Source organism: Arvicanthis niloticus, chromosome 14 (assembly GCF_011762505.2).
Source record: "Arvicanthis niloticus isolate mArvNil1 chromosome 14, mArvNil1.pat.X, whole genome shotgun sequence".
In the NCBI taxonomy this organism is placed as follows: domain Eukaryota; kingdom Metazoa; phylum Chordata; class Mammalia; order Rodentia; family Muridae; genus Arvicanthis; species Arvicanthis niloticus.
In genome coordinates this window covers 66,148,094-66,267,293 of record NC_047671.1, presented here as the reverse complement: position 1 = coordinate 66,267,293, position 119,200 = coordinate 66,148,094, and the positions used below count along the sequence as shown (strand labels likewise).

Below are 119,200 nucleotides of genomic sequence, written 5' to 3'. Positions count from 1 at the left end.
GAAGTCTTTGTGGAAGGCCCTTCTGGTCTCAGAGACAGCACTTCAAATCTATCCCCTTTGGAAATTTACAGCTCCTTTTCTTAAACCTCCTTTACTCAGGAAATCTCAGAGAAAGCTGCATTGTCTTCCCCAAACTCAGTCTGGTAACCAGAGTGGAGCTGGGTTTTCTGCTGTACGGGAGGAAGGACGGGCCAGCACAGCCAGCACAGAGTTGTCCCACTCAGGATTCTTCCTTCGACTAAAGGGCTAAAGAGTTAAGAAACTTTAGAGCATGGCTCTTCACTCTAGGAGAAAGCAAAGATGAGTGAGATAAGAACAGAGTTAAGAGTGTTCCTGTAAGAGCCAAGACAGCACGGCCAGGGTGAGAGCAGCACTGAAGAGACTCAGCATCTTACAGGACGGAGGCAGAAAACAGCTATTGGTTCAGAACAGCTGGATGGGAATGTCTGTGGCTGAGAGTCAGGCTAGGATGGCTGTCTCATGGCAAGCCATATGGAGGTGCTAGAGCTTGTCCTAGAAGAAGTGACAATTCACTCAATTTCAGCATATATGAAAGGGATTACTACGGGCTTGTAACAACCTTTCAGGTTCATTATCTATGAAATTATTCCTTTATGTGATTCTCCCTTAATCAGCATGGAATATGTGTGTCTCTATGCATAGACACATACATAGGTAGATACTTTCATGCATTCTACTCTATTGTAAATGTTCCTATATTTTTAATGACTTCAACTAGATCTTACATTAACTAGAGTCTTACCTCCTATGGCTAAAACTTCAGCAAGGTTGTCCCTTTGGCTCTTGGGTTGTCCAGTACACAGTATTGATAAGCCTACTGATAGGAGAATTGCTTTTAGTTTCCTCCTAAAAAAATAACACTGGTTTAAGACTATTTCATACACGCTAAGAAGTCAAGTGAGCAATGTATTCAGACTGCATTATAAAAGTTTACATGCAACATGTTAAGTACATTATGACGGTGGAATGCAGCATTAGCAGGTGGCTTGGAAGTCCCCATTCTGTGCAGACATTACTCTTAATTCCTACCCAAAGGCAATGTTCATTTATAATTTAGGGGAAGCATCCTTCTATCACTTATAATGGCAACATAGGACACCCTGGAGATACATTCAATTGCATATATTTTTATATGGATTCTATTTTAAAACATCTGAAATATTTGTTTAAAATATGAGTTTTGGCTTTAATGTAGTTAGAATTGGGTATTATCTGCAATAAAAAAAATCAACTTTAAATCATCATGAGACATGAGGAAGCAAAAAGCACTGTTCTAACATGTCTCTTAATATTCTGACCTTCACAGTAGGAAGTCAGTTGGGAAGCACTGCTGAAAGCATAATGAGCCAGGTGGGAAATGAATTATCACCCCCACCCATTCTGGTACTAGTTTTAAAGGTAAGAAAAGTCCAGGTGGGTTAAAGTACAGTCTGCAGAAAGCAAACCTGAAATAATCACGTTTCTGAATTGAATGCTGTGTCTTATGCCCAGAGTCTCAGCATGCAGAGGTGATAACAGGAATACTGTGGTGCTGAGACTTTCATGGACTGTGCAGTAAGTTTCCGCCCCAAATAGGCTATGTAGCAAAAGCCTAGTATCTCAAGCCAAAAGCACAAATAGGAGGAGGGTGAAGAATCTGAGGGAGCAGGTAATGTGCCTGGACCTTGGGAGAGTCTTTTGCTTCCAAGGGGTAACTAATCTCGGGAGGTAGAGGCTGACCCCTGACCCACTGATCTGGCCTAGCTTGTGAAACCTAGCACCAACCAGTCTAGTACACCCACTCAACCTCTGTGTCTGCGGTTAGGGATGTAGCAAGTGTGGGTCACTTCAAACACTTCTGTAATATTGTGCCAGGGCAGCAGGCTTCCTGAAAGAAACCTGTCAACAAAAAAATTGAAACACAGTTTTGGTGAAGAGCAAGCAGCTGACAGCCTTGAATAATCATTCTAGTGACACAAAATAAACTAATTCTGCTGTGGGATTTTATCTTACAACCACTTTTGGGGATAACAAGGTGCAACATCACTAGAGGGCATCTGCAAATCTCCCAGAACATCAAACAAACAATAAGCTTGACTTGGGGGTCTACTCAAAAGGCTGCTACAAGTTAATACCAAATGGATCCCTCATCCAAGAGCTTCTGCCCAGTGTAAGAGCTATCCACAGTTCATTCCTAATTTCCCAGCTTTTATTCTGTCCCACAGAAATGTTCTAGGCAGCCCAGGGAACCGCAGATCTAGAGCAAAAGTCATATCTCCTAAGAATAGAGGAGCTTCCCCCTCACCCAGCTCTGTGATGGGTCCCTTTAAGTCTCACTTCTCATCCTAGGGTTCATTTCTTCCCCGAATGATTAATAGTAGGATTATCCACTGTAGTCCACAGAAAACTCTTCTATTAAGAGTATCGCTAGAGCATTGTCAACCATCATTCAAAAGTTTGACACTTGTTCATTGCCCAGATTCACCACCATGCAGTCTCAGGAATGGTGACAGTAAGTCCAATTCATGAATTCATGTAGGGTGTGCCAAGCTTGGAAGTCTGTCAGTCTCCCTTTACTAACACGTGAGTCAAGAACCCTTACAAGGGCTTTCTTTCCTTCCACTGGAGTCTAGAGGCTCCTCACAATTAGTCTCTTCAGCAAGCAGTCCTTTTAAGGAGTCAGGGCAGTGGCCCTAGAGACCTCCCTCTAGTCTAGTAGGAAGGATAATTTCCACTAAGAAAACAAAAGCCCATTGTGTCAATGATGACGTCTTACAGCCATGAACAAAAGCTCATAGTCAGAGGAACTGATTATGGTGTGTGTGTGTGTGTGTGTGTGTGTGTGTGTGTGTGTGTGTGTGTGTTTGGGGTAGAGGTGGGGGTAGCCTAACTCCAGGTTGGTGAGAGATTCTGTCTGTAGGGAATAAGGAAGAGAATGAGAGAATGTGGTAGAGTAGGATATTGAACATCTGTCTCCTTCATCATGTACAGCAGTACATACATTTATATAAAACACACACAGTCGACAAAGGATTTTTTAAGTCCTCATGTTTGCACACCAAGTACTTTTGCTGGCTGAGCCATCTTTCCAGCTCACATAATGAATTTAAAAATTTCATGTGAAATGCCCTATAAGTCTCCAACTACAGTTCTTTCAGGGGGAAGAATCTCTTTGCCAGCTGAGACTCCAGTTTTGTCTGGACCTTCCAGTGTCCTTTGGAGCTCACTGTAAGCTTCTGCCTGTACATAGGGTATTGCCCAAGCATGAATGTTAAGATGTGAGTAGGCTGACTTCCAGATCTCATGTGTCATTATCCTGGCGTCATGCTTGAATCACTGTCCCATCAGCCTTCAGTTTCCCAGAAGCTGAGGACCATCCCTCAACATCTACCTGGGTGAGTGGCACAGTCCCCGGCTCAGAGGCTTGTCACCTAGGTCAGGAGAACAAAAGGAGCTTCCCATCAGTTCCCCATGCTTTTGTTTACCATCCATCCCTCCATTCTTTGCTTTAGTACTATTTCTGCATAGGTTTTATTTAAAAATAAATCGTACATAAGTTTATAAAAAATTGCACATTGGTTTATTTTAAAATCTATGATTTTTAAAATCCTTTTTGTTTGTTCTTATTCTTTTATGCTGTGCGATTTGTCCTGGGATTTGGGGCTTTGTGTTTTTCTGAGGCAGAATCTTACTAGGCAGCCCAAGCTGGTCTGAAACTCACTGTGTAACTCATGACTAAACTCACACTGATTCTCTTTCCTTAGCTTTCTAAACACTGGGATATCAGGCGTGTACCACCAAGACTGGCTGAGACTTAAAATCATTTTAGTATAGTCTGACAACTTTGTAGATGACTACAATGTGCTTAGGTCATAACTGCAGCCCACTCTTCCTCTCCAGTTCTCCAGTAACCCTCCCTACATCCTGCTCCCAACTTCATTCTTGTTAGAATACATCAGAGTCCCACTCCCTCATGAATCCAACTCAGTGGTCCTCCATGAACATTTAAAGAGGGGAAGCACTGGAGAAATGGCTCAGTGGTTAAAAGTATTTTCTGTTCTTGAAGAGGATAGGGGTTCAGTTCTCAGGATCCACAACTGTATGTAACTCCAGATTCAGATTCAATTCTCTTTTCTGGCTTCAGTGGGCATCAGGTACAAACTTGGTGAACATGACAACCACTCCTATACATAAAATAACTATAAATACATTTTTTTTCAAAATTGGACAATGAGCTAGCAATCTTCCTAGTAGTTAAGATATTCACCCACATTTCCAGTAAGAATTCAGTGACCTTGATATATGCAGTAAAATTGCCTGTTTCTCACTATTTCCAACCTCTCTATGAATGGTCATCAGAAAAAAAAAGCTTCATATTTAATTATGCTTCCATTTTAAATTAAGAGTCTCTAATCAGGAAGTAGTATTTAGTTTACTAATTTATACCCTCCACTGTTTTGATAATAATTTAATATTATTCTCTGAATAAATGATTCCAAACTCAGAAACTGACATTAGCCAGAGCTGCCTTGCTTTCAGCTCTGGACAGACTTAATGCTTTTATCAGATGGTATCTGGACAGATTCTCAATCCTCTGGTGATGGACATGTCACCTCTATGCTGTGCTCTGCCTGCATCTGCCTCACTCTTCAGTGCTAGAATGGTGGCCAGTGCTGGGACTGAGGCTCAGAGTTCGTGCACTTTCTTCTTATTCACACGGCTACAGTCACCTGTCCTAGCCTCCTTCAAATAGACTAGATGACTAAGTTCTCCGGTTATGACCATGTCCGCTTTTATCCTTTATGGTGACCCACTTTTCTGCAACATTCTGAAGATAGCTGACACCAGTGGCATCCAGTCTCAGTTCCTCCTACCTCGTTCTTTCTTACTTGGGCTTTCTCTTTCTCCAGAAGGATTTTTGAGAGGGATAAGACACTATAGTCTTAGTACACAGGCAAGTTAAATGTATCTTTTTCCCCTCCACATTCCCTTCTTATGTTATTCATTCAGTATGTTAATGTTTTATAATATTAATATTTGGCAAATATTACCTGACATGTAATTATGTACAACATATAATAACATCAAATATTTAAATATTTAGTTAAAAATTAAAAATTTTGTACACTTTGAACTACAGTTCTATTTTATTTGTTGTAAACCTAACCCAATACTTTTTTTCCATAAAAAATGCTTTTGCTTTTGTTGTTCTTCTATAGTTGAGTTTATGGTAGTAACATAGATGCAAAAACACCTTGGGACTGAAGGACCATTTAACATTTCTTTTTATATGGATGCTGGGGATATATCCCATTTGGCTTGCTATAAAAGCATGAAGACCAGTGTTGATAAGCCAAAAAATTAAAATGCTGAGTTCTTGTTATGCTTACTTGAAAATGCAGAAATTCATGATGGACCTAAAGGTTTTCATACATTCTCTGGCCATTTGAACAAAGTGAACAGAAAACTCAAGACATGTCACAGGACTCATAGCGATCATGGGTAGATTAATGCATATGTTAGTTATTGATGCCATACTGAGATAGTCCCGAAGAAGCTAATGACTACTGCACCAGAAGAGGAGGCTGGACAGAAGAAGGAGATGATTCTGAGATGATAAAAACACTTATGCCTCAGAATAATTCAACAAAAAAATTCACATAAAAATGTTTAAGATTTATTAATTTTATTTATATGAGTACACTGTAGGTATCTTCAGACACAGCAGAAGAGGGCATCAGATCCCATTACAGATGGTTGTGAGCCACCATGTGGTTGTTGGGAATTGAACTCAGGACCTCTGGAAGAGCACTCAGTGCTCTTAAGTGCTAAGCCATTCTCTCCAGCCCTGCAAATAAAAAATTTAAAAGTCTTTTATCCACCTAGGTGAAAGATATCATCTGAACATGACTAGAACATGTGGGAATTTGGGTTGCAGCTAAGCCAAGACAAAAGTCTGTTTCTCCCACAAGTGAAGCTGTAAGTTTAGGGTACCATCACCAAGGAAATACCCAGCTCCACCTGGAACCCTACCTCAGTCCAATTATATGAACATCTTGGAGAAAAAAATAAATTTTGTATTACTTTGTGATATTTGTCAGACTCCCAAGAATGTTCTACTGTGAAGGTGGAGGATATGATTCTTTCTTTCTTTCTTTCTTTCTTCTTTCTTTCTTTCTTTCTTTTTTTTTTTTTTTTTAGATATACAGTCCTCAAACTATGTCTTCTTATTCAGTAATAAGAATATCTGTAGGAAGCCAAGACCCCTTTGCTAGAAACAGGCCAAGAGAGATACCAAACACAGGAAGTGATTGGACATGCCTAGAAGGGTTGGCTGATTTCATTTCCCCCATGAACTATATGGAACTGTATGAGTTGGTTCTCCAACAGCTCTTTTGTAAAATCAATTTTATTTTGAATTTAAAGTAGTGTCTCCATTCTTCAAGCCTAATCCCACTTTACAGAACCTTTACTATCCATCTAATATGTGTTTAAAAAAATCTAAATTTTTTTTTTTGTGAAGCACCAGGTCATTTCCTGTGGGTCAGACTAAGCATGCCATCATTTCTTCCCTTCTTTTACCTGTACTCTCTTACTTTCAAAGTCTCTTCTTTGATTTGGGGAAACTCCAATACACAGCTGCTTTAAGGAAGGATTTCTCTCTCATTATCATTCAAATACAGATGTTTCTTATCCTTGGAGAAATACCCACCACTGCAAAGCCCCCAAGGGTTCTATATACCCAAGGGAAACATCTGTTCTCTCAGGGCTCATTGTTTAATATGATTCCTTTTAACATTCCCTTTACTAACAATACACGTGATTCTTACAGCTCTCTTTGATGTCTAAAGCTGTTGAAAAGAGTTCCCACATTATATCAGCATTATATTCCTTCTTGGCTAGCTAAAGTCCCAATAATGCTTTCAGCATCTGAAGATAAGTAAATACAGGACAAAAATGAATGGTTCTACTGCCTCATAGTAACTCCTAAAGTGTAGTACTTTACTAATCAGGGGCTTAGGATGGTTCTGAAAGTAAATCCTGTTTCTCTTTGAAATAGCTCTTTCATCTCCACCTGGAGAGCATGAGTTTTGTCATAATCTCTCCATTTATCTTTTTTCTTCCTACCTTTCACCTCACCCTCCAATTCTGAACTGAAATGGTAAGAGCCCTAGGTGACAGACTGCTGACAGTAATAGCATCATGATTCTGGAAACCACAACTTTCAACCACGTCTTCTAGGACTTGTTTAAATTGAAAAGAAGGGTGGTATTTTAGAGGGATCCCCCATGAAGGACTGAAATGTGAACTTTAGCTCAACACTCAGATTCCAGAAGTGGCCAGTGATTGGGAAGAAAACCATTTCAGCTTAAGAGAGCTATGGATGTTGAAGTCCTGAATCAGAACAAGCTTGAGTTGCTCAGAGCACAGAAGAAATGAGTAGGTATGGGGGTGTACTGGTAACAAAAGGTAAAAGACTCGGAGAACTTAAAGAAAGGAGGGATGATTTACCAATGATCTCATAGCACATGTCAAAGGCCGTAGGCTTTAACTCCACCTACAAAAATCTACTGAGGAAGACTCTTATTTTAATATATGGGACATGATTAGATTTAGATTTTTCCCATTAATCTATTTATTCATTCACTTTACATCCTGATTGCAGCCTCCCCATCTCTTCCCACCTCCATCTCCAAGGTTCCTCTCTCCATTTTCCCTCTTCTTCACATCTGAGAAGGGGGAGGTCCCCCTGGATACAAACCCACCCTGGCACCTCAAGTCACTGTAGGACTAAGTGCATCCTCTCCCACTGAGGGCAGACAAGACAGCCCAGTTAGGGGAACAGGATCCACAGGCCAGGAACAGAGTAAGGGTAAGGCCTCGCTCCAGTTGTTGGGGGACCCACATGAAGACCAAACTGTACATTTGCTCCATATGTGCAGGGGGCCTATGTCCAGCCCTTATATACTCTTCGGTTGATGCTTCATTCTCTGGGAGCCCCCAAAGGCCCAGGTTGGTTGTCTCTATTGGTCTTCTGAAGTTCCTATCACTTTCATGTCCCTCAATCTTTTTTCTAACTCTTGTGAGTCTCTCATCTGTTTCAGTCAGCTGCAAGGTGGAGCCTCGCAGAGGACAGTTATGCCTGTTTTTAAGCATAACAGAGTATCATTAATAGTGTCAGGGATTGGTGCTTGCTCATAGGATGGCTCTTAAGTTGAATCAGTCATTTGTTGGTCATTTCCTCAGGCCCTGAGACATCCCTGAATTTCTTGTAGTCAGAACAAATTTTAGTAGAAGGTTTTGTGGGTGAGTTGGTGTCCTTATCCTTCCACTGGGAGTCCTGCCTGGCTACAGAAAGTGGCCACTTCCAGTTCCATATCTCCCACTGCTAGGAGTCTCAGCTGGAGTCGCCCTTGTAGACTTCCTGGAACCACTGCCATCTCCAGGCCTAGAGAAGGCCAACACCTTCAGAGTGTGCCTCTTCCTTCAACTAATCTTCTCTAGAAATTCCCTTATAGACACACCCAATGGCATGCTTCATCAATTACCCCTCATTAGATGTTCTTTCATCCAATGAAGTTGGCCATCAAAATTAACTGTTGAGGAGCAACCATAACTGCAGAGATTAATTCCACTGTACTGATCACCTCAGGAACAAACACACCCTTTGTTCACATCTACATTTCCTCTTTCTCTGCCTCTGCCTCAGGCTTTACCTCTAGTCAGACTAGTTTCACTCGCATCTATGTTTCTTCTTCATCTTTCAGGAGAACCAGTGGAAAGCAGTGACCTGAGAAAAATCGGCTCTGTCTCTATTTCCTTATTGCCTTTTCTGGTTTGTTTTTGATACACTTCTGTTAACTTTTCATCATTATCAGACCATTGAATCTGAGTTTCTCATCACCAACGATTTATTTGTATCCAATCCAGCAGTTGTGTTTTTATCCCTAATCTTACTTGACTTCTCAAATGTCCAATAGTTAATTACTTCCTTCTACTTGACAATTTGTCTCCCTGGCTTATGGGACATACATTCGCAGGCAGGTCCACCTAGGTTTTAGTCTAGAACAAGCCATTGCCCCTTTCTCTCCTGACTCTGGCAGGTGGATTTCATCTTTGCTCATTCCTTAGACATTCTCTTTTGCTCTCAAAGTTTTAAATAATTCAGCTTTACTTGTACATATGATAGACACCTCAAATCTCACAGTCTTTTAAGTGTCCTTGATACTTTAATTGAAACCACTTTTTTGCCCTGACTTTACTACCATTTCTTCATTCTACCCAAACTCTCACTTAATCCAAAGCTCACTGTGAGCATCCTTGTGACTTCTCTGTCTCTCATACCCCATCTCTAATCTATAAATGAGTATATTTGAGGTCTAGCTTGAAGTTTTCACATTTCTGAATTATTACTTTTATTACCTTTTTATTGCAGCAATCTTTAATAATTTTTTTAAATGTAAGTCTTCTTCTCTATGTCTGATGTTTTGGACTGAATACAAAGGGGGAAAGGAGAAAACGAATTGAGTTCTGGAATTTCCCTTTGTCTGTCTCAACTGCTTAAATGAGACCATCAGATTTACCCTGCTGTTACCGTGATGAACTATACTCTGAAATTATAAGCCAAAGTAAACCTTGACTCCCTTGAATTGCCTTTTCTCAAATATTGGGTCATAGCAATGAGGAAAGTAACTAATAAATTCTTTGAGAAACACATGGAATGTGCTTCAGGCATGCATGGTCTTAAAAAAAAAAAAGTATTAAGTACCTCTGAGCTCACAGGCTTAAAATGACACATACTTAAAATATCCACTGTTTCATGTCATAAGTCTGCATCTGAATTCACCAGATCATCTGCATTAGTGGGTTGCTATTGAGGTTTTGAATAGGCTGACTTTCTTCTAGAGGCGCAACAAGGAAAAAATACACTTCCATCCTCACCTAAGAGTTTTGGCAAAATAAAACAAAAAATCAAACAAACAAACAAACAAAAAACACAGTACTAGCAATTCCTTAACCAGGTGAGGACAAAGAGAATCAACAGGAGTGGCATAGCAGTTCTATAACAGGATACGAAGCAAGGTAGCGTTCATACTTGACATGTACTTCTTTACGCATCACGTCTGTTTATTGTTACAGACCATACAGGCAAGAGTGAATACATAGCAGTGTAAATGGCAGAACTTTGAGAAACAGAGTTCTTGAGGAGGCAAAGGCCAAGGGAAACCAGTGTAGTAACAAAGGCACTGTCTCAAAGGATGCAGACAGAAGCCCCTTATTATAAGGATTGCTAGTCAGTGTACACAGAAGTGCTGTGTAGATGGCAATGGGAAGATGGAGGTGTTCATGTCCACTTCTGGTTCATAATTGCAGTTAAATGTGACCTGAAGAAGACGGGATATAGATCTTAAGACAGACTACGTGTCAAGCGAATGACTCACAAGGTCAGTCTTTTAAATTGTTGACTTTAATCTGCTTTAGAACAATATGTCCAGGATGGGTTTGAGACTCAGCCATGGAACATTTCTCTTCGAGATGTGAGGCACTGGGCTTGGTCCTTAGTATTACAAATAAGAGATAAATAAGAAAAACTATTCACCCGTTGTATACTGATGTGTAAGTAATGTATATAATCCAGAACGAAAGTGTCAAGAACAGCAGTTACTATGCCTTTCTGATACACTATTCCTCTTCATTTTTTCTAACACATTGGTCATTGATAATGTACACCCAAGTTCTATCCCTCATTATTTGTAAGACTATTGAATTTAGGTAACAATACAGATTTACAACTCTGGGTGGTGGTGGCACATGCCTTTACTCCCAGCACTAGAGAAGGCAGAGGTGGGCAGATCTCTGAGTTCAAGGACAGCCTGGTCTATAGAGCAAGTTCCGGAATAGCCAGGGCTATACAGAGCAACTTTGTCTGGAAAAACCCAAACCAAGCATAGAAAGTTAGAGTTCTCAGGAGCCTCTGTCCCAGGCCTCAATTAAAAGTCAGGATGTGAGTAACAAAGTTTGGAATGGAAAGAGATTGGAAAGGAGATTTGAGGGGTGTGGGACAAGACACTAAGCAATGAATAAATAAATTTAACCTAAGAAATAAAGAAAATATTGAGAAAATAAGATTAGGGTGAAGTAGCATTGTTTTCTAGTCTTTTGTCTGTTCTGGGAAGACTGGAGTAAGAGAATTGGACAGCTGAGAGAATGGCATTTAAATTTAAAATTAAATTTTTGATGATAAAAAGTAGAGCCACAGAATGGATAGAAAAAGGATGTTACAAAAGATCTTTGGAATTGAGCTACCAAAAGGACAATAATATTTTGAAGGAATCTGACTACCTACATAGATACCCTGTGTAAAAATGCAGCTATTGATATAACTAATAAAAATATTAAATATATATTCATTGTTTAATTGATGAGAAATACCTCAATATGGATAGATGTTTGAAAAAAGATATGATGGATTGTGAAGTCTAGTTGCAACACCTTGAGCAGTGTGAGGTTAGGAGGAGAGAGAACATGTGTCTGGCCAGTGACCAGTAGGATGGTGTGAACTCTAACCGCAGGAGTGTCAGGGAGTTACTTCCTCATTGGGAAGAACTAAGGAAGATTTTTTTTAACCTAAAAGTAAAAGTAACAGTGAATTTTGTAAATGTCTTCTTTGTTAGTCTGAGAGTTCCAGAGAGCAGAATGAAAGTATTTGACAGTAGCAAGAGAAAAGATCTGTCTTTTAGTTAGTCCTGGACAGTGCTGGCTTGTTAATGTCATCCCAAGGCATCCATTTAAAAATAATAACTTTTTTTTTATTAAAAAAAAAAAAGATAGTGAGTGTGCATCTGACAAACACTCTGACTGATAGGTAGGAGTTTGAGAGGTGATGGAGCATTAGGAAGTTTAGACTCTGGTGATGCAAACAATAAAAAGCTGAGGAGCAATTTTGAGGGTCAGCAGGCAATGTGCTCTATTTACAGCCCCCTAAGTTATTTACTTGAGATGGAACCCTGGGCCCCACCCATGTGGAGCACAGGCCTAGCACTGAGCGCCACCCAGCAGAGCTTTCCACTCTGAATTAGTCTCTAAAGCATCTGTGAATTGTACACCCTCTGTTCTTTCCATAAATTACACACAAACAATGCTAAAGTTGCAGGAGAAATGTCAGCACGTTTCCCCTCAAAACCTCTTCTTGTTCTTCTCTCCTGCCTCTGGCTCAGTGGTACCTTTGCATAAATGTCCTGCCCTCAATGCAAGTAGCCTGAGCAATGGTTTGTTTTATGTAAAATAGAATTTCATAGACATATGTTACAATTCTAGATGTTTCTTTTGGTTTGTTGATGTTAACACAATAGAGGAGCAATCGACAAACAATTAAAACATGTGCCAGATGAAATAATGAAAACTGATAAAGCAATCAATCAGGAAAACAGGAAAACTAACTAATTTTAACCATTCCTAGATATTTGGGTAAAGGAACTTACTTTTAGCTTTAGAATTACTGATGTCTCCTTGTTTGATAAAATCGGGCAGAACATTCGTCTACACTGTCAAACGTAATCCTAACGTCATGCCAGCGTGCATAGAGCACCTGATGTACCAGGGTAAATTTGTGTTTCAAATCTTCAGAACCATTAGAGAACTGTTGAAATGTGATGTTGTGATGCTGAACATCTTTATATGAGATGCATTAATGTCTGGCTCCTGTCCCATGTCAAGTACTATGAGTTTTAATACTGAACTGCTCCCTCTGTACGGTAGGTAAGCTTATTTATCTTCATGTCTCTTAATCTCTCTAAGAAAAGTAAGTAAGTATCCTATTAAAATTTATAGAAATTTAAATTTTACAGTGAAAACACTAGGAGTCAAGGAAAAAATTTTGTCCCGACTATATGAGATTCAAACAATGCTTTTTGTTTTTGTTTTCTTTTGTTTTTTAAAGAAAAAAGTGCTGGGCAGTGGTGGCGCACTCCTTTAATCCCAGCACTTGGGAGGCAGAAGCAGGCGGATTTCTGAGTTCGAGGCCAGCCTGGTCTACACAGAGAAACCCTGTCTCAAAAAAACAAAAAACAAAAAAGCAAACAAACAAACAAACAAAAACAAAAAAAAGAAAAGAAAAGAAAGAAAGGAAGGAAGGAAGGAAGGAAGGAAGGAAGGAAGGAAGGAAGGAAGGAAGAAAAGAGCATTTCGTAATTTGCTATGAATATAAAGGTGGACTTACTAAGTAACTCAGCTTGGGAGAACAGCCAGACAAATGATGTGATCTAGGAATCAGAAGAGCCCCGAGTAAAAGCCTGAGGCTTTTGTCTTGTCATTTAGCTGTCCCCAGAGCCTCTTGTCACCTTTCTAGATGTGACACTAACAGTAAAGTAACTCAGAAACTCTGACCCACACTGGACATATAACCACATACACCATAGATATTTGAAGTATGGTATCTCTGACTAGGAGGAAGATAGAAAACCAATATCTTATTAATACAATATTTAAATGCTATTACTTTCATATTTAATTAGCATGTCCTTATAGAAAATAGCACTTGAAAGTACCTTATATTTAGTCCGATCTAAATCCCTATTTAAAGTTTTAATTACATCTTTATTTATTTTATATGGATGTGTGTGTGTGTGTGTGTGTGTGTGTGTGTGTGTGTGTGTGTGTTCGAGTAATATCCTGCTCATGCTATAGCACAGATTGAAAAATCAAAGGACAACTCAGGGAAGTTGGTTCTCTCCTTTCACCATACAATTCAGCACATCAGGCTTTATGGCAAGGGCCTTTATCGTCTTAGCCATTTTGCTAGCCTTAAATCTTTACTGATGAAATATATGTCCAAAAAAGGTTATGTGATTTACCTAAAACACACCTCAAATTTCTAAAGAAGACAAAATTGAACTGAGTTGCAGCTCATTTAAAAGAGTAAGAGCCACACCATGAGCTCTTGTATTCAATTCTTAGCATGCAGTTATGCAACTGTGGTTGTACAGTGTTCAAGAGACAGAGACAGATGAACAGAAATTCAAGGTCATCATCAATTACATCGGGAGTTCAAGGTCAGCCTGGTCTACATAAGTCCTTGTTAAAAAAGGGGGGAGGGGAGGAAGGAAGGGAAGGAGGAAGGGATAAAGGGAGGAAGAAAGATGCTAAGATAAAATTTGCAATGTTATTTTTTTCAGTCTCTTAAAGAAGTCTTTAAATATGAATAAATCCTTCAACCAAAACTAAAATGATAATACTGTTTTCTTCATTTGTACTTTAGAAAGGTCTTGGCAAGGTTTAAATTACTAATGCCATTCTTAGGACAAACGGGGTACCTAATTATAACAGTATAAAATGAAGCAATACATGCAAGTCAAATCTTGCTCTTGTCTTTAGGAAATTATCCAGACTTTTTATTGTCCTTACAATTTGTTCTTTTGAAGGCTTATGATCAATCACTGAGCCACACAAAGAGTTTTAGCAATATTTGTATTACACAGATGCATTAGTATCGTAATCTCTATTCCCACAAAGTTTGTGTGTAGTGTGTTATGCAACAAGGAGTTTGAAGATAAGAGATAGATCAACATAGTTAGAAATGATTGCTCAGCCAGGCAAGCATGGTAGTGCAAGCCTATCATCCCAGGCACCTAGAGGGTGAAGATCATGTCAAGGTGAGCCTTGGCCATATGAGACTTAGTCTCAGAAATAATAGTTGTAGTTCATATTCTTTTACTCAGAAAAGATGAGTTTAGGCAGAAAAATGAGAAATGTGGTTATAGTAAGAAGTAGCCAGCATTATCTTCTTTATAAGATAACATTTATCATTTCCGGTTTTAGTACCTACAAACCCTTTGGACTCTGATTGTGGCTCCAATCCACTCTCCGCCTGCAATAGCAGGATTTCCTTCTGTTAATAGGATGCAGATTTATTACCAGAAGGCTTTGCAATGACATCATCATACTCTCAATTCCTCACTAGAGAAGCCTGAAATCTGATGACTACATCATGTTCATAAGAGTTTTGTGGTGTTTTTTTCCTACTTTAATTTCTGTTAGTGTGATCAAAATACTCTGACAAAAGCAACTTAGGAGAGAAAGTGGTTTTGTCTCAGCTCACAATCCAGATCACAGTGCATCACTGTGAGGAAATCAAGACAGACACTTTAAATTATCAGCACATCATGAGAGAAAGGAGCAGAGAGAAGTGCACACATGAACACTTGCTTGCTTGTGCCAAGCTTAGTTTCTCTGTTCTTACAAACTTCAGGATGCCCTCCCTAGTGATTGGTGCTGCTCACACTGCATTCTTCCCACATCACTTAACTTCATTCAGGCCTCTCCCCACAGGACAACCCAATGTAGACAACGCCTTACTAAGACCCTCTTTCCAGGTGATTCTGGGTCATCAAATAAAGAAAAGCATCATGAGCTTAGATTTATGGTTTTTTTACAGATCATCACCAAATTCAGGCCCTTGAGTTGGCTCGGGTTCCACTAAATGTCTTGATGTCTCATTAAAGTTAAATTAGCAACCCTGAAATCATTAACTACACTATGAAGATGCCCTTTACAAAAAGGGAAAGTAATAGTGTGGAAAAACTACCAGCCAGTTCCATGCCTTTCGGGATGCTGTGGTAGACAGGATAGTGATGTCCAAGAGAAAAGACTCAGGAGGACCCCTCCTAAGTGCTCACCCATGTTAATCCTCTGTAACTGGCACTGAATGAAGTGGACTGAGCACCACCCATCACATGAAAGAAGACTGCGGTGTCTCCCAAACTACCTAGGTATTCTAGAAAGTTCCTAGGAACTTTCTGAGTCATACTTTGCTCTCTCGGAGTCAGCTGGTTTAGCTAATATTATATTTTCCTGGAGTGCTGTTCTCTTCAGATGAGAAATGCTATTTCTGTTTCCTGGTTTCCTCAGAAAGTCCCATGCACAGAGGTGTTTTAATGAGTCACATGTTTATTGTAGTTTGAGTATATAGAAGAGTTTTTCCACACTGAGCCCTTCTGGACACTGGGTACAGGGTCATTCATACATTAGAAAAAATTAAAGGTAACTGTTGTGGATTTGGTTTATGCTTATATTATGGTAATTATGTTCCAAAATTACACAGGATTTCACACACCTGCATGTAAGATGCCACAGGTCCCTGTCCCCAGTTGGCTCTAATTAGTAAATAAAGTTTCTGGTGGCCAATGGCTGGGCAGGGAGACAGAGGTGAGACATTAGATTTCCAGGGCAAAGGAACCCAAGAAAGAGAAAGGATTTACAATGGCCATTCCAGGGAAACAAAAAGATCAGACCTGAGAAGTGCAGCCCTAGAGGGCCACAGACCTGGGCCTGGGAAGGCCAGAATGAAAAATAGGATTTAGTAAGAAATAATTCCAGGAATATGGGATGGAAGAGTGTGTTAGCCACAGGGAGATGTGGAAGTGCCCAGCTATTGCAATGTTTAAGGCATATTAAAATACTAGACGTGGGGTGTGTGTGTGTGTGTGTGTGCATGTGCGTGTGTGCATGTGCGTGTGTGCATGCGTGTGTGAGTGCATTCGTGCATGTGTGTGTGTGTGTGTGTGTGTGTGTGTGTGTGCGCGCGCGCGTGCGTGCGTGCGTGCGTGCGTGCGCCTGTGCGTGCGTGCATGTGTGTGCGCGCACATGTGTGAGTGCTACATTCGAGAGTACAGGGCAGATAACTAGAAGGGTGCACTGCTGCAGAGATTAGAGAGAATAAAATACTACCAAGACAGGTAAGCACTAAGATAAAATCTACTCCAAATGACCTAAGAACAAGTGTCTAAAGGACATGCTGCGTCCAAACACATATAGTGAAGGCCTATCACAGTATACACCACATTATTGTGTGTAGAGAAGCAGACACATATTCACAATTGAATATTCAGAAGATCTATGGGCCTCTGTGGTATGGAGGTAGTTCTGAAAAGTATTGTTTTGCAAAGAAAACTGTACCTATCTACATAGAAGAACAGTGGATATAGCATAGGTTTTTCTATCACTGTATCCCTCACTGAAACTTTCACTTCTGCCCACAAAGAAATTTCAACCAAAAGGGACTGGGACTCCAACATTTGGTTCTGGAAGACATTATTGGAAGTGCCTTTCAGCTGGGAAACTTGATAGGCATAACAAGATAATAACCCTTGCTAGCTCTCCATACCTGTGTCCCAGCCGTATGATTGGTCTCTAGACTGTGCAACTTCCCTTCCTGACCGGAAATCCAGCTCCCTCTATGGAGAGCTCAGTGACCTGCCTCTGCTGAATCTCATACTTCTATGACTGACGTCTAATACAAGTTGAATGTTCTCCATCTTGAAATCTATCTACTGTCAACTCATTTTGTTGACTAAAGTTACCAAGCATTCAAAGAGAAGAGTCAGTTTAACACTTCCCAACTAATGTAGAGTTTCAATGTCCAACATAACAGTTTAAAACTCTAAAACAAGAAAGTTCTTTTTATAACTCTTTCTCTAAAAATATAGAAAACCTCACAAAACACCTGTCTGTTTCCCAACTGGGAGAAAGCTACAGCTGACAGGCCTCTTGATTCTCCTCCCCACCCTCTTACACACACACACACACACACACACACACACACACACCTTGAAATTTGTAAGAACAGTCTACTACAAATGTTTCTATGTCGCTGATTAACAGTCTGTACACATCCTGAGTGTGAAAGCCCTTATCTTTATAGTAATGGATCCCAAATTCATTTTAATGTCTCATGCTCAGGATATTGTTTACCATCTTTTTGTATGGAACACTTGTTCCTCACATTTTTCTATGAAGAAAAAAAAATATTCATTTTCAAATGAATGGTTCCCCCCACCAAGGGAGGTTACATTTTCATGGCTTGTATCCTGGATCATACTTAGTAATTTTGCATTGGACCCCAAGGGAGGTCAAATTACAGATACTGATAAACTGACACAAACTAGTAGAGACATGGTATTTAGGAGACAATGATCAAGCCACTCCACAATGACCAACTGGTTTGGTTTAGAATTGCATTCATTATGCAAATACTGTGAGGTAATTTCATGTGACATGAAATGTTGAATAAATTAATTACTAAATAAATTCAAAGTATATGCAAAGTTACAAATATCATCTACTAAATATATTAAAGTATATTTTCTTTTTTTTTTTTTTCTTTTTTGAGACAGGGTTTCTCTGTATAGCCCTGGCTGTCCTGGAATTCACTCTGTAGACCAGGCTGGCCTCGAACTCAGAAATCTGCCTGCCTCTGCCTCCCAAGTGCTGGGATTAAAGGCGAGCGCCACCACTACCCGGCTTAAAGTATATTTTCAAATTTAAAAATATGTGAATATGCTCAATTATAATGTTGGAGGAGGAAATGTTTGTTTTTCCTAACTTCAGTTTGGTCATTCAAGGTCATTCAATGTATGTATTAACAGACACTTTAGATATAAAGATAAAAGGTCTGCCTTCCATGCACAACTTGAAAACTTTTTCCTTCTCTCATATGTGTGTGTACGCTTGTGTGTGTGTGCGTGTGTGTGTGTGTGTGTGTGTGTGTGTGTGTGTGTATGTGTGTGTGTGATGCATGTATTTGTACACTGTGTTTGGAAACATGTGAGAATACATATGTGTTCAAGTGTGTGTACATATTTGTTTATGTGGAAGTCTGGGGCTGGTGTCTGGAATCTTCTTCTATCACCCTCTGCCTTAAATGTGGAGGCAGCATCTCCCAGTTGAACCAAGAGTTGTCTGATATTCTGATATGGCTACTCTGGGTAGCCAGTTTGTTCTGGGGATCCTGTCTCTGCCCTCTAACATGGTAATTATAGGTGAGTCTCCACACTCCACCAGGAGGGAATATAAGTTGTGGGCTTTGTGCTTGCTTGTGTGACAAGTGCCTTGACCAGTGAGCCATCTTTTCAGCCCCAAACTTGAATACTCTTAAAGCCTATAACCTTTTATTATTCCATATTTTACTTAAAATAGTCTCCTTCTCTCAACTAGAATTATATTGATCTGGAAATTTTTATTTCTTTCTTTTTGTCCCCCTGGTGCTAGAGATTGGATCCAGGGCCTTGTCCATGCTAAGATAGCACTCTGTTGCTAAGCTACAGCCCCAGACCTTTCTTACCTACTGGTAATGTTTATGAATTTCTCAATTTAATTCTCTGCAAATTGAAACCATCACATGATTCTCCATCACCAACATTATTCCAATAATAAAAGCCAATATTTCTCAGTATTTCCAATATTTCTGGAAAACTAAAAGCTAAAAACTAAGTGGATCCTCATTTGGTCCTATTTTCTCTTTGCTTTTTATATAAGAAAATGGAAGCCTGTGAACTTGACAATGCTGTAATTTGGATCTGTCTTTCTGACGAAAGTTAGTAGCCCTGATCTTTATATCTGTTGCCCCATTATAGTTACTGTCTCACAATAACAACACTATTCACTTTTTCAAGCATGTGCCATTCACCTCACTGCTTCCTGGTGTTGACTGCCTCAGGGATGCTTAGTGAGTAGACTATTTCTATTTTTTCTTATTTCTTCGTATAAGTATCTTGACCTAAGCAGACTTCCCATTTGGGGTCAGAACTAAGTATTCACTGCTTCAGATCCTTTCAGATTTGGCTTGCTTAATTTCTCTTTCTTTAAAGCTTTGCTTCAAGTTCTTGGTTCCTGGAAGTTTCTAATTTACCCCCTTCTTATGGATTTTACATTGCAAAGTAGTTGCTCTGCCCATGTCCTCATTCATGTTTCCTGGACCCTTGTGCAGGTCTGAAACAACATGATCATCCAATAAGGATTATCTTCCACCTTCCCAACACAGCATAATAGCTTTGTGCTACCAAATAGTTGCCACTTCCTGAAGAGTCATCTCTTCCACAAGATGTTACTTATCTCTGAAGACCTGGCACCCTCTTTGTCTTTGGAACACATTCAACCCAATGTGTGTAGATCCTACTGCTTATTGGCAGACATGGGGTAATCACTTCCATTTGTTGAGCGCTTGCTATGACTCTTCTTCATGTTCCTTCCAATCTATGCCACCAGTCCACATCCATGTAATGTGTGGGAACCATGAAAAATGACCTTGTCTTCTAAGATACTTAGTTTACTGAAACTGGAGCTCTTTGCTGACCACTATGCTTTGATTTCTGTATTACTAGCAATTTCCTTAAGGTACCTCATATAAATCAGACTCTTGGATTTTTCCATTCATTTATTCTATTCATTTATGTATTTACTTTGATAATTCTCCGTTTTAACCATGTAATTGTTGGAAATACAATGTATGTATCTTACATTTTGTAAGTTTCTTGTTTCATAAACCTCAAATAAAATATAAAGCCAGTAGCTACTTCACAGCCACTGATATTTAAGCGTTCAAGCATCTCCACCACCTAGGTGGAGGATGGAGAGATGACTTGGCAGTCAAAAGTTCTGTAAGAGACCTCCAGAATCCGAATTATGGTGTCTATGCAACACTTAAGGTACCCTGTGTACAACTGTGACTCCAGCTCTGAAATCGGTGAAGACAGGAGAACCAACAACACTTACTGGCTGTGAGCCTAGTTGAGCACCAGATTCAGAAAGATTAGTTCAGCTCCACAGGAGTGGGTAGAGAATAACAGTCATATAAACACCTGCATGCACACACCTATACCCAGATTTATGCATTGTAGGCTTAGATTTTTCAAGACCTACTTTAATTATGGTAGAGAGAAAAAAATTAATAGAAAAAAGGGGTTGTGGACATGTTCTTTAGGGTGATTTCAATCTTTATTGTCAGCAGTCCAGTCCACTAGCAAAACACCAAATACAAATCAATAGCAGAAGAAGCTTGATTCAGAAGGAACCACAAGGCTCTGCTAATCAGCAAGTCTGTGAAAGCAGCAAGAAACAACTGGAATACCACCAGAAGATTTTGGGGGTGTTCTGCTCTACAAAGTCATGACAAGCAAAGATCAATGGACAAAAAGGAAGATGAATCAATACCATAGCATCATCAGCAAAGACCACTGTCAGTGGAGTCCAATGAAGACTAGCAAAGGGTTGCAAGGCAAACCAATGCAAGAGTATCATCCTGTCTATTGGATTCTCTTTATACTCTTTCTAAACATCACATACTTCCCAGAGTTTGCTCCAGCAAAACATCACATGCCCTTTCACCAGGCAACTTCCAAGAAAAAAAAATCACATGTCTGTTCTCAGCAAAACATCTTCTCACATGTCTGCTTCAGCAAAAAACCTCATATAAGACAGTTTCCAGAAAAACATCATGTGACAAAATTGAGTCTCCAGTGAAACCAGAAATTCCCACTTCAGTGCATATACATGCAACACATAGAAACAAATAAATAACACTTTAGAAAGCATGTAATGCCTTGGATGCTTCTGTGCATCTACTTCTTTTCTGGATCTTGGATCCTCATGTGAAGGTTTTCATTGTCGTGTGTATATGAGCACTACAGTGCAGTGCACAGTGTTCTTCCTGTCTCACTGAAGGTAGTGAGGGGCCTATGATGCCAACCCTGCCCTCCAGTTTCATGACATTTTTTGAGTTGAGGTCTTTTTTTTTCTTCTTTTATTATCAAATCATAATTTTTACTTTTTAACACAGGGGTTATAAACAGGAAAATGCAGGATGTGGGGAAGGGGATGACACAGGAGCATAGATGTTCAGGGGGAGTACAGATATCTTTCAGAACAGGGTATCAGCTGGATGAAGGTTCAGGGTCAGGTCACTATGACTCTGCCTATGATTCACTTGTCCTTATCTAATTTGGTACTATCCGCCAAGGCTGCCTATTTACAAGATCTATAACTACTCAAATAAACAGGTGAAAGCCCTTAAAGAGGAAACACAAAAATCCCTTAAAGAATTACAAGAGAACACAACCAAACAGGTGAAGGAATTGAACAAAACCATCCAGGACACAAAAATAGAAGTAGAGACAATCAAGAAATCACAAAGGGAGAATACCAGGGATATAGAAAACCTGGGAAAGAAATCAGGAGTCATAGACACAAGCATCACCAACAGAATACAAGAGATAGAAGAGAGAATCTCAGGTGCAGAAGATACCATAAAAAATATTAACACAACTGTCAAAGAAAACACAAAATGCAAAAAGTTCTTAACACAAAACATCCAGAAATTCAGGACACAATGAGAAAACCAAACCTAAGGATAATAGGTATAGAAGAAAGTGAGGATTCCCATCTTAAAGGGCCAATAAATATCTTCAACAAAATATAGAAGAAAACTTTCCTAATCTAAAGAATGAGATGCCCATAACCATACAAGAAGCCTACAGAACGCCAAATAGACTAGACCAGAAAAGAAATACCTCCCGTCACATAATAATCAAAACACAAAATATACAAAACAAAGAAAGAATTTTAAAAGCAATAAGTGAAAAAGGCCAAGCAACATATAAAGGCAGACCTATCAGAATTACACCAGACTTCTCACCAGAGACTATAAAAGCTAGAAGATCCTGGACAGATGTCATAAAGACCCTAAGAGAACATAAATGCCAGCCCAGGATACTATACCCAGCAAAACTTGGAGAAACCAAGATATTCCATGACAAAACCAAATTTACACAATATCTTCCCACAAACCCAGCACTTCAAAGGATAATTGATGGAAAACACCAACACAAGGACGGAAATTACATCCTAGAAAAAGCAAAAAAGTAATCTTCCAACAACCCTAAAAGAAGATAACCACACAAACAATGCCTCCACTGTTAACAAAAATAACAGGAAGCAACAATCTCCTCTCCTTAATATCTCTTAACGTCAACGGACTCAATTCCCCAATAAAAAGACATAGGCTAACGGGCTGGATACGCAAACAGGACCCAGCATTTTGCTGCATACAGGAGGTCTAACTTAAAACAGTTTGTAAATAAAGTGACTCTGACAAACTTACAGAAAATCCTTTCTTGAGTTCTTCAACATGAGGAGTTCCTAGTTGAATTTTTTTCAGAAGTTGAATTCCTTCAATTAAAACAAAAATCACTATTCTTTGGCTCATATCCACTTATAAGTCAGTCCTCCTTTTCTGAAGAAAAATGGAGGAAGAGTGGATGAGGGAAGGACTAGGAGGAGGAAAGGGAGGAAACACTGCAGTTGGGATGTAAAGTAATTAAATAATTAATTAGTTAAAATAAAATATTAAAAAATAAAATAAACAGGATAATCTCCAGAAAAAAAAAAAAAAAGCACTACCAGGTTGGAATGTGGTACAATAAAGAAATAGTCTCAGATGTAATTTTCGTGTTGGTAAATGGGTTTCACAGTAAAGGAGACAAAGACTTAAGTAATCACAATTCAGACTTGGTGAGGTACCTAGTTTACGCTGTGGACTCCTTCACTAATCCTTTCACCCATCAACACTATCTGCTATGTAAGTACTAGAGAACAGTGAAGAAGATGGTAAAGAACCCTGTAGGTCACAAAATTCCTGAGTGATGTTGATAGGAGTGGAGATGACCAAAAGCCACATGCTCAGAGTCATGGCTTAGAACTCCTGCTCTTGGTCGCCTACAGCACACAGCACAGAAGCATATGGGAATCCAGAACCCTAGTGATTCTCTTTCCTGTGTTGAATGACAAATACAAGTGTTCAGTGTTCTAGTTACTTAATGTCCCTATGTAAGGAAAGAATTCAGGGCAGAATAGTGCATGCAATATGTCTGTGTAAGGAAATCTATGCCAAGAGAAATCAGTGAGCAAACCAAACCTATATGGTGTAATTTTAATGTGTTTGCTATTTGTAATATAGACGATACAATTTGATCTCATTAAAATGTGCTCACAGCAGCACTCTACGGACATGCAAATATGCACACCAGTCTGTTCTTCATGAATTCCTCATGAGAAGAAACACATGCACACATGTATGTGCAAAACTCTGAGTAAAAGCTATAGATATCACTGTGCTCTAGATGTGTGGATGTCTTGCCTTTTGGGGGGAGATGATATTTGAACTACGTATCATCAAACAGAGTCCTATTTTATACGAAGGAAAAATGAACAGTGAACCAGTTGCAGTAGGCTGGCCATGAGCAAGAAGGGTTTGTAGCAGCGCTGTCTGCACATAATGATCTAGAGCTGCTCAACACCCCCTCCCCCCACCTGGAATAACTGCCCAGGAATATTTGCAACCATCGACACAGCAGGGAGCATATAGAGTACACAGATCAGTGGCAAAATGTGATTGTATGTCTCAGGTGCATGGAAAGTCAGTTTCTCCATGAGACAAATGCCATGATCTTCCTGCTCTTCGGTGGCAGCTGGAAGAGGGCTAGAGAGGCTGAAAGGCACACACTGACATGCTGAGGGCTTCAGTGAACAGGTATTGGTCAGATGAGTGTATTTTGGGAGAGGGTGTGGAGCGACAGCTCAGCTGCTAAGAGTGAGCATTGCTCTTGAGGAGGACCACAATTCAGATTTCAGGACCTTTATACTGAAGGTATAAAGTTGCTTATAAGTACAACTCCTGGGATTCTGAAGCCCTTGCCCTGCCCTGCCCTGCCCTGCCCTGCCCTGCCCTGCCCTGCCCTGCCCTGCCCTGCCTTCAAAGACTCCTATACTCACACATACTTTGAACACACACAAAGACACACACACTATGCGCACATGTGTGTGTGTGTGTATGCATGTATGTATGTATAGGGATTGGTGATAGGAAACCTTCCTGACAACACTATCCATTTGTTTGTACAGTTTGGAGTTGGTTCATACACGTTGCGTGTTTACCATAGTCTAGGCATCAAATGCTCTTTACAAGCTTTAGTGAATATGTCATCCACACTCTGCATGTCCTGACCTGCAGGAGAGGATGTGGGAGGGTTGAGGAGCTGACTCATCCTGTCCCTTCTCATGGGCTGCAGTCCTTGTGTGCACATTTTAGAAGGCCATGGGTGACTGCACAAGGAAGGCATCAAATGGCTGCTAGATAATGGTTTCATGAATGAGGCTGCTTGAAAAATTCTCAGGAAGTCAGACAATGAGAGCAACAAATGTGCTGGGTAGGAGACCAAGGCATCAAAGGTTCTTGATTTCAAGCCTAAATAACTGGAAGGACACCATAAAAATAAGGGGTTTGGGAGGACCCCATCTGATAGGGTAGTGGATTGTTAATCTTTTAAATGATGAAGTGAATTAGAGTCATCAGGGATTTCTCAGAACTGAGCCCAACTTATAAGGCCCATAGACCCAAGTCTTCTCTTAGTGTTTTGTTGCTTAAGTGGTTTTGAAGAACACAGAAAGAAAAGCATTTTATTCCAGGATGCTACAAGAGTGGCTGGTCAGAATGAAATCAGGTGCCAAGATATCAGTTTGTAGATCAGCGGCGTGTACTTGCCTTACATGAAGTCTTAAGTTCAAGACCCCACAATACAAAATTAAAAAAAAAAAAGATTTTTAAAAAATCTGGAGCCAAGAAAAAGGGGTAGAAACAGAGACTTATGAGGAAGGGTGTGGTCAAAGTCAGATTTTACATGAGAGGGTCAGGACCCAAGATTAAACACTTATGTCAAATCTTGGAGTAAGTGGAGAAATCAAGAAAGTGAAAAGGAACTGCTGCTGGAGTTGGAGAGTGAGAGAGGAAAAGGGATAACAAGACACAAATGATCTGATCAAGGAACCGAGAAAAGGGGGGCTCTAACTAGGGAGGAGTGCGGACAAATACCGAAGAGAGGGAGGACCTCAATTTAACAGTAAAGGTATCTGAAAAAGTCATAAGAAATCATACCATTAACTACTTAAAAAACTATGATACATAAAAGTCTGAGTATAAATATACATATATAGTTTAAATAAAAATTTCTCTTCTGCACTAACAATGCCCCCTCCAAGAGCCAAAGACCATGTAACAAAAACCCCACCACCAGGAACGAGAAGACCTCTTTTGAGTTGCTGGTCAGGGCTGTCCAAGAGACTCCCAAATCATCACAAGGCATTACTATTGTCCTTGGTTGTATCCCAGAAAAGGAGACTAAATCCATATAGCTGAACACATGGTGTACTTCGGAAATAGGGCCTGGAGGTCACAGACCTGACTCCCTGAGAACTAACTTTCATTGTATCAGAAGGTATCAAGCAATCTTACAAAGAAGGGAAGCAACCAACAGTCCTACCTAGCCGTGATGCCTATAAATCACATCAGTGACCAGGAGGGTCCCTTAACCCTAAGGATTCAGTAGTGGCACACATACCTTAGTGGTAACCAACTGCTATCTAATTAGACTTAAAACCACTAAACCAGAAAGAAAAGATGTCCGGTACCGGGAACCTGGCTGACGATGAAAGCTGGCACAGTTATGGATCTTGGAGGAGAAACTATAAGCATCACTTTAAACCAGCATGACCCCAGCAACAAGCTAAACATTTGTGTTCTATGGACAGATAAGTATAATCCTCACTTCCTATCAACAAAACTTCTCATTGCAACAAAAACAACAACAACAACCAGAACCAATCAAAAATCAGAGTTGTGAAGCCTAGTCCCAAGAGAATCCCTCTACAAAACAACTCCTGTACCAAAGGCTCGGGGGACACTACAAGAGAGGATAGAAAGATTATAAGCCCAGAGGATCAGAAAGTTTACTGTGAGACTACTGTGAGGATGCTACAAGACTGGCTGACCAGAATGAAATCAGATGCCAGGGTATCAGCTTGTAGATCAGTTTTACACCCATAAAGTCTTGACTTCCTGAACATGAGCTGAACAATGACAATATACATACTAAGTGGGCAGTGGAAGGGTCCTGGGGGCCTCAAACCTACACAAAGAACTACAGGCAAGTAAGGAATGCTGAGAGTGGGAGAAAGTCCTCCCCGTGGAAGAGCACACCAATTGGTCAGCCCTTCAAAAATATATACAAATAACCTTATACATTATATAGATGAGTAAGTTATATTAGGAGTACATATGTATATACAAGTATTTATTTATATATGTATGTATGTGTTTATATAAAGAGATAAAGAGAGTATGTTCTGTGGGTGTGTGAAGAGGTATGGGGGAAGGGGATGTCTCAGTGGGCCCATGCAGAGGCATCTCTTCCCCCCGAGGGACCAGTCACATACCGGTATAGTATAGTAGCATAGAATAGAGTTTATTCAGGGCATGGAGAGGGAAGTAAAGAGGATAGTAGAAGCAGAGACAGGGAGAGAGAGAGAGAGGGAGGGAGGAAGAGAGAGAGAGAGAGAGAGAGAGAGAGAGAGAGAGGAGGAGGAGGAGGAGGAGGAGGAGGAGGAGGAGGAGGAGGAGGAGGAGAGAAGAGAAGAGAAGAGAAGAGAAGAGAAGAGAAGAGAAGAGAAGAGAAGAGAAGAGAAGAGAAGAGAAGAGAAGAGAAGAGAAAAGAAGAGATCCATCTAGATCCATCCACCATCCGCCATGACATTAAAGCCTGTAAAAACCCATGGACTTTTTTATGTCATTGGGACTGCACCGTGAGGAACCATGGAGCCACAGCAGCCGTGCCTAACTTCTAACCTGGAGGAACCCTCAGTGTTCCCAGCAGCCTTACCTACAGCTGGAGGAATTTTCAGCATTCCAGCCAACTACCTACAATCCGTTGCACTGAGAAAATGCCTACTTTCTGCCTCCTGAAACAACGATGGCTGACTAGGAGCTTCCCATCCTTACACTCATGTTGAAGCTTATCGCTCTGATTTCTGGACTATGGATGAGTACAACAGAACCTTGGCAACTGTAAGAATGAGATGTGGAAACTTTTGTGAACCACAAAGTCCCAAAGTCCATGCAGGTAAAATGCTGATCAGGCTTCTGGGATAGAAGGGCAGGGCAGGGGCAGACAGCAGCAGAATGGAGACTGCAAATTCTACAAAACATCTTTGTGAATTAACTCATCATTAACAGCAGGCCTATGGACCAATCTTCTCTCCTCTGATACAAGGTAGGGAACTAGGCCTAGAGGATTTAAATGGCACCTCAAGGCCTGCACATAGGAAGGGTTGTATAGCCATGGGATGTGCATCAGGGAATCTACTCTGGAGTCTGTGGGTTATGGATTGCCGTGTTAACTAGAAGGAACTACAACCTTGCAGCAATCCACTGCTAATGCCTGGCAGGACACAGGTAAGAGAACCACTGAGGAAGGGATTTCTAGGTACAGATGTAATTCAGAGGGCTTCAGAATAGTCATCAATATAAAAAGGATGTTCTACTCCCCATCAGCTCTAACCTGGTCGCTCCACAGCAAAACAAAACTCGGCAATCCTGTGCAGATGTTTCTGCAACCTCTGAGAAATGTGGGAGCATCTGCACATATTAGATTCATGGGATTCTTCAGGTGATCATTAGGAAGGGACACAGCCTCAAGTGGCAAACGGCAACTCAAAATAGTCTTCATTGTACCCTTTTCTTGTTTATTATTGGCATTAAACGGGCTGTATATGTGGTATATTTAAAATCATTTATTATTATTAGGGGTAACTTTAGGTAGAACATTTTGTATGACTTTCAGTCTTAACCCTGCCTCCCAGAAACTCATCTACGGAAGCCAAATAAACTGCTTTGTTCCCAAGTTACTTTTGATCATGGTGCTTCATCATAGCAAGATTAACCCTAAGACACAGCTGTACACATTTGTTTTTATTCACGAGTCTTTTAAACATACAGAGTAAGAATCCTAAAAGTATCTTCTATCTTAAGATGATAAAAATAAATAGAGAATATGCAAAATCGCCAATGCCCACAACACAGGAATAATCCCCAGTGTACTGATAATAACGCTGCAGGCGTGTCTGTGAATCCCGATAATCTACAACCTCAGGAACAGAAGCTGGGAAAAGGAAGCTGGTTCTCTCCATTAAAACCACTCTCGAACACATCAGACCTAAGTAATCAGCCCACACCAGTTGCTTAAAGTGGCTCAGTTCACAGTATCATCACCACCAGCACACGATCATTTTGTACATAATTTATTAAAAATAACTCTGAGAAATATTTTTGACTGAACAATAATGACCCCACTGCATACATAGTTAGTGTTCAAATTTTTTCTCAACATTTGTTCTAGAAACAATTGTTATAAGCCAACTTGGTGAATTCAAGACAGACACACAGTGAAGAATCACACACATAGAATTGCACCTAGAATATCTTTCCTAGAATATCCATCCGCCTAGTGTAAGTGCTGAGCTCATTGACTGAAGGGAGTGTGACCTGTGATCTAGAACTTGGCTGGCTGTGAAGTTTACTCATGTGTAAATTCTTAAACAAATTTAAATTGTTTGGCCCATTTCAATATTTCATAAAATAACTACAATTACAAACTGTTTCTAAAACTAATTTTACAACAATGTAATTTTGACTACTTAAATCATCTAAAAGTTAGTGAAGTCATTATTCTAGATATTGTTTGAGTTTATTTCGCTGAGAAGCTTAGTTTAAACTCTATCACTACTTCCCACTTCCAGTGTCCTTGAATTAAGGATGGAAATTGTAACTATGCTATTCCACATTACACTGTCACAACCTACTCCTAACTATACTATTGTTTCTGTTACACAGAACATTGCTTCTAAAAGATCATGAAAGAGTCCTATAGTTTCATTGGAAAATTATAAGTTCTTCACTAAGGACAGAAATGAAGCAATTACCAAAAAATCCAAAACAATAATGCTGCTATTACCTGAGCTTAAGAAAACCAACAATGCATATGCATACACACCAACTGTTTTATGAGAAGAGACAAGTTTTAGGAATATCCTGGGTTCTTCAACCCAAGTAGACCTTTCAAAGTCAAAGAGGAGAGAAAACAAACAAAAAGAAAAATTAAAAATGAAGAGAGGATGGGACTTGGTATTCACAGACAAAAACCTTTAGGAGGAAAAATAGAATGCATTATAAAGAAGCTTTGAAATCTAAATTTAATGGGCAAAATCAATACAAAAGAGATTGAGATTCAGTGCAGATTACATAGAATAGAAGCTAAAAGCCACTGGATTAGAACTTCAAACACACTCAATGGCTGCGTGGCAATCTACCTTTGTATGATGAAGCCAGGCCATGTTACAAGAACATAACAAAAGTAAGGCACAGTATATACAGTTTAGAATGTTTAGGAAAACAATTGTTTCCAAGCACCATATGAACAATCAGTTAATCTATTAACTGGAGATAATGGTGTCTACAGTCTCCTACTGGGTTATAGTCAATAGCTCATTAATAGACTCAAATCCATTCAACTTTATTGCACTATAAGTTGGCTGCTGTCATTATACCCAATGTAAACAGTAAATTTCCTTAAGTTTCCATCTAAGATGACACCTGGTTAAAAAGAAGTCATCGAAACCTGTGCACAATGGTTTTCAAGTACTAATATACAAAGTTTCTCTGTAAATGTGCATTTGCATGGCGATTCTGCAGACCGAGATGGGGGAGGGAGCTCCAAATATAACATCTTCTGATTTTGAAAAGTTCTGGTTTACAGTTAAAAGCAGGCAGAGCAAGGCGGTGAATCCATTAGTTTTCATTACCCTATTAGAGGTGGTTCACCTCTTTGCACATACTTCTGCTAATGTCCTAAATTTGGGCTCGAGGTGGTCCAAAAACTCAAGCCCGTCTTCTTCCTGTAGGTCACTACAGCAACCCACGGAGCCAGCAGCCGAGCCTCTTCCTTCATAGTTGTACGTGAGGACGTAGTCTTGAGCAAGCTTCTGGTTGTCGTCGTCATGGCAAAACTGCACCTTCTGGTGGGGAGAAAGCACAACATATTTTATTTTTATTATTTTAAGCACCAAAACGTACTAACAGAAAAAGAATTGCTTTGATTTACCTTTCATTGTTTAATTTTTAATCAGAGTGTGTCCTCTAATGGTTTCCTATGTGTAGAAAATGCACATGATTGGTCTGTATCATAAAATCACACTGTAAAGTCAGTAATAGCATGCTTCTAAAAGTCCTGTGTGTCAGTGAGCACCCGAGTGTTCACTTTATGAGGCCATTGCTTCTGTCTTTCAAATAATAGCAAAAGGAAAAACACACCCAGATAAGCCGAACCCAAATTAATGTGAGCTCCATTCTTTTCAAACAGGCAAAGTGATCGAACTTGTTGATATTGCCTTGGGCTAGATATTGGGTTGCTAAGACCAATATTTTTTTGATACAAAATCATAGCACAAAATCATTTCCTTAAAAAGTGATAAAAAAAAAAAAAAAAATAAAAAAATGTAGGAGACTAAACGACCACAGAAATCAGAACACAATTAAACCCAAATTAATTGAAAATAGTAACTTTTCAATAAATTGATTCATCATTAACTAAAAGAGGAGTCTGTACAAACTCTAAGCTGGAACCGTTTGTAAAATTTAAATGACATCAACATAGTTTGGGCAACCACTCAGATACTTACCTCACCAAGTCGGGGCTGAGTGAAATTGTGCCACTCAGAGTAAGTGTATCTGCAGTTGTCCACTTCCACATGTCCTCCCCTGTAGGAATCTACGGTATGGTGATGATAGCCAGCCCCCCTGCGGGAGTCCAGCGTCTGCTGTCCTCCTGTTACCATCTCAATGGTCTCTTGCCCTCCACCTTTGACTCCAGTTCCCACAGTTTGAGTTGTGAAGCCATTTGTGGAATACTGAAAAGATAATGACATGCATCAATCAAATATGCAGCAGAAGAAAAGACAGTGAGAAAGCGCAGCCCACGCACACACTGCCTGGATTTGATGTAAGCATTACAAGGTAATTCTTCTGAAGACATGGATTGGATCTGCTCTTTCCATCTGTCTTTTCAATACTGAGTGCCTAGCATGTGCCTCATACTAGTAGTGTCTAACACAAGAAACAAATTGCCGGTGCCAATCAAACAGCTTCATGTAGATTCCACCTTTAAACACTCCTCAGCACACTGCACATGCTCTGTCCAGCTCTCAAGCAAATCGAAAGCAGCATTGCTGTGCCCCAGGTATTCACTTTCTCAGTTAAACTCATTCTCTTTCATCAGGCAAGAAAAGAAACAGAAATAATACCAAGCTTTCTCAGTCAACATTGAACACCGTCTCTTCCAACTCAAATACACAGAAAAAAAATTACTGTAAATCTATATTCCTTGTTGCCTGCATAAATCGAACAGTAAACCAGGAAGAAAAATACCAGAAACACCAGCACACTGACCACCCCTCTTCTCTGCTGTGTGTTTAGACCCTGACATATAATTAAGGAATTTTCCCCGTTGGTCTTTTTCTCTGGCATGGTTAGGTCATTTGGTTTGGTTTTGTCGTTTGCTTGTGTTTCTCGATCTTTCCTGCTATAGCCATCAGCCATGCCTTTTGTAAGACGTCTAATTGTTCTTCCCTCACAGACTGGGTTAAAAAATGTCAGAGCCCCTGAGCAGCTGCCTCTCACTGGTGTAGCACGTTAGACTGTCCGCCTCAGGCTCGGTCCTAACCCACATTACAGTCAGGAAGAGTCCAGTAAACTTTTTCCCACCATGATCAAAGTCTGTAGAGATTTATTGCTGGAGCCAGGTTTTTAAAAAAAAGAAAACAATTACGCTGGTGATCTGTGAGTGATTAAAGTGAAACACTTGAAAACATAAACAGCTTAGACAGATGCTTTAAAAATAGAGCCCTGACACTGAAGCCGTGAGACATTTGAAACAGAAAAAGAAAGTGTGCACTGGAGGATTATTTTAATATCAAGTAGCACAGCATGTGCAAACTGAGATACCCACATCCCATGGGAACTAGATGCATTTTATCTGTTCCCTGGGATGGGCGGCATTTGCTGCTAAGTTATCAGACACCAAAAGAAGTTTGTTGAGGGAAAAAAAAACAGGCTAGAGGAAATACTATAGACTGAATTGTCATTTGTATTTGGCTTAAAAACACAGGTGACTTACGACTTTGTCATCTCCGGGAGCCTCGGTGTTTGATACAATTAGGTTCTGCTGCGCTAAGTCGTCGGGAAGAATTTTCTGTTGTTTCGATGCCTGGGAAGCACTACAGACTAATGTGAACAGGATACCTGGAGACAGAAAGAAAGGGGCTCTGTGAGTGTCTCATCAAGTAATGTAAAACTGAGTTGATGGTGTCTGATTTGGATAAATTGTGCACTAAAGGGTACATACTAAACACCTTCCAAGAACATATGTTTGCACATGTTAAAGTGTATCCAGCAGAAGAGTGTGCCCTGAGCAGGCATGCTACAAACACATACCACATGGTATATTTCTACAGTGAAATGTGTATCCTGCTGACAAGACAGGAGCGTCACACATAAGTATGCATTAAATACATGAGCTGGTGAGATGGTTCAGTAGCTAAAGGTGCTTACCACCAAAATGGATGACCTATGTTCCCCCCACAGTCCGACATAATGGAAAGAAAGAAGAGACTCCTAAAAATTGTTCTCTGACCTTCACACAGGGGACACCACCATCAAAATAAAATAGGTATACATATAAAGTTTTAAGCGCATATGTTACATATATTGTTACATAGAAACGTATCTGTATTCAAACCACCACCTGCAAGTATTAACATTCATTCTAAGAGTATGTCTTTAAATTATTTTAAAGTCTTTGAGTTAGACTCAAGAAAGAACTTACAAAATAGCAAGGCTATGCCCAACAGTATAGCAAGGATAGCCCATGGTCCAAGTCTCACTTCAGCAGAGCCAGTCCTTTCTCCAGAGCGGTGTGTGCAGTCACTTTCAGTAATGCAGTCACATACAATGACATTCAGTGACGAGACTGAGGACAGACCGAGCCTGTCTGTAACTCGGATGGGAACTACGTAGGATCCAAATGAAGGGTCGGTCTGATAGGAAAGACGGGCTGCTGTATCTGAAAAAAATAAATAAAAGCAGGTGTCAGAAAAGCTTTTTTGAGCAAACCTGGCCGGTTATCAGACAGATACCCACTTCCCTACACATGGACACTCATGGCATTATCCTCATAAACGCTAGGATCCTTCCTGAAGCTGCAGCTGAACTGAAAGCCTCTGAGCCACACCCAGACTGGTTTTAAAGTCACCTAGGGGACACACTTCTAGGCATGTGTGTCAGGGCATTCCCAGAGAGATTTAAACGGGGAGGGAAGACACACACTAAAAACAGTGTTCCGTGGTCTGGAGCTGAAGAGCAGCACTAATGGCTCCTGACTCCTGACTGGGGATGGAATGTGACCAGCTCCCTCAGGCTCCAGCAGCAATGACTTCCGCACCATGACGAATTGCACCCTCAAGCCATGAGCCAGAATAAGCCTGTCCTTCCTCAAGTTTCCTTTGCCTGTTAATTTGTCACCACAGTGAGGGAGCTAACTAATGCCCTGCCTCTTTATTAAAGACCTTTGGTTCATAAAGTATTTTATCTATTCATAAACAAATCATTCCTACAATAACTGATAGACTGATAGTCTTTATCCCATCTTTAATCAATTCACTTAAACCCATCACACGGATTTCCCTTCATGTGTGACTCATCACAAGGAGTCAACCATGTGGAATTTGGGTATCTCTCATTTGTTTTCATAAAATGTGCCAAATGGACACAAATACCTGTGGTTTATCAGCAAGAACTGGTTCTGACAGCTTGGAACACATTTACTTAACAGGCAGGACATAAGCACACCAAAGGAACTTGATCTTATGGTCCTATGGGACACTTGGACCAAATAAATTTTCTTGTTGCTGTTTTGATGTAATTTATTTTTTAGATGAAAAATAAGAAATATACAGATCAAATGCTGGTAGGATCGAGGACTGAGAGCAAGAGATGGAATATGATGCTCACTGTAGATTGCCACAAAGCCATAGAATAAGCACTTTGTTACTTAATTCCCCAGTGTGAAACTGTGCCCAAAGCGCTCACTTTCTGTGTAGTATTTGACATCCCCAATGTGAAACTGGCTTGCTAGACAGGAAATCCCAGAACTGACATTTCAATAGAAACCGCAGTTACTAATTCAATGAATTGTCTAAGACATAATCATGAGTCCAAAAGCAAAACTAGAGTGAGTCATATTCTATGTCTTTCATTATCTTGTTGATTTCTAGAAATAATCCAGTTTTACAGATGTGTAAACCGATGCGCCAAGAGAATAAAACCCATTGTCAGATTTATGTAACAACTGGTATATCCAGCTCTCGACATGAAACTCATGTCACTTCGAGACTTCTGTTAGTTCATTCTTTTTACCCTGGCATTTCCCAAGCTTCCACATGTTAAAGGACTGGTATTTTTAAAATAACAAAACTCAGAGCTGGCTTACATCTCAGTGAAAGAACACACAGCTAGTTAAAGAACACAAGACCTTGGGTTCAATTCTTATACCACAGAGACAAAATGACGTACAAGCCTTCTGAACAGAACATTATGGCCAAATGTTATTTGGCTAAAGAGAGTTGTTTAAAATCCCCCATTTTCTATTAATGGCATTTAAACTGAAATACTATGACCTTAAACAAGTAGAAAGGACAAAAAATACAAGAATAAAGTTATCTTTTGTTAAGAAAAAACAAATAAAATTTTCTTTCCTCTTCCCCAAGACATACAAGAGAATGTTGTTTTAAAATCTGTGTATCTTGTCAGCATAGACAGATCATCCTGGTTCAAGACAGAGTGCCTCAGATTGCACTTTTAAAAACTTGTCCTTTAATTTATCATGACAGGAAACAGAGGCAGTGCCACTGAAAGCATGGGGCTGAAAACATTTGGTAATGTTTCAAGTCACCCAAAGGTGACTTTAGGAAAGCTACGAGGCCATGACCTCCCAGTCCATGACAGTGTGTACAGGAGACTAGAATTAAGTGCTGGTGTCAGTGTGATGCAGTGTGGCAATGGAGAAAAGCTACTTTAAGTTCACCCATTCTTGTCACAATAAAGCTATGGACAACTGGGAACCAAAGAGAGTAAGATTCCCAAAGGGAACACAGTAGACACAAAACAGAAAGACACCAGCATGGCGTCAAAGAGAAGCTGTGGGATGTTGGGATCTCTGAAATACACAGACACCCCTACAAGGACGTGCTTATTGTCCCAGCTGCTTGGCAGGCTAGCAGTTACAAAACATCCCTGCAGGTGAGTGCTTGGATATGAATGCAAATTTAAGGAATACCTAAGGGGGCCCTGATATCAACAGCAAACACTGGAGGGGCTCACTGTCTGTTACGCCAAAATTTGTATCTTCTGGAATGGTTCTCTTACAATGAAATTTTCTCTTATTTTCCAAAATATACATACATACATGCAGAGAGAGAGAGAGACAGAGGGGGGGAGAGAGGGAGGGAGGAAGGGAGGGAGGAAAGGAGGGAGGAAAGGAGGGAGGGAGGGAGGGAGGGAGGGAGACAGAGACAGAGAATACTGATGTTGAAAAAGAAAGGCAATTTTTGAAAGCACACACCATTGATTCTTGTCAGCCTCCACATTCTCCGTACTTCCGAATCAGAACTCTCCAAACTAAAGTCAAATGGTGGTCCATTCACTGGGTCATCGGGATCGACTGCAACAATTTCAGCAGAGGACATGGTAGCCTTGCATATCACCACTGTCTGCTTGGGTATGAACGGGCCGTTGTCATTCACATCTTCAAGTATGATTCCCAGAGTTCCAGTGCAGCTTCTCCCGTCTAGACATAGAGCAGTAAGAACACAATTTTTTTTATTCTTTTATTTTTTACATTGAAAATTAATATCCACATTTAATAATCATTTACAATGCATGAGTTACTGCAACAAATACAACCATGCGCAACAGCACTGGGAACACTAAAAGAAAAATCTTATTGCTTCCAAGTGGATTATACATACAATAATTGCTACTTAGATATTTTCATTTGTTCACTAGATCATGCTCACTAGGCATAAGAAATGTGGACAGAGAAGTTTTAGTTGGTTTTGAAGAGACAAAAAACAAAGTATAGAAGGAGTACAGATACTAAGCAGAAATGTGTGGGCAGCATATCACACATGCCAGTGATGTGGAGAAAATGGAGAAGGCAGAAGGTGAGGGCGGACACAAGCAAGAGCTAAGAACCCTTGAATGCTAGACTAGAGAACTTGGAGTTTAACATACATAAAGAGAATGCTTAGGTTTTGAAACAAAGAGGTTGAATAATATATGTATTTAGAAATTTTAACCAGAAATGGTTCAAAGAGATGCTCAAAGGGTATAGAGACATTCCCAAATGTAGAAATTATTGCTACAGGTGTAGCCTCATAAATAGCCTGTTATGTATACATTAAGTAAACGGAACTTAGAACTGGGGGTGTAACTTCTGTAATTAACCTGTCGTTCATATATATAAATCTTTCTGATAGCTCTATACAAGGCACTGCATCAGGAAGTCTGGGCTATACAAAGATGGAGCAATCACAAAGGAAGGAGGTTATGAAGTCCGAAGACAAGCATGAAACTAGGAGTCCCGTCTCTAAACCATTTGTTCTTTCTACATATTAAGGAGGATTTGGACACTGCAGAGGGAGAAAAAAGAAAAACGAAAACCGTACCACCCAGAGCTTGAGGCCATGTCTTATATGCAGCTGCCAACCTAAGCAAATGAAAACTAAACTTGCCTAACAACCAAACTTTAGCCAAGGCCCCTCTGGCACAGGGGCTAGAGCTTGCTGATTCTAGAGCCATCACAGGTTAGGCACACCAGGCAACCACGTTAAGAACTGGTGTGAACCACAGACCAGAAATGTATGTGCAGGTCACTACAAAACTACCTTTCAGCTAAGACGGTAGGGTAGGAGAGGAGACTCCAAAGACAGAGCCGATCAAGTGGCCCCTGTTACTGCTACGATAGATTCCAATGGGTAGTGTTAACAGAAACAACAAGATCACCAGTTGGAAGATGGATTCACTTTACATGAGAGCTTTGAAACAAGCACATGTAAGCTCTTCAAGGACATGAAGAAAGTGATTTGTTAAACAGAAATGAAATCACAGCTAAACTACCTGTAAAAATCAAACAGCAAAAATTCATCTAATACATATTCTAGAAAGAGGAAGGCTCAGCAAAGAAAGAATATTTAAGAAGACTCACTCCTGAGAGTATTTGAGTTAACTCAGAGTTCTAATAACTAAATCATCTTCCAAAATCACTTATATAGTTTGATTTTTTAGGTTAGAGCATGAGTTATGTTTCTTATAACTACATGTTTATTTTACAAATGCACTAAATTCAATTTTAGTTTTTGTTTTTCAAGTTCTTTTTGAAAGTGCCTCAGGTAACCCAGGTTAGCCTCAAACCTTCTATGTATTTGAGGCTGGCCTTGAATTGATCCTATTGCCTCCAATATCCAAATACTGTAATTGCCAGTATGCACCACACCCAAACAAATACACCTTAGAACAGAATTACACTTCACACACTAAATGGGTTTTATATACACAATCACTGTGCTTATATTTTTTGGAATTCTCAAGATGCACAAAACATAATTTTACATTTTAGGTTCTTATATGGTATGAGGTCAGTTTGATTGTCAGCTTGTCTTGGTGTAGAATCACATTGACCTGTGGGCATGTCTGTGCAGAGGGGATTGTCCTGATTACCTTAACTGAGGTGAGTACACCCAGCCACAGAGTAATGGCACCAGCCCTGGATGTTGAGCGCTGGGCTGCAGAGGAGTAGAGAGAGCTTGCTGAGCACTGGCTATGCATGCCTTCATGCTCTCTGCTCTTCACTGTGGATGCGACTACCTGCTTCAAGTTTCTGCCCTTGACTTGCCTGGGATGATGGACTACAACCTGGACTTGTGAGTGAAAAAGTCCCTTTCTCTTCCATGTTGCTTTCCATAAGGTCATTTCATCATAGCAATAGAAACAAAAGTGGGCTATGTGAACTCACAGTTGGACTCTCTCATTTTACAACACACTATTAACTGTGACTGATTCCTTTAATACCATGTGCTTAATTAATTCTAGACCCCAAGTCTACTCTTAGTTTCCTGTAAAACGTTATGTCTTCTAGAAGTGTACTATGTGACTAAATACCTCCTCCTTCTCATGGACTCTCCTGAATGTTGCAAGATAAATACATCTTTCCTACTTTTTAAGGACTATCATTAATACATTATAACTTTGTTTCTTACACCAAATTGTTTTTCTGTTTAATTTTTATAAAATGTTTAATTATTATGATCGACAATGCTGGTCAAAAGACAACTGGCAGTAGTTCATTCTCTCGCTACATCTGAGAATCAAGCTCAGGTCTTCAGATTTGGTAGCAAGAATCTTAATAGCTAAGCCATATTATTAGCCCCATCTTAGGTGACATTATCTTATCGTTGCATCTAATACTAAAGAGGCTGTTAGCTGATGTTAATAAATGACAGCACACTTCTAACTGTATGTTACGCTGAAGGAGAATAAAGTCAGAGTATACAAAGCCAGTTTTAAAACTATATGTTCAGTAGGCTGGGCATGATGGCAAAGACCTTTATTCTCAGCACTTGGGGACAGATAGATCTCTATGAGTTCAAAGCCAGTATGGTTTACATAGAGAGGTCCCGAGTGGCCAAGGCTGTACAGTGAACTCTTGTCTCAAAAGATGGAACAGGTGTTTTGTTGGGCTGGGGGCAGTGTTAGCAGGATGTTTTGTATGGCATCTGAAAGGCCTGGGTTTGATCCCATATTAAAACAAAGACTATATAATTTACTTTAAAACTGAGGAAGCATACAATCGAAAATAAAGGTATTAGAAACAGATTTCTTACCTGCATCTAATGCAAGGACTGTAATATTATAGATGCCATTTCTGACCGTCTCAGCCTCTCGGTCCAGAGTTCGGAAAATGGTGATTGATCCTGAATCTTCATTAACAGTGACCCACCCTTTTGGGTCACTTAACTTCCTGTACCTATTAACCACAATGAAGGAACACAACAAGAAGTACCATGAGTCGAATCATAATGCGAATAATAAGAGTTATGGACTTTCCTAGCATTGTAAATGCTAAAGGAACAAGAACACTACACATACCTTATGCCATTGCTGTTTCTGGTCTCTGGGTCATACGCCTTATACCCATTGTTTATAGTACCAACTGGTACATTTTCTTGAATCCTCACAGTTTGCGTTGGAGGGATACACTCAGGGCCCTCATCCTGATTTTTCACGGTGACAGTCACTGTCGCTGTGCTCATGGGTGACTTTGAGCTAGCCTCTCTAGTGTATGGAGCTTCATTAACGACGCCAATTTGCAGGCTCACCTGTTGCCGTTCTTCATAGTCCAGAGGCTGCAGGAAATGGACAGATGATCAGGTCAAAGCACAGAAGAGCTGGTGAAGTGCACTACATGAAGGACTTGTTGACTTGAAAATACTAAGGACCAGATTGGGAACAGTCATGAGAACATTAAACAAAGGCCTGAACTGTGGGAGAGATTTCAACAAATCCAGTATCTGGGTGGAGCTGGCAACAAACAAACAACTTTTCCTCAAAAGAAAGTTGAAAATGAAAGGTATCACAGATAGTCTGTAGATAAGACTTAACCACTTGGGTATGGACTGTAACAGTTACTTTACAGTAGTTACTTTAAATCAGCTGGTCTTAGAGTCTAAGAAGGATGGTTACAGTCTAAGAAGGATTTGAAAGTCAAAAACTAGGTCAAATTTTTAAGGTTTTTTTTTTTTTTCTGTCTTGTGTGTTCAAGATTGGTCAAAGATGACATTAACGTCTTACCCTCTTGCCTCCACCTCCCAAAGGCTGGATTTTACAGTTAAGTACCACCATGCCCACTTTAGGTTGGTTTAGAATTTGAATCAAGGACCTTGTGTGTGCTAGACCATCGTGCTTCTGTAGCTACAGCCCTATAGTATGTTTAGGAGTGGCATGGGGATGTGACAGCCACCCCTACTTGGCAGCACTGTGTTATTGCCTGCTCAGAAAGAAACTGCTCTATCCCAGTCATTAAACACTTCTCTGGGGAGTGCTCAGACCTGCATAATAATTTACATATACCGCCCCTGTTCAGGCTAAAGAACCAGGCACCCCTTGAGGGCCATTGACCTTTGCCCTGGAATGCCGGTGAGATCCTGGTGGCCTGCAGGTGAGATAAGAATGGGATAGGGTGTTCCTTCTGTGGAGTACTTAACTGCTTGATTTTTGCTTCTGTAAACTTCCTTGGTCTTTGCATCATGTTTTTTGCTTCCCTGCTTTTCTCTTCCATAGACCCTTCACTGTGGAACTGAGATGAAGTGGTCCTTTTATTACTTTATAATGGGCAAGAGAAACAACTGAGAGGAGGAAGACGGTTCTCTTGCCCAGCTGTGGATTCTATAAATATCTGTAATGTCTACCTTCGGTGGCCACCTTTATAAGCCCTACCTTTAGCTCCCTTTGTCAGGGCATGATGCTGTTTAAGGATGCTAGCTGGAAGAATAAATTCAGTCCATCTAAACTTGAATTGAGTCTAAGTCTTTGGACTTTCCCAGGGATTCGAACAAAACAGTGAAGGAACAAGAATATAGAAAGCTTAGAGACACAATTTGTTCCTTTTTCAAATGTCTTCATCCAAAGTTGGTGGAAAGTATGCTTTATTACACCTTGTTAGAGAGGTGAGGAGGACAAAAAATGGTCCAGGAATAAAGGCTGATGTGAAAGTGGGACAGCTGTGGAGTCAAGTAAGAGAGAGAATTTAAAGGGCTTTTCTTTGTTGTTTGGAAACAAAAATTAGCCCAGAAACTGCAGCTAAGATGCATCACTGTAGAAAAAATGATGTTATCTTTGTTCCTCAGTCCTTGAGAATGTATAAAAGGAAAACTCTCTAGACCAACTGTCCTCGAACTTCCTAATGCTGTAACCCTTGAATACAGTTCCTTGTGTTATGGTGACCCCCAACCATTGCTACAGTAATTTTGTTACTGATATGAATTGTAATGTAAATATCTGGTATGCAGGATATCTGGTAATGTTGCCCCTGTGAAAGGGTCCTTCAATCTCCAAAGGGGTCGAAACCCACAGATTGAGAACCACTGCTCTACACCCAGGATGGAATTATATTCTATTTAATGATGTCACAGAAATGAACCTATGATGCCATATAAGCATCTAAGGTTGAAGCAGCTTAGGCTCCTTCCTGTACCAGGCCTGGCTCTTAAGTTATGTGAATCAGAGATCATGGGAATGAGGACATCTCTGACTGCTTGAGCCTCATGCTGTGAACCTGGATGCTAACTAAGACTGGACGATGTACAAGATACGGACAAACCTACTGACAGTCTCCCTGAGTCTGGCCAGGTCTAACTCATTTGAGAAACTCATTAAATCAGTGAAAACTGCTTGATCCAGAAACAGAAAGAATATTCTGTAAAAGATTGGATCTCTCCATTGGGGTTAATGTGACACTAATTTCTAAGCTGTTAAAATGCATGTTATAAAATGTATACTCAGCCACATGAGTAAAACACAAATGAAGATATTATAAAACCATGTCATCTGGGAAGAGAGATTCTCAATTAAGAAAATGCTTCTGTAAGACTAGACTGTAGGGAAGCCTGTGGTCATTTTTTTTTTTTTTTTTTGATTAATGATTGATGTGGGAGGGACCAGTACATTGTGGGTGGGGCCACCCCTGAGAAGCTGTTAAGGTATCTAAGAAACAAGACTAAGCAAGCAAAGAGAGCAAATCAATAGAAAGTGTCCTTCCATGACCTCTGGAAGGTTCCTGCCTTTCAGTTCCTGCCTTGAGTTCCTACCCTGACTTCCTTTGAACTGTGATATGGAAGTGCAAGCAAATATGAATAAAAAAGTTTTCTCTTCATGTTGCTTTTGTTCGTGCTGTTTTATCACAGCTATAGAAAGCAAACTAATAGTTACCCAAAATGAACATGTTTATTCCATTTAATATATATAAACGAAATAGTATTTATAATTACCAAAATTACCTATTTTATGCTTCCATTTACCAGAATATCTCTTCCCATTAAATTTTTGCCTGCTATTGTATGTTATAAATTATAAATGTCCAATGAATTCTTACCTTAATCACACACAGAATGCCTTCATTGGTTTGAGGATCTGTTTCGATTTTAAAATTTCCATTTTCATTGCCCTTTAAAATGGTATAATTAGCTCTCCAATTAGGAGAGTTAACTAAATCTTTATCTTGAACAGTAAGACGTAGTATCTCCACATTGACTGTATTTTCTTCCACTGATGTCACGTACTAAAAAAAGTAAGAAGAATAAAGCTTCATTAATTGAGCCTCACAAAACAGATTACCACGTGAAGTAAGCCCCGTTCTTGCAATTTCCCAAGTACAATGTTCTCATGTTTAAACCTTCAGATCATTGTGAGCATTTTGTGCTAATCCAAGAGGCACAGAGGCACAGAGGCACTTTAACACTAACACCAAGTCAATCATTTCTCTCTAGTAAACAGCACACACTTACTGTAGTACGGGTGAACGTTGGCAAGTTGTCATTTACATCTCCAATAGTAATGACACAGGTCGCTGTTGTCTGCAAACCAAAATACTGGCCATCCATATCCTGGACTTTTATTATCAACTGGTACTTGTCAATTAACTGAAAGCAACAAAATGGAACTGTTAGGTAAAAGAGCATCTGTATAAATGGAACCTTGACTTCTACTCTGTAACTTGTCTTGCACTAATAATTTAAAAGAACGTTGTTCTGTTTCACAGCATTTACATCTACAAAAAGTGTCTCACTCTAGTAATGTGTGATCAATATAGAGAAAACTGTGTCATTTCTCAAAGGGAATGTGCTATCAACTAAATATATAATTAGCTTTAGGAACTTTCAAAAGGAAGAGAAACACTGCAGTCATGGGTATGTAAATATCCCACAACAATGCAGATAATGTTTTATTTCCAGTCCAAAGTACATGTTTATATTCCAAACTATTCTTACTAAAATGACCGCTTGTCTCCTTTTCAGTCATCTTGGTACCATAATTTCAGCCCCTGCTAATCCTTCCTGCCTTCACCCATTAACTGACTAAAATAAAACTGAAGTGCTAATGTTTGTTACTCACAGGCACCTTTGACAACCCATGTCTCCCTCTCAACCTCTTCCGTATTCAGGCTTAAATGATGACCAAGTTTTTTTTACCTGCCTACCCTTATAACCCTCACACCACTGTCTCTCAGGAGAGGTAAATGTTTCCTTTGCAGCAAAGGGCACTGAGATTATTGAAAATAGTCAGTTGACTGAGAAAGCAAAGAAATTCTTTTTTACTGTCCTAAAATACAGATTTGTGTTATCTGCAGACAAAAGACAAGCTCCAATATTTAAAAAGGCCCAAACTACATGTGCAAACTGGAATTCTGTGTTTAAAAACTTACTGCCAAGCACTATTTAGTAAACTCTTTCATGTGTCCAGTATTTGTTACCGACTTTGTCATCAATATTCATTTACTTGTTGAGATTTATTATCATTATTTATCATCATGTGTATATGTAGGTGTTTGCGTGAGGGCAGATGGTCAGAGAGTCCAAAAGAGTGTCAATCCCCTGTGGTTGGTGCTATGAACAGTTGGTATGGGTTAGGTTCCCAGCACAACATGTTTACATATCCACTCTTAACCAATGAGCCATCTCTCTAGCCCTGTAAGTGTTCATTAAAAGGTTTGGTTTGGACACTTAACAAACCTTTCTGATCTTATTTCTTTTTAGTTTGTTTTTATTCCAAAGGCACTATTTATACATGAAAGGAACCTGTAGTTGTCCAGAGAACATTTATAAGACATTTTGTTAAATCACTTATTTGAATTGATTTATTAAGCAACTTTTATTGAGCAGCTATTTGTTGCCAATAACAACTTGGGCTAACTTGTATCAACAAGGTTTAAAGGTATTTAAGGTATATAAAGAAGTGAAAACATGATGGTTTGTTATTGTTTAATCATTTACCAGTATTTGAAATTCTGGATCCTCAGAAAATATATCCATGAGAAAGGTTTTTTAAAGATTGTTTTGTTTATTTAAATTTAATGTGTGTGTGCGCCTAAGTGTGTACATATGCAGCACTGTGTCACAGAGGTCATGTGGTCAGAAGAAGGTGTCACATGCCCTGGAGGTATAATCAGTTGTGAGCTACCCAATATGGTTCTGGGAACTAAACACAGGTCCCCTGAAAGTACAGCCTGGCCCAACTGATGAGTGTGTCTCCAGCCACTGTTGGAATTCTGAAATTCATAATAAATACCCAATAATCATGTACTACTACTCCAAGACTAAAGATCACAGATGATACTACATAAGACCAGCAAATTTTTATTGGGATTTTAGTTCATAGCACTGGCTGGGGAATGTAATATTTGGATAAGGAAGTAAACAAATAGCTAATAGGGTAGTCACAGTAAACATATACAATATACATGTAAGATATCCTCAGAGGGAATATCAGCATACTTGGGAAAGTTTTTGGATCTAGATGAGAAGAGGCATACACAATTTTGAAAGCATGACTGCAAATGGATATTTAAAAGGTCATCAACCGAGGAACTTACTAAAGTCATTTTGAAAAAAAAAAGAAAACAATACGGGAAAGAGAGCTTGCTCACACGCTAAATTTTACCTATACTGCCTCTATGGTGCATTTCAGATGTCCAAAGGATTTGAGCAGTTAGGTAAAATTAAAACCACAGGCTATTCATGTAAAGATATTTTATCTACATAAGGGGAAAAACATAAACAAGGCTTAAAAGCATTCTTTCATTTTAAAAGTTAAAAGGTGGATAACATATTTCTGCCCATCTTGAGAAGGTTCACTTTTTATTAAATGCTTCCTTGTTTCAATATCTCTATGAAAATTTTGATTTCATAGCAGGTAAAATTCAGGAGAGAATATTCTAGATGTTCTAAATTAACATGCCATGAGGTTACTTCATGACCTTCATTTGCAGAGACAGCAGGTGTGAGCACCCCTCATCCAAAGTGTCTGGAGACCAGAAATGTTTCACATGTTTACAGATTTTACAACACTTGAATCTACATCACAGGGTCTCTTGGTGTCAGGCCCATATTAAGACACAAATTGTTGTGTGTTCCACTTACACTGAATACTCACAGCTCAAAAGGCGATTTTATACTATATTTTTTAGAATGTCTGTGTTTTGGTTGCATGAGGTAAGGTGCGGAATTTTCTGACTGTGACAGATTATTGTTCAAAAAAAGCTCATATTTTGGTGCATTTCTGCCTTGAGATTTTTCAGATTAGAGATAACATATCTGTGCTCTTAAATAGCCATATTTATCCCTTACCACAAGGGACGCCTCTGTCCAGCTGAGACAGTGTGCTCTTAAAAATTATGCTCTAATCCAGAGTTCCCTGCTGACATTTGTTACCTCTCGGTCCAGCTGAGCTGACGTGGTAGTGATCACACCAGTCCTGGGATGCATCGTAAATAACGTGGGTGGAGAAGGCAACTGCTTCAGGATGGAGTACCTCAGTAGAGTGTGCATCGTGTCCGGCTCATCCTTGTCTGTTGCACAGACCTCCCCCACGGAAGAACCTGTGAAGGAAAAGGTCCCGTTCAGTTTCCAAACCCTCATGTGCTCTGTCTCTTAATTCCCTCTTTTTAGCTACTTTGGAATTCACCTGGAGCACTTTCTGACAGAGCAGAACCACAGCTTTTACAAGTTATTAGATGCTTACATAAGATAACACCTCTTTTTAAATACACTCATATTGTAACATTTTGGGAATCTGGTGACCACCAATATTTTCACTGTATTTTCCTGTGGGCCTCTATAAAATGACGCTATCCCTCTGTGAATTCTGAACTTCTACACTGAGATTCTTTTTTCTGATTATTCTTGAGCTCTTTTTTTCATTTGCAAGCCTGTGCTTACATTAACCATTTGAGGCAGTTTTTTCTAAACATTAATTGGTTCAGTCATGTCTTCCTAGGATAAGTCCCCAAAGAATTCTCAGTGACTCTTGATCATGCCCGAATGTTCCTACCCATTTACTCATCACTGAATTGCAGCAGATGGTCTCACAGGCTGAATGACTTTGTTTAAAGGCTCTTCACTTAAAACCATTTCATTCACCTCTCATAGATATGTAAAGTAACTTATTTGGAGCGTACCAGAATCATGCAGTCTTTTTGATAGTCTTGTCTACAGATAATGCATTGACTGGATAAGAAACTAAAAAACCGCAGGTTGTCAAACCAAGAAACCAGTGAAAGACAGAAGAAAATGGCTTGCTCTTGCCACCACATGAGAATGCTTCCCTGGGGCCACAGAGAGGTTCAGTTTATGAACCAAAGCCCATTCAAGCCGCCCTGTATCAATGGTGTAGCTACTTACCAATGGGACTGTTTTCCAAAACTGTGAAGCTGTACACTGTCTGTGTAAAGATCGGGTAATTATCATTCTCATCCTCTACTATAATGTGGAGTGGCAGTGGGTACTCTGGCGTATACCCATCTGGAGTTGTTGCAAATGCAGTCAGCTGTGAATAGAGTAAAATCATTTTATATATATATATATATATATGTATATATATATATATGACTTTTACATATATATACACATATACATATATATGTGTATATATATGACTTTTACATATATATATATACATATACATATATATATACATATATATATGTAAATATATATATATATATATATGTAAAAATAACCATGTTTTGTTTTTGTGGTGCTAAGGATGAAATTCAGTTTCTCACATGGGTCAAGCATGCTCTTTTCACTGAGCTAAACCCTCTGACAAACAAATATGTCGCCAAATGTTTTCTCCTTTAGAAAATTAAAACAGAAAAAGAATCATAAAGCCATAAATAACCTAATGAATTTTATTTATTCTTTTTAATTTGTTGGGGCAAGGGAGTAAATGATATAGCGGCTGAAGTTAATAACTGTTGTGCGGCCTAATTTTCTGTCAACTTGACAGGGGCTAGAGTCCTCTGAAAGCAGAGAACCCCTGTTGAAAAACCTCCTGCATGAGACTGGGCTGTAAGCAAGCTTGTAGGGCATTTTCTTAATAATGACTGATGGGGGAGATCCTCCTAGCCTACTGGAAATGGAACAACCCCTGGACTGGTGATCCTGAGTTTTATGAAAAAACAGGCTGAACAAGCCATGGTAAACAAGCCAGCAGGCAGCACCCTTCTATGGCTTCCGCGCCACCTCATGCCTACAAGTTCCCAGCCTGTTTCCAGTTCCTGGGCTAATTTCTTTCATTGATATGGCGCATCACCCAATAAACCCTCTCCTCTGCAGCTTCCTTTTCAGACAACTCACGATCTTTAGACCTTACCTCGAAGGACTCATACTGCTCACGATCTACACGACCCGTGCAATACAGGTTTCCAGTATCTCTTTCCACGTAAAATAAGTTTAGAGGTTCTTTATCAACTCCTGGACCTCTGATGGAATAGTATATGGTGTAGTTTTGAGCTGTGTCAGATTGGATCTAGAGAGCAGATAGTATAAGCATGGGACATATGTTTATTTCAGCAGAAATTGTACGTGTATTTTTATTCACTCACACTGCCAGTTACTAAAATAAACTATTATTCCTTGTTGTGTTCAGTTTTTAGAAAAATGCCGCAATATAATAAGGAATTACAATGAGAAATCTTCAAAAACAAGATACTTGGAAAATCCCACAGCAGCAAATCAAAAAATACTTTATAGACTAAACACTATATACATAAACCAAACATTTGGGACTTCTCTTTATTGAAAACTATAGCAAGATGATATTGAATTATTATCTGTTGCCACTCAATTTAGGCCCGAGGTTTTTTTTTTTTATTGTATTTGGCCGAGTATTTTAAAGGCTCGTTTTCATCAGGTTGGGTGGCATCTGCCTGTAGTCCCAGCACTGGGAAAGAGAGATGGAGAATTAGGAGGTAAGGCAGCCTGAGGCTAAAGGGCAAGACCTTGTCTACATGGATAAGCCAAGCTCTGGAGGAAAAACACCACATTTTCTCCCATTTATGGATCTAAACTGTATATTATATATATGTATATATATATGTATATATATATATACATATATATAATATACATATATGCTATCTATAATGTATTAAACCATTTTCTATATGACATGAAAGCAGAAGGGGGAGTGGAGGAAAGAAGGAGGGTAATGGGAGGAGAAAGGGAAAAAATCAGTAGGGAGAGTGAATTTGGTTAAAATACACAATACACTTGAAAGCAGCTATCTTCGTAACAGTATATAAAATGAACAACACCAATACGGCTTTAGAATACTAGATGAGTTTTACAGTTCTCATAGATTACGTTTGCATGACTAAAGCTGCAAAACGTGTGTATAACTATTAAGAAATATTTGCACACATGTTGAAGCACCTAAACCTTACATTCACATATTTATATGTAACTATTTTAAATAGTTTCGTGTTTTTAATTAGTAAGGATTCATTCAAAGTCTAAAGCACAACAGGCAGGCGTTCTATCACCAAGACACATTTCCAACCCTCGCACAATTACTTTTAAATAGCTATTGATTCTTTTTGACAATGGAAATGACAGACTTCCACAACCAGAGTAAACTCTACCTGTTGAAGGAAAAGTGGGAAGGGACCCAGTGAATTCTCCATCATGGAACAAGGGATAGGAGCCCATCTTCTCTTGGCACGGCTGAGAACTTTCTCTGTGTGCTGTCTTTTATTTAGTACCTTGATTTAGGAGACAAAAAAGATAGGCCTTAATTGTTAAAGTCGATGGCTACTTCATCCCCAGACATTCAAACTGATACATTTGTCTCCTCTCCTAGGGATTGGTTAGGGACATGTAAACTTCAAAACCAAACTAAACTTCAATACCGCAGAAATAATAACATTACCGACAAAGAGTAAGACTGCAGTAATTGTGATGCCAGCCATTCTCTTGAGAAAATAACTTGATGAAATACAGAAGAGAGAGAGGAGATGCTACACTGAGAAGCAAATGTTTGCTGCCACATTGCCATGCAAGAACACAGGAGAAGGAGATGCAGTTAGAATGACGTGGATGGCTTGGCTTCCAGATTTACCAAAAGCACATTCCACTCACCAGCCACTAGCCAGAGCCCAGGGACCAAGAGAGATCTGTCAGAACGAAGAGAGAAATATGGTGCTAGAGCGCAGACCACTTCAGTGAAGGACAGCCAGGGACTAGCAGAGGTTTTTTTGACCTGCAGTGTCAAAATCAACAGGCACACACATGGTCGAAACCTTGACAATGTTATCTGTCTTCTAACACTATGAGCCATGCTAATGGCATGGGGTAGGCAAGGAGTTAAATGTGAGGTAAAGAAGGAAGTTGCAGCTGTGTCCAGGTAGCAGAGTCTCCAGACACTTGGAACCCTTCTGACGGTAAGCGTGTTGAAGCCACAGTTAGATTGTTCCCAACACATTGGAAACTAAGGCACCACGGCATTCTCCCTCGTATGTCCCCTAGCAAAGGGTCTGCATCCCCCAAGGCCTGATGTCATCATTTTATCACTTGCAATGTGGCTTTCTGTCCCCCTATGCCACCCCCACCAAACCCATGCTCCATTTATGGGCTTTTCTAGAGGACCATGGGGAAAAAACCCTATAAAAATGAAATGTGGTCCATCATAACTTGATGTCAAAAAAGGATCACCTAGAATATGCTACCCACCTCCTGAATATTCATAAAACATTTTTTTTATAAGATCCACAACACAGAATTCACTGGCTGATCCCTGCCATGGAGCAGCACAATTGAATCTCTCTTTATACTGTTTGTTGGCTTGACTCGGCTTGGCTAAATAAATGCCTGCTTAGTTAATATCTACGTCTTTGGCCCCAAATCCTTTTGTGGGCTTTTCAAGAGGTAGAGTTTCCAAACTTGTTTTTAGAAATACATCCCCCAAATCAAAGTGTTTCTTTGTGTCCTGTCTCCTGTTCTCATGTGAAGCTTATTCCAAATGAAAGTGATAACAAACTTGTAATGACATGTTTCACAACCAAGCCTCCTTCACTAAAGCACAGTTGACCCTGGCTCTCATTCCCTTTCTAACCAAAGCATCCCAAGCCTTCTCTGGTTCCTTGTCGATGTCAGTTAGCCCTAAAGAAACACCAATTACACTTCACGTATATCATCTCACTTACCTCTACTGGGCCCTCTAAATGGACAGACAGCTCCCTTTCTTCTTGGCTGTCTGTGTTGAAAAGCCATATGGTAAAGCTTCTTTGCCCCGAGGACAAAACAACAGAATTGGTTGTATACACAGAACCATCTTCTAAGACTTGGAAATCAGGATCACTCAGATGAATTATATTTGCTGATTTAAGGCAGTCCATCAGGTTCACTGCAGAAAATACACACAACACTCAATTTAGCAACAACAAGTTCAAAAGTATATCCATGCAAGGGACCAAAACACTTAAATCACATAGTGGAATATATATATAGTATTTTTCAATCATATATGAAACTATATGGTTAAGGTCTTCCCAAGATACACATATTGCTTCTAAAACTTTGTTTTACATGTGTGTAAAGAGATACTTGTCCTGAAAAAATGGCATGTGAATTCCGTGAATTCCAGCATTTGAACATTTGACATAATGGATTTTCTTTCTTATCTAAAATTAGCTACTAGAGACTATACAGTACTTGAATTAAAGTCAACAGTTACTAAATTGAAATACTACTGAAGTCTACACTAAATGTAAGATTATTAACATGTTTTTACATTTAGTTGTTTTTTTTTTCCTTCTACAACTAAATCACATAAAGAATTGACTGGGACAGTAAGATGTCAGGGAATAAAATTTTAACCCTGCAAGTGTATGTGTGTAGCAGGGGAAACACATGTGTACATACACACACGCACACTTATTTTAGTAAGTAAACTAAATAAAGAATTGATTTATAAAAAGAAGTATACAAGGCTAAAGACATATCTCAGGGTAAACTGTTTGCTCAATAAATGCAGTGCCCTGGGTTTGATGCCCAGACTACCTAGGAGGAGGAGGAGGAGGAGGAGGAGGAGGAGGAGGAGGAGGAGGAGGAGAAGGAGAAAGAGGAGGAGAAAAAGAAGAGGAGGAGGAGGAGGAAAAGGAGGAGGGGGAGGAGGAGAAGGAGAAAGAGGAGGAGAAAAAGAAGAGGAGGAGGAGAAGGAAGAGGAGAAGGAAGAGGAGGAGGAGAAGAAGGAGGAGGAGAAGGAGAAAGAGGAGGAGGAGGAGGAAAAGGAGGAGGAGGAAAAGGAGGAGGAGGAAAAGGAGGAGGAGGAAAAGGAGGAGGAGGAGAAGGAGGAGGAGAAAAAGAAGAGGAGGAGGAGGAGGAGAAAAAGAAGAGGAGGAGGAGGAGGAAGAATAAGAAGAAGAGGAGGAGGAGGAGGAGGAGGAAGAAGAAGAGGAGGAGGAGGAGGAAGAAGAAGAGGAGGAGGAAGAAGAGGAGGGGGAGGAGGAGGAAGAAGATGAAGAAGAAGAGGAGGAAGAGGAGGAGGAAGAGGAGGAGGAGGAAGATGAAGAAGAAGAGGAGGAAGAGGAGGAGGAGGAGGAAGAAGAAGAAGAAGAAGAAGAAGAAGAAGAAGAAGAAGAAGAAGAAGAAGAAGAAGAAGAAGAAGAAGAAGAAGAAGAAGACGAAGAAGAAGAAGAAGAAGAAGAAGAAGAAATAAAAATAAAATTTGGTAAGACATCAAAATGTTTAATGAGGAAAATCCAAGAATACCGTCAAACTCAAGAAATAACTTCAGTATTATTTCTCAAATGCTTAGAAGCATACTTAGCATATACAATATCATACATGGAATATAAATATAAAAAATTATGTTATTATTTGAACTTCATCTTTTTATCTTCTTTGGATGATCATATGTTCCAATAAATAATAATTATTTCATTGGTATGATATAACATGTATTAAAATGACTACACTGTTCATTTTTTGCTATTAAGCACAAGACCTTCATGGTCCTACAAGTCACAGGGACGTTTAAGAGAGCATACCACATCAGGGCTCATGACACACTGTAGCCACTCTTTACCTCTGCCAACAAATTTCTCAGCAGGTAGTTCAGAGGGAACCCGGAGGATGACTTCTTTACAGGCATCACAGGCAAGTGCAAGGATCTAAAACAAACAAGCAAGTGTCATACACTCACAAGATCTTTCTAATGAATGTAGAGTCTCAAGTAATATTCATTCAATTGCATAAAAGAAACATTAATTACATAAGTATACACACATACACACAATATATTTAATTTAATTTAATTTAACAAAATAAGAAATGTGTACTAGAGTAAGAAACCTGAAATCTAGGAAGGAGATGGGTAAAAGGCTAAGCACTCCCTTCTTCCCAGTGCATTTCATGCTCAGGGGGCCACACTCTTCCTTAGGACTGGTTTTTATGCTGTTCTGTAAAGTGAATTTACTAGTAACTTCACTGACTGGGAGGGCCAAGTGAAGATCCAGCAGCAACAGGTGTGAGACAGTACCAAACACACACAGCAAGGAGAAATAAGTAAGTTCACCAAACCATCAAACTGTTTCCATAAATGTTCAACATCCCAGGAGCTGCAGAAGCAAAGCAATAGCCTGCTAAACCAAACCATGGTGCCTTTGCTGAGGGGCACTGTGGCTGCCGTGGGAAGGGCGGGCGGAATCTAGATCTGAGTCCACACGACATGGGACCTTATTCTGAGCACACACCTTCTCCACACAGGTCATTGTAGAAAGCACTTTACTTCAAATGTTTTAAACGATTTAGTGATCTACAATGAGCCAATTCCAATTGATTTTGCATTAGGAGGCTCAAATTTAATTCTGTTGTGAACTTTTTATATGGATGTTTCTGAAAGATATACACTCCATTTTCTTCAGATTACCAGTCCTTGGCCAAAAGCAAGGAATCCAACCAGCAGCTACGCTGCTAAGCATGAAGTTATTACCATAAACTAAAATTGGCTAGATTTGAATGAAAATTTTATTTCCAATCTGTCTTAAAGCCCCTGTAAGTTATACAATTTAACTTATATAGAAGAGATCCACAAAGGTAGAGATTATATTTTATTTGCAAAATTGGAAATAGATCACAACCATCCCACCCAAACTTTCTCAGGCTTCATAGCCAAGACTGCAGGAGCACAAGCAGGTGTTTTGAGGACTGTGGCTCAGGGCGACTGACAAAGCACATCTATTCATTCACTCAACCAACACTTATTCACTCAACCAACACTCAGGGATAAGGAGGTGCTAAGCTCGGTCATCGGCTCCAGCAGTGAGCAAAGCAAGGACCTTGCCCTGAGTGGATCACATTGGGTGACACCAACAAAGATAGACAAGTGCTCAAACGTCACATCCCACCAAGGACCGGCCAAGACAGATAACAGTTACTGGAGAAAAAGACCAGAGAAAGATGGCAGAGAAGGCTGGCGCCTCTGTGAACTGAGGGAGCAAATCAGTTCCGCATAGGGAGCCGTCTGGAACATTGTTTTGTTCAGAGTGCAAAGGAAAGCAGCAATGAGAGGCATAAAGCTGCAGAATGGTTTTATCTGGCGTTCACCAGCAGTCAGTCAGCTGGTTGCATGGCAACAAGATTACAGACACATACACATGGAAGTCAGGATAACAACTGCAATGGCATAGCACTATTCTAAGGTAGGGACATGGTACTTACACGGAAGTCTTACTGGTAGCGGTGAATGGCCCAGTTATGACAATTACTTCGGGGGGAAAAAGTGTTCCTGACACCCATTTATTCACATATTAAACGAATTGAATTAAATGTCTACTTTTTAGTAGACACCCAGTAACAACATGATCTGCATGAAAATTCAACCCCGGGATAAGACAGAGTTGTAAACACAGTAGGATATGGAAATGCCATGCAGGGAAGTTGGGGCTGGCGTAGGAGAGCAGGGAGAGCCAGCCTCACCTAGGAACCAGATGAGGTCAACTGAGGAGTGGCCATGAGTCAGTCATGATAGGAGAAGGCAGGGTTGGAACTACAAATGTACAGAATGACAGACGACAGAGAATTAAATAGAAAGCTATAGTGTAGCGGGTTGCAACCTGTGGGTCATGCATGACCCATTTGGGGATCAAACAACTCTTTCACAGGGATAGCCTAAGGCCACCAATGGTTGGGGCTCACTACAACATGAACAACTGTACAAAAGGGTCTCAACACAATGCTAGGAAGATTGACGACCACTGTTCTAGTGACTGATGTGTACAATCTAAGGGGAAAAAAAAATTTTAAGTGATTCTGAACCGTAAGTGTGGAGCAATTTCTGAATAGTGTCAACAACCCATGCGGAGTCTTTCTCTTACATATTATAAGGAGCTGCTATGGCTTACAGATAAGGTGGGACCCCAAAGGTATGCATTGTGGGTGCTACATCCAATCACTGGGCGGAAACTGTTATGTGAACGTCACCTAATGAATAGCTATTAATGAATGCTCCATTTGCAGGCATTGTTAGAGGCGGTGGAAAGTTTGTGTTGGCTCCTGAATCACACAAAGAGGTCACTGGAGATGAGTCTGTGAATGATGGGCCCTGTCCTGCCTCTTCTCTGTTACTCCCTTTTGCTTCAGGTCTACCATGAGATAAATAGCTTTCCTCCACCATGACCTTTGGCCATGACGTTTCTGCTTATCTTACATGAGCCTAAAAGTGATGGCATCAGTTAACCAAGAACTAAAACTTTTAAAATTGTGAGCAAGCCAGAACATATCTTCTTTAACATCTTTTAACATCTTTTAACATCTCCTTTAACATCTTTTTCTTGGGTCTATCGAAGAACAATGAAGAAAACTGACCAATGCAGAAAGCAAAGGATTGTCTCAAGTAACTAAGTTACCTAAGCAGGTTTATATTGAAGAGTGGGAAGTCTGAACATTGTGCAGAAATAGAATGAAGGATGAAGACTTTCATTTTAATGAAGACACGTAAGAAAACTTGGAGAATGTGGTGAGAAAAGTAACTAGCTATGAAGAATAACATGATTTCCAAACATCCTACAGCACCGAAGAACTAACAAGAAGAGCAGAGAATTGAAGGGCAAGGTCTGTAGATAAAACTGAAACATAGAAAGGAAGAAAGAACCCAGAAATACCTTCTGACCTGCCAAGATTGGCTCTGGTTTCTTGGCCTCAACAGAGATGGAGTGAAGTGAAAACATGGGACACACCTGCGGTGTACAGGAAGCTTCTGGCCATTACACCTTCGATTAGAGGGAGAGCCACAGCCAATCTGGCCTTTCCATGGGGTTAGGATCCATATTCAAATCTATGGCTTGGGTCAGAAGTCTTTTGGGTATTATAAGGACAATGCCACAGGGAAAGCATCAGAAACAACCCCATGGTCATGGTTACTCTTCCATAGATTAACGGAGACACACCGCTGTGTGTCTATGAGGATAGTTCTGAAAGGTGTAAATGAGGAGAGAAAATCCGCCCTGAATGTGGGTGACATCATCCCATGGGCAGGGATACAGGGCTGAGTGAGAAGGAAAAACTGGGTGCCAGCATCCATGCTCTCTGCCTCCTGCCTGTGAGTACAATGGGACCAGACCGACTGTGAGGTACCACCAAGAGTGACCTGAGCATCAAACTGTAGCCAAAATAAACCCTCACTTCTAGGGTATTTGTTCACAGGCACAAGAAAAGTAGATGATCTCATCACTAAACCTGGAAGTATAATAGGTTTGCCAAGGTCACCAAAGTCACCATAGCTGCTTCATGTCACATTGAAGAAATCTTGGACAGGAGGGAGGGCTTGCAAAGAGGGAAAAATTTCTCTATTTGCATTTGCTTTGTCTTTACCTACAAAACTCAAGCAAACCAAACAATAAATTACCATGAGAGAAGCAACTGCTAAATACAGTTATCACTACTCTGTATCCATAAATAAAACCAGTACCATACTACAAAAGTAATTTTCTAAAGCAATGACAAGTGTGGAAATGCCAGGAAGTAAATGTAGTAGAACCCTAGAAGGCCACATGCCAGCACCAGGTCATCTGCTTCCTGACTGTCGGCACCAAACACCTTGCTGTCTTCCCATGATGTCCCCACTGAAGACTTGCCTACTTCAGAAAAACCTAAACGCAAAACACAGGTGGATGTACACAGAGAGAAAGGCAGATCCAGTCTGAAGTAGGGAAAATGGGCAACATACATATATTATTCCTAAATTAAATTACAACTTTATGATCCCTATAAAAATCTCAACAGAGTATTTCCTGGAGTTAAATGAGCCGATTCAAGGGTTATAGAAAAATTACAGAAAAGAGCAACAAAGGGATGTGTAGCCATTACAAGAGCATTTGAAGTTCTACTGAATAAAAGCAAGACGGTGTGTCAGTATGTGGGTAGAAAGTATTTAGTTACATGATTTACAACGCCATGCCTGCCTGCACCTCATCTATTTACAACCCACAGAAGATAGACACAAGTTTTGTCATTAACAATTTATAAGAGTTTTTTATCTGTCACAGTCTTGCCTACACAGCATTTTGTTAAAAACCGTTAAATGTGAAATATTGCTTTTAATTCACTTCTGACAAGTCAATCTCAGTAAGTCTTCTACTGATGCAATCCTTAAAGACATGAAAGAGTAGTTCTCAACCTTCCTAATGCTGTGACCCCTTAATCCAGTTAGACATGTCATGGTGATTACAAACCACAAGATTATTTTAGTCGCTACTTCATAACTGTAATTTTGCTGCTGATTTATCATAATATAATATAATCATAATAAAAATAGTTGTATTTTCTGATGGTCTTTAGGCAGCACTTGCGAAAAGGGTCATTCAACCCCCAAAAGGGTGGTGACCCACAGGTTGAGAACCACTGCTGTAACATGACATCAAACATGAAACAGCTCCCTGTCTAGCCATATGCAACCTGTTTGGAGAGAATAACACCTCTGAAATCACAGTCATCGGCTTTGTATTCGTCATCTCCAATTCGGGGTCTGCCATCGATAAATATGCCTGCTCATATACACGTGAATGGTATATAGCCAAATTTATCCACTATGACATTATTAGTGAGAGCAAAAGCCTGTAACAAAAGAGCTAGATACTAGTAAAGAGACCCTTGCAAAATCTCTGATGATGAACTTACTGAAACAATAAAGGATTAAGGGGAGTAATGGGGAGAAAAAAGCTTCTAGACTTTTCTGTGAGGATCCAGGTATATAGAAGTTCTATATATTAAAATCTCTGATACCAACAGGAAAACAATATTTGGAAACATAGTAAATGGTATGCCATAGTATACTATGTAGAGATACAGGCCTGTTGTTTAAAGGTGATGTCTGAAAGAGCGATATTAATTTAGGATGATGTGATATTTTAAAGCATAAAGTAGAAGATATGACTGGGGCAAGAGGCCGGGGGCAATATACATTCTGAGAAACAAGACTTAGAACAAGGCTCCGCAGAAAATTAGCATTTACACGTGAGAAAAACAGTGGCCAAGCAGACAGAAGTGATAAGAGAAGGCAGTGGCCAGGGCGTGGGGCATGGAAAGAGGAGGGTCTGCTGCCTAACATGCATAGTTTCCGTTGTGTAAGATAGCTGTTTCAAGGTATCTGCTTATAGTTAATTTGCTATTAGTGTATACTTAAAAACCCCGTTCAATGGGAAGATCTCATGTTACGCCTTTAAGTCATACTCAAAAAATGTGGGGCTGGGGCAGAGGGGAGTAGGGAATGAAGAAACCAGGTAAGGAGTCAGATTCTGAGGTCCAGAAAGTTTTTTCTAAGGTGTTCATTTCCAGAATAAAGAATGAATAACAGGGTAGAATTATGTGTAGAGAAGAAGGCATCTCTTGAATTTGTCAAGGGAGCTCTTAGAAGGCTGTAGAGAACAAAGATCTTTTGGCTTTCAGGAAGAAAGCTCAGGTGCTTAAGACGCTGTGGGGTGGGGCAGTACAGGAAGTGGAGAGAAGCTGACTGGTGGAATGGCAAGGGATTACCTGAGTGTATGAGAAAGAGATGACATAGGGAGCCTCACCCCTGAAAAACTTCTTCTGTAGACAGTGTGCTTACTTACTCTGTGCTTTTCTCACACCCATCTGAGACTGGAGTTCACATGCTCCCTGGCGTTTAAAACAAACTGAGGAGACTCACACTACACTTTCGTGCTTGAAAGCAAAATAAGGGGAGTAGCCAGAAGACCCCACCCGCCCACCCCCATTTCTAAACTCAAGAAAGGAGGGTTCTACTTATTCACCTATAGAATATGTTTTTCTCTTAAAGGATCTCAGAGTATGGGCTTGCACAGGGTAGCGCTCCATCAGGAAGACTAAGCACGCCTTTTCTTTCAAAGAATAAGACCCTGTGATATAAAAGGAAGTGTCACTGTCCGGCACTAGGTATCAGCCTAAGTTCGCTCTTTGTCATCAGCAGAATATTTTGTGACGATTATTTGCCCTAGGCTCTGGGAATTCTGATGGAAAGTTTAGACGGTTCATTCCTTGGGACTTCCAGTAACCAGTCACATTTGCAGTAATTAAAAACGCAGGAATTTCTTGTGAAAGGAGACCTGAGGAGAAATGAAAGATGCTAAGACCCTTGGAACCCTTCACTTCCACACACTTTGGTTCCCTGGGTTTCTCCAGGCTTCAAAGCCGGCTTGAGTGACTGCCTGCCGCAGGCCAAGGGCGTTAGGGCAGTATCAAATTGGTAGCTATTTTGCACCTAGCATAGTGAACTTTTTCCTTGTGCAAGGGACCCTGATAAAACTATAATCTGGAGCATTCTTTTCCCACAATCCCCAACGGCCCAGTCATTCTTGAGTCTTCTGTTCCCTAGGGAGATCCAGTCCTGTCCTCAATAAAACCATAAATTTTGACTCACACCTCTGAGAGGGCTGAAGGTCCTGGCTGTTGTACTTCTTAAAGCAAGAAAGAATCTGAGCAGGAGTTGAGAAGAAAAATTCAAACTCCTTCTAGGTCAAGATCTCAGGGTTAGGATGTTCATTTCATTTCCCAGAGATTTAGAGGATTAGTGGTCACCTTGTGTCCACCCATCTAACTTTGGGAGAAAGTCCAGACTCTTTCCTTCATTCCAACGCACTTCTAGAATTCCATCCTCAAGCAAGGAACCCCTCAAAAGCAACAAGTTGGTTGTTTTGTTTTGTTTTTTGACCGACCCCAAGGACACCACACCGGCCTTTGGTGTCCTCTGCCAGGCAGCTGACTTCACTCTGGGCGGCCTGCACCCAGAGCTCCGGAGACCGTGCTCCAGGCCCCGGCACAGCCCTGGCGCACCCCGCTCTGCCCAGAGAACCCCGAGGCCAGGGTTTTGGCTGGGCGTCCTCGGTCCGCCCCCGTCTCCACCGGCGCGCGCGCCTATTACAGCTCGCAGCCACACTCCCTCCCCTGCGGGACCTTGGTGTCCGGGTCGCTCGGTTCCCTGCCGTCCTCCCTCACCGCCAACAACTGCTGCAGTTTAAGGTGTCCTGAGGCCCGGTGGCCCCACGTGGGCCAGCCGCTCCGGCCACATGTCCCTCTCCCTGTCCTTGAGATGGTCCCCGGAGCTCACCGCGAGGGTCAACAGGTGTCCCAGGCCGAGGGCAGGGCTCCCGGAGCGCGTAGATCCCGCAGCCGCCATGGCCAGCTCAAGGGACAGGTCACCGCCCCGCACCCGCTGCGCAGAGGTGGAGCGCGCACAGGCGCTTTTCTCGCGCTCGTCTGATGCTCCCGCCTCGGTCCCCGGGGGCTTTTCCTCTGGGCCGAGGGTGGAGCTCGGGGCAAGTCCAAAAGACTCCAATCGGCCACTCCTTGTTATTTTTCTTGAGTCTTCAGGACTTTAAGAACTCAACCGGTGGGAACTCCCTCTGGCCTCCACCCTTTCACCTGTGCTAGGCATTTCTCACCAGCAGACGCCACCTATATGTCCCTTGTCACCCCCACCCACCCCCCACCCCCCACCCCGCCCCGGATGGCGGTCTAGCAGGATTAACAGCTGGCCCTGCCCAGCAGAAGCCCTGACTGTACTAAGATTCACCTGGGAGCTCTGGCCCTGGCCCCGCCCAGAGCACTGCCCACTGCCGGTGGAGTTACCTGGGGGTAAGTGGGGGGTGGTTGGTGGAGGTGGGGGGACGGGGAACTCCCAAGCCCACAACTGCCCAGATTCAACTGGCTGAGTTACAGCTGTCTTAAGCTATCCTGATAAGATGTGGACTCAAGGGACATTCTATTGTGTAAATCAAAGTCCCACAGACATGTAAATAAGGTTCTAACAGGAGTTCCATCCTAAAAGGTCTAAAGGTTCACAAAATAGATTGACAGTGACACTGGTTCTATAATTTAGGGAGAAACGGAAACAAAGGAAGGTGGAGAGGAAGAGAGGGAGGGAGGGAGGGAGGGAGGGAGGGAGGGAGGGAGGGAGGGAGGGAGGAACAGAGGTGGGGGGAGAAGGAAAGAGGGAGGAAGGGAGGGAGGGGGGAAGGAAAGAGGGAGGGAGAAAGAAAGGGAGGAAGGGAGGGAGGGAGGAAAGGAGGGAGGGAGGGAGGGAGGGAGGGAGGGAGGAACAGAGGTGGGGGGGAAGGAAAGAGGGAGGAAGGGAGGGGGAAGGAAAGAGGGAGGGAGAAAGAAAGGGAGGGAGGAAGGGAGGGAGGGAGGGAGGGAGGGAGGGAGGGAGGGAGGGAGGGACAGAGGTGGGGGGAGAAGGAAAGAGGGAGGAAGGGAGGGAGGGGGGAAGGAAAGAGGGAGGGAGAAAGAAAGGGAGGAAGGGAGGGAGGAAAGGAGGGAGGGAGGGAGGGAGGGAGGGAGGGAGGAACAGAGGTGGGGGGAAGGAAAGAGGGAGGAAGGGAGGGGGGAAGGAAAGAGGGAGGGAGAAAGAAAGGGAGGGAGGAAGGGAGGGAGGAAGGGAGGGAGGGAGGGAGGGAGGGAGGAACAGAGGTGGGGGAAAGGAAAGAGGGAGGAAGGGAGGGGGGAAGGAAAGAGGGAGGGAGAAAGAAAGGGAGGGAGGGAGGGAGGGAGGGAGGGAGGGAGGAGGGAGGGAGGGATGGATAATAAACCAAAGTTACTACAGAAAATTCATCAACTGTAACCTTGGATTGGCTAAATGTGGGCTCTCGGATTTCCTCTGTGGTCTTTTGTGATTTCTTTCTGAGCATGTCCCAGACAGAGTCCTGGACATCCTGGTAGCAATTATTTTTCTCTGTGATGTTATGGGGATTAGAGTTCATGGTGAAAAGTAGAAAAGAACAGGAGAATCAGATTCTGAGTTGACAGCACTCAAGCCCATGAGTTATAGCACAGGTAACCAGGAAGACTAAGTCTGAGAGCTTCTCCAGCTTCAGAAAGCAGGACTGAGCTTTCTGACTCACCTCCTGCACCTCTTTTAAAAGACACCACAGAAGTCTCACCAGGAAGACAAAGGTGTCCCTTCCCTGGTGCCTGGTTTAAAGATAGTTGCAGAAAACAAATCTGAAGAGCTGACTGCGGTGCTCAGTACCATTTCAATGATCAAAAATGCTCTCCCCTCTGTGAACAGACCCAAAATGGTGGTAATAGCAACCACACGTTAAATTCAAAATTAATGGTAAATTCCTGACCTGATGGTTTCTATTAATGTAGGTGTTCTATTGTCTCCACAGCCATAAAATTAGCATCCTTTGCTAGTAAAATAAGCCTGGGTCATGAGTCTGACTGTCATGTTTTTGTTTTCTTCTTAATGCTCATACATGTTTGCCCAGTGATGATTTCGTAAATGCCGATCAACTCATTGGTGATGATATCACACTGTCCAGCCCCAAGCTTTCCAGAAAACACAGAAGCCAGCTGGTTTCAGCATCACATCTCTTGACAACAGGACATTGCCAAACTCCTGCCACCTTCAGCCTCCAATACCTTTGGAATGACTCAAACTCTTCCTCATTAAGGAAAGGGAAGCAATTCATCTCAGATAAATGAAGCTTTCAAATGGCAACTTTTATTTGTGAAAATTTACTCAAGGGATTAGATAAAAGTTACCTATTCTAAGTAAATGTTCTGCCTCAAAGGATTAGACTAGCTGGCAACTGTAAATTTCTCCTTGAACCAGTTTAGAAACATCTCAGGAAAGCACGAGAAGTGTAGATTGATCAATGTGGCTCCTGTGTCATTTGGCTGGGAACAGAGCCCTGAGACAGAAGCCAGCTCTCCATAACTCTAACAGCATGGAAAGTAAACATCAGCTTCCTGTCCGGCCAGCCCTGCTTTGAGAACTCCTCAGGCATACTCACAATTGATAAGTAATCCAGAACACTGGCTGCTGCCTATGGTACCTCGTTCATCTAAATCTAAACTGCTAAACTGATCCTGAGAGATTTACTAAGAAACAACTGAGACAAACGTCAGTTACATAGATCGCATACAGAGTCAGAACCAAAAGCTCCTTAAAGACAGGAGCAATGTAGACCTTGAACTCTAGGACCCAAATCTACCCAATAGCTTCACAGCCTTTTATTTTCAGAAGCCAGAAACTAACTATGCTGCGGTAAACAAGCAAATAAACAAAGCCCCACTTACTCAGATAAGCACAGAGTCACCTGTACATCTCTGCCTCTAACCCGTGATTGCCAGAGTCCAGGAAAAAGAAAACGGTGGATGGATGTGGCTTTCAGCAGGACTCGTCCTACCAAGGTGTGTCCCTGATCCAGAATGACAGTGGAGCTAGTGTGACATAAATCTAAGCAGGAAGAAGGAACAAGATTGAAGTGAGATGCTTAGGTCTCAGAGTCAGAAGTAGGCAGCAAACCTGATGATAACTACAGCACAACTATCCACTGCCCAGAGTTGTCACAGGGATCAGACGGTACTGTGCGTGATGCCCTCGGAGTAATGCTCTATATGTTCCTTGCTTCCTTCTGTGTCTGTTATGATGGGTCTCCCTCTTCTCCACACCATCCTGCCCCATCTCTGGCCACCTACATCAAGGTCCATCCCATTCTTGTGACGCTTCCCTGCCTTTCTAGTATGCATCTGAAGGAGGCTCTTTGCCTGGTCTACGACTAGTCAGAACACTAACTCGCCACTTCAAGTCTTTCAGCTCCATCTCCACAGCAAGGGAAAACATCTTCTGGCAACAATAAAATTAAAATTAAGCTATATAAGGTTTGTGGAGTTTTAGAAAATATTCATTAGTTTTAAAAAAAAGAATTCGTTTGTAATGCAAGAAATATGGTTTGCATTTCTGTTAAATTATTTACTTTCTACTGTTTCATATACTTCTTTTAAGCTTGCTTTTCAAAATTAGTGTCAATGAAGTGGAATATATACAAGGGAGCCAGTGATAAGAGGATGTGTCTGAGTTCAAATCCCAGGTAACAAACTAAGATTGTTCGTCCTGCTTTTCTTCTTTCATGTTGGCTATGCCTCTGTATTGTCTTCTGATTGTATATAGACTGTCCCTTGCACCTTATGTGACTTACAAATATTGCTGCACTCTTAAGTGTTGGTGCACATCTGTGCACATACACACACACACACACACACACACACACACACACACACACCTGCACATATATACACCTGTGTTTTTCAGACCTTTGTATTCAGACTCTACTTTTGCTGTAAGCGCTATGGTGTATTCTTTCTTCTGCGTGAAGATTTCTCCTGTGCTCCTTTCTACAAATGTCAACATTCATTTATCCCTTGACAGGGTAAAACCCTCTTCATTAAACCAGGTCAAAATACTTGCCATAATTACTATGATAAATTTGTTAGGGTGAGTTTTTAATTAATATTTCTTTCTCACCAAAGATTACAGTTAATAACTATGCTTTTCAGTTCACCCTTATGTCTCCCATATTAGCACAATTCCCAAATAATTAACACTTAAGTGTTTGTGAAATAAATGAGCAAATGAAAGATTGACAAATACATAACACATTTGGGCATACTTAGAACAAATAATTCTTTTCTTTTTCTATTCTCCATGTACATTGATGTATTAGATTAATATCGTGGGTCACATTTTCTAGGGTAGGAATTCCTAATACATATCAAACACACTGAGCATATTTAATTGATAAAGATGAGCCCACAAGGAATGACCACTGTTTGTGTGAAGAATAGACAAATACTCTGGTTGATTTTAACATAATTTAAGACAGATGAATGAGCAATAAGACCTTTAATATCTTTTAAAAAATAAATAAATAAAGGTGGCAGCAGATACTACAGTGGTTAATTCCGAAGTCACTTGAAAGAAATTCCATAATTCCATAAGGGAGAAGATCCACCCCCAGGTGACAAGCACCTTGGATGGCAGGGAGATGGGGGGGAGGGGGTGAAGGTGCTTTTGCTTCTTCCAGGTGAGGGCATCTGTCCCTTGTTACTGCAGCTGCACCCCTCCTCTAATGTTAGATTAGGCAAACTGAAGCATCTAGCCTCATAGACTGGCCAGTGATCGGGTCCTTGGCTTCCCCAGGCAGGCAGACAACCACTGTCCAGCCTCTGTCATGTAACCCAATCTAGTTACATTTTCTTCTTTTATATCATGGATGCATTATGTTAATTCAGCCCCTCTGGAGGATCTTGCCTGATACAGACATGATGAAGCAAAGAAGAAATCCTTGAGAGATGGGATTGAGAGAACAGATTCACAGTTAGATAAAAATACAACCAGGCTCTTACTCAACCGCACAAGCGAAGTAGCTTCTAGAGTGTCCAATCCGTGCTGTGGCCACAGAACCATAAAGTTAATGGAAGATGGTTTAAAATGAACAACTGTATCCCAGTAGGTAGAAAAGAATTTTCAAAGTAAATCCAAACCGTTTTTTCCACCCCATGGAAGCAACAGCTTTTCACGGCTAATGTCAGCCTCTGTCTTGTGCCTTTCTGATTCTGCCTCCACCTGCTCAAGGGCATTGTTGAAAAAGTACTGCCCCTCCTCCCTTACCTCATTCACTAAACCCATCTCAGCCCTCCCAATAACATGTAAGGGGAGTCAAAGGAAACCTCAACCCCTCTCTACTTCCTTTCTCCTTCTGGTTACTACATTCCATTTATTTGTTCTTCTATCTAGAAAAAGAAATCTTGAAGAGGTTTGGTTTGATTTAAGTTCAAGATTTCTGCTTAACAAAGGACACTGTAATAGTTGTTAGACTGAGAGAATTTTTTTGTGACACACACACACACACACACACACAAAAAAAAAACACACTTAGCATAGACTAGGAACTACAGCACACGTGCAAGAATGTAACAGAGCCTCAAGAGACAAGCGAACAAGAAAGGGACCAAGCATTTTAAAACAGAGGCTACAAATGTGTATTCCAAGAAATCAGAGAATAGTATGCTAAAATATTAAATTATCCTTTCTCCAAGTAATAGCAATAGCTGATGAGTTCTGGATAATCTGAGAACCCTGATAGAATTACAAATTTGAAAGAATGTTAAGCTAAGTAATCTAACAATGCCCTTGTAGCCTGTTGCTTAAGGAATCATTTCCTTATTGTGCAATTCCAAGAGAGTCTCATTGTTTGTTAAAAGGAAGTTAGGAACAATCTGCATTACCATCTTCAGAGAGCAAGTCGATAAATTGTGGTCTCCCATGGATCCCGGTTCCAACTTGGAGACACCAAGCTCCATATAGTAAGTAGCCTTGCTCATTCTGAAGAACAGAATCTAGTCAACTAGCTGAAATAGAATACTTCTTAATTAAATGTAAATGAGCAAAAATTTTACAGCAATGGTATATTTTTATGCAAAAAAATACATTCTAAACAAGCTCCTCATGGAGATAAACATGAGTTGAAAAATATAGGTGTGTAGGGTAGGGGCGGGAGACGGGGAGCTAACCAAAAGAAAACAATGAATATATTGTTCATCTTAAGAGGAGCAATAGGAAAATTGAACACTATTTTGCCCTTTATTATATGTTTTCTTATTAGTAGTACAGACTTGTTCCTTGAACAAGGAATAATAATGAAGGGAACCATTGATAATCCAAGTGAGTAGAGAAGAAATCAATATTGATGTAAAGGGAGGAACTAAAAAAATTGGTTGTACATATATACTGGACATCATATCTGGTAGTACATTTCTGTGTATGATAGTTTGTCATACATAATCATAAAATCCAGCATTTACAACAGTATATTCCAAAATAATAAAGAAACAAAATATCTGCAAGGCAGGTGAGATTCAATTTTTCATAATTGTTTGGGTTTGTCTTGTCAGAAGCTGAATACTGTGCCTCACACCAGACTGTAACTTGATATTGGGTCTCTGTATTAACTAATGTACCATGAAGAATGTTCCCCATTAATTCCTGATTGGTCAGTAAGTGGCTGGGGCTTATGACTGGGCAGGGAGGATAGGAGGTGGGACTGGGGGTCTTAAGAAAGAGAGAGAAGGAAGTCACCATCAAGCAGAATAGATCAAGAACACATAGCCAAGAGAAATGCACCTTGAGGACAGGCTGATAGAGCAGAAGCAGCCTGGGAGACACCAGATTGGCAAATGACTGAAATTTGTGTGAGTTTTAACAGGTGGAAGAATTAGAATAGCTCAGAACCTGCCCAGCATAGTGCCTACAGCTTATTAATAAGTTGTAATGTTTCTGTGTCCTTCCCTTGGGATATATACAACCAACAGTCAGATAGAAACCCCTAATAGCTATTTAGGAATAAAAAGGGCATAGTAACTCCCAAGAAAATAATTTTTTGCTTTAAAAAAAATCTATCAACAGAAAGTAAAAATAGGTGGCCTGCCTGTATTTACAGCAGAAACAAATGGGAATAAAAGCTTTGAATTAGGTCAGGCAAATCAGAAGACTGTTGGTGTTTTATAGGTGTGGAAGAAACAACATTTCAAATCACAAATAGTAAATATTCATATGAAAAAAGTCGGGCATAAACATTTTATTTACTGGACAACTGTACTTTAATAAGAGAAGAAATCTTGAAGACACATGCCTGAAATATTCACCAACCACAGAGGAAGCCACTAAATTATGTGCACAATAGGAAATTGTTCAGTAGATAAATTCTATAACCACTGCCTATCTGAGACTCTATTATTCTTTAGGGCTTCTTAGAAATATTACAACACCATAATGAGTCAAAAAATCTTACTAAAATCCTAAGTAGATGAATGGATTAGTAATCATAAAACAATAAGAGCCACACAGAATAAAGAAATTGATGAATAGAATTGATAGTCTAGGAATGTATTCTGCAATTATTTATGTAACTCTAATATTTAAAATATTACCATATTTAAAGAACCATCAACTCACCTCCAGCTTCTTTTTAAAATAACCTTAACTGATAATCTTTATGACCAGCTCATGTTCATGTTGAAGTCTTGTTAATAAACTGTAAATATAATATTGAAGTACGTGTGGCTAATGAGGCCCTCAACAATTTTCAGAGTGTTTGATAGGTCAGCTGACAGAAGAAAGAGTCAAGACAGCAGCTGTCACTGTGCCTAGAGGACATTCAGTGTCATAATGGCTAAAGATGAGAGAGACAACAGTACAGTTGATAGACGCTGTCGCCAGGCCTTCTTCCACCTGTGTGGACTCAGCATTACACAGTGTGAAGCTGGGAAAAGAATCTCCCTAGGGCTTTTCTTTTGCAATATTTGCATGCCTCTCCTCTGTTCAAACTTCAGAACATCTGCCTAATCCATTACTAGCCTGCTTTCTGTTTCACAGAGCACTTGGACATTATCGAGAACTTCTAGAACTTTCTGTCCTCCTAAACACCTGGGGCCCTGTGCCAGGTATGTGATCTTTTCTTCCATTCCTCGTGGTAATTCTTCTGTAGTAAGCACCACCCCATTCAGGACTAAAGACGAGCTCTCCTCTTATGTCTTCATTTATCTACACTCAAGGTCCCTGCTATGAAAACACTCCCACCCCATCCACTAAACCACCTCTATCTTCCCTGTTACACATGAAGAAAAAAAAGGAAAACTCTAACCTTACTCTGCCCCCCATTTCTTCTGCTAGTTACTATACCCCAAGAATAAAGGGATGTTCTTACAGTTGAATGGAAAAGACACTTTCTTTTTCAGCTTTGCCTTAATATCTGAATTGCAGGAATCATTGAAACATACCCTTCTTTTGACTTCTGCTTTCCCTTTCCAATGTCATTAATCCATCGGTGTCTTCTCCTTGTGTAACATGGCAGTATTGCAGTGCCACAGGAGACAGTGCTGGTCTTACACTGTGGTTCCATATTCTCACTCCCATATTGATCCCACTCAGCTTCCAACTTCTAGTCTTGGCAAAGTGCTGAGACCAGCATGTCTAAATCTCTATTACAGATCTCTCTCTGGATTCTAAATTCCAACTGCCTAATACAATTCTTAACCTTGGAACCCCAGGGTCTTGCAAAATCAGTCTTTCTACCTTCAGTCAAGACCAATACCACGCTGGCAGCAGTTAAGGCAAAGTTTGGCTATTCTCTTTTTCTTATATTCTAGGTCAATCAGTAAATCCTACCAAAGGTACCTGCAGAACATCCATGGGTGTTTGTTCCCACCATCTCTATCAATACAGTTCTGCTTCAAACCATTATCATCTGTCCTTGGGGTTATGCTAAAACCTCTTACTTGGCTTTGTCATCGCCAGTGCTCATAACCTTAATCTGCTTTCAACAAGCAACTTCGTTGTCCCTGTCTTTGAACAATTTAGAGCTGAATCTAACAGCCCACACCTGCCATCCAACCCTCAAGAGACTGAGACAGAAAAATCAGGAGCTCAAGACTAGCCTTGGCTACAGAGAGAGTCTTTCTCAATATATCACTAAGACATTAATAGATGCCAATAGTTTGGATTATCATGTTTTTGTCCTAAGATCCTCTGAAATTCTCTCAAATTTTTAAAAAACAAAACAAAAATCTCACAGAGATTTCTGATCCCAATGAAATAAAATGCTAAATATCTCCATGAGTCTCCAGGATTTAAAAGATCAAATGTTGTGTGGCTATTTCAGTGTTCAGAAGCCTTTAGAGTCCTCCCTTGAGGCTCAACTCAAGAGGCTTTCCACAACCTGCTCCTACTTCCTGGAAGCTGAAATGTACTTCTCCCACCAGTCTCTACTCAACCATGTCTGCTTCATAGAAAATAAGCCACCTGTTAGTCATGAGGCTATTTTGGGTTTTCTCACTTTGTTTTTCTTTCTGTAATAGTTTTATTGAGATAGAACTTACATCGATCTCTCTCTCTTGTTAATTATATTTCACGAGGAAGTAAGCCTCAGGACTGGGGCTGTGGATCAGTTGGTAGGTTGCTTGCTTGGCATGCACAAAGCCCTAAGTTTACTATACAGTACCTCAAATGGAGCGTAGTGGTACATGCCTGTAACTCCCGCACTCAGAGAGGTGGAGGCAGAAAGATCAGAAGTTCAAAGCATCATTAGTTCTATGTAAAGTCCAAGGTTTGTCTGGGATACAAAACACTGTGATGATGATGATTAACATATTAGTGTGAGTTTTCCAACAGAGTCCTAGCACCTGAATCAGGATAGTAGAGCTTATGAGTGGGAAGACATGAGACAAAAAGCTTGGCATGCATATGTTGGATATGTAGTTGAGTATCCACATGGTTGATATCCACACAGAATCACTCAGAGCACGAGTCATTTTTATAGCTATATAATAATTGATCCCTGCCCTGAATGCACTTCCAAAACTTAGGAATAGATTGCACAGGTACTAAATAGTGGCAAAGGGCCCATTTAGTGTGTGTCCTTCATGACTAAGTTAGAGACAGGAAGATGTGCCTGAAGCTCTCATAAATAGCTCATGTTCAAACTATTTAATTTAAATATCAGGCATTGCTCCAAAATAGAATGAGCTCTGCTGTTGTCTCCAGTGAAGTTCATGACTTCGTCATCCTCCCCTTCCACTTGATCAAGAAACTAGAGTCATGGGATTCAGGCTTGCTTCTCCCCTGGGCCTCTTGCCAAGCTCCTAGATCCTAACTATGTTGGACTCTTCAACCACGTCACCCGGTCTCAGCTCACCACCACCTCCCACCTATTCATATAACATCAGTTTCCTAGCTGCACTTAGGTTGTTTGCTTCTACTGCTGGTTTTGGTTGTTTCTGCCTTCCCTTGGCTCTCATCTTTACTTCTGTAACAACAAACATGCTGTCTCCTGCCTCTCTTGAGTCATGAAGCATTTTTCTGGAGAAGCAAAAGCCCTTGACTCTTTTGTGTGCATGTGATGATTTTTGTCCAGTTCTGTCATTACAACCAACTAAAGAACTGCAATGATCAGATTTGTAAATCTGTTTCCTATCTTTTATCTTCTGGTCTTTTGTTTGCTTGTACGGTTGGTTGGTTGGTTGGTTGGTTGGTTGGTTGGTTGGTTGGCTGGCTGGCTGTTTTTTCTCTGCGTAGCCCTGGTTGGTCTGAAACTTGCTCAGTAGACCAGACTGGCCTTAAACTCAGAGATTTGACTTTCTCTACCTCCCAAGTGCTGGGATCAAAGGTATGTGCCACCACTGTCAGGCATCTTCCAGTCTTTAGATGGTCAGATAATTGTAGACTTTTAGATTAGTTGTCTGTCTCAACAATCACTACAGAGACGGATGCGATAGTTAAAGTTGCATTGTTCATCTTGTATTTACAAAGTGATTTATATGAAAGAGAGTAAATAAGAAATGATTTCAGAACATTGATTAAGTTGCCTCCATATGACCCCAATATTTGCTTTGCTTTGCACTAGAGAAAAACACTTGATCTTTATTTAAGTCACTGCTGAGTACATAATATTACAGACTAATACAGATTCCAGCCATTCCACTGCAATAAATAAGATCTTTTATATAGTCTGTAACAAACAGAGTTCCAATGCAGTTCATTAAAAAGCTGTTATAAGCATTGGTCATATAGCAAAACCATAAAATTGACTTGTCACAGACTGAAACTTCCACCATCTCTGTCAAGCTCAACTTTACTGTTCTAAGGCTGAAACCTAGTCAAGGAAGCACAGAAAATTATTTGAGACTGTAATGTATATAAGAAGACCGAATTTTAATGAACTGAAAAGTGAACTCATGCCCCAGGCTATAAAATTGCAAGTCAGTACTGAGTCTGTCGGACAGAAGGCAACTAAAGCAATGTCATACCATTCAAGGGGGATTTTCATGGAGCAGAGAACAAAGCACACCAAATAAAATACACTGCATTTTAACCAGTGTACACTGACAAAAATTGTTTCCGTTCAGCATTTTGACTTAATGCAACAGTTAGAGATTCAATAACATCCCAGCATAACAAAAAGTAAGAACAGAAGTGAAACTGTTGAGCCCAGCTGTAAATGGCTAACATAGTGCAAGGACGAAGAACCCTTGAATGCAAGAACTGAAAGTGTGGCTGATAAAATCAATCACAAAATTTGTCTTAAAACTTGACAGGTCTAATTAATGAGGTTCAGTGACCTGAAAGGGACCACACAGCATCTCATCAGAAAACTCCAGGTCCCCCAAGTCCTCTAAAGTTAGGCTTCTGGGTTTAGTGGGGCAGCAAGAGAGTACCTTCTGGCTGTCTATTATTATCCTGGTTTTATTATAGTAAGTGATTAATTCTCCCCCACACTTCGTTTTCAGGTTGGTCAGAAGAAACCTACAATATTATCAAACCTCATTGGTTTGAACTCTGAATAAAAATAAAAGTAGTTATTGGCAGACATGGCACTCACTCCTCTGATCTTACTAACAGGGAGATTAAGGAAGGAGAACCCAAGGTCAAGGTCTTCTGGGATTACACAGCAAATTCCAGGATAGCCTGGGCTACATGAGAGCCAGGCACAAAGACAGGAGGGAGGAGGAAAAGAGGGAAAAGAGAAGAGGAAGAGGGGGTATAAAGGAGGATAGGGCTAGAAAATTTAATTTGTTGATTTCTAATTTATGCAGAAAATATTTATAACCAAACTTTGTTATTTGTAGCAGCTTAGAATCAGCTACATAATAACAAAAAACTAAAATTTTATGTCTGTGATATGCAGAAGTTCATTAACTTACTTAATAGTTATGTTTGAGGTTCCACAAATCTACTATTGGGAGCTTTTATCTTTATCTATCTATCTATCTATCTATCATCTCTATATCTATCTGTAGATCTTATCTGCAGATCTTACTGTTGTGTTTTATTAAAAGATACAGGGAGAGAAGGGAATATATTTGGTGGAGGTGCAGTAAGGTATGGGGCGAGGGCGTGCCTCTGCAGGCCCATGCTGAGGCATCTCTTCCCCCTAAGAAACCAGCCACATGACCAGTATAGTATAGAATAGAGTTTATTCAGGGCATGGGCAGGGGAGTTGAGAGAGTAGTAGAGACAAAGAAAGGCAGAGAAAGAGACTGGAGAAATAGAGGCCAGCCATGAGTACAGGGAAAGAGACGGGGAGGAGAATGGGGAGAGTGAGAGGGAACAGGAACAAAGAGCAAGAGAGAGAGAAGAAGGGGTCAGCAGCACCTTTTACAGTGAGTCAGGCACATCTGGCTGTTGCAGGTAACTGGGGCAGAGCATAGACAAAATGCCAACACTACCAACCTACCTATTATCTATACATTAATCCATCGGTCCAGCTGTTTCTATTTATTTATTTATTTATTTATTTATCTATTTATTTATTCTTTCATTTATTCATTCATTTAGAAAAGGATCTCCTTTTGTAGCCCAGGCTCATCTCTAACCAAAGACCCTCCTGCTTCCTGACTGCTGGAATTCAAAGCATGTACATTAATCTTTGCTTTAGTCTTTCTCAGTCCTTAGTTCTGCCACTCTTGGTGCACAGCCTCTCATCTGATGTTCACAAAATGGCTTCTTGGGCATCAGTCATCGCTTCACATATTAAGTATAGTAAAGGAGGTGGAAAAAATGCTTTTTTTAAAATTTGTATCAGTTCTTTTTAGACTTTCACCCAGAAGTTTCAAGCATAATATTTCCACTTTCCATTGGTCAGAATGTAAGATAATATCACATTCAGTTTAGGTAGTTGGTAAATAATTGTGTCTTAGCTAGGCACATATCAACTCCATAAGACTAGACTCAGAAATAGCTACTAGGAGACCATTGGTCAATACTCTAGAGTCTCTGTCAAAAACACTATAAAATAGCAGCAGATATATGCTGATTTGTGGCATGTGTCTTCTCAATGTTCAACTCTATAATTACATCAAACCACAAAACTTAAATTTAACATTTAATATTAATAATTGCATTGTATTTTAATGATTCTTTTATATAGTATATGTTATACACACAGTATTTTAAGCAGTAGTATTTTTATTAACATTACATAGGACTAATAATTCTTCATATGTTTTGTGCATGTACATGTGTGTAAGCACTTCATGGAGCATTGTGGAGGTCGGAGGATAATTTGAAGGAGATATTCTTTCCTTCAGCCATGTGGCCCCAGGGATTGAATCTCAGTTATCAGGCTTAATGACAAACTTCTTTATACAACAGGCTCTCAGTGTTTCCAAAATTTTTAAATTAACTAGTGAAAACTTGTCTGTATGGGTGTGTGTGAGTGTGAGTGTGTGTCTGTGACTGTGTGCTGTGTGAGTATGTGTGTGTGCGGGTGTGTGGGTGAATGTGTGTGGTATGTTGAGTGTATAAGAATGCCCAACAAAGGGGAGAGAGAACTTGTAGAGACCATATGCAGAGGTTGGGCATGGCCCCCCAATTAAAGAATGGGACCACCCACCCATCTCAAAAATATTAACCCAGAATTGTTCCTTCCTAAAGGAAATGCAGGGACAGAGTGGAGCAGAGACTGAAGGAAAGGCCATCCACAGATTTTTCCACCTAGGGGTCCATCCAATCTGCAGACACCAAACCCAGACACTATTGCTAATGCCAAAAAGTGCTTGCTGACAGGATCCTGGTATGGCTGTCCCCTGAGAGGCTCTGCCAGAGCCAATACAGATGTGGATGCTCACAGGCAACCATTGGACTGAGCATGGGGACCTCAGTGGAGGAGTTAGGAGAAGGACTGAACAAGCTGAAGAAGTTTGCAACCCCATAGAAAGAACAATATCAATCAATCAGACCCCCTCCCTCCCAGAGCTCCCAGGGATTAAAACATCAACCAAAGAGTACACATGGCTCCAGATGCTTATGTAGCAGAGGATAGATGGTCTTATCTGGCATCAAGAGAAGAGGAGGTCCTTGGTCCTGTGAAACCTCAATGCCTCAGTGTATGGGAATGTTAGGGTGGTAAGGTGGGAGTGAGTAGGTTGGTGGGTGGGTGGAAAACACCCTCATAGAAGCAGGAGATAGGGGAGAGAGGATAGGGATTTGCAGAGGGAAAACCGGAAAGGGGGTATTTAAAATACAAACAAATAAAATAACCAATTAAGAAAATAAAAATGTGTGTGTGTATGGGATATTGTGTGTGTGTGTGTGTGTGTGTGTGTGTGTGTGTGTGTGTGTGTGTATGAGTGTGTGAAAGTTATGAGTGTATGTGTGTAAGTGTGTGTGAGTGTCTGGTATGTGACTGTAAGTATGTATGAGAGTGTGGGAGTATTGTGTGAGTGTGTATGTGAGTGCGAGTATATGAGTATATGAGTATGTGTGATATGTGAGTGTGTAAGAGTGCTTGTGACTGTGTGTGAAAGTTTATGTGAGTGTGTGCATGAATGTACGTGTTTGTGAGTGTATATATGAATGTGTGTATGTGTGATGTGTGAGTATATAGGAGTGTATGAATGTATTGTGAGTGTTTGAGAATGTATATATGTGTATGTGCATGATTGTGTGTGAGTACACATGTGTGAGTATGCATGAGTGCATATGTCTTGTGTGTGTGAGTACATGTGTGTGACTGTGTATGAATAAGTGCATGTGACCAAGTGTGAGTGAGTGTGTGTAAATGTGTGTATACACACTAGTATGTATAAATGCAGGTGCTCACACGTGGAGGTCAGAGGACAACCTCAGGTTTTGTCTCTCCCTTGCTACCTTGTATGAGACAGGTCTCATGTGTTTTATGGGAATTCTCCTTTTCCAACTTTCATCTATGATGCAGGACTATAGGGTACCACTTTTAGATGGGGCCTGGGAATTTGAACTCAGGATTCCAAGTTTGCACAGCAAGTGCTTTACCAACTGAGTCATCTTCATAGGCTTTGTCTCATTATTTTTCTGCATGGTTTCCCAACCTGGAAAAAAAAGAGCAACCTTGACAAAATGTGATTAACTTGACACAAAAGACTGGCTTTGTCAATGTCTTAGTCACACCTATAAATGGTCTTGTGAAGTTACAAAGTCTTTATAAAGTCAGTTGTCCACAACAGATGGGAGAGGCTGATACTTTGCAAGTGATGAGAGATGGTTTTGAACATGGGCCGCCAACTCCGTGAGGATAACTTGCCTTGGGCCTGCTGCTCTAGGCAACCATCCCTGTTCACTCTACTCAGCCAACAGCTTTGTTTACTTGCAGTAGGTTCTGTCTTTCCTCTCACCCAATCATTTACATGGAGCTTATCAAAGTCTTGTGTGCATGCACATCTGGCACTCTTCCTAAATGCAGGTTCTAGCTCAACAGGGCAGATGTGGGGTCTGAGACATCTCTATCCTGATAGGCTGTCAGGTGATGTCCTCATTTCTGGGACCACAGGACACTGTGGATGAAAACACAAGCTGAGAGTTGAGATGAAGGGTAGCCGAAGGACCAACCAGAGTCCTGAGGCTGACTACATGAGAAACCTGAGGGCCGCATCCCAGATCAGAGCCTCCTGTGTAGTAGTAAATTATTTAAAATGCTGGCCCAGGGCTTATACCCCACTTTGATCATCGAGTTCCTGGATGAAAGACACACATAGCCTTTATATTTACAATAAGCCTTAAGCAACACAATAAATAGCTAGGCAGCTGCCTACCATCCACGCTGTTAGAATCTACTTTTCTACCAATAACCTCCAGTTATTACTTACTATTTTCTGTGTTCCATTTGGGTTGCTGTTAACTCCTATTGGACAGCCCTCAGGGCCATGATTTTATGGCTCAGCTAACCCATGGCGCTTCTCCTTTCTCCTGTCTTGCACTACCACCACCACCACCACCACCATCTTCTTCTCCTTCTCCTTCTTCTTCTTCTTCTTCTTCTTCTTCTTCTTCTTCTTCTTCTTCTTCTTCTTCTTCTTCTTCTTCTTCTTCTTCTTCCTCCTCCTCCTCCTCCTCTTCCTCCTCCTTCCTTCTTCCTTTTTTCCTCCTCCTCCTCTTCCTCCCCTTCTTCCTCCTTCTTCTTTTTTGTGTTTCCAAGTCCTGGAAACCTAAACCCCACCTGTCCAGCTATTGGCTGCCAGTATCTTTATTCACTAATCAGAATTAACTTGGTGGCAGAGTCACAGGGGCTATGTGCAGATTCCAGGTCTTGGGGGCCTGCATTTGATGTTACAGTAGACAATAAAAGACAAAGCCTCAACACTCCTGTGTAGGACATTCAGGACTCAAAAAGTTAAACTTTCAAGAATTTAAAGGTTATGCTGTTGGTCCTGCTCTTCTCGACAATCAATAAGAGAAATGATTGCATACAAGCCAGTTCTATTCCTGGGATAGAAGATCTACCACATATGGAATGTCTTCAAAGACTTACCTTCTAAGGGAAACTCAGAGCTATGTAGCCATTTTCTCGTCTCCAAGCATTCTCTAGGAGGCAATGTCAAAGAAAGAAAACCTTCTGTTTCCACTCTGAGTTGTCTTTTGCACTTAGAGTCCTGGGGAATCAAACCTGGCTGTTGACACATGTGAGACAATTTCCCCCTGAGTTGCACCCCTTCATTCTTTCCCATTTTGGGTTGCAGCTTCTCTAACTTTTCCTGAAATTCAACAGGGAGAAAGTAATTCTACCTGAATTTCAGGTAAAATCCTTCATACCTCAACTGTAGCCTTGAAATTTATTTTTGGAATTAATAGTGTCATGTTATGTGGATTAATGTTTCTTAATATCAGAAATAAAATTCCCTAGTTTCAGATAGTCATGGTTGTACATTGACAACTAAACACAAATTTCAAATCCTATGTGTTCATATTCTCATGCCCAATGTTGACCAAAAGAACATGCATATTTTTGCTTCCTCTGTCGCTAAAGTTAGTAAACAGATGACTCGTAACTCTGTAGACTGTTTATCAAAAGGCAGCTTATTCCTATTCATTAGTAACAAGTAATGCAGATTTTAAACAATTTATCTTCATGTAACATACATTACAAATACATCAGAAATCTGAGGGCCAGTTCAGGGGGTTTTCATACTGATACATGCACACACACACACACACACACACACAAATAGCTATTGCTGTTCATTAAAAGGATCTGAGGTAATACAGCATGGTTTTTATCTTTACGCAGATAGCATCTATTCCAGAAAGTCTTTATTGTATTTTCACTTATTTTATTGGGTTCTTCACACTATTTATTGGACTCTATCTGTTCTTAGAAATCTTTTTCCTTCTGTACTTTTTCCACCACCCCCCCACCCCCGAGGTGAAACAAAGACAGTGTCTGGTCATGTACTGAGTTACTGTAGATTTATAAGAGAAGCAGATAATAATAAGATGTGTCAATGCCATAATACAGACTATTCCATAGCTATCATCCTGTTTCAGATTTCAAACAGCACAGCACTTTCATGATAAATGTAATACAAAAAGGGAAGTAAAATTCCTCAACTCTAAAATGCAAACTTTGATTTTTTTCCAAATTATATCTCTACAAAGTAAATATACAAACAGGTTTCAAGTTTTTTGCAATATTTTTAAACATTGAGAATTAACATTTAGTATATTAGAGAGTAGTATTTGAGGGACTGTGCTCAAAGGAACTCCATCATTTCATCTCTCCTGATCTTCCCGTGGGGATTTTTCCCCTAATATTTGAAGCCAATATCAAAAAGATAAAAGCTGTTTGTATGGTCCCCCACATACGTTAAAATACATAAACCATTTCATAACTATTTGTTTATTAAATCAACAATTAATTAAGTCAAAGTTTGTATGAAATATAGTACTTTATTAGCAAACTAAATTGTGCAGTCTGGCAGGGTTTCATACATTTATTTTATCATACAGTTAATATTTAATGTTTGATGCAAAATGGGAATTACTAGGAGTTGCCTAAATAAATCCAACAATAAATATAATTCCTCTGAGAAAAGTTTTAATAATGTCTTGAAAATATTTTAAATAGATAAAACTGCTTAATACAAATCAATTTTCCGCACTTTCTAATAACTTCTAATACTTTAGAGAGTCTTCTCTTGATGCATAAGAAATCCATCTGTGGATATAAGTTGTACTGTTTAATTTAGATACAAGTTTTCTCATCTATAATTCAGTAAATATAAGAGCAAGATGACACAAACAACAGATAAGTGATTGTTAGGCTAATAGTTTTCAGTTGCTTATAGAACTTATAGAATATTCTATAACTATATTGAATAATATAACTTACTATGACATTTGATGCATTTCCAAATTGGTACTATTAAATCCTAAAATGCCAAAATTCATATTGTCAGAGTGACATTTACCTCAAAAAGTAAAAGTTGCATCACCCCCAAATCATCTTACAGTGACTGTAAAAATCACACATTATGGGGAATTTACAAGATCATATCTGCCTTACTAACACTATATTTCATTTTATTCCAATATCTGATTTTACAATAAAAAGCACCTTTCCTAATGGAGACCAATAAGAGTAGTTATAAAACCTAAGTGAAACAGAAATCTATTTCTGCCAATAGATAGAAAGTAATGGAGTAAAAAGGTAAGTTTAGTTTAGATGTAAAGTTCTCATGAGATGTAACTTGACACATATCTGTAGTTTCCCACAAAGGAGTAATAAAATATCATTTAAATATATAGATTTTCTTTATAGATCAATAGAACAATATCTTACTAAAATGTTACACCTCATTTATCCATTCATGTTAAAATATCTATTAATTCAGTAAGATTTGGTAGGTGTTGCTGTAATGGACTAATAATCTTAATGCATATCTACTTAAAATTATTTCTAGCCTTCCAGTTTTTTTTCCTTTTGAGTAATTACCAAGGTAGACTAAGTATTATGTCCCAATATGAACATTCACTCAGTATCGACACATGAGTATCAGAGTTATGGCTTGATGCCTGAATGGATACTTGCAGAAAGGCTTGAAGACAGAGACCAGTTAAAAGCCACTGAAATAGTAGATCATATCAAGTTAAAGAGCTAACAGACCTCTCAAAGTATTTATATAAATTTTAGTATTTTTAGTACATACAAATGTGGTAAAGTAATACCACATTAAATTTGACTATAAATTTGACGTATATGTTTGTGTGTGTGTGTGTGTGTGTGTGTGTGTGTGTGTGTGTAATCTTTAACCCTAAGCTAGCCTATAGAGATCAAAATTGGAGTGTTTTCAAGGAATTCTTGACAAATCTCTTCAGTTCTAGGTTTTGTGAGCTTGATGTTCTGACCCACATTGTTCAGACAGAAGCTCCAGGATCCCAGTGATAACATAGCCACATGGGCAGAGATCTAAGTACTAAGCTTTGAAGGTTTCTGAATGAGATGTTGCTCTTCTAATGAGGGAAATGTACAGTGAGAATAGAACTTGTTTAGGCACACAAAAGGCTATACCTAAAAATACTTAAAAATTCATCTGAAGCTACTCTGGAAAAGGGAAAACACTATCTTGGCACTAAAGGACATATTTTACAAGCAGAATTCTTCTCATGACCTTGAAAAAATATTTAATTTGTATATACACAATGCAAACTCATATAAGCTTCCATAATACCCAACTCCATCCTGCAGTCTTGCATAGCGTGCAAAAGCGTTTAAGTTCCACACAATACCAGAGTTTCAGTGGCACACGCAGTTCAGTTCTGAAGAGGCAATGTATACATGCACAGAAAGAAAAGCAACAGTGACAACATCCTGTCTAGACAACAGGAAGTTCTGGAGACAAGGAGAATTTGAGGAGCTATGGTTGGTAAAGCACCCTTATCTACAAATGACTTTACCTTCTTTTAATACCCAAAGTTGCTACTACAAGCTGCTATCCTCCTATATCCAGTGATACCTCTGTATTCATTTGCATATGTCGCTTTATTAACCAGCACCTTTATTTCTTCACACATGTCTTTGCTAATGTCCTAAATTTCGGTTCCAAGTGATCTAAAAACTCTAGCCCTTCTTCCTCCTGCCGATCACTGCAGCAGCCCACAGAGCCAGCCATGGAGCCTTTGCCTTCATAGGTATATGAGCGAACGTAGTCTTCACAATGCTTGTGTTCCTCAGCTTGCCCACACAAATACACCTTCTGTATGGAGAAAGGGCACAGTTTATCACAACTTTTAAAAGACACCTAAACAGACTAGCATAAAAATGATATCTTGGATTTACCTTTTATTGTTTAATTTTTAATCAGAGTGTGTCCTCTAATGGATTCCTACATATAAAAAATGCACATGATTGGTCTATATTATATTCATTCTTAAAATATAGCAAATAAATAAATAAATGCTCAGAGTGAACACATTTATCAGAACTAAGGCTATGTATATATCACATAAATAACTTACAACGTCTCACTTGAATAAAAGGTGTATTTAGTTGCAATTTATCTCAATGGCTTCTTTGTATATGTGGGGGAGAACCAGTGTAGGCTGTGGTTCTTGCATTTATACTGTAAATAGTCATGAGGGTCTAATACATTGTTGTATATAACATGTGTGATATATTCATGTTATACAGCTGTAATTATCTAACATTTGGCTCACATCAGCCTGAGCAATTTGAAACAAACAAGGAAAACATACAGAGTGGAACCTGAGATTAAAGCTTATCTGTCTATCTTGGTTGACTGAGGTAGGCAAGATTTCATAACTACATGTAGAACTGCAGTACACTGGCAACATAATGACAATTTATGATCTGTTCATTATACTATAGCTAATTCTTCACTGAAGATGGTTTTTTTTTCTGATGATATTTAGTGAAAAAGACATCAGTCTTTTAATATCCCAAAGACATACACATAAACTAGTCCTAAAGTCTTGCAAATCATATTTTTTAAATTAAACTCTTCGTGTGTTCCTGATATCAGTGTCTACCCTTGAACAGGAGATGAAAAGGTGTGATCCAGGTATATGAGGGATACTTTGGGAAAGTCTGGTTTATAAATCACGTTAGGATTGCACATAGTGGGCACCTGAAGACTTAAGCTCTTACTTCGCCAAGCCGAGGTTGAGTGAAATTGTGCCAGTCTGTGTAAGCATATCGGCCAGTGTCTGCTGCTCCTTGCACACCTCCCTTGCTGGACTCCAAGGTATGGTGCCCAGCTCCTTTGTTGGACTCCAGGGTGTAGCCTCCTTTGACCATCTCAAAACTTTGCTGTGTTTTGATTCCTTGGCCACCAAGGGTCCCAACAGACGTGCTTGTATCACAGACATTCGTTGTCTGTGTGGGGAGTCTAATATTTGCCTCCTACAGATAGAATTAGAAAATGAATCAATACATAGAAACCAACTCTTTCTTACCATAGACAAGTCACTTGCTGTGCCTCTCTTCTTCACATGTAAAATTAGAACAATGCTAAGAATCATATCATAGATATTCTGGGCCCAACCCTGCATCCTGGGAATTCATATGTTGAGGTCCTAACCCTGGGGTCACTGTAGATACACTCATGTAAGTCTCAAAGAAGTTAGTCTCTCATCTAATATGACCAATGTTCTTACAAAAAGAAAAATTTAGATTGTTAGACATACAGAGAAACAATACCATGAGAATTGCTTTATGCGGCCAAAATCCAAGGGACAAAAACTGAAAAGAGCTATCCCTCCTCAGGGCCTTCAAGGAAAATATGGTATCTGATTTTATCTAGCCTATAAAATGGTGAGAACATGTGTTTTTATTGTTTGAGTTGCTCCTTAAAGCCAATACAAATGGACAATAAATTAAAATATGCAGGGAACTTCAATTTCTGCTTGTTACAGTATAAGTCAGTAATTATTAGGTTTTATTATTACTATGGAGTAATCAATTATGTTCATTGGGCCACCATGTAATTCAGTGGGACTTTAATTCTGAATTACCGTCACTTCTTCTCCTGGTCCTTCAGTATTTGATACAATTAAATTTTGCTGGGCTACGTCATCGGGGAAGCATTTCTTAACTGTTCTCTTAGTAGTAGTCACACAGAAGCATGTAAACAAAATGCCTACAGGAAAAATCAGAAAGCAAAGTAAAATTATTTTTCACATTCTGAAGATATTAAAATAATTTGACAATAAATAAAAAGTTTTAAAAACCAAAATCTGAAAATAATATTTTTAAAAATGTCTGTACAGCTTTTCAGAAATCTTCACTGTCTCAAGATTAACTTCTGATGAATTAAACATGACCTCTAAAACTTACCTAAACAGTTTTAATCTGATGTTAGTGCTATTTCTTCTATGATTTACAGAACAGGTACAAGATATTTTTAAAGGCACATGTACCAACACATGTCCTTAAAATAAAGAACTGCAGTATATTTTTCTAGACTATCATGGCTGGGATAAACTGTCCCAGGTGATCCGTGTGTTAAAGTTTTGGTCCCTACATCAGAGTGCTGTTGAGAGGTGATGGGGTCTTCAAAGGGTGGGCCTTGATAGAAAAAAAGTTGCATCACTGGGACAACACTAACCTCCTCCTTCTTTCTTTCGTTTTGGTTTCTAACTGCCATAAGATAAGTAGGTTACTTAGTTACATGCTACTGGTCATTGGACACAAGACAACAGAGCTTTTTAGTTATGGGCTGAGACCTCTGAAACTGAAGTGAAACAAACTTCTCTGTAAAAGTTGTTTGCTCCAGGAAATTATCACATAAACATCCCACAACACTTTAGATAACGATACTTACACAGCAGCAATGCAGATCCCAGGACCATGGCAAGAATGGCCCATTTCCCAAGGATTACATTTGGTTTAACGTCTCTCTGCTCAACACCCATTCTACATTCTGATGGAACTGTACAGTCACACACTCTCACTGATAATACATGTTTTGCAGAAAAACCATGCCTGTCTTGTATTTGGATTGGCACAGAATAATAGTTATAATTAAGATTGTGTCGTTGACGAAGAATGGCACGTTTACCTAAAAGGAAAAGGTTAAATAGAGTATGTATTAATACGACATTTCAGCAACAACATTGTCCTTACTTGGTGTATATTCAAGGAATTAATCTGCAATAAAAACTCTAATGGTTCATTTTCTTTCTTAAAAATTATTTAATGTTTCAGAAAAGTAGGGAAAGTGTTGACATTATTTTAAATTAAAGGTAGACTGATCTCCAAGCTGAACATGGTGCTGCATGCCTTTAAACCCTACATTCTGGAGGTATAGACAGGTAGGTCTCTTGTGAATCTGAGGCCCACTCTGTTTAGATAGTTAGTTCCAGGAAAGCTAAGGCTAGGTAAAGAGAGAGACCATGTCTCAAAAACAAAACAACAACAACAACAACAAAAAAAAAAAAAAAACAAGAAACAAACAAAGAAAGACGTATCTGTAGTTAAAAAGTTATTCCAGTGATTTAAAATTGGTTTCTGTGTTTTCTTAAAGAATGTTCAGAGCAAAAATGTAAGTGTAATATATAAATATGTGTGTGCATGTGTGCGTGTATGTATGTGTTTTCTTAAAGGATGTTCAGAACAAAAGATAAGTGTAATATGTTTACATACATGTACATATATATGTATATATATATATGTACATGTATATGACAAATTATTGGTACACAGATAGACACATGCATACATAAATAGATAATTTTATCTATCTATGTTGACAAATAGTCACATCTTTGTCAATTGATAATTGATAGATATTAGGCAGATAATTGCAAAACAGATGATATATAGATATAGATACAGATACAGATAAATTATAGGTATATGATAGATAGATGACAAACAGAAAATAGATATTAAAGCATTATTATTTTTCCAAGATGAATAACTTTCTACAGCACGTTTATATTTATCATGACTAACCAAGGTAAAAGCACAGGACTTGAGCAATCTCGAGCTGGGATTACTTACTCTATTTAGCATAAGTACTTACCATCCTGTGATTCTAGAGTCCAGTGTTTGTTGGAAGAATCATCCAGAAAGAACTGAAAAGGTGGACCATTATCTGGCCCATCTAGATCAACAGGTTCCAAAATAGCATAATCTTTCTCCTGCTGACAAATGGTCACATCCTTGTCAATCTGTGGAGGGTGATCATTAAAGTCTTCCAGAAGAACTACCAGTGTTCCTGTGCAAGATCGGCCAACTAAGATAAATAAAAATAGGTCACTCCGGTCGCAAAGGAAATCGAGATTCAGTTAAACCTACATTTAACCAATATTTATCATTTAATGTTTTTCCTATAAGATTTTCTGTTTGAATCATGCTGATAAAAATAGAGCAGGAGATGCTTGACATTACTTGGACATTTATTAGTCAAATCAGAGTTGAAAATAAACTCTCGGAAAATTTTCCAAGGCACCAAAGGGTGATTTTCCATTTACAGGAAATGATGGAACATCATGAAGAGGCAGTTCCATACATTTGTCGAGTTCAACCTTACTTTAAATTACCTGTTTAATTGATTCGTAAGTGTTAGTGAGTGGGGATACCAGCCACAGAGCTAAGAAGTACATGCACAAACTAAAATCTAAATCCATAGCATTGCTAGAAAGAGCTTCTGAAGTCAGTTGTTGTCACTATTCTGTTTTCCGTATCCCCAAACTCACTATATTGTAAGTCAGACCTAAATGGATAGAGCTTTTTATTATTAGAAATATTCCACATTGTTTAATCTCAAGTTGTGGTACACCCATTAGCTCCCAAGACTGTGTGTGTTACGTTTGGACTCAAATAAGAAAATGCTTACCACTTTGATGAGATAGCTACTCAGAAATAAAGACTTTTGCAGAAGCTAAAACTAAAAAGGTAGTTTATAAAATTTGAACTCAGTTGTTCCAAGTACCAAGTACACCTCAAAACTGTAAAATCCTCCGTAGCTAATTTCACAGCCTGAACCTAGAGATGTATGTGCTTCTCAAACCACAGAGGAACGACAAGTCTAACCATGACACGTCAGCTGGGACTTACTAGGGAAGAGTACTTGCTACTCTTGCCCAGGACCACAGTTTAGATCCTAACATTCATGTCAGGTGACATGGACAAATGGGTCATTTTTCAGTGAAAGGGTCCTTAAGGAGAAGACTAGGAGAGAAGTTAGAGGAGATAGGAAAGCTGGGGTCAGGAGCTATTGCATAAGCAGTGTTATGACAAGCAAGTTTATTTAGAAGTAAGGTTCTGGGTTAGAGAGCTGGCTCAGCAGTTAAGAGCACTGACTGCTCTTCCAGAGGTCCTGAGTTCAATTCCCAGCAACCACATGATGGCTCACAACCATCTGTAATGGGACCTGATGCTCTCTTCTAGTGTGTCTGAAGACAGTAACACTGCACTGACATAAGTCTTAAAAAAAAAAAAAGAAGAAGAAGAAGAAGAAGAAGTAAGGTTCTTATATACAGGGTCTCTACTAAAGCCTTAGATCAGCCCCGCTCTGCCTGTAACTCTAGCTCCAGGGGATCCAAGGCCTTCTTCTACCTTTCTAAAGACCATTCAAGCAGGTACACACACACACACACACACACACCATTTTTAAAAATCTGCCTTAAACAGATATGTACCAAATTCTCATCTCCATGCTTGATAAAGGGACAGTTTACCAGAGGGGTGGCAGGGAGAATTTGAGTTCTTAACCAATTTAGAAGAACAAAAAATATAAAGGAGAAAAAGTGAAGGCACACTTTCAGAGTAACAATACAGCATATGTGATAATTATCACATTGTTTCCAGTGTATAATAATGCTTAAATTGCAGTATTATGAGTCAAATAAAGGCTAACAGAGAACAGTCACAGAAGCTGTCACTACTATTCGTTTGAATAATTTAAGGGACATGAGCTTCAGAGCAGGGCTGGTGTGCACTGCTATTCTCATATTCTAGGAGTAAGGTGTATAAAACAGTATCTTTGGCACAGACAGACAGAGAGCTCAACCTCACAGACAAGAGTGACACACATGAAAAATACAAGGATATAAGCTGATATATATATATAAAATACAATTTTGTCACTAACATTTGTTGAATCCTCATATTTTCTTGGGCACATCTAGGTTATATAAACTCTGGATGTTGTTTTGAGTAAGCTTTGCTCTTTTTTTACTGATCCTACCATGCTTACCTTCAGTATCTTTTAGTACTAAGCAACAAAGTTAATTTCTTATATTTTGCTCTCATTAATTTTCTCCTCTCTAATAAGAATTTATTTTCCTTTTATCTAGTGCCAGGATTTCTGAACTCTTGCCCTCTTTGTGCTTTACCCTGAAAGCCTCTGAACTCTGTCAATGTGTGGAGACATCTAAACATTCTCTACTGGTAAAACTTTTATACCATATGCTCTCCTCTTAGAATATAAAGCAGTAAAGCTTTCATTATGAGAAGGAACACATCCTCATCTCATGCCTCCTAATTTTTATGGTCCTGTGCTTAGAATTTAAGCATCTAAAAGGAAGTAGATAGAGAGCCCTGTTTCACATCATAATTATATGTGTAAGCCATTTAGACTTCATTTTTACTTATAGGAATAGCAAACTTAAAAAAAAAAAAAAAAACCAAATCACCCAGAATTGTAAAGTATATTAAGTCAATATGTTTCTCAGCCAATATCCCTGACCTCTTATTCTGCAGAGTTTTGGAAATTATATTAAAATAATTCTATAAAAGAAATATATATTTGAGGTGTGGATCAAAGAGAAAGGTAATATGCAGGTAGTTTACTTGGTAGTGACATTCACATTAAGAGGGAGCTCCGATTTTGAAAGCTAGTTTAGTTTATCTGAGAAGAGGGTTCTTTAATGCCATCTAACAAACACTGTTAGCACATTTATTTAAACTATCTAATATGGTTCCAGTAGGCAGACATTTATTTCAAGAGTTTCAAGATCATCACTTGACAGTTGGCAGCAAGGAGACACTCTACAAAATAGATTCTAGAACCAGTTTGTGGTTGTTATTGTTGCTTAATTGAAAATAATTTTTTTCATATAATAAATCTGATTACTCTTTCCTCTCCCCAAGCTCCTTCCAACTCCTCCCCACTTTCCCTCCCTCCTAAATCCATACTTTACCTTTCTCTCTTTAGAAAATAAACAGGCATCTAAAATAATAATAATAATACAAGCAAAACAGAAAAGGACAAAATAAGCAGAAAAGAAGAAGCCAAAGTAAAAGCACAAGAAACACTTTATAGACACAGCAATACACACATTTGCACACACACAAAACTCCTATAAAAACAGGAAACCAAAAGCATATATAAGAAAAGACCTGTAAGATAAGTGTTCTGGCTAGTTTTATGTCAACTTGACACAAGCTAGAGTCATCTGAGAAGAGGGAACTCCAGTTCAGAAAATGTCTCCATAAGTCTGGCTGTGGGCAAGCCTGTAGAACAGTTTCTTAATTAGTGATTGATGTGGGAGGACTCGGCCCATGAGGAGTGGAGCCATCCCTGGGCTAGTGGTCCTGGGTTTATAAAATAACAACAAAAGAGGTCCTAGACAAGGCATTGTGAGATTAAATGATATACCTCAGCAGAAACAAATGAACCAGTACTCAAAATTAGATTTCGGTCATTTAATCTCCTGTGGCTCTGCCCAAGGGGAGGACACAGGACCGATTGGGTGATCCGAGTGAAATGAGCCATCGTACTGAACACACTGGTTTGCTTGTAGATTATTAGTACCTTAGAGGAAACAATTGTCTTTACTAAAATTTGACCTAGACACAGAGACATTCCATATTCATATTTTACTTTTAGAAAATGGCACTCACCTGCATCCATCGCCACTACTGAAATATTGTACTGGTTATTTTTCACAAACTTCGACTCTCTGTCTAGTACTTTCCTGGTTCTCAAATCTCCGGTGCTTTCGTTAATGTCAAACCACTCATCTTCATCTCCTACCTTCTTATACCTAGGTTTTCAGAAAGCCAACATCAAATGACCAAAGCGGAGACACACAGATCATTCCTAGATCTGAAGTAAGTTCATGCTCCCGGGAAGATGAGGGAGTTTTCAGGGAAGTGCATTACCTTAAGCCTGCACCGCTGCTTGTCTCTGGGTCCATCGCTTTGTAGCCCAGGAGCTCTTGGCCGGCTGGTAGTCCATCTTTGCTCTGAATGACTTTGACTGGGGGCTGGCACTCAGGGCCCTCATCGCTGTCTTTAATTTTCACAGTGACAGTTGTGGTGCACATTGTTGGGGATTGTGTGTTGGCAGCGTTAGTGAACTGAGCTTCGTTAAGGACGCCGATTTTCAGAGTGACTTGGCGGTTTACTTCATAGTTCAATGCCTGTTTAATGAACACACACTGATCAGTCCCTATATTGCTATACATGACACAATTTAATAGATAAGGAATGTAATTCTTAGTTTCAAAATGTTTCCCAAAGCTGATGCTAACCAAAAAAAAAAAAAAAATCAATTATCTTCTTAAAATGTTAAAATCATCAATTTTTAAGAGTTGACCATTTATTTTCCTTCCTACTTTTTTTGCTTTGGAAGATCCCACCTTTATCCTCTTATTGCAACTTTAAATACTAATAGGAATGCAGTATGATTGTATCTAATCCCAGTAAGACTCCTGAAACAAGTTAAATTTAAAGGAAAAGATGAAGGAAAGAAATACAGAAGACCAGCAAAAGGGGAAAAGAAAGAATACGCAGTGCAGAAATTAAAAATGTTTTACAAGAATCTTATCAGAAAAAATAACTTATTCGGAAAGCTTTTAACCACTCCCAAGGAATTAAAGGGGAAAGACATCAAGACAAGGACACAGTAATTCAGAGAGGAGCCAGAGAGTAGGCATTCAGTGCTGCCAGTCAAGGCCGCTGTCAGATTTAACACTCCTCTGCCTTAGTTAACCCCACATACAGAGGACTGAAGTGTGTGTCTAATACAAGTTTCTGCTTAGGAAGAGTGAAATACTAGAAAAGGGTCTGTGTAAACCACTGTCAATCATTGCATCACAATTCTGCACTGCTGTGGTATATATACATGTGTGTGTGTGTGTTTGTGTGTGTGTGTGTGTGTCTTCATATATATGAAGTATTAATTTTTAATATATTCACTATACAACAAATATACAAAACTCTCATTATATTCTTTTATCCCATTACCACTCTAAGAAAATCCCTTTCTTTCCCAAGTCCTCTTCCTAGGCTTATTTCTTGACGGAGTGGCTACACCACTGACAAATGACTCCCCTCCTCACACATGCTTTAACTGCCTGTAACTCCTTGGAGAAGGGTTCATAGACAGCAATCATTTTTATACCAATGTCAAAGCATGTGTTTGAATGCTGTAAGGAATAGCTTTGTGATTTTACATACCTTGACAACACACAAGACCCCTTCATTTGTATTTGGATCAGTTGTGATTTTGAAGTTTCCATTTTCGTCCCCCTCTAGGATTTTGTATACCGCCTTTGAGTGAGGGGTGTTAGGCAAATCTTGGTCTTGCACCATCATTCTCAGAATCTCAACATCAACTCTGTTTTCGTCTACTTCTGTAGTGTACTGAGGAGAAAAATGCCTTTCTAAGTATAATGTCGTCTTTATATTTAAAATTCTATTTAAAGAATATAATATGCAGTAATAAATACTCATGATTTGGAAAATAATTTATAAAAGTTTAATGCCCAGCTAACTTCTTCTTTTCTTATCCTGTTTTCAAATACCTTCCATTCATCAAAGATGACCCACCTCTTAACCACTAAAGTTCTGTGAGGTGATTTTCCGGCTCTGTTTCAACCTCAGATTTGTCTCCTTTCTGACCCTGTATCGTGTTTACACTCTACTCTCCCCTTTAGACATAGCAAACACTGATGAAATTATACTAATGCAGCAATCATATAATACTTATAGTGAGAACATATATTGCTTGTTTGTTATTGTTTTTTTTTTTCCTCACATTATTGTGGATTGAACCTGGGGTCTCGATGTGTAAGGCGAGTGCTTGACAGCTGAGCTATGGCAGAAGCTCAGAATTATTGACTTTCACAGTAATCCTGTTTCATTTACTTTGATTCATAAGCAAACATTTTAAGAGAAAAGTTTTCTATTTTCTTGAGAAATTAAATCATAGACATTACTCTAAAAAATAAAAAAAAAAGATGCCTAAGATGTTAAAAAACTAAAAGAATGAATTACGATCTGCAAAAGATGTGTAGTGGTTTGAATAAAAATGGCTCCCATAGACCTACAGGGAGGGGCACTATTAGAAGGTGTGGCCTTTTAGAGAAAGTGTGTCACTGGGGGTGGGCTTTGAGGTTTCAGAAGTTCAATCCAGGTCTAGTGACTAACTGTTCTTTCTGGTGCTGTGGATCATGATATAGAACTCTCGGCTACTTTTCTCTCACCATGCTTGCCTGTGTGCTTTCATGCTTCCCCCCATGACAGTAGTGGACTAAACCTCTGAAATATAAGCCAGCCCCAATTAAATGTTTTCTTCATAAGAGGTGCTGTGGTCATGATGTCTCATCACAACAATTAAAACTTTACTAAGGCAGGATGTAAGATGAAAAGGATTAGGTCTAAGTATATGAATGACTCTTTGACAAGTATCTGTCACTATCTGAGATTTCCCATTCTCTGACTGAAACTCTGGCATAGATTCATGAAAAAGTGCAAAGTTACTCATTAAAAGTCAGAAAAACAATCACTCCTAGGCAATCTCATCATATATGTGTCTCACATAATTTGCTGGCTAAGGCCTATCGCAGGAGGAGCTGTGGGCAGGACTTCACTCGGACCCCAGCAGAGCGTATAAAGCTGATCTCTCTTCTGCGTCATAACTTGAAATATACAGAACACTGGAGAGCAAGCCTCTTCTTCAACATCTAAAAAATTTCCCCAAACTTACAATAATAACCAAGAAAACATCAAACACATCGTAACAGAAGTGCTCTTCAGTGGCCAAGAGCAAAGCCACTTCATCACAACAGAAACTTGAGCACCTCAGCTATTCTTCTTACAAACCACACATTTCTTACATGTTTTTTAAGTGATTACTATTTAAAACAAAATGTCAGAAAACTGCAAAATTCTAGATTTTTTTTAATATGAAGGAATCCAGTTCAATAAGCACACAAGTGTACTCACAACTGTTTGGGTGAAATACGGTAAGTTGTCATTCTGGTCCTCCAGTGATATCGTGATTGTTCCAGTGGTGAAAAGACCGAAAGGCTGGCCCCCCATGTCTCGTACTTCCATCACTAGCTTGTAAGTATCACATTTCTGTAAAAGAAGAAAGGAAGAAAAAGAGAGGGGGGGGAAGAAAGGAAGAAAAGAGGGGTAGTGAGGGAAGGACAGAAGGAAGGAAGAAGGAAGAGAGGAAGGAAGGGGGGAGGGAGGAAGGGAGGGAGGAAGGAGCTGTATTGGTAAATACATCTATTTCCTCTCACTGACAATTATGATATATACTCTGTGTGTTGTTGTTGTATTACAAATAAGCATTAAAAATTATATATGTGTGTTAATACAACTGCATGCCCATCCCTGAATATTTTTTAATAAAAACACTGTAAATACCAATAAAAAACAAGAAATTGAACAAATAATGCAGCTAATTTCAACTGTCAATTGGCCTAGGTTTAAAATCACCTAGGAGATATACCTGGGCATGCCTGAAAGGGTATGTCAAGAGGTTACACTGAGGAGAGAAGACTCAGCCTCAGTGTGGATAGTACCATCCTATGTGTTAAGGGACAGCATTATCCTGTATGCTAAGATCCCAGAAGACATAAAGGGAAAATGGAAAGAGCAGAGATGCAGTACTCAGCCCTCCATGGTTCCTGACTGTGAAGTGTGAACAGCTCCCTCTCACCACACCTCCCCTGCCATGGTAAACTGGACTGTCAAAGCCAGACACAAAAAAAAAACTTCCTTTCTACTACTCACAGTGAAAGAAACAACTACTCATAAGCTGATTTTTTATATTTAAATTTTCAACTTACCCATTCATAACGGACAAAACTTAAGGAAAACCCAAAGTTTCTTTATCTGTGAAATGAGTAAATACACTTGTATCTGCAGATGATGTAAGAGTACTTTGTACTGTAAAGTAATGGGCTGTTGAGCCATCAAAAGACTTGGGGGAAGTTCAGACTACTAGGAGAAAGCCAGTACGGAAAGCTTCCATATTGTGTGGCTCAGATTGTGACATTCTGGAAAAGGTGAAACTGTTAAGAATATTTCTCTCTCTCTCTCTCTCTCTGTCTCTCTCTCTGTCTCTCTCTCTCTCTCTCCCTGTCTCTCTCTCTCTCTCTCTCTCTCTCTCTCTCTCTCTCTCTCTCCTCTCTCTCTCCTCTCTCTCTCCCTCTCTGTCTGTCTCTCTCTCCCCTCTCTCTCCTCTCTCTCCCTCTCTCTTTCTCTCTCCCTCTCTCCCCCTCCCCCTCTCTGTCTCTCTCCCTCCCTCTCTCTCCCTCCCTCTCTGTCTCTGTGTGTGTCCCTCTCCCCCTATCATGTTTGTGTGTGTGTCTATAAATATCTATATCTAGATATCTGAGCAATTTTCACTTGTTCTTCCATAGACCTAAGGAATCTTGATTTTTACATATCCTCTCTGAATTTCCAGCTAGATACCTTCTTCTAGAATTCTCCAAGCTGAATGAAAATCCAGCCATTATTCCTGCACTACAATATTCCTATGATAGATAGGTGTGTGTGTGTGTGTGTGTGTGTGTGTGTGTGTGTGAATGGTTCCCTGAGGTAAGGAGAGGAAACTATGAATAGACAATAAACCAGCCACAGTGGACCTATGCAGGCACGGGGAAGGAAACAAATGGAATCTTCTGGTTTTCTGATTGACTTACCAAATGGCGTACATCATGATGAAATTACTTTTTCAAAAGCAGAAATGAAGCAAATTAAAGCAGTGCTGTTGGGACCTCACATCAGCACAATGAGAGCAGGTCAGACCTGTCTTACCCTTGTACTATCTCAGCATCTGTGCAGATGCAAAGAAGTCTCCAGAGAGTCCCTGGGCTTAGCTCAGGAAGAAAGCTTAGGGAGTAAGCACGTTGGCTGTACTGTAATCATCCTGGCAGTAATTAACAGCTTAAACAGTGACTGATGAATTAATGTACAGATCCATTACCTCTCTGTCCAGTAAAGGTGTGGTGGTAGTGATCACACCTGTGTCTGGGTGGATGGCGAAGTGCTTGGGGTGATCTGGGATTTGTTGTAAGATTTTGTACTTCAGACGAGTGTGTAGAGTTCCTGGTTCATCCCTGTCTATGGCAGTCACTTGTCCCACTGAAGTTCCTGTTTAGATAAAGCCAATGTAGTCAAAATTTAAATCATAATATAATGAGTTATAAACAAAAAAATACAGGTGTCACTGCAGCAGATTGTCAAAACACACACAGAGAGACACCACAGGCACACATGTAAGAGACTCACAGATAGATAGACAGACAGACAGAGACACACACACATACACACACACACACACACACACACACACACACCAGTATTTTTTACAGATAATCTGATAATATGTATAAATGTTCTTACAAACTTTTCCCAAGCCATTCTTCCTTGGAACTTCAGCTAGGTATATACTGTGAAAAGCATTTCTTGTATTTTACATACAAGAAATTAAGACATTGGTAAGAGTGACTCTGAAATTCTTTCTCCCTGTCAACAATTAGCATTTAACAACAGTTCATGGATTATTTTTAAAAGGAAAACTCTCTCTTGTAGAATAACTCAATATGTCTTTTTATAGCAAAGACATTGAATTTTTCACTTTAATAATAAATGTGCTGAAGCGTTCTTAGATGCAAGCAGTTGTTAATACAGAACTAAGTGTGATTAAATGAATTAAATGTGTACAGTAATCAGAGGATACTCCTAAGCAGGACATGAGGTTTTAAAGATGCTTCTAAGAGGACTACGTCATATCTGCACATGGACCCAGCAACAGAATGCAGAAGTCCACAATAACTAACACTTCTTACAAGTGTTTTAAACACTCAACAGTTTTCTGTTGTTCTTCCACAGGCCTAGGGGACCTTGGGTCTATATATTCTCTCTGAATTCCCAGCTAAATCCCTTCTTTTAGAACTGTCCCAACCGAATGAAAACCCAGCTATTATTTCTGCACTATAATATTCCTAAGATATCAAACTACCAAACACTGAATTCTAACCCTAGGGAGAACTGAATCAAAAATAAAGATTACCAGAATCCTGGTCATTATATGAAAAGAATATGAACCTATATCAAGTACAAAATTAAATTTTAAAAAAATTAGCTCAAAACAATTTGAGCCTTAATAGAAATAAAAAAAAAAACCATCTAGTAGGAAAACAAAAGGTGTACATAATCCAAAATACTAAAAAGAAAACATAAAGTGAAATTATAAAATTAAACTTTACTGAGAAGGTGTCTCTCTGTGTAGCCAGAGCTGGATATCCAGACATCACTGATCCCTACGTTCTGAGTGCTGAGATTTAAGGTTTGTGCCACCATGCCTGGCAATCATTTTACTACACAGTACTTTTGAAGTATAAATGATCTTGTTAATATACTTCTGTAAAATGTCAGGCCAGCAAGATGAAACTGGCTGAATGGTTTGTTGATGAGACTGATGACTGAGCTCAAGACCCCAAATCCATAGTGCAAGAAGAGAACCTAGAGAGGTTCATACACACACACACACACACACACACACACACACACACACACACGCATGCATGCACACATTCACACTCGAACATGTTAATGGATGTTGTTTTCTTAATGTGAACTCACCAGATCGACAATTTTCAGGCACACTAAAAACTGTCAATTTGGTTTCAAAATATGGGGCATTGTCATTGTCATCTTCAACCTTAAACAGCAGGGGAAGAGGGTAGTCTGGGGCGTAACCATCAGCAGTGGTTGCATATCCATATACCTGGAAGGGAGAAATGATCATCAGCTGGTTGTTACAAGACAAACCATGCACAAAAGAAAGCCCAGGAGTAGGGCAGAGGTATTGTTTAAAAACATGCACAGGTTATGTGCAGCTGTGAAATGATGCAATGCATAGTCACTGTGTGTGCCCTGTACCTTTCACCCCCTTGAAAAGTTATTTCTCATTATTCTCCTACCAAAGTCCCATGTGCTCTCAGTTCCATGAGCTCCAAGTGCTCTTAGAACTAGCTGTGGTTTGTCACTTGTGAGAACACAGGTAGACCCACAGGTAGCTATGTTTGTAACAACTACTCGCAAAGCTTATAAATGTATTTCAATTTTAATATATATAATGTCACAATTAATTCAGGGTGATATCTCTGCCTGTATTTTCTTCTTTTTTATATATATACCAAACATGCATTTATAATAAAATGCTAATAAAAATATATTTGTATACTTAACAACAGGCTGCATCTTAATCCCAGCCAACAGGATTTAAGGTTTGGATTTGTTTTTCATATAAATTCTACCCAGTTATTTTTGTACTCTAAGTATTGGTGCATAATGGGTGTTCAGTAAGTTTTTGTTGAATTACATCTTAACTAACCCCCTAACCTAATCCCACTATCCTAACACCCCCACCCCCACCATCCCCACCATCCTCACCATCCCCACCATCCCCACCATCCCCACCATCCCCACCATCCCCACCATCCCCACCATCCCCACCATCCCCACCATCCCCATCATCACCATAGTAGTGGTTTAAATAAAAATGGTCCCAATAGACTCATACATATAAATGTTTGGTTCTGGTTTGTGAACAGTTAGGAAGGATTAGTATGTGTGATCATGTTGAGAAAGTGCATCTCTGGGTGTGGGCTTTGAGGTTACAAAAGCCCATTCCAAGCCCAGTCTCCCTCTTACTCTGCCTGCAACTTTCAGATCAGATGTGAGCTCTCGGCTGTTGCTTCAGTGCCTTGCTTGCCTGCCTATGACCACACCCTCCACCATGATGATTATGGACTAACCCTCTGAAACTGTCAGCAAGCCCCCAGTTAAGTGCTTCTTTGATAAATTGCCTTGGTCATGCTGAATCTTCATGTCAATTATAACTCTAACTAAGACTACCATCATCACCACCATAACTCACAGGATGTATCACCATCACTACCACCACTGTCACCATCATCACCATCACCATCATCATCATCACCACCATCAATCATCACACTACATCTTCACTACCATATTTAGAATATTCAAATATTACACTATTTAGCCTTCCATCAGCTCCTCTCTTCTCCTCCTAGGCTGTATACATTTTTCTCAAAACTCTGGTTTTGAAACTTAAGACTAGATGAAAGTAGAAAATTGTCCAATAGATTACAACTCTCATCAGAAATGAAGCTGCAGAGTCGCAGATATTTTCCTGCAACACCTAACATAGTAACACAGTGCCTTATAATGAATAAGATTTTAATTAAAATTTTCTTTCTATTACATCATCATTTTCCCTCTTAGGAAGGCAAAGGAACCCATCTCTTTGAGTCTCCCATACTGATTGGTCTATGTTGTCACAAAGGACTACACCTGGTCCTTACCTCCATCCGTTCTGCCATTGCTTACAGTGGCTCCTGCCTATTCACTCTTCCATTGGAAATCATGTTTCCTACCATGTAGGAAGCACTTGTAGCTTCAAGTAATCATCTCATCTCTTGATAGTTGAGTACATACGGGGATGCTTTTACAACCATTAATTTGGACTCAGTGATCTTGTGTCGCATGCTATACTGGTTTCAGTTTCCACTAGTAATGAGTCTAGAATCCCTCCAAAGAAATTCTAATTGAAATTGTTTCAAACAGGAAAATTGAAACTAGAATCTAACACTGAAGGTTGTCCTTGACCCTTCAGAATTTGCTCATGCTTATGTAATAGAGGAACTAAATATAGATATTTTCTTAATTGGTCCTTATAGCAGCACTTAAAAACCTCAAGTAATCTTTTTTATGCACTGACTAGATGTCATTGTCCTATATAATAAGAGCAATATAATGCATTGAAATCTTAGTATGATAGTAATAATATTAGTCATGTATTAAGAATGATTTTTCAATACCATGGGCCTGTTATTGTTATAGCCTTTCCCTTTTCAATTTTTGTAGAGGAATATATTGGTTAAATAAAATTATTTTAAACAGAAATTTATTATTAAAATCTTACATTTATCTAAATTAAACAAAAGTAAATGATCAAGCAATTGCATCAAAACCCCTACTACACGATTCTGGAGTATGTATATTGTATGTCTCTAAGGAGTTCTCCTGTTTGCATGTGATATTGTCAATTCAACATTAGAACACCTCTGTGATAGGTAGGATAGATATTAGCAGCCGATAAACCAAGCAAACAATTTCTTAGAGGTTGTGTCTCACCAAGTTACAAGGAACAGTGACAGATACTTAAGATGTACTAGAAAAACAAGCCATAAAATATATCTTGAACAAAGGGAATTGCTTGAAAAGATCACATGAACCAGAGGTGCTGGATGACTCCAAGGAAATGGTATCTTCCAGACACAACAGGACTGACGCTCATCTGAACTCATAGAGACTCTGACAGCAAGCACAGGGCCTACATAGTTTCAAACTAAATAAAATTCTAGCTCTGAGAAGGAGAAATTAACACAAAATACTATCTCTAGTAGAGAAACTATTTACAATTGATCCTGCAAGAAAAGGGGAAAGTCTTATTCCAATGGAGCATCACTGGGTGTATAAACCAAACTCCAGAGAAAACCCCATGCTCAAGAGCAGTTGGCCAACACAAAACAAAGTCCATGCCTTCTTGTGTGAGTTTTTGTTCTGTTTTGATAACTTCTGTCCTACTGGGTCTTGTCTGTCTGTCTGTCTGTCTGTCTGCCTATCTGTCTGTCTGTCTGTTTTGATCTTCATTTTTTATTTTATTGTGGGTTTTTGAGATGAGCAGATGTACCTGTATAGGTAGGGAAATGAGTGGGGTTTTTAGAGGACTTATAAACAGTAAAGAATATATTGTATAATTTTTAAATAAAAAAGAGAAAAAAGAACAAATATATTTATATAGTCTTTTATCATAAGTTTAAAATAATTAAATAGATTGTTGTTTTTAAAATTTGATATATGCTTTTAAACATATTAATTAAAACTTTTCCTTTGACAAAGAAATCTTTTATTACATCCTCTTCTAGTGATTTTATAGCTTACATTGTGTTTACATCTTCTTGCAATACTTCACTTAGAAAATTCTATTTTAAAACCTGTATTTTAAAAGTGACGTTTCTGAATGCCAATTTAGACCTAAACATCAGAGAAACAGGATAATATTTAAGGCAAAATTGCTCAAATCCAAATTGAATATAGATTCCAAATTATTTTATCCATCATAAAAATTATAAAACTACCAAAGTGTACAGCAAGAAAGTAATTTCATGACCACACACAGAAAGGTGACTCAGAGGAAAGGTGGGTGTGGCTGAGAAGATGGCTCCAGGAGGAAAAGAGCTTGGGATGAAAACAAAGAGATTGCCTAAAATTCACTGTGTGAATGTATGAAAGTGTCAAATGATAGTACAACTTAATGTCAAAGAAGTTTGTTTTAATGATTCTCTCCCCTCCCTCTGACAGTATTAATAGTAAGGAGCAAAGAAAACCAAAAGGTTGAAAAACAGCTCCTATCAGAACTGATAGATATTCAGTGAAGTAGATCCAGCACCATGCACAGCAGATGGCTTCTTATGTTTGGGCAGAGTACATTCTTGGTGACTGCCCTGCTTCTGGGTAAGGCGCTATGTAATCAGTAAGTGTTCTATATTTCTCACTCACAACTTTCACTTGTTTGTAGATAGAACGGTAAATGTGATTGCAGTAGGACTGGGTATAGGATACATGTTTAGCTTATGTAAGTAAGACCCTGTGTTTAATCGCTTGGACCAGAAAGAGTAGAGATGAAAATGACAACCATACTGGGTTAAAGATAGCTTTGCAACAGAGCGCTTGCTCTCAAGCTATGGCCAACGCCCATTGGAATCTGCTTCCAGCACTTCAAAAACTAAAAATAAAGTGGTTACGATGAAGTCTGGCTTCTCTCTCTTACAGCTTCAGTAAACATTCTTAAAAATAGGTTTTTTAATATATATTGGTAAAAGCAAAACATGTTTAATCTAAAGAACTTTGGAAGAAGCATAAAATACAGAAAGTGTCGCAACAAATCCACCTTTGTTGACAGTTATGAAATATCTACAGCAGAAATATTGTATGATGCTTTAAAACTTGTGCTACCTTAATGAGTTCTACAGATATCCTAGAACCAAAAACTAGTCTCTTTACTAATTCTTTACCAAGGACCCTCTGCTTTTCACTTGTTTTTCTTCCCTTGTATTTCACATTCTAAGTGTTGAGTAACGTTCAGGTCAGAATTTGTTTTGGTTGATTTATCTTCCCATCCTTCTTCCCTCCCCCTCCTCTCTCCTCTCCCTTTACCTCCTTTTCTTCTTTTTCTTTCTGTTCTTCTCTTGCCATTGTGATAGACTCTTACTCGATACCCCATGCTGACCTTGGATTCACAATCTTCCTATCTTGGCCTCCCCTCTGCATTGGTATGATGACAAGCCTGTCCAGTATTCCTAACTCCAAACAGGTTTTTCTACTATAAATGCATCATCTTCTTGGGAGCCCTCCACTCCTCACAGAAGTTACCTTCTTTTACAGGTGGCTTGCTAGGGACAAAACTCAGAAGATAGGCTGCTAAGATTCCCCTCTGGACTTCCTTCACAGACGTTTCTCCTGGTTAAACTCCAATAGCAAAGAACACTGTTACTAACTACGTTTACAGAGAATTGGTAATTGTAAGGCCTTAAGTAGTGTCTTTCAATGTCATCCTCCCAAGCCATTGAGGTCTCTTGTATACCAGTTAAAGATTAGAACACTAAACAGATATGTGGATTTGTCTTTAGGTAGAAGAATAAGATAAACTGGTGAATAAGTTCTAGATGCCTAGATAAAATGCAATTCAAGGGTAAAATTTCTTAAGAAAGGGATGTGTGTATGGCAGAGGGTGGGGGATAACACCACACTAAGAAAGGCCTGATATGGTGGATATAACCAACCAACATATGTGCACATTCAGAATCCCATGCGTGATACAGCCCAGCTTAGTACAAGTAGGTCAGACTTTCTGGGCATGGACCCAAGTAGCAGTTTTGCTTATCTTGATTTTTAGATCTTACATGTTTTACAACATAAAAACTTGGCTGCCAATAATGGAAGTATTTTATTGTAAAGAACTTCAAACCAAATGAAAATCTCAGTTACTCCTCTAGAGTTTTATAGATAAGCATCTGTGCTTAAAAATTTATTGTTATATTTTCTATATGTCCTCTACCCATTTGCTTTCCTTGTTAAACATGCTGTCTCTTTTGCAGCCTGGCACCATGTTATATTGAACATTAGTAATATTATATGTATAAATAAATTATTTGACACAGTACTTATTCTTTAAAAATCAATGCTTAAATATTAAAAATAAAAAATAAAGACCTAATGTTAAATAAATATTTTATTAATCTTACCAAAAATTGGTCATACTGTTCACGGTCAATGCTCCGGGTACAATAGATGTCCCCAGTATCTTTCTCTATGTAGAACAAATTGAAAGGCTCTTTGTCCACTCCGGGTCCACTGATGGAGTAAAAGATGGTATAATTCTGAGCAGCATCAGATTGAATCTATAACAAGAAGAAACAATTTCAAGAAAGAACAAATACATCATGATCAACATCTTAATCTAGTCTCTTTTGAGAAATCACTTTCTCTCTTTCCTCTGTTCTTTTGCCCATTTGAAATCTTATCTTCATTCTTCCATGTGTGAAGTCAGAGATTCTTGTCCCTAATGTTTTACTACCCATGTAGCTCTGGAGCCTGTGAGCCTTTACCACCTTCTGTTTTTGTACATGCTAGAGAAAACCTTTCTGTGATTTCAAATTATTTGGGATTAAAGACTGTATGATCACTATTGAAGTAGTGCAACTTCTTGCACAATTAACTCTTCAGATCTCAGACTGTTCCAAAGCTGTGCATTTTAGCTGTGTAGCAGGGAGACATCTCCTCTTACTAAGCAACAACAACAATAACAATGGTTTCTAGCAGCCTGCTGACTCACACACATGTTTGTATGGTACATGTGTGCCCCCTACCCCAAATAAATAAATAAATAAATATTTGAATAGCTAGTGTTTTGATGAAAACACTCTGAGGAATCATTATATGTTACTCATTGTGATGGATAGATGATATTGATACAATTGATAATTTAAGTGTATTGTATACTACTTAGTTATCTATTTTATCGGGTGCTGGGAATAGAGCTTTGGACCTTGTGCATGCTGGACATATATACTACCACTAATCCACAACCCAGCCCATAAAAATTGTGCCTGTTAAACAGGAAAGTTTAAGGGCAAAAAGACTTAACATGTATGAAATAAAAGAACATATAATGCACCTGCTGAATGTGTTGTGGAAATGGACCCAATGAGTTCTCCATCAGTGAACATGGAATAGGAGCCCATCTTCTCTTACTGCGCTTGTGCACTGGTTCTTTGGTATGCCTCTTCCTAAAAGCCTACATTTGATGGAAAATGAAGAAATACAGCATCACTGAGCATTATTAAAACTGTGGGTTTTCCCCATTCACCACAATATGGGGAAAGTAAGAGTAATATGTGACAATATCATAAATAATCTCTAAAACATTTGCATTATGTTTTTCAGTAAATACACACATACACACACTGACCTCGTATTATATTATATTCCCAAGCTCTACCTGTTTTCTGGTATAACCAGTCAGAATTTGGTTAGTCACAGATATTTTTGAGAAGCTATAGACTCTCCCTGTGTCTCCAGTAGATGATCAATTAGTAAATATTTAAGAATTAGCTTCATTTTGTATAAAATGGTACAGGAGAAATCCATTGAAATCCTGTCTATAAGCATTTATAAACTTCCACAAAAACATGAGCATAAATTTTCAAACAACTTTCACACACTTTGAATAAAAAGAATAATTTTTCTAATCATGGAACATACTTTACACTCAAGGAAGCATGGTCTGGTAGTTGGGAAATCTTTATAAGTGCAATCAGTAGTATTAGACAACTAAGTCATTATGCTGAGTTTACTTAAGTGAGATGTGAAGCTTAGCAGTCTTTTTATGCCCAGGACTCATCACTCTTAAACACATGAAAGTGAGTTTATGAACAAACACCTCTACACAACACCATTAGCCAGACCACACGTCCACTCTAAAGGCAGGGGTCCTACAGAGGTTTCTAAGTCAGGTCAGGTCTCTTGGATGAGTGCCACCAGCCCAGTCAGTTGGAAGGAAGACACAGGGTGGAGTGGCACTGCTTGGATTCCTTCACTGGTCCCTGAGACCCACCCCTGTCTTGTTCTTGTTCTTGTTCTTGTTCTTGTTCTTCAGGTTGGCTCCTCTTCCAACCACACCTTAAGATCTATCTGAAACTTTTGATATTTGTACTTTGGTCCCTGGCTGTAGTCTTTATCAATACTAACCATATAAATACTAACCATATAAATAGTGTTAATACCACTCTCTTTAACAGTCTGGTTCTCAGGAAAACGTTGAGTACAAAAGAAAAGAAAATCATTCAAGGATGAAGTTAGTCTTGCAGGGGCCTTGAAGTAGCATCCTGCCCTAACATGTTTTACCTTTTTATCTCTTGCTGATAGTACAATTTCTAGCTCCTTTTGCTCCTGCCCTTGACTGTCTGAGAGCAAGATGAAGAACTCCTTTTCAGAAGACAAAAGCAGGTCATGTGTTGTATAAATTGTGCCATCTTCCAGAATTCTGAAGGCTGGGTCACTGGACAGGATCAGGCTGGGTGATTTGAGACAGTCCTCCAGATTCACTACAGTGAAGACATTTCACAGCAATTGTCAGGTTAAACAGGGAGGGAACGAGTCTTACAGGAATGACAGCTACATGCATAGGAGGAGCAGAAAGAGGGCAGGACACTGAACACCTGCTATTCTAACCATAGAGATTGTGAAAATTAAACTAATGAAATTATGGTTCCCCTTTCTTTTCCTTTCTCCCTTCCTTTCTTTCTCCATTCCTCCCTTCCTCTTTTCCTCCCTTCTTCTTTCCCTCCTTGCCTGCTTTTCTCTCTCCTTCCTTCTCTTCTTTCTTCCTTTCTTCCTTTCTTCCTCCTTTCTTCCCTCCCTCTCTTCCTTTCTTTCTTCCTCTTCCCTTCTTCCCTCTCTTCCTTCCTCTCTTCCTTCCTCCTCCTTTCTTTCCTTCTTTCCTTTCTCCCTTCCTCCTTTCCTCCCTTCCTCCCTCCCTTCCTGCCTTCCTCCCTCTTTCCCTCCCTCTTTCCCTCCCTCTTTCCCTCCTTCCCTCCCTTCCTTCCTTCCTTCCTTCCTTCCTTCCTTCCTTCCTTCCTTCCTTCCTTCCTTCCTTCCTTTAGCAGTGCTGAGACTAGAAACAAGGACCTGATCCAAGAAAGACAAGCCTCAACTACATCCACGCCGCACATATTACTTTCATCATGAGTTAGTTTAAGAAATAAACTATTTTGAATCTTATTGTATTTGGATTCCTTCACTTTCCCTAGTATTCATGGGTTTGTCTTCACAGGTCCTTAGCTTAGAATGGTTCAACTTCAAGACAGTATGACAGAAACATGCGTGTGGTAGGAACTAACTTGGCGCCTGAGGCTTTAATACTAATGTTTTTCTCAAACTAAGGACATATGGTAAGAGCCTCCTTCCTGATGCTGGTCAGAGTTATAAGCTACTCCTAGTGATTCTGGGATTAGAACAGAGAATAGGACCATGTTCAAAACTATACAGTAGACTGTGTTTCTAAGATAATGCTTGGTAAACCAAGTATGCTGAATGCATTTTTTCCTTACATTTTTAACTTATAATGAGTTTAAGAGAATGTGGTGACTCCATCAGAAATTGAGAGCTGTCTGAAGGTAGATAGGAGTGTGTGTGTGTGTGTGTGTGTGTGTGTGTGTGTGTGTGTGTGTGTGTGTATGTTTCTGTTTCATAATTTATTGTTGACTTACATAGTTTTATAGTACATTTATTATAAGATGGTGCCAATAGATTTTGAGATTAAGTTAAATTTTATTTGGCAATAAGATAAAAGTTATGTTGCAACAGAGGAGAAACCTAGTCTATTCTTATGCAATATTTCTTATTAATAATGGAAATAATATTCACATAAAATCTTTTTGAGATTCGATAAACTCAGTGCTTAATGTATCTTGAAGGCTCTGGTCGTAAATTTTACTGGAATTGTATTTGACTGTCACAAGCTATTCTGTGACATACACCATATAAATTCTCAGTAAATATTTATCCATTGCTACCAACCACAGATACAGCATTTCAACTTTGAGGTTTCTTTAATGTTTCATCAGCAAAGCAGCTGACATTGAGAATCTGGCAGCAGAAGAAATGACATAACTTAAAATAAGCTTCTGGTTTTGATGCCTTGGCTTTGTATGAACTAAGATAATTTTTTAAATTTTCTAATGTTTGCTAGTTTTTCTAGCAAGAAAGATACACAATAAAATCTGATACTTGGACTACTTTCAACCACCATTAGTAAATGGTAGCTACTTTTCAGTGTATGGCTCGCTTTAATACAGAGTAGCAATTACATTGCTTTCATCCCAAAGTTTGCAAGAACAGCCAAAAGCTAATTGCAACACGTTACCTCTGTTCTCAATACAATCCTCACCTTTGCCTACAGGTGCTTCAGCCTTAAGATGAGAGGGAACTTGAAGGGAAACTTTCTGACAGGCATCACAAAAAATTACCAAAACCTCAAAAAAGAAAAAAGAAAAAATATCATATTTGATTACATGTTACAATTTTTGTCTGATTAATAAAATTACTATCAATTTTAGAATTAACTTTTTAAATAATCTATTTTTCCATATTCATTTAGAGAGTGATATGCACAGGGAAACTGGCTTTGGGAAGCCATTTAGTATCAATGAAATAATGAAATGAACAGTTCTTAAGACTACATCATTATTACATAATTGCAACAGAATGTATTGTGATCCATTGAATTGATTATTTCCTCTAAGACTCACAAACCTCACAGATCTTTAGCCTGAAATAGTATGGATTCTAGAAGTCTATAAGCACTGAAACACCAACTCTCCAATCTTTTTTAAATACTGCTATTAATGGTTGCTGTTGAGGAAGTGAGAAATATTACGAGAATTTTTGAAGCTCATAAAAATGACAGAACCACTCCATTGTCAGAAAATCATTTCTTAGAAAAGGAAAAAATACTTCAAAATCCAAGTGTTCTCAAACCACCATGCTAAGTGATGTAAATTTACCAAACTCTCTGGATTTTTATTATATTTAAGGCACGGATACTGATTTAAAACGTATCTAAGAACTCCAAAGCAAACAAACTATCTTTTTTTAAGTGAGTTATAAGGTCAGAGAATCTATAAATTCAAAACAATTTTATTTCTTTGCAGCACTTGATACTTACTTGCTTTCTTTTTTCTTTATTAAAAGAACTCCATGTCAATTAAAAATAAGAGCACAGCTAGATTTCACAGAACCATACAGATCAATTTGTCATCACTTTTTCTCGAAGACCACACTCTAAAATTATGGGACATGTTATTTGTGTAGGGATAAACTAAATGATTAATGGTCATATTAAAGATGCTACATTCTTCTAACTCAAGTCTACTAGCTACATCATAGCAACTTAAAATAGGTTGTACATTTGTTTCTCAAATCTGCTAGGCCTATAATGTGGTCATCTGCCATTTTATAGGTCATATTTGCATATAGCTGTAATTTAAATAACCACTTATGAAAACAACAGACATTCTTATTCACTTGACTACTTAGAAATACCATCATTGTTATGCCAAGAATTGCACTAGACTATGCCTCAGGTCTTGCTGAGGATAAAGTCTGGGTTACTAATTTTCTACATGCATAGTGTGGAAAAAGAAACAGATGCATAACTACATATATACACATACATGCATGTACCTCTGTGTATAATGTGTCTACATATATTTTATAGGGCATATCTACATTTCCAACCTTGTCATCATTTTAGTTTCTCCCTGTCTTAGGACCCCAGTCCAGGAATGCACATTCTGTAAACAGAAACAATGGAAGTTTCCAGAACATCATTAATCCCTCTCTCTCCAAGTTAAATTGGGGTCTAAAATGACTTGAAAGGAGTTGTTACCTTTCCAGTTAGTATGAGGCTCTAGAATGAAAGGGTACAGGATGAATTAAATGATAATGGGCTGGACAGGGACCAGGACCAAAGGTGAGAAAAATCTGGTTTAACTACATTTTACTTAACCAACACTAATTCCAGGTGGCCTCTATGTGCTCTAGTCTCTGGTAGTGGTGAGATGAAAAGTTGACCATCGACCGTGCACTATGAATTATTCATGTGGAGAAAATGTTTGTGCCCATTCATGAAAATCCCCAGATTCTGAAAATAGAATTTATAACTAAAGTATTTTTGGTAGAAGACAAAGTTAAATTTAAAAACCAGGAAAGTCACAATGAAGAAATTCGGAATTGAGATTTGAGAAACTCCACCCCTCCCCAAAGGCAAACATGGCATCCTGTACACGGTTCCAACCCAGGCAGAAGGCAGCTTCATGCCAAGTCTGGTGACTGTCACACTCCTCTTGTGGAGTCGAACTGCATCCTCACATTGAAAGTCCTCCCCATTCTTGCTGAGTGAACCAAGAACATCTTGAGTAACTTACATCTTCACCCAGACTCCTTTTCTCTTTCTACTGCTCAATGGAATAGCACATTAAATGCATAATCTTTATGAATGCCTAGCAGCTAAGGCAAATCTTAGAACCTTCTGGGCCAAATGCCAAAATATTATTTCACTACTCCTCAGGAAAAAAAAAAAACCACACAGCAAAACTGAATAAGGGATTCCCTTGAAAGACATTACCACACATACATGCGAGCTTGCAAAGTAAGCTCATCACTCCCCATCCTGGGTGACAAGGCCCTCGCTCTAAATTGTTCTTAAATCAGGTTTTGTTTTTCTCCAACTATCCCCCCACCCCCACCCCGCCTTCCATTCATACCAAAAATCTCTTTCAAGACCAACAGGCAGGAAGAAGCAGGTGAGACTAGTTCCCTAGTCCTTTGGATGTTACTCACCAGGAGAAAGAAAAGGAGCTGCTTAGAGAAGGTGCTCCCTGGGGCAGCACAGGCCACAGCCATCTGAAGCGGTCTCAATGGCCAGGGATGGTGAGCAGCTAATAGAGCGGCCTGGAGTGCACAGAGAGGCTAAGCAGATGCTGGCAATCGTCAAGATGCTCTGCAGCCAAGTTGGCACAGTTGGGATGGCTTTGGAAGAGAGTCAGGATGCAACTGATAAGCAACAGGAGGAGGAGCAACAGAGTGGCTTTCTTCCCTGGCCGGTCGTGCTCCTTCCTGTCCAATTACCTGTGCATGGAGAGAGGGTTTCCTACAAGTGGGGAGAGCGAGGCCCAGAACACCCCATGCCCAGCCACTGGCTCCTCCTCAAAGCAGCTTTCAAAAGTTCTCCTGCCACTTAACACATAGTCAGAATTAAAAGACAACACCCTCCATGCTCAGCCCTCCTCCCTTTACCCCCAGGTAGAGGCTGTGAAGTCCTCCCAGTTATTATGTCCTCCCACAGTCTTCCCTCCTTCTTGGCCTTAATAACCTGCCTTGCCCCCCGGGTGCAAACAGGAATTGTGCATAAACCCCATGCCAAAAAAAAAAAAAAAAAAAAAAAAGGAATTCCTGGTCAGGCACATTGGCAAATCAGAGGACAGAGGCTTGTGCAATCACTTCCATCTGGAGTTATCTCCTCATCAACGCATTCAGGTATAGCCTAAGCCATAAAGCACTACAACTTTGCCAAAGAGATGACATTCCAGTCAATGGCACGGGTGCATTGTGACAGGTACATTGTGTCTGCCCCTATTATTTTCTGTCTCCTAGGAGTCAGTCTTCTAGACATCTCAAGGAATATCCCAAGTATATCAACCTCATTAAATAATAATAATAAAGTAACAAGGACATAGTTCACTCATGGTTTTCTTTTTGTTACATTGGAAACTTTCTTCTTGTATTGTTATCCCTTCCCTGTGCCAGACAACTAAAATCCACTAGACTATTCACATTAAAATCATTCCATTCATCCTAATTAGTTGGGCATTACAAGTAATATGGAAGCTGCCCTAAAGTAATGGTGTAAAGGTATCACAGCATTCAGGTTTTGTAAACACCAATGAATTTTGCAGTGGAAACCTTAGCATCTTTTGTTCTGTCTTAATTCAGTCTTTTCATATCTGTTGCACTTAATGGCAGTGACAGAAGTTGGGGGAGGATGTTAAATACTGTCAAGTATTAAGTGTTAGGCATATGGGTGCAGCTGAATTCTTATTTGCTAGGCCATTGCTGCGAATAGAGGCATAGCAGACATTCAAGCCATTGTTCCCAGTAGACCAACAAGGACTCATTTTAGGAAATGATGAAACCTTGAGAAAGTAAAAATTATCCCGGTGTTCATGAACAAATGTGCAGAAGTGGGCTAGACACGCAGCTTAGGTCATAGGTTCAGTCCCCAGCACCACATAAACTAGGCATGGTAGTGCAGATGTGTAATCTCAGCTCTGGAGAGCTGGAGGTTCACCTCTCCCTCTGAAAGAGTCACATACTAGGTTTTGTGCCCTGCCAAGATGGAATAGCATTCAAGGAGAAAAAAGAACGACAACTAAGTACACTTTTTAGAGGCTCCATAAAAGCTTAAAGGGTAGGAAAAGAGCACTGCAGCAGATATTAAAGATCTTAGGACTTAAGAACAAAGTGACTAACAAATCTTAAGTTCATAGTTCAGAGACAAAGGAGAAGAATGTGTATGTAAATGCTGCATAATCTCTCACTTACCACAAACTTACAGTCATAAAGAGAAAGCCTTACATGTGGCCAATTTATAGGAAGAGCTACTTAAGATGAAAATTCAAAATCCTGAAACAGTTATTTTTAAACAACACTAAGAACTCTATCAGGTGACTCCATTTATTTTAAGAGACTAGGCTTGTAGGGAATACTGCATAAAGCTATAAGAAACTTCTTTGTGTCAAATACACATGGGGGGGAGGGAACCAAGCCCTGGAGTGGAGAATTCTTATGTCGAAAACAACCTCCCTAGTCTGTGTCATTTGACAAACAAATGACAACAACAAAAATACATTCATTATCTGCTGTTTCCTCTGATCAGTGTTGTCTCTTCTGACCTTCAGAGTTGAACTTTTAAGACTATTTTTATTTTATTATATTTATTATTTTATTTATTATTTTATTATAACTTTACTGCCTATACTAAGCAGCACATCATCCAATGCTGACCTTTGAACATGAGAAAATATTCTTGCAACCTATAGAGAAAAAAACCTTCAATTATATTGAATTTGGAAATTATCTGAGTAAAAAAATATTAAAATTTAAAGATAAATTATTTATGAAAAATTACTAGGAATGATTTCTTAAGGGTTCTTACATAGATTACTAGTTAATTACACATAAAATGACCACTCATGTTTATTAGCAAAACTGTTGTCAACCCTAAGAAATGTCAGCCCTATCTAAGGGTAATTTAGGGCCCTCGATTTGGCACGCCCTTTATTAAAGTTGGCTTAAGAAAAACAAAACTTAGTTCACATAAATGCACCACAACTGATTTAATTGAGCATTTATGTCATTTCTTTGGTTTTTTTGAACAAACATAATTTTTACTTTTGATTGCTTTACTCATACAAGGGTTCATTTCTGTACCAATTGAGAAGGGTTGGCTCTAGGAGTTCAAGCCTGCATTTACTTCATGTCTAATGTATACTCATTATAAAAGCCATCTTTATACATACATCTTTTGGGTGGATTTACAATTATTTCTCAATCTAGAAGGAATGTTATATTTGCAATGTTTTAAATTAACCCCTGTAAGATAAATGTATTCAGAACTGGATGGTGGAATACTTGATGAGCTAAGACACTTGTATTTCTAAATTCTGTACTCTTCATGAATTTCCATTAAAATTGACATGTAAGATTTTTAATATTCATAGTTGTGTCATATGATGGCAAAACATTCACTAGAAAGAAATATTTTATGCAGTTCTATTTCTATTCTCATTAATAAAGTAAATGAGATCTTTTCACTCACAGTAATATACACAGTAATACACAGTAATATACAGTAATAATACACATTAAAGATATGACCAAAATAATGTATAGAATAGTTATAGTATGGAAAAAAAGAATGTAGTAACCTGAGAATAATTTTAGAAGAGCTAACATTAAGAACACACTTCTCTCTTTACAGTTGTGTTAACTATAGTTTCTTTTGTGTAAATGGATTAAGAGTGATTACCATTAAACAAAAGAAACTACACTCATTAAAGCATACACCCTCTATGAAATAGCCTCAATTAGCCACTGGCCTCCAATTATCATTATGCTATGATGCTTCTGCAATCAATCGCTAGCACCCGCATTGGCATAAGTCAGGAAACATGAGTATAAAATAAAAATGCTGAGTTTGGGAACACCCAGATTCCATTCTCAGAGTCTGAATTCAGGTTGGAATAGGCTCAATATGTTGCCAGTCATCAGCAAGTACTTGTCCACACTGCTGCCTTGCACTGATGAATAATTGTCTGTAATGTCTAAAATGCTGCTAGAAAAGATAAGGAAAGCAAAATGGACAGACAGAGAAACTGTACATGAAGATGGCAAACAGAAAAGGAGTCTATTTATGAAAGAAAGAATGTAGAAGGAATATGTAGTTACATGCATATATTGGCACAGAATTGCAGTGTTTGGGGAGTTCAAGGTAGACTGGAATACTTTGGAGACCACCCTATCATCCCTTGTTAATAAAGTGAATACCAGGTGATCTATGCAACATGAAAGTGTAAGCCAAGGTCCTTGAGCTCAGATAAACCAAATCGACATCAGGTAGTATAAAGTGTTTGACACACAAGAATCAGACATAAGTTCCTCAGCATCTATATTAAAAAAAAAAAAAAAAAGGCTAGGCATGGTGGCACATGTCTGTAATTCTATTAACAATGCACAAGGGAGCAGACTAGTCCTAGGGCTTCCTGGTTAGCCAGTCTCACCAAATAGGTGAGCTACAAGTTCAGCGAAAGACCCTAATGCCCCCAAATAAGGTAGATTCAGTTGAGAATACCTAACATTGATCTCTGGCCTTCAGGGGTAAATACATATAAGGCATGCATACATCTGCATGCACACATGTATACACACACTAATAAGGGAGAGTAATCAAATGTCTTTTATACTGTAAATGATGCTGAAATTAGGAAAGATGAGAATATATCCTTTAATGGAGACTGACACTTAGCTTGTAATTATATTGCACAAGGAATGGAAAATTCTAGAAAAAGCAGAACCTGGAAAGACATATGAACAAGGAGATGGACTGAAGAGAAATGGACTGAAGAGAAAACTGGCCCATGTAGGACCAATTTTTCTCAGCTGATACTTAACATCTCTCTAAGCCTCTGGGGCTGCTCTAGTCTTTTCAGATGTGGACATGGCTTTTTTAAGTCAGAGTATAATGAGAAAAACAGCTGAGGAGGAGATTGCAAAGCATAATTACAGTATGGAGTAGAGAACTATTCTAGCCAAAACCCTGTGTTCTTATAGAGAATGGAGAAAGTAACCCATCAAGGTAGGGAAGGAAAGATGCTCTTAGGCAGATGTTCACGTGTCTCCACCAGTCAAAGATAGTTTATATATCTAGGTTGGGTATTGAGTTACACTTCTGATTGAGCATTACCAAACTTATAAAGCCTTTGATTAACATTTTTAAAAATGTATAAAAGCAAAAAGGAGGAGGGGGAATGGGATAGGGCTTTCTAGGGAGGGGAAATGGGGAAAGGGGATGGCATCTGAAATGTAAATAAAATATAAAATAAATTTAAAAAGAAAGAAAATTTTTAAAAAGATGCTCTTAGATTCACTGTTTCACAGGAAGAAATTCATGAGCTCTCTTCAGAGATAGGGAGCCATTAGAGGAGATAAAGGAGCCAGGAGAAGAGTAGTCTTTGGTGCAGTCTTGCACCAGAAAGTGTCTTGAGACATTAGTTAACACGTAGAAGCAGAAAGGCACTCAAGAAGGATTAACCACACAAATCAAAACATTCAGAATAAGGAATTTTTCTTTAATTGTTTTAATTTTCCTAAAATGTAGATTGTTAAAGATTAACCAGAATAACATTGATAATTTATATTTAGTTCATGTTCTTTGCATTAATCTTTTCTCCTTAATAGTGACCTTACACACACACACACACACACACACACACACACACTTCCATTTTCTATAGAATGAACAGAATAAACACACATGCTGAATGGAAGTAAAAAACTCAGTGGATCAGTGGAAGATATAAATAGCTAAATTAAACGTACCTGTGAACACACAGAAACAACTATAGTGAGAAAGAAAACAAGGAATGAGACCCCACATTCTATCATTTCAAAACACATGACTTGGCTCTTTTTCTTGACTTGATGTTCAGAACTTTTGTCTGTTGGCCCAAGTGTGAAATGCCATCTGTATCTGGACCAGTCACTACATATTCAATTCTTAAAAGTGAAATATTTGTTTCTAGACTTTCATGCTGATTCTAGCTTGCAAATCTTTATAAGTAGATCTTATGAATTAGGATGCTATAAATATTACAGAATAGCATGAAAAAGGGAGTCAGGGAACAAGAAGCAGTTATTAGCACTTACAGATTTGTTTAGGATAATCTGAGAAGGACTGATATCATGCAAGTAGTCAGAGCCCCTCTATTTCAGAATAGGGGCCTTGTGCTCCCCTCAGCAGCACATATACTAAAATTAGAATGGGGGCCTTTTATTGGATTCGGAGGAAAGAAAAGAAAGACAATGTGTGAGTAGGCAGATGGCTGGGTTCTTCTTGTGAAGACAAGATGGGTTCAGTGCTTTCATTTGTATCTCAAGAGTTCAGGATGGGGTGCAGAGCACTGCATTCTCAAGCATGCAGGATGGTTTACACAACTCTGTGCACTTGGAACCAGTTGTTCTGATTTAAGATGGCCACATAGTTCTAACATATCTGATACTTAAACTATGACAATGTAGAAGGAGTTCTACCTCCTGCTCGACCCATCTGCACTTGGCAGTTGCAGGTTGATCTGTAGTTCACAGAAAACTGTCTAAAAAAGAAGAAGCCTTGAGTGGAGTTCTATTGGGTGGATCCCTTAGAAAGAATAGTCAGCAGGATGGACCTCCCCACCCTTTCCAATTACCTTCCAAATGGGAGCAAGGAGGAGGTTATCCAGAGGCAATACACGAAGAATGTGAAGCAAGCATGCTTGATTGCCTGCCATTCTGCATACAGTGCTGTCAGACTCCAAGAATGCCACATTCGTTTGAATGGAAGCTGCTGATTCAGAATTAATGAGAGGTGGCCAAAGACAATAAAGAAAGCAATAATCCTTCTACAAAATATTGTTTATGGTGGAGAGTGAGTACATACAAATTTTACCACAACCTAAACCATTGTATGTCCTGTGTAGACATGATTCTATGTGAATAAGACATACATGCACATCATAAATTTATTTAGGATGTTCTTAAGAGGAACAAAGAACATACTATTTATGACTAGACAAGAACACACAGGATAAAGTAGATAAATTAAAGTGAGTTTGAGAAAGTCAGCACAAAGCAGACCAGTCCATTTTGTTTTCATTTGAACAGAATAGCATCAGCCATTGCTTCCCAGAGACGGAAGCAGAAATGTTTGGGCTGTGAAAAGCATTGATTTCACAGACTCTTAAAGCAATAGGTGAAAATGTGGATTCTTTTGTTTGTAGGGTGTGTATTTGTATCTTTGTGTGTACATATGTATGTGCAAGTGTGTGTGCATGTGTGTGCTCCTGCATGTAGAAGCCAGATGTCTTTGTTAATCACTTTTCCACCTTATGATTTTAGAAAGGGTCTCTCATTGAACCTGAAGCTGCTTTCACCAGCCTAGTTAGCCAGCAAGCCTCAATGATCCTCGTATCTTCTCCTTCCTAGCATTGGGATTACAATTGTGCATTGTAGTGCCCAGAGTCTGATGCCGTAGATCTAAACCCAGGTCAATGTGCTTGTGTAGCATAAAGGCAATGTCCATGAATAACCTAAATTAGATCTCAGCACTTCAAACAGTTATAGACTTTCTAAAATTGATCATTTCAAGACCTACTTCTGTTACTTTTTCTTCCTAATTGAAACATATGGAGAGGGAGAACTCATAAGACCCAGGAAGTTGATGAAACTTAGTAGGTTCAGGAACCTCAAAGTTATAAGATTCACAAAGTCATGTCCCTGGGGTTATATAAGCAATAAATAATTGCAAAGAAAGTAGAGACTCTCTTTAGTGGACCTGCCCACAAGTTGTGTTGTGAGCTGCAAGGATGTAGCTATATTGAGTCATCACCTATGCTAGGGTGGACCTTTTGGTGAGAAGCTGCCTCAGAGTTACCCATAATATCCCCCACTCACCTCACTGGCTCTCCAAGCTAGATCTCAGAGGGATTGTTTCTTTGATTTGTTCTCTGTTCACCCAGGGTGAACAGACTTTGCTCACATCCCCCAAGAAACACACTGCAGACCAAAAAAAGCCCAAAAATCTCTAGAACTGGGACCCTAACATTTAAAAAACAAAAGAATTTTTGCAGGTGATTGAAGGAGCCAAGAAGACCAAAATCTACTGATCTAGATAAACTACATGCCACAAGATAGAACTTTAAGCAAGAACTCAGAAGTCACAGTGAGTGCACAGTGTCTTTCCCAAATCTGGAAACATCTGTCGATTTCTGGAAGAAAAAGTGATGATGCTCAGCAATTTAGGGATATATATAATCATAACTACAAATGGATGACTATACCCCACTGTCGGCCATTTCATGAATTTATTTTTGGATAGAGAATCAGAGGGGAGAAAAAGCTCTCTTTAATTTGAATAAATTCCAATAGAAAAATAAATTAAAAGTGTAGACTAACACTGTGAGACAAGCTTGGCTTTATATTTTTTTTCATTTAGACAATCAAATATTTATAAAAATACATATATAATCCTAAATTTACAAATCTATACTTTATAAAGTTGACAATGTTGTATAGAGGTCTTAATTCTCTTCTTTGAATAGGAAAATAATTTAGGAAATTTCCTCTTCCTTTTCTGAGACTTTATTCTGGGTAGAATTTTTAAAATAAATCTCTAAGTGCATGCATTTTTTCCCAGAAAAAAATATTTTCATTAATCTCAATTTATTACAAATTTTATGGTTTTTTTCCTTTTAAACTTTTAATCATATCAAGATAGTAACAAATATATTAATTTTTCAAAATTTAGCAGGTATTGCTTCATATCTTCAAAATCCTAGGTTTTTTCCTCTTAAAGGCAGCTATCCTCCACTTTTACTGTACATGGACCCTGATTTACAACTGCTATTCTCCATTTCTCCACTTTTCAATGGTCTGAAAGCAAAGCACATTCTATAATATCTATGCTTCCGAATCTGAGTTCTGGTCTATTTGTTACTTGTGTCATACTCTGAGGTGTTCTTTGGGAGTACTGGGCAGCAGCAGTGAGCTCCTGTCAGCCACAATGTAATTAGGATAAACAGTATATACGCACATGCTGACATAATGAGTTGGTAAGCTAAGAATGCATGGTTAACTAGATGTATTACATGTATTTTCCATGTATAGTTAACTGTGCTGCACTGTAAATCAGAAGCATCTTCATTTATTCTGCTACTTACTGCCACATAGTTAAATAATATATGTATGTATAAATGGTTATTTTCCAATTTTAGAAAATTGCCCTTTATTAAATCTGTGTGTATGTAGTATGTATATGTGTGTATGTATGTATGTATATATGTATGTATGTATGAATATATGTATGTATGTTTTTAGTTAGGAAGGCCATAAAGGCCTCCAAAGTAATACAGGCTGTTCCTATTGCTTTTGACTGCCCATCAAGAGTCTGATAGATTTTTGACACAAAATTGTTTCTGTCTAAATAAATGCAAGGACAAAAATAGAGCAGAGACTGAAGGAAAGATCATCCAGTGATAGGTTCAACATAGAATCCATCCCATGGGTGAGCACCAAACCCTGACACTATTACTGATGCTATGTTGTGCTTTCAGACAGGAGCCTAGCATGGCTGTCTTCTGAGAGGCTCCATCAGCAGCTGACTGAGACAGATGCAGATGCTTACAGCCACCCATTGGACTGAGATTATGGTCCCCTATGAACAAGTTAGGAGAAGGATGTAAGGAGCTGAAGGGGATGGTAACCCCATAGGAAGAACAACAGTATCAACTAACCCAGACCCCTGGGACCTCCCAGAGACTAAGCCACCAACCAAAAAGCATACATGGGCTAGCCCATGGCCTCTGGAACATATGTTGCAGTGGACTGCCTTGTCTGGACTTAGTGGAAAAGGATGCATCTAATCCTGTAGAGACATAACCCAGGGAAGGTGGGGGTATGAGGGGGTGAGGGGAGAGGTGGAAGAGAGCACCCTCTCAGAGTCAAAGAAGAGGGGGGAATGGGGTGAAGAACTCTTGGAGGGAAGATCAGGAATGGAGATAACATTTGGAATGTGAAAAAAAATAAAACAATTACACACACACACACACACGACCTGATAGTAAAACCCTATTGCTGAAGACAGAACACACAGTGGTTACTGCACATAGAGAAGTCAGGCTGCAGTTGATCTGGAAACCACTGGCTCGCTTTTGAAATGCTAGAAGATGTAGGCTGCAGCAAGAGGAAAGTCATTAATGGCTGTGAATCCTGCAAATTACAATAAAGACCTGCCAGGCAAGATGTACTTTCAAATGCTACTACAGTGATAGATACTGGTGTATCCAATCACTTCTGATTGACTCGAGGCCAGCTCCAGAGGAAAGAATTCATGCCATGTACTGTTAACCTGGCCAAATGCCCATAGCTGGGGAACTCTTAAGTGCTAGGGGGGAAATCTGCTACGGTTGTTTCCCCTACCATACATATTACTGAACTGTGTTTTAAACATTTGTATCTATACCCTTAGATTAATGGTGCATCCAGCCTTCACTGGAGAAGGTTCCTACTGAGAAAGGCAATGATAAATGCAGAACCTCGTAATTGGTTAAAGCACTGAGAATAGGCAATGGTAGAGTCCCCAGGCCTAAGTGAGCAGCTATATCAACCCTTCCAAGACTCAAAGGATATCACAGAAGAGGGGACAGAAAGAAGAAAGAGAAGGAAAAGACATCTTATAGACATGGTATAGCAAGGCACTCATGAAGTCACTGCAGCTATGGTTGTCTCAACAAGACCTGCATAAGATTGGGGCTAAACATTTTGTCAAGAATGGGGGAAGGGCGTATGTAGCCCCAACTCTCTCTGAGGGATTCTTGACTTTTAAGAGTGCTGGGGAAGCGGCTGTCATTGTCACCAGTGGTGTAGGCACTGATGAGTTGCTCCTGCTTCAGTAAATACACTCTCACCTTGCACAGGCAAATAACTCTAAGTAAATGTAGTTACGTGCAAAACAAGGATAGCAAAAGTCGGAGATAGACTTGGGAAGAAGGGCTTCTGCAGAAGCTGAGAAAAAGGAGCGGGCTGGAAAGATCAAAAGTTCTATCTCAGGATCGAAGTGTCAATGGATAAAAATAATGTAAAAAGGATTCTAAAATTGTTTGCCTCTCTTACAATCTTCCTTCTCTCACAAGTCTCCCTCTTACTGAACTCCATTTATTCTTTTTCCTTAAACCAGTGCTCACTGGCTACGTTGTTATGACTACCAATGGAAGCATACACAGAATTTAATATGTTTACGATCTTGTTTGTTTTAAGTAAACAATCCAACAAAATAGGCTTGAGGCCTGTTAAAAAACACCCTTATTAAAATCTGAAATTCTATTAAAGTTGATCTAAATAATACAAAGGATGGGAAGTCTTAAATTCTTTTCCAGTATATGACATAGAGTGGCACTCATTCCGATCCTATTAAAACTGATGTGGGTTTGTTTAAAATGCTG

General features: G+C 39.4%; 2 protein-coding genes across 5 annotated transcripts; both read right to left on the bottom strand.

The window, feature by feature from the left end:
* Window positions 1-30,180: 30,180 nt before the first annotated feature.
* Dsc2 (desmocollin 2) lies at window positions 30,181-60,738 on the bottom strand. 2 transcript variants are annotated; one of them, XM_034518422.2, is made up of 17 exons: window positions 60,476-60,678; window positions 52,961-53,045; window positions 51,078-51,277; window positions 49,518-49,637; window positions 48,248-48,403; window positions 47,275-47,419; window positions 46,306-46,472; window positions 43,384-43,518; window positions 42,972-43,157; window positions 39,971-40,227; window positions 39,706-39,848; window positions 36,387-36,611; window positions 33,594-33,830; window positions 32,886-33,010; window positions 31,393-31,620; window positions 30,816-30,861; window positions 30,701-30,729 (listed from the first exon to the last, which is right to left on the bottom strand). In XM_034518422.2, the coding sequence occupies exons 1-16, from the start codon at window positions 60,542-60,544 to the stop codon at window positions 30,826-30,828; spliced, it is 2,514 nt and encodes an 837-aa protein (XP_034374313.1). In that variant the 5' UTR covers window positions 60,545-60,678; the 3' UTR covers window positions 30,701-30,729; window positions 30,816-30,825. The 2 variants fall into 2 exon arrangements, with proteins under 2 accessions (XP_034374312.1, XP_034374313.1); XM_034518421.2 differs by lacking the exon at window positions 30,816-30,861 and having other exon boundaries at window positions 30,181-30,729; window positions 60,476-60,738.
* A 20,022-nt stretch (window positions 60,739-80,760) lies between these two features.
* Window positions 80,761-108,618, bottom strand: Dsc1 (desmocollin 1). 3 transcript variants are annotated; one of them, XM_076912952.1, is made up of 17 exons: window positions 108,519-108,611; window positions 108,231-108,419; window positions 105,778-105,862; window positions 103,734-103,933; window positions 102,505-102,624; window positions 101,573-101,728; window positions 95,817-95,961; window positions 94,156-94,322; window positions 92,160-92,294; window positions 90,390-90,575; window positions 89,091-89,350; window positions 88,830-88,972; window positions 85,003-85,215; window positions 83,800-84,036; window positions 82,991-83,115; window positions 82,125-82,379; window positions 80,761-81,213 (listed from the first exon to the last, which is right to left on the bottom strand). In XM_076912952.1, exons 2-17 carry the CDS (start codon window positions 108,291-108,293, stop codon window positions 81,016-81,018), a joined length of 2,688 nt encoding a protein of 895 aa, XP_076769067.1. In that variant the 5' UTR covers window positions 108,294-108,419; window positions 108,519-108,611; the 3' UTR covers window positions 80,761-81,015. The 3 variants fall into 3 exon arrangements, with proteins under 3 accessions (XP_076769067.1, XP_034374259.1, XP_076769068.1); XM_076912953.1 differs by adding an exon at window positions 81,297-81,342 and having other exon boundaries at window positions 81,084-81,213; window positions 108,231-108,618; XM_034518368.2 differs by having other exon boundaries at window positions 108,231-108,617.
* Window positions 108,619-119,200: the final 10,582 nt, after the last annotated feature.

Coding starts and splice junctions, on each gene's coding strand:
- Dsc1 (XM_034518368.2), bottom strand. CDS start 108,293: ATGGCTGTGGCCTGTGCTGCCCCAGGGAGCACCTTCTCTAAGCAGCTC. Junction 101,729..102,504: donor TTCCACAACACATTCAGCAG/GTGCATTATATG, acceptor TTCTTGTTATAG/ATTCAATCTGATGCTGCTCA. Junction 82,380..82,990: donor GACCAGGAGAAGAAGTGACG/GTAATTCAGAAT, acceptor TTCTATCTGTAG/GAGGCAAATATTAGACTCCC.
- Dsc2 (XM_034518421.2), bottom strand. CDS start 60,544: ATGGCGGCTGCGGGATCTACGCGCTCCGGGAGCCCTGCCCTCGGCCTG. Junction 48,404..49,517: donor TCCCACTTTTCCTTCAACAG/GTAGAGTTTACT, acceptor TCTGCTCTCTAG/ATCCAATCTGACACAGCTCA. Junction 33,831..36,386: donor GAGGCTGACAAGAATCAATG/GTGTGTGCTTTC, acceptor TATTTTTTTCAG/ATACAGCAGCCCGTCTTTCC.